The sequence below is a fragment of the Ictidomys tridecemlineatus genome, chromosome 11 (genome assembly GCF_052094955.1).
Source record: "Ictidomys tridecemlineatus isolate mIctTri1 chromosome 11, mIctTri1.hap1, whole genome shotgun sequence".
NCBI lineage: Eukaryota > Metazoa > Chordata > Mammalia > Rodentia > Sciuridae > Ictidomys > Ictidomys tridecemlineatus.
Window position 1 is genome coordinate 106,707,543 of NC_135487.1, and position 106,904 is coordinate 106,814,446.

General features: G+C 41.1%; 2 protein-coding genes across 4 annotated transcripts; both read left to right on the forward strand.

Annotated features, from left to right (window-relative positions):
• Window positions 1-1,850: 1,850 nt before the first annotated feature.
• Window positions 1,851-62,772, forward strand: Hipk1 (homeodomain interacting protein kinase 1). Of its 3 annotated transcripts, XM_078027046.1 has the most exons (17): window positions 1,857-1,983; window positions 8,899-8,984; window positions 12,592-13,669; window positions 22,467-22,590; window positions 31,635-31,754; window positions 32,540-32,626; window positions 33,912-34,096; window positions 34,411-34,573; window positions 35,822-36,047; window positions 46,990-47,111; window positions 47,979-48,113; window positions 50,747-50,889; window positions 51,294-51,473; window positions 52,307-52,510; window positions 54,756-54,997; window positions 56,721-56,851; window positions 57,935-62,772. In XM_078027046.1, exons 3-17 carry the CDS (start codon window positions 12,594-12,596, stop codon window positions 58,421-58,423), a joined length of 3,627 nt encoding a protein of 1,208 aa, XP_077883172.1. In that variant the 5' UTR covers window positions 1,857-1,983; window positions 8,899-8,984; window positions 12,592-12,593; the 3' UTR covers window positions 58,424-62,772. The 3 variants fall into 3 exon arrangements, with proteins under 3 accessions (XP_077883171.1, XP_077883173.1, XP_077883172.1); XM_078027045.1 differs by lacking the exon at window positions 8,899-8,984 and having other exon boundaries at window positions 1,851-1,983; XM_078027047.1 differs by lacking the exons at window positions 8,899-8,984; window positions 47,979-48,113 and having other exon boundaries at window positions 1,851-1,983.
• Window positions 62,773-63,897: 1,125 nt separating this feature from the next.
• On the forward strand, window positions 63,898-67,228 carry Olfml3 (olfactomedin like 3). The gene is made up of 4 exons (XM_005337650.4): window positions 63,898-64,159; window positions 64,499-64,618; window positions 65,340-65,625; window positions 65,927-67,228. Exons 2-4 carry the CDS (start codon window positions 64,505-64,507, stop codon window positions 66,745-66,747), a joined length of 1,221 nt encoding a protein of 406 aa, XP_005337707.2. The 5' UTR covers window positions 63,898-64,159; window positions 64,499-64,504; the 3' UTR covers window positions 66,748-67,228.
• Window positions 67,229-106,904: the final 39,676 nt, after the last annotated feature.

The following is a 106,904-nucleotide window of genomic DNA, read 5'->3' on the forward strand; positions in this document are numbered from 1 at the left end:
ATATAACTTGGGAGAGTAGGAGATGAGAGCTGTTGAACCAAGGCAAGGTAAATAGCGTGCCTGAAGCTTGCTTTTGGAGCAGGACCTGTTCATCTCCAGCCTCAGGTTTCTGCCTTTTTCCTGGTTTACCAGGCAGGCACCCTCCCTCACTCTTCATGTCTTAATGTTTCCAGGGTCAGCCTGATGTGGGGACTTTATGTTCTCTAAACAGTAAGAAGGAAGTTTCTGTGAAAATAAGCAAACAAAACTGCCCTGTGGGATTGAACACTTTTGCTAACCCTGGTCCTCTAGGGAAATAAACTTCCCTGTTCCCAATAAAATGGAACTGCTCCCAGTGTCGTTTAGCCAGGGAGAAACCCAAATTACTTCCCTTAAAAGGGACTGTAGAACATTTTACAAAAATTGTCTTTTTTTGAGGAGATAGGGTTTCAAGGAAATCTAGGATGTATAATGAGTGAGATAGAAATAGAAATGGATAGCAGAATCTTGTTTCAGCCACATCTGTTTCCCTCCTCAAAGAGTATATGCAAATATTCATGATTCTGGACAGTTTTTCCCGTCATTTTTATTTTTAGACAGTGTCTCACTAAATTGCAGAAGGTCTCACTAAGTTACTGAGGTTGGCCTGAAACTTAGGATCCTCCTGCCTCAGCCTCCCCAGTCGTTGGGATGTGCAAGTGCACAACCCGCGGGTCCAGACTCTTTCATATTCTCGCTAAAATGATCAGGCTGGCCTGGAATTTGAATTTGCAATCTTCCTGCCTAAGCGTCCTGAGCATCTGGTTACAAGCTTATGCCACCACACCGGGCTCCTATCACTTTCTAGGGTTCAGATCATTGGTTCCTCTAGCATTTGTGGTATGCAACAAATGAATTATATTAGTTTCCCTAAAATATTCCCCACTTCACACAGAGCATTTTACACAACTGGAGGTGCATCTCCAGAATCTCTTGAGGCTGGGAGACTGTCTTTCTATTAGGATAAGCTAGTTTTCAAGCAGTGCCCGCTTTTTCAAGAACGTTGTGCCCAGTGCATTGTTTCCTGAACACCCTTACTACCTTTGGTAGAGGCAAGAAAATTATGATGTTGGCGTTCGCTCATTCGCGTTTTGAGAGGATGCGTTTAGAGCACAGCTATTTCATCTCACTTCTTAATGCAAATACAGATTCTCAAGGTAGCAATCAGATCCTTAAAGGGCATCCGATGTTCCTGAAGGCTTCCACATCCAGTACATGGATGTCATGCAGCTAGGGCGTCTCTACAAGGTAATGAAACACGAAAGCCTAAACGGAGGTAATTCCTCACCCCAGGAGGGTTTCCCGGGTAGACACTGCCTCTCTGCGAGCTGCCCAATCTCTTGGGTATACTCTAAACTACGGTGATATCACACTGGCTGGGATGACATTTTACAGTTGGATCCCCTACCGCCACCTGTAAACCACACCGAGCCTGTGGTGCGGAGGGGGCGACCCCCGCACTCGGTCCAAGCTGGCTCCCCACGGAGGTGTACCCTTTCCCACTGCCGTAGGTACTATGCGGTCGTCCTAGTCCGCGGGCTCCTCCGCACTTCCGCCTCAGTAGGTGTCATGGCGCCAGGCGGGTAGATGGTTCCGGCGAGGCGGGGCTGGCCGGATAGGGGCGGTCGCTCGGGGCTCCGCTCGTCGGGTCTGGCGACAACGGCGGCTGCGGAGTGAGGGGCCCGGCTGTGGCCCCGGACGGCAGCAGGAGGCCGAGGCGGGAGCGCGCAGGGCTGAGGCGGCGGCGGCGGCGGCGGGAAGGGGCCGGGTGGCGGAGCGGGCGGGAGGCTGGAGAGGCTCCCCCCGCGGGACGGGCGCGGGGACGGCTCCGGGGGGCGGGGGCCGGGGCCCGAGCCGGCTCGCGCGGGGGGTATGATGACCCGGCGGCGGGGCCCCGGATCTCGTCTCCTCCGCCGCCTCCTCACGGCAGCCCCAGCTCGCGGCTGAGAACCAGACACACCGGCGGTGAGTCAGACCGGGCGGGAGGGGGCCTCGGTGGGCAGCGACCTCCCATCCGCACCCCGAGGCGGGCTCGGCCGGCCGCGGGCTCTGCTAGGGCGCCCGGCCTGCGGGGGGCGCCTCCCTCAGTCGCCCCCGTCTGGCATCGGGCACCGCGTCCTGCGGCCCGGCAGCTCGCCGTCACGGAACGGAATTGCGTTCGCGGGAAAGTGGGCTGCTGCGGGCTGGTTGGCGGGGCAACTCCCCCTGCCCCCTGCCACTTCTCCTCTAGGCGTGTTGTTGTCCTCAAGTGACAGGGGGACGCCTTGCATCTCCTCGCCCGGCCGGGTTTTTTCCCCTCTCCCCGGCTGTTGTGGCAGGTTCCCCGTGTGTGACTTGTGCGTGTGTATTTCCCAGCTCTGCTTATCGCGGTGGTTAGGGGTTATTTGTGCTTTTGGGACACGGAAGCGGTTTCTGGAGAAGACGGTGGGGGTGGGAGGGTGGGTGTGGAAGCTTTTCTGTCCTCTCCGCTTATGTTCTGTAATCGCTACGTTTGTAATTTGTAATGATGGTGGAGACGACGTGGGAACAGCCCTCCTAATGTGTGTCTGTGCAAGGCTAGAGGTCTGGCTCACAGAGAAACTTTTGCTGTCTGCCTGTCGCCACTTTCAAAGCTTTGTTTAAAAAAAAAAGAAAGAAAACGGAAAAAGGAGACCACTAAAACTCTTGGGTAAGGCCCACACCATTCACAGGTTTGTGGGGAAGAGTCCCTTTTTGTGCCTAGCAACCCAGACCTAAGGCTCGGTCTCCAGGAGCGTCTAACCTCCAGTTTGTTGTGGTGACGAACCTTGAGCTATGGCCTGTGTTTATGCTGGGCGCGCGTTCCTTCCTGTTTGGGGAGGGGGCTGAAAAGGGGAAGGGAGAAAAAACAATCCCAAGCTCCAATAAGTCTTTTCTCTACTTAACCGATTCAGTTCTAGATAGGCTAATTTTAAGGTAGTCCTGGATATTTTTTCTTTTTCGGTTAATGACGCTGAGAATTCTCAGGAATTGCATCAAAATATTAGTTTTACCTACAGATTCTTCCGCCTCAATCTGTTCTTTATCTTATTTGTTTCTTAGTAACTCTAGTGGAAACAGCAGCGTGGCTTCCTGCTTTAGATGAAGTGGGGCTAAATTAAGTGGTTGATGCCCTCACCAAAACCTACAATTTTGCTCTTGTTTGTGTAAAGCTATTTTTGATTCCTGGCCTGTAAAGAGTTTTTTTTTTTTTTTTTTTTTTTTTTGTGTGTGTGTGTGTATGTAAGATTATAGAGAATGCAAACCATTACCAGCTTTTTTTCATATAGAAGCCTAAAGCTTTCTGTAAAACATTAAAACATCTACTAACAAATCATTTCACCTAATCATTGTTACTCAGTTGGTAATTTTGGATCTTTGCATGCAGTATATCTCAGGGTTTTATGTTATAATACTGGGCAAGATGAACGTAGTCACGGACTTTAAGATAGTGTTCTTGGCTTGAAGGATATTTTGGTAAAGTACTTGAGGCTGAAACTGGAGGCAGCCAAGCCCATAAACGATCTGAGGAGTGAAATGGTGAATGAGATCTTATAAATATACTGGCTCTGGTTGACAAGTAGGTCTTTTGCTGGTTTCATCTTCAGGGACAGTCTATCCATCTCTGGACATTGTAGTTTTATGGATTTTAGAGTATGTTGATTAGTAACAACGTTTAAACCAAACCAGAACTTTCTTCTTAAAAAAAAAAAAAAAAAAGAAGTGAAATGTCAAAGTTCACAATTGTCTGGAAAATAGAATTCTTTCATTCTGTGTTTTTGTTTTTATAAGCACAGCTCCATCAGTGGTTTGTTGGTAGAAATCAGTGAGCCAAAACCTGCTTTGTGAACTTCTTACACTTAGAACTTGTGCAGCTTGTTAGTTATGTATTATAATTTAAAGTAATTTTTGTAAACATAAGCTGCTTGATTTGCCATCTGCCCTTTTGTTTTCATTTTCATTTTAATGACAGCAGTCTATTTTTTTTTATCTTTCTATTAATTCCTCTTCAGTTTCTTCCCTTGTATTTCATGCCCTTCCAACACAAGTTATCAAGATTGTTTTGCTTCAACTACCACTTAAGCTATCACTGATTTGCCTTGTGGTTCCATCTGTTTGTTTATTTTAAGGAAGACAGGGTCTTGCTGTGTTGACCAGACTGACCTCAGACTTCTGGCTACAAGTGATCTTTCTGCCTGAGCCTCCCAAATATCTGGGACTGCAGGCTTGTGCCACTATGCCTGGCTTGGTTTCTTTTTGGTGTCATCCCTAATCTTCCTTTAGTTGTTGAAATCCAGTTCCTAGATGCCTAATATATTTCTATAGTACAAAAGATTAACATTCTTTATGTATTTTCTTTCTTTCTTCCCTTTCTTTAGTGTGTCTTATCAACTCAGCAACATTCCAAGGTTATTGAAGGTAGAGAAACTTGGTTGTATTTCTTTTGGATTCTTTAAGGGCACCTGGTACTGTGCTTTCCCAGCATGCTTAATGAAAAAGAATCAGAAGACCTGAATTCTTTGCCAACATTGCTCCTCATTAGCTTTGTGTAAAACTTTTTTGGCTTTTTTGAGTCTTCTTTTTTCCATCTTGGAATTAGAGGATTTTAGAACAGATCTTTTAAGGTTCCTTTTAGCTATAAAAGTCCTGTACTTTTTTTTTTTTTTGGCCAGTGTCTTCTAATCAAACACATCTTACTCTATACAATCTTTCATTTTTCTTTTTTAATTTTTAAACTTTTTGGTACTGAAATTGAACCTAGTGGTGCTTTACCACTGAGCCACATTCCCAGTGGCTTCACCTTTTTAAAAAAATTTGAGACAGGGTCTTGCTAAATTCCTTGGGGCCTCACTGAGTTGCTGAGGCTGGAATTGAAATTGTGATCCTCCTGTCTCAATCTTCTAAGTCACTGGAATTATAGGCACGCATGGTGGTGCTTGGCTCTTTATTTTTGAGGCAGGTCTCTCTAGGTTGCTGAGGCTGTTCTTGAACCTTGTGATCCTCCTGCCTCAGCTTCTCATGTTGCTGGTATTACATGTGTGAGCCACCATGTCTGACATTTTTTTACATCCCTTGGTATACTGGCAAAAGTCATCTCATCCCCCCCCCTCCCCAGTATTGGGAATTGAACCTAGGGAAACTGTACCTCTGAGCTATATCCCCAACCCTTTTCATTTTTTATTTTGAGACAGGGTCTCCCTAATTTGCGCAGGATGTCCTAGAACTTACAATCCTTGTGCCTTAGCCTCCTGGGTAGCTGGGATTTCAGGCAATTGCCACAGGGCTTGGCCTCATTCTTCTACCTCCCATCTGCCAAACATGGTTACCTGTTTTCTTTCCACCTTTGCTGGCTGATCCAAATAGGGCCTTTTCTTAGCATTACGTGTGTTTCATATTGATCTCTGCTTTGTTGATTTGGCCTTTTTCTTATGTTGGAAACTCCTCATGTTTTTTTATTCTAAACTGTATAGATTTTGTAGACTATCTTTTACACATACTAAAATATTACCTTCTTATTAACACAAAGCACCTATTTTTCTTTTGTTTTGTTGCTATAGATTTGTCATTACCAATGAATATAAGTGAAGTATTGAAATGTAGGGGAAAAAAATCCTGCCTAGAAAGCAGTTTACCTAAACATTAAAAATTGATTTAAATGGCTGAAGTTACATAGAATTGTAGACTCTGCTGGCAACTACCACCACCTTTGTCCACACCCTATTTTTTGCAATACCGGTTGGGGAAGTGACTTGTCATACAGTTCCACATGAAGGAAGTAAGTACTAGAGGAAAAGGAGTGGGAGACTTTGATTCAAATAGTGTTCATAGGATTTCCAGATTACTTTTTTCTTTAGTATTATTGTATTTAGAACACTAATGTATATATTATCTTGCGGATGAGACTAATTTCTATCTTATATATTTCTCTTTTCTCTTTTTTTGTACTGGGAATTGAATCCAGGGCACTTTACCACTGAACCACATCCCCAGCCCTTAATTTTATTTTTTAATTTTTTAATTTTTGAGCAGAGTCTTGCTCTCTTGCTTAGAACTTCACTAAATGATGAGGCCAGCCTCAAATTTGTAGTCTTCCTGCTGCAGCCTCCTGAGTCACTGGGATTACAGGTGTGCACCACTGTGCCCAGATTTATCTTGTGTTTCTTTAATTTAGTTGGAATGACTTCTGAGCTCTTTTTACATTATATATGTGGGGAAGTAATGTTATCTGTTTTACAGTCATTTATTCCAGCCAATATTTGGCGTATGCTGTATGACAGCCACTGTGATAGATGCTGGTGATAATTTTAAAAAGAAAGAAAGAAAAGGGGAAACAACTATGACACATCACTGCTGTGCTATTGAGGACTGTCCTTCTAGAACTTCCAGTTTAGATGGGAAGTCAGGTTTTGAATAAATAATTACAAATGGTCATACTTAAATATAGATTGGCCTATGAGTTATCATGTGGTCTGGTCCCTGCCTGCCTTGTTGGGTCCTATTTCTACTATTTCCTCCATTGTTCTGTTCCCTTTACAATTACGTCTTCTTCAAAAGGGCCAAGGATGTGTCTATCTTTGCATTACATTTTTTCTTTCTCTTTGTCAGTGAAGTCTCCGCTTAAGTGCTTCCACCACAACAAGGCCTTTCTTGACCACTATCTCCATCACATCATTGTTTTTGTTTTCCTCATAGCACTTATCTGTAGTTGTTGTTTTCTTGGAGAGAGAGAGAGAGTGAGTGAGAGAGTGTGTGTGTGTCTGTCTGTCTGCCTGTCTCCCCAGTAGAATGTAAACTCTAAAAGATAAGGGATCTTGTCTATCTTGAATACCACTGTTATCTCCTGTCTCTAGAACAGTCTCTGACAGACAGTAGGTCCTCAATAAGTTTTAAGGAGTAAATGAAATAGTTAAGTATAAGTGTGTAAATGAAATAGTTAAGTATAAGCTTTGGGATTTTATCCTAAAGTTTTATAGGGGGGACAGAATGCATTTTTCTCGAGATGTGCACTTTTAAAAACTTTGGTGAAGAATAAATCCAAGAGGGAAGCTTAGAAAGGAGTGATAGAGGGTGCTTTAGGAGACTTTACCAGGAAACTAAACTAATATGAGATGACCCTTGGGAAGTCTTTTCTGAGTGTATTTGTCAGCCTAAGACTATCTAAATAGTAATCGAGCTGAAGGAAAATAGTTCCTCCTTTCATAACAGCTTGAAGTAAGTGTTATAGGTCAAAATGATTATTGTAGGTTGGCAGTAAGCTCAGCTATACATGACCATTCAGGGACACATGTTCCTTCTATCTTGTTTGATCCGTCTTTCCTTGGGTGTCATCTTTTAGTGAAAGCTTGGTCTCCATGGGTTCTGCTGGTAGATAGGGAACTATATGAAAAGCTCACTCATTTGTCACTTTCCATTGGTGAGAAGGACTGGTAAATGTAGTCCATCTTGGGATGAAGGGGAGGGTAGATTTTAATCAAACAGCTTCTGCCACACTATAGAAGTGAGCTTTAAGTAGAGACTGGAAAGATAAATAAAAGTTAGGAAAAGGCTCAGAGGGGAAATGAAGTTCACAAAGGGAACATTATGTATGAAGGAACTAGGACAGGAGAAAGCAAGGCCTACTCTAGGAACCAGAGAAACAGTACAACTGGAAGAGAGTGCCTGGGGTAAAGTAGATGAAACAAGGCTACAAAAGTATTCATGGTCCAAGTCATTAAAGACCTGGTTGCACAAATTATAGAGCTTTAAGGCTTTATCCTAAAGTTTTCTATGGGGGACAGAATGCATTTTTCTCCAGGTGTGCACTTTTAAAAATTTAGGTGAAGAATAAATCCAAGAGGGGAGCTTAGAAAGGTGCCTTGAAGGTACAATTAAGGAGAGACCAGTTGGGTTGTTTAAAAGTAGTCCAGAATTGTGCCCTAGGAGTGGTGGATAAAACTGAGTGAAGTAGAGAGAGATTTAGGTGTTCTAGTGAAAGAATTTTCTTCCCAAACGTTTTGTTTTGTGTTTTACAAAATACATACTCTTATTTGCCTTATAAGACCATGTATTATCAGAGTGTGTGCTGGAGAAATACACACATACGTGTACATATCAGCCAAGGACAAGTGCTAGAGGAAGAAATCGGTATATAATACTGATTTTTTAAATTATGTAGGTCACTAATTATTAAATTGTGTCAAAGAGACCAAGATGATACTGAGCAAAAGCAGCAGGAATTTTTTGTAGTTGTGTTGGGGAAAAGATGGAAGCTATTGAGGATTAAGGACAAAATATTGAAAAATTATTAACTTGTTTGTTATGCCCAACTATTTCATTCAGGGTTATTTTGAATTCTTATCAGTCTGCCTATAGTACTTATAGTACATCCCAATAAATGATGTTAAATAGATGTGACCATGCCAGGAATGGGGAAGCTGTGAATTTGAGTCTTTTGGGAAGCTGTGCATTCTAGCATGACTCGGTTTTATTTTTAGTAGTAAGTACAAGTACCAATAGCATTTTGCCTATCAGTCCTAGTTTGGGATTAATGCATTGGACAGATTTGTCATATTGAGTTGGTTAAGTCCTTGAAGTGTGAAGTTTTAAGTGAATAGAGAGGTACAACATTTTCAGGAAATCAGAAATGACATAATTTATTGGGGATTCTTTTAAGAGTTGAAAATATTTGTAATTTGCTTAACAGAGTTGGGTACATAGTAAAATTTCCACAGATTTTAATTCCATCCCACATTTTTGTTTGGGAGGTCTTTGCCTAGGAAGAAAATTGCCTTTCTATTTGGGAAGGTGTATTGTGGAACATATACTTTATCCTGAGTCTAGAAATTGCTGTTTTAACCTTAATTTTAGAGTGGAATATAAATAAGACTCTGTTGATTTTTCTAGGCCACTTTGATTCTGTGTTTTCTTCTCACCTTGTGCTAGCTGAGGTCGGAATGAGTGTCAGCCACATTTTAAGAGAGTCCTTGATGGTAAGATGTGTACTGATTTTCATATGGCATACCCTTGCTGAGGGAAGGCCAGTGAAATTCTGGGTTGTTCTTTTTCCTTTGGGTAGATTACACTTGTCTTTCAGAATAAGAATTCTACTCATTTGTATAGAAAAATGTCCTAGAATTTGTCTTTCTGCAGTGTTCAGTATGAAGATTCCAAGTCATCAGTCTCTCTTATTTTATTGGATAAAAAGTTAGCAGCAACATTACTCTGGTAATGTGATATTTTCAAAGACTATCAAATTATGAGCATTTTTAAAAATGTTATATTTCATGAGGTCTTTTCAGTGTTATTATACTACTGAAAATAAAATATTGCTATATAATTATGACCCCTATTCCTAGACAGTTGCTGCAGAGGGCAAATTTTGTATTAATTAAAATTATTTCACTAAGGGCTGAGGTTGTAGCTCAGCGATAGAGCGCTTTCCTAGCAAGTGTGAGGCTCTGAGTTCAATCCTCAGCACCACATAAAAATAAATAAATAAAAAAGATTTTGTGTCCAACTACAACTAAAAAATAAATGTTTTTTAAAAAAGTATTTCACTAAATACTTTGAATGACATGAAGGTTATTTTCATGTTTTTTGATGCATTGTTAAAATTAGCAGCTCAGCAGATAAGGAAAGTGAATTTGTTCTGGTTCCATTTTCTGATGACAAGAAATGCTTTAGCATATTATCTATTTGTGGTACTGGGGATTCAATCTATGGGTGCTTTACCCCAGTCCTTTTTTATTTTTGAGTCAGGGTCCCACTAAGTTGCTTAGGGCCTTGCTAAGTTGCTGATGCTGCCTTTAAACTTGTGACCTCCTGCCTCAGCCTTCTGAGTTACCGGAATTATAGATGTATGTGGCTTGCATGTATTTTCATATGTAAATTTTGTAAAGGAGCTACTTGGTTTCACACTTCTCTTAAATTTGGTATTATGTCAGCAATGGAGGTAGAACAGAATGGTTTGTGTATTTGTAACCCTGTAGTAAAATTGCACTGACCTTAGCTTTTAATTTATACTTTTTTTTCAATTCAGTGTTTGTATAAATTATGGAAACTCGCTTAAAGTAAATCCAACCCCCATTTTAGAAATTGAAGGTTGAAGATATGTTCTTTTTTCCAGCTGACCAGGCTGGTACAGATAGTTCTTAATTGTAGTCAGTCACAAGGAAATGGACACATTACTTTTTTTTTGTACTGAATATTGAACTCGGGGGCACTCGACCACTGAGTCACAACCAGACCTATTTTGTATTTTATTTAGAGACAGGGTCTTACTGAGTTGCTTAGCACCTCACTTTTGCTGAAGCTGGCTTTGAACTCCTGATCTTTCTGCCTCAGCCTCCCCAGATGCTGGGATTATAGGTATGTGCCATCATGCCCGGCTACACATTGTATTTTTAAAAATAATTTTTATTTTATTTATTTTTTTGTGTGGTGCTGGGGATTGAACCTAGGGCCTTCTGTATGCAAGGCAAGCACTCTACCAACTAACTGAGCTATATCCCTAGTCCTTTATTTTTTTACACAAATGGAGCACAACTCTTTATTTTTCTGGTTGTACATGGTGTAGAATTACACCATTCATGCATTCATACCCGTATGTAGGAGTAATAATGTCCATATCATTTTACTGCCTCCTCCGCCACTTCCTCTCCCCTCTGCTCAATCCAAAGTTCCTCCCTTCTTCCCTTGCCTCCTGTCGATTGTGGATTAGCATCCACTTATCAGAGAAAACATTTGGCCTTTGGTTTTTATGGGGATTGGCTTACTTTGCTTAGCACAATATTCTCTTAATTCCATCCATTTACCTGTGAATGCCATAATTTCATTCTTATTTAAGGCTGAGTAGTATTCCATTGTGTATGTATATCACAGTTTCTTATCCAATCATCTGTTGGAGGCCATCTAAACTGTTTCCACAGTTTAGCTATTATACATTGCTTTTTGATGTTCTGTAATATTCTTTGTCATGTTTTCTTTTTCTTTTTTCCCTAATTGTCTGTGTATATGACTAGTAAAACTTATATGTATGGGAGTGGGGACTTCTTCCATATTTTAAGAATGATGCATGCAGATAAGAGGGAAGGTGATTTAAAGACAACAACAACAACAACAACAAAAAACAAATCTAACTTAAGCATTTGAAAATAACTGCAGTTTAGCATGTGCTTGGTAGGGAGTTGTAGAGGACGTGAAGTTAATAGGCAGGAGTTGGATCTTTCATCCAACAGATATTAAATGTTAATAGTCTATGATGAGCTCTGGTGATACAAGTGAAGAACAAAACAGACAGTACCTGTCTGCATGGAATTTATATTGTGACTGGAAATATGACCTTAAATAAATACTTTCAAGTTATAAGGAAAGAACAGAGTGCCATGGGAATGCATGGTGGTGGTGGGGATGATTGTGGGGAGTGTTTTTTTGTTTGTGACAGGTGTCAGGGAACAGCCATGGATGTGGTGGCCCCATGCCTATAACCTCAGTGACTCAGGAGATTGAAGCAGGAGGATTGCAAGATCAAGGCTAGCCTGGGCAATTTACTGAGACACTGTCTCAAAATAAAAAGGGCTAGGGTTGTAGCTCAGAGATAGGGTGTCCCTGGGTTCAATCCCCAGTTGTGTGTGGGTGGGGTGGGGGTGGGATGTCGGGGAACAGTATTCCCAGAAGAAAGTCTTCAATGCATTAGAAGGCCTGGAGTTCAGAGACTATGAAGTACTCTTGCAAGAAAAGAAGGGCTAGAGTGGAAAGTGTGGCTAGAGTGGAAGAATCAAAGTGGACAGATGTTGGAAGACAGCAAGCAAATTTTGGAGAGCTAGTTAAGGCAGGTTGAAATTTAAAACTTTATGCCCAAGGAAATGGAAAACTTGGGGGAGGGGAGAAGGATGGTCAAGAAGAAAGAATAGTTAACTGACTTGCATTGTTTAAAAGCAAAGATCCCAAGTGGCAATTAATTTGGTGACTATTGGCAGTTTGAACTAGAATGGTGCCAATAAAGGTAGAGAAAAATGGCTGATTTGAAATATACTTAAGAGAGAGAATTGATAAGATATAGATTATATATGGAGGATAGGGAGAGGAATGAGACAGGATGATAATAATTAAACACGTGACAGGCACTACCACTTTACATGTATTAAGTCATTTGATTCTCAGAACAATAATGAGGTAGCTATTGTTATTACTATTTTATGGATTGGGATACTGAAGCTCATGGCCTCCCTGATTTTTGGCTTGAGGTGTTGGCGTATGCTGTGTCATCTTATAATTGAGATAGAAAACTGGGGATGGGGTGTCATCAACCTGGTTACTTCTTCTGGTCAGTTTATCAGTGTTCCTTTTTAAATGTAGTAGGCAGAGATGAACATTATTTTTTTCTTTCTTCTTTCAAACATTTTATGTATGACCTGCACAGAGTGAATGTACCAAGTTTTCACTTTGGTACATTCTGGACACTATTTCTGTGAATGTAGGTTAATTAGCTTTGAAAAGGGGAACGTTATTGCATCATGTTTCTTTTATCAACTAAAGTGTTTTCATATAAGCTGTTGCTAAGACTTGTGGTCTAATTCTCATTTTCTCCCCATGTAGGTATGGCATCACAGCTGCAGGTGTTTTCCCCCCCATCAGTGTCGTCGAGTGCCTTCTGCAGTGCGAAGAAACTGAAAATAGAGCCCTCTGGCTGGGATGTTTCAGGACAGAGCAGCAACGACAAATATTACACCCACAGCAAAACCCTCCCAGCTACACAAGGGCAAGCCAACTCCTCTCACCAGGTAGCAAATTTCAATATTCCTGCTTACGACCAGGGTCTCCTCCTCCCGGCTCCTGCAGTGGAGCATATTGTTGTAACAGCAGCTGATAGCTCTGGCAGTGCAGCTACATCAACCTTCCAGAACAGCCAGACCCTGACTCACAGAAGCAACGTTTCTTTGCTTGAGCCATATCAAAAATGTGGATTGAAAAGAAAAAGTGAGGAAGTTGACAGCAACGGTAGCGTGCAGATCATAGAAGAACATCCCCCTCTCATGCTGCAAAACAGAACTGTGGTGGGTGCTGCTGCCACAACCACCACTGTGACAACAAAGAGTAGCAGTTCTAGTGGAGAAGGGGATTATCAGCTGGTCCAGCATGAAATCCTTTGCTCTATGACCAATAGCTATGAAGTCTTAGAGTTCCTAGGCCGGGGGACATTTGGACAGGTGGCTAAGTGCTGGAAGCGGAGCACCAAGGAAATTGTGGCTATTAAAATCTTAAAGAACCACCCCTCCTATGCCAGACAAGGACAGATTGAAGTGAGCATCCTTTCTCGCCTAAGCAGTGAAAATGCAGATGAGTATAATTTTGTCCGTTCTTATGAGTGCTTTCAGCATAAGAACCATACCTGCCTTGTGTTTGAGATGTTGGAGCAGAACTTATACGATTTTCTGAAGCAGAACAAGTTTAGCCCACTGCCACTCAAGTACATCAGACCAATCTTGCAGCAGGTGGCCACAGCCCTGATGAAGCTCAAGAGTCTTGGTCTGATTCACGCCGACCTTAAGCCTGAAAACATAATGCTTGTCGATCCAGTTCGCCAACCCTACCGAGTGAAGGTCATTGACTTTGGTTCTGCTAGTCACGTTTCCAAAGCTGTGTGTTCAACCTATCTACAGTCACGTTACTACAGGCAAGTGGAAAATATTGAAAATCATATGTTAGGCTAGAGAGCTGTCCTTATATTTAACATTTTATTACAAACAACTTTTAACAGTGAATGGTAGAAATAAGATATGTTTTAGTTCATTACATATGTATGTGGCATTCTTCTATGTAATGTTATCTTTCTGAAATTTTTTTTAGCACTAGAAAAATTAACTCAGTCTGATTCAGAAGGCTACTAACTGAATTATACTAACATCTGGTCTTTTCTTTACTACCATTATACCTAATTTTCCTATTTTAAGAAGTCTTGGATACTTACTTATTTGTGATGAATTTCAGCATATGCTGCTATTTTTTCCCAAACTCGTATCTTGGCAGATAAAATGCCTTGGGAATAACTCCAGGTTTAACTCTAGCAGCATTTTATTCTTTTCTATTTTTTTCTTCTGTAACAGTGAGAATTAGATTAGGTGATTGTTATGGTCTCTTTGTGTTGTAACAATATCTATAATACTTGGAGAACTTATTTGGTTATCCTAGAATAGCCTTGGCCCAAGTAACTTATACTTTAGTGATTCATATTTCTAGATTTGGTAACTCTAATGTAGCTACCTTTTTAATGTATAGTAATTATTGGGACAATACTTAAATGTTGATATATATAATTTTGTCTATACCATAACTAAAGCTCTTTTTAAATGTGCTTTTATTTCTTAGCATCTCCTTTATTTACTTATTAATTTTAAGGAATCTGATATGTAGTCATGCATCAAATACAGATCATGTAGGCATTCAATAAAGAAATGGGCTGGAAGTGTCACTCAGTGGTATATACCACTTGTCTAGAATGACGAGGAACTGGATTTGAACCTCATCACTACCTAAAAAAGAAAAAAGAAAAAGAAAGAAACAAATGAAACAGTTCAAACAATTTACAAAAAATAGATAACTACAAAATATATTTATAAGGGAATATATCCAACATGACAAATGCCTTTAGCTGAGGAAATATACTGAACTAAGAATTCTGTTTGTGTGAAAATAACCGAAGAATATTTTTGCTCATACAAAGACTCAGAAAAAAATGCCATCTACATAATTTTTTAAGATTGTAAAATCTGTATTTCACATATTTACTATTTTTGCTATTTCGTACTGTGATAGATAACTTTCCAGTAATGTGACAGAACACCTAAGATAAACAGCTTATAAAGAAAGAAGATTTATTTTGTCTCATGGTTGTAGAGGGTTCAGTTTTAGGCTGTTTGGTCTGGTCACTTTGCCAGTGCCAGGGCAGAACATCATAGTGATAAGAGCTTAATTGTTCACCTCATGTTAACTGGGAAGCAGAGAGGGGGTGAGGGAGAAAGCAGAGGATCCAGATTCCATTATCCCTGCAAGGGTAGGCTTTCAGTGACCTCACTTCCTTCCCCTAGATTGCGCTTATAGGTCCTATCAACTCCCAATAGTGCCATTAGCAGGGAACAAAATCTTTAACACAGGAGCCTTTGTTGGATACATAAGATCCAAATTATAACAGATACTGTTCATTGGAGTATGAAGTACATTCATAGTGTTGTGTAATCATTACCACTCTCTATTAAATACATTACAGTGCTTTGTAAAAAAGAAAGAAATGAAACCATCAACACTATTTGTCACCCAACAAATAACCATTAAGAAGTAACTCCCTATTCTTTCTTCTTCCTACCCCCAGTAACCTCTATTTGATTTTTTATTTGTCTAAAAGGCTAGAGTCTACATATAAATGGAATCATACAATATTTGTCCATTTGTGTCTCATTTATTCCACTTAGCAGTAAGAATAATATTTTTGAGGTTAATCCATGCTGTATAGCATGAATCTTAACTTTATTCCTTTTTGTGGCTAAATAATACTCCATTGTATGTATATACCATATTGTGTTTATCCATTCATCTGATGATGGACACTTGGGTTGTTACCACCTTTTGATTATTGTGAATAATGCTGCTGTGAACATTTCTGTACAAGTCTATTAAGTTCCTATTTTCAGTTCTTTTAGGTACATAGCTTGGAGTGAAATTAATGGGTCATATGGTAATTCTAGGTTTAACTTTCTGAGGAACCACTAAACTGTTTCTCACATGTTAACATTATGTTTTATCCATACTTATTTATTTTAATATTTTTATAGTTTTATAAAACTATGCCATTTTTTTACTTGAGACAAGGTAAGGAAACTGAGAGCCTTTGGTTTCTGGCTTCATGCTGTCATAAGGCAACCTTGGCTAATTTTTTTAATCTATTTTTTTAAACATTATTGGACATTTATTTTATTCATTTATTTATATGCAGTGCTGAGAATTGAACCCAGTGCCTCACACATGCTAAGCAAGCACTCTACCATTAAACCACAACCCGAGCCCCATCCTTGGCCCATTTTGAGATTTTCACTTTCACTTATTTTATACCTTAAAAGTTTTAGATTCCAACTACAGTTGCTTTTAATACTCTCCTTTGAGCAGTCCCACCGCTGTTGTGTATTGCGTATGTATGGTACAACTATATAAAACACTATAGGGGCACTAAGTGAAGTTCAGCTCAGCATCCCCTTCAGAGTATTGAAGGAGATAAGAGGGTGATCACAGCTGAAGGATGAGGGCTTATCAGCTTTCACAATCTTTACTCAGTGCCTGCAGGTGTTCTTTAACTACTTGTGTGCCTTTTTAAAGACAGGTAACAGCCGTTGTTGTTTTTTTTTCAGTGCCAGGGATGGAACTCAGGTCTTTGTGCATGCTAGGCCAGTGCTCCACCACTGAACTACATTACCAGCATAACAGTGTTTTTAAATGGATATAGGGAGAGCAAAAAGAATTATTATTTCATGAAATCATTTTTGATGGAATTTTCACTTAAAGGCTACAAGATTTGAGGGTATAAGAGATTCATTTAGTTTAATGTGCAATTCATTTGAATTATTTTCAGTATTAAGTTGCTGATCCTTGTACCCTTTACTTGTCCTTTTAATTTAAGCTGTCGTTTGAGCTTAACAGTGTTTCCTATATTTTTCATGCATTTTGGTCTTTGACATAAAAATAATTTTAGGTTGAACTAAGTTTAGCTCTTAAAAAACAGGAGTTCATTCTGTTTATTACCAGGTTAATTACTGGTAATAATAAATTAATGTTGAAGTTCACCATCCATGACTTAACTGTGTTTAGGATTTAACATGTGCATTGTGTTGTTTAACAGTAACATTGGATAATGAGCCTATGGCAGATGGAATAGCAGCTCAGGCATTTCTTTCTTATCACTGTGTCCTCTTAAGCTTCTTTTGTTGTTGCTTTGTTGCCATTATAGAATCTGTTAAGTCTTCACCTTTTCTTTCAGAAAATCTCTGTGAAATCTTTTTGGCTGGCAAATCATTCTGGCTCCAAACATAGCCTTCTTTCTTACCCTCCTTTTTAGTTTTACATTGTTTTTTTTTTTTTTTATTTTAAAGAGAGAGTGAGAGAGGAGAGAGAGAGAGAGAGAGAGAGAGAGAATTTTTAATATTTATTTTTTAGTTCTCGGCGGACACAACATCTTTGTTGATATGTGGTGCTGAGGATCGAACCCGGGTCGCACGCATGCCAGGCGAGCACACGCTACTGCTTGAGCCACATCCCCAGCCCCAGTTTTACATTGTTTTGTCTTACTAATACATGCCAAAAGATTTTCATTAGACAGAAATTTGCCATAGAGCTATTTCTGTTGGCCATGGGCATGGCTAAATGATTCTGGCAATAGAAGTAATATACTTTATTCTCTGGCCTACTGTAAATATACAATGTAAATGTCCAAGAAAAGCTGCCATCTTTTGGGGTTGAGTTTTAGGGGAAAAGCTTTGCCATACTTACAGGCTCAATGCTTTTTATTCTTATTTATTTATTTGTGGTTTTGGGGATTGAACCAGGAGCACTGTATCACCGAGCTCCATCCTCAACTCTTTTTAAAATTTTATCTTGAGACAGTGCTGAGACTGGTCTGGAACTTGTGATCCTCCTGCCTCAGCCTCGTGAGTTGCTGGGATTTCACCATGCCCAGTGTAATGCTTTTCCATTCTGAACAAACTAACTAGCCTCTATTTCAAGCTGTTTGTTATGGAAAGATAAAATCTAGAGAAGACAAGAATAGCATAAGTATAGACAACAACAACCTAATTTCCTCTAACAGTTAAACTACAGTTTCAACTAAGCCACAGTATGACTTAATGTAACATCTCTGATCTGGCAAGTAAGTAGATTTGATGCATCTGAAATGGGAAAAAGTAACAAGACTATTCATGAAAATGACCAGAAAATGATTTGAGCTCTTAAGCTATCCTGATCTCAGCTTGATCTGGGTGCCAGTAAAATAAAACTTTATGATCTTGAAGGAACTTTTCAATACAAAGAAGTTTGAACTTAGGAATCCAAAAGGCAGGGATGCTATTTCTTCCACTTGGCAATAGTAATTAGAGCATGTTTAGTGTTTGGTTTTGAGGATGGGATGTATCTTCAAAGAAGAGTCTGCTGTGTTCGAAGCACAGTTAATGCCATATTCCTACTGAAGTGAATACTGTCAAGTTTTTTTGTTGTTGTTGTTTTGTTTTTGTTTTTAGTTTTCTCTTTTCTATGCTTGAGTAGATAATCTTTTTAATTGCCCAGTTAGGATGTTAGAATTGGAAAGGCACCTAGAAAAGTCATTATCTAATTCAGCTTTCTTATACAGATGATGTAGAACCAGTGTTTTAGTGTCCATAGACTGTGTGTGTGTGTGTGTGTGTGTGTGTGTGTGTGTGTGTGTGTGTTGGGGATTAAACCTAGGGCTTCATTAATGTAAGCTCTCACTGATGACATTCTCATTCCCTCCATAGACTCTATTTTGACAGATTGAGAAAGAATGGAGGCCAAGGGAAAAGATATAATGAAAATATTTCCAAGAATTATAATCTGAAATCAGAGTTTAAAACATTCAGTTCTTACCTTCTTATAGGCAAAACTCCTAATGATGCTTTACTGTTCAGTAAAGGAGAAGACAACTTCAGTCTTCTTGCTTCCCAGAGTTAGTTCAGTCTAACATTTCTAGGCCCTAATGATGAAAAAAAGCCCTTGGACTGAGTGGCTTTATTTTTAACACTTGGCTGTTTGTAAAAGAATAGTTGCTGTTTTGAGTGAGTTTTTTGCTGAAAATCTGTAACTGCTTCTTGTCACAGAAGCAGGATGAGACCAAATGAAAAAACTGATTCCAGCCAGTTTTCAGTTGTGTGTGTGTGTGTGTGTTTTAATGGGGTTTTAGGAGTGGAATTAGTATTTCCTCTAATTTCCTTGAGACTTTTAAGATTTCCAGGATTACCAGTTATCATATATCATGTGCTACCTTTTTAAAGAAGTAAGTTTGGGTGGTCATTCCCCTTGTGACTTACCTTTTGGGTTTTAAAATGTCTTCTTGGTATTATGAGAATGGCAAAATCATTCTGCTTTCCAGTTAATGCTTTCAATGTTCTAAGCCCAGTTTTTAATTTTGGCATAAAGCCATTTGCACACTCCTTGCCAGCTATTTTTGGCATTGTCATAAACTTGAAAATTAATGATTCTGCTCACTGACAGTAGAAAGTTTTGTTCTTTTTCAATTTTAGAAAAGCTTTTGTATTGTTTCTGGGTACTCTTACTCTCTGCTTTATTAATGCTTCAATTTTATGTGATCTTAAAAATATGCCATAATGCTGGAAATTTAATAGAACTCTGAAATTCCATCAATAATACATGGTTCTAGCTACCTATAACATGAACAATCTTTTTTTTTTTTTTTTGGCAGTACCGGAGATTGAACTCAGAGCCTCATGCCTGCAAGTGCCATACCACTGAGCTACATCCCCAGTTCTTTTTTTTTTTTTTTTTTTTGAGATAGGATCTAGCTCAGTTACCCAGGCTGACCTCAGACTTGTGATCTTTCTGCCTCAGCCTCTCAAGTAGCTGGGATTATAGATGTTTGCCAACATGCCCTGCAGAAATATCACTTTTAAGGGTTGTTTCTTTGGAGAAGAAAACCACACTTCATATTCAAATACTACAAAAACTGGTGATATTACTGGTTCTACCCTTAGCTATCTATTAGTCTGAACATTCCTAAGTATTGTGCTGTTTCAGGATAAAGATCAGGAAAGCTTTTAAACCCTGGGGAGACCCCCAATCTACCTGGTTTTATCTGAAGTCTACTTCTTATATATAATTAGTTGTAAAAAATACTCTTTAAGATCTGGGATTGTGGCTCAGCAGTTGAGCGCTCACCTAGCATGACCAGGACCTGGGTTCGATTCTCAATACCACATAAAAATAAAGGCATTGTGTTGTGTCCATCTACCAAAAAAAAAAAAAAAAAAAAAAGCTCTTTAAGTATCTTTACTTCATACCTTCTTTGCTCAAATACCACCTCCTTCAACACACATATGCACACACACAATGCAACCACAGGCATATATTACTTGAAACTAAAGTTTCGGAAGCCTAGGCAATTCATGATACATGACTAGTTAGATGGTTCTTCATGGAGAGATTTGCTTTTCCATTTGGTTCTGGAGCGTCCTTATGGATCCAAATTCTCTGATGTTGTTAGAAGGAAAGGAAATCGTTAGAGAAGAAGATAAAGTGTTTAAGAGTTCAGATTCTAGACAATGGGCACCATTGTTTAGTAGATGTGTAGCCTCAGATAAATTATTTAACCTCTCAGTTTCTTCGTTTGTCAAATGGAAATAATACACTGTTACATAGAATCTAAGATACCATTGATTATAAGATACAACATTTTTTATATAGTACCAGTTAAGAAAGTAAAAGCACTGCCGTTAAATTAAAAAATACCCTCATTTATAAGAATCTTCTTAATTTCAGAGATGTTAAAATATTCAACATGCAGAGCATGTTGACAAACATGCTGGAAATTTAATAGAACTCTGAAATTCCATCAGTAATACATGGTTCTAGCTACCTATAACATGAACAACCTTTTTTTTTTTGGGGGGGGGGGGCAGTACCGGAGATTGAACTCAGAGCCTCATGCCTGCAAGTGCCATACCACTGAGCTACATCCCCAGCTCTTTTTTTTTTTTTTTTTTTGAGAAAGGATGTTGACAGACATCTATAATCCCAGCTAGAGTTGGTGACGCACAATAATGCCAATATTTTTTTGTTAGGATTTATTATAAGAATTATGGTAATCCAATTATTCTTGGATTACCATTTTGTGAAGCTATTGATATACAACATTTATAAAGAACTTAGAACAATGCATAGCACATAGTAAGCACTATATGTCATTTATTATTATTATTAGTAGTATTACCTATTATTATTCTTTCCCACCCTTGTACCTTTTTTTTTTTGGAGGGGGGCAGATATTTGGGAATCAAACCCAAGGCATTATGTCTGCTACCACTCAATTATTACCCCAGACCATACCATTCCTTTTTTGAACCCACTCTTTCCTGTTAATTTTAGTCAGAAACACTCATGTATACCACCATGCCAAATAGATTTTTGTAGATGGTTGTGTTTATAACTTTTATTCATTGAAAGATAGGATGTTATATTAATTTTGGAGCCAGACAGACTGCTCTGTTATTTATTGTGATTTTGGGCAAATTACTTAATCTTTCTTTACTTTAGTTTCATCCTCTATAAATGGGGTAACACTTATATTTTAGATGTGTTCATATGTATAAAACTCTTAGTTTATGAATTACTTTGTTCTTCTCTTTAAGGTTCCCTATGGTTATGTTTCTTATGTATTAATAGAAATGATTTTTTTCTACAAGCACAAAAAAGAGTTCAAAGTTTTAAAATAATGATAACAATAATTATTATTATATAACAGTGCTTGCCATGTGCCAGATACTCATCCAAGAACTTGAGTGTATTTATTTAAATGTTACAGCAACACTGTGTGATAGATACTCTTAATTCATTTTATAGACAAGGAATCTGTGGCACAGAGATTTAGTGTTGTGTCTACCATAGCTGTTAAATGATGAAGCTAGGTTTCAGTCCCTGATCGGCTGGCTCTAGAGTGAACTGACAACCACCATATCTTCTCAGAAAATTTTTTTTGTCACAAAGGTGTAATTATTGACCAGGACGTTTAATTGATTTTTTTAAATAATTAAAAAGGTTTAATAATAAAAAGAAAAAATTATGCTCCTTTATGATTCTAACCTTCAGAAAGCTCTCAAAAATTGAAAACGCTTCCCAAGTTTTTTATAAACAACTTATTTATTGTCAAGACCTAACTTAAACCATTGTAGAGCTATTTAAAGCCTTTGTTTAGCTGGGCACAGTGGCACATGTCTGTACTCCCAGCGGCTTAGGAGACTGAAGCAGGAGGATTGGAAGTTCAAAGCCAGCCTCAGCAGCTTACCAAGGCCCTAACAACTTGACGAGACCTTGTATCAAAATAAAAAGGGATAGGGATGTGATTCAGTGGTTAAATGCTCCTGGGTTCAGTCCCTGGCACCAAAAATAAATAAATAAATGAAGTCTTCATTTGGCTAGCTTCGTATGCCTGTTCTTGGTTTTGTTGCAGAAATATTAATGTATTTGATTATGGGGCATTGCTCTGCCCATTGGGATTATTATGTAATACATGGTTTATGTTCTGTATTATCTTTTAAGATTCAAAAAATTTTGAATTCTAAATTGACTGATTGTTTTTAGTTTCATTAAATAAATGAATTTTTAGCTGATGCTCAAACAGGATTTAGTCAACATAGTTAATTTCTCCCATTAATGTTTACTTATTTATCTGATATTTTTGTTTTGGCTAGAGCCCCTGAAATTATTCTTGGATTACCATTTTGTGAAGCTATTGATATGTGGTCATTGGGCTGTGTAATAGCTGAGCTGTTCCTGGGATGGCCTCTTTATCCTGGTGCTTCAGAATATGATCAGGTAAGAATGTTTATGTGGGTAGAAATAGAAATAACAAATACAATTGACCTTTGAGCAACATGGGTTTGAATTGCATGGGTCCGCTTGCGTGGACTTTTTTTTTTTTTTTGAATAATTTGAAAAAACTCACTGATCAACCATGTAACCTAGAAATATTGAAAAAAATTTAAGAAAAATTAGATATGTCATGGATGCATAAAATATATGTAGATAATGGTTTTTAGCATTTATTACCATAAAATATATGTACATTTATTATAAAAAGTTCATAATTTATACATATAGACTATACATGATGCCATTTAGTTAAGAGAAATATAAACATGAAATATTAAATCATAACTGCATGAAATTAATTGTAGTACATACTGTACTACTATAATAATTTCATAGCAGTCTCCTGTTGTAGTTGTGATGAGCTCAAGTGTAGTTGATTATCTGCCTAAAATGTTAAGTGGTGCTAATCGTCTCCACTCTAACACTTGATCCTGTAAACTGCATATAGCAGGAAAAAGTGATATCTTGTGGTCCTTGCATGTTTTTCACCTATGTAATATATATATATATAACATAAAAATATGTGTTAATCTACCATTCATGTTATTGGTAAGACTTCTGGTCAATAGCAGGCTTATTAGTAGTTTTGGGGTAGTCAAAAGTTACATGTGGATTTTCAGCCATGGGATTGAGGATCAGCACCTCATGGCATTGTTTAAGGATCAGTCAACTGTAGTTACTAGTGAAGTAGATTCCAGAGGAATAGAAGTACTTAGATAATAGGAAAAGAGGAATCCAATTATTACTAAAGAGTTTTTTAACAAATAGTAGAATTTTTTTCTACTTTTCTTCTTGATTTAGTATTTATACCATCTTTCTTGGTCTAATATTATATTTGCAAATCTACAATAAACAAAAGGATTTTATTTTCTATTACTTAAGATTGGTACTTTTATATCTATTATGATTTATTAGAGACCTAGCTTCAGTTAACGACTGTCTTATGAGTTGAGATGTAAAAGTAAGGATAAAGGACTGGAGTTTTAAGACTGAACTTTGGCTTACTAAGTTGTTTTTATTTCCTTTTATACATATGTGACATATACTGAAGTAAATACTGTCTTCAGACTGGCATACCTTAGGTGCCAAAAGCTATGATAGTTTGGGTCACTGTAAAATAGAATTTATGAGATGAATCTGTTATAAAGTATTTTAATACAGGAATTTCTTTGTTAAAACAGAAAAACTTTAGCAGAGGGTAGTTACAGTTTTTCAAGTAATTGGTCCATTGAAGGGAACAGTTTTGCCATAGAAGTAAATTGTGAATTATCTTGTTCTTTAGAATGATTTTTTTTTTTTTTTTTAATTTGGGCCCAGTAGTGCAAGCCAGTAATTCTTGTGACTTGGGAGGCTGAGGCAGGAGAATCATGAGTTCAAAGCCAGCCTCAGTAACATAGTGAGACACTGTCTAAAAATAAAAAGGGTTGGGATGTGGCTCAGTGGTAGAGGGCCCTGGTTCAATCCTCAGTACCATCAAAAAAAAAAAAAAAGGAAAAATATTTACCCTCTATACATATAGAAGCTCCTTCTGACACTGTTTACTTTTTTTGGTTTTTCTTTTTTTCAAAAAATGAACGATTAGAAGGAAAAAAAATAGCAAAACAGTATTTTCTCCTATTCATTCTAGGATTTTTATCTCAGTCTGTTGTAGAGTAGATGTAATATTTACCAACTTCCAAAAATTTGACATTTTTGGACTTGACTTAGTGAAATATAAAAATGGCTTGTTTTGGGCTGGGGATGTGGCTCAAACGGTAGCGTGCTCGCCTGGTATGCGTGCGACCCGGGTTCGATCCTCAGCACCACATACCAACAAAGATGTTGTGTCCACCGAGAACTGAAAAATAAATATTAAAAAAAAAAATTCTCTCTCTCTCTCTCTCTCCTCTCTCACTCTCTCTTTAAAAAAAAAAAAAAAAGGCTTGTTTTAAGTAACCAGTTATGGGGCTGTGGCTGTGGCTCAATGGCAGAGCGCTTGCCTAGCATATGTGAGGCACTCGGTTCGATCCTTGGCACCAGATAAAAATGAATATATAAAAATAACAGGTATTTTGTGCATCTACAACTAAAAATATAAAAAATAAAAAAATAAGTAATCAGTTATGTTTTGTTTCATAAGTTTTTAATCTATTTTTTTTTGCAAAACCACAGTGTTGGTTGAACCAAGCCATTGATTCTTACTCCTCCTTGGGTCTCAAGGATTCCTATGGAAAGATCCAGCTTTTTTTTTTTTTTCTTAAACAACTTTATAGAGATAATTCCCATACTGTACAATTCAGTCATTTAGAGTGTACAGTTCAGTAGCTTTTGGTATGTTCACAGGGTTGTAGAGCTATCACCATGGTCAGTTCTAGAACATTTCACCATATTCCATAAATAAACTCAGTACCTATTAGCAATTAATCCCCAATTCCCCCCCTAACCACCTTATTTTCTTCCATCTCTCGGCAACCACCAGTCTACTTTCTTTCTATAAATTGGCCTATTCTGGCATATCATATACATCACATATAACGTGGTATTCTGTGACTTGCTTCTTTTTACTTAGCATGTTTTCAAGGTTCTTCCCTATTGCTGCTTCAGAGCTTCATTCCCTTTTATGGTAAACAGTATTCCATTATTTTTTAAATACATTCATCTATTGGTAGACACTTGGGTTGTTACTGTTAGGGGCTATAGTGAATAATGCGTCTATAAACATTGGTGTACAAATATATAAGTCCCTGTTTTCAGTTCTTTTGGGTTATATAACTCGGAGCAAAATTGCTGGGTTGTGGTAATTCTATGTTTAACTTTCTGAGGAACCATCAAGTTGTTTTCCACACAGGCCACACCATTTTTACATTCTTGGCAGCAATGCATGAGGGTTCTAACTTCCCCACATCCTAACCAACATTTTTTTATTCTGAGGTTTTCTGATGATAGTAGCCATCCTTGTAGATATGAAGTGGTATATATATATTTTTAATTGTTGTTTGTGCTGGGGATTGAACCCAGGGCCTTGTGCATGTGAGGCAAGCATTCTACCATCTGAGCTATATCCCTAGCCCATGAAGTGGTATTCTTTGTGCTTTTGATTTTCATTTCCCTAATTAGTAAGTTTTTTTTTTTTTTTTGATACCGGGGATTGAACCCAGGGGCGCTTAACCACTGAGCCACATCTGCGGCCCCTTTCTTGTATTTTATTTAGAGATAGGGTCTCACTAAGTTGCTGAAGGCTGGCTTTGAACTCAAAATCCTCCTGTCTCAGCCTCTGAGCTGCTGGGATTATAGGTGTGTGCCACCGCACCCAGCTAATGAGTGATGTTGTGTGTCTTTCTTCATGTGTTCATTGAATATTTGTATAGTTTATTTGAAGAAATGTCTATTCAGTCTATTGACCATTTTTGATCATGGGTATTGTGTTTTTATTGCTGAGTTGTAGTTCTGTATATATGCTGGATATATATATACAGTGTTTTGCAAATGCTTTCTTTCATTCCATAGGTTGCCTTTTTACCTAGGGATATATTGTTTGATGTACCAGTGTTTTTTACTTTGACAAAGTCCAGTTTGCCCACATTTTCTGTTGATGCTTATACTTTTGGTATCAAATGTAAGAAGTCATTGCTAAATCCAACGTCCTGTAGTTTTTCCTCTCTATTTTCTTCAAAGAGTTTTATAATTTAACTTCTTAAGTTTCTGTCTTTGATTCTAAGATAATTTTGTTAATGGTATAAGGTAAGGGGACAATTTAATTCTTTTTATACAGATATTCATTTCTCACAGTGTCTGAAAAAACCTTTGCTGAAAAGACCTCTTTACTCATTAAATTGTGTAGGCATCTATATTTATCTTTTTATATATGACCATACCATTTTGACTACTTCAGCTTTGTAGTAATTTTTACAATCAGGAAGTATGAATCCTATAACTTTGTTCTTTTTTTCCAAGATTCTTTTGACTATTTGGGACTCTTCCATTTCCATATGAACTCAGAAGGATTAACTTGTCAATTTCTTCATAAAGCCAGCTGGGATTTTTATTGATTGTATCGAATTTGTAGATCAGTTTAAGTATCAGCACGTAACAGTATAAGTCTTTTGATCCATAAACCTGGGATGACTTTACATTTATTTAGGTTTTCTTTAGCAGTGTTTTGTAATTTTGGAGTACATGTTTTGTACTTTTTTTGTTATTTTCAAGTCTTTTTTTTTTTGATGCTTTAGTGAATGAATTTTTTTTCAAATTTTAATTTTAATTTTTTGGTACTAGGGATTTAATCCAGGAGTCCTTTACCATTAAGCTACATCTCTAGCCCTTTTTATTTTTTATTTTGAGAGTGGATTTTGCTAAATTGCTTAGGGCCTTCCTAAATTGCTGAGGCTGGCCTTGAACTTGCAATCCTCCTACCTCAGCCTCCCAAATTACTGGGATTACAGGTGTGTACCACTGCACCTGGCAGTAAGTGGATTTTTAAAAATTTTTACTTTTAGATTATTTATTACTAGTATATTGACATAATGTTGATTTTTGTAATTTAGTTCATATCCTGTTGATTTTAATAGAATAAAAGCTATTAGAACTACTAATAACTGTAGTTCTAATAGTTTTTATGAGTCCCTTATGATTTTCTATGTACAAAATCATGTCATTTACAAATATAGTGTTATATCTTCCTTTCCATCTTGATACCTTTTTTCCCTAATCTAAATGCTTTGCACTGAAGTGCTAGTTTAGTGTTGAATAGAAATATCTATGGTGGACTTCCTTGTTGTGTTCCTCATTTTATGGGAAAAGTGTTCAGTTTTTCACTGTTAAGTATAATGTTAGCTGTGAATTTTTCATAGATGTTATAGCTGAGATTTATATCACATTTTTGTCAGTCAGAAGTGTGTGTACCTTCTTTATAAACTCGTTAGTAGCTTCAAATTTGTCAAAAACATTGTAATTGTTTAAAATAACAAATGACAGTATTTTTTATTTGCTTAAATATGGGCTTCGTGTTGATAAGCTTTGTGGAAAAATTAGGGTGATTCTACTTTCATAATGAAACACTTTTCATTTTATAATACCAAAAATTTTAAATGTTTAAATTCCATAAGTGGGGCTGGGGATATAGCTCAGTTGGTAGACTGCTTACCCTGCATGCACAAGGCCCACCTGGGTTCGATCCCCAGCACCAAAAAAAAAAAAACCAAAAAAACAAAGAAATTCCATTAGTGCACCAGTATAGAAAAATCAGAAAAGATGGTATAAGCCAAGAGACAAAGATCTCAACTTCCTGTATGACTTAGAGGTAACCCTTTATATTTTGGTATATTTTGTGTTTATTTTATTATATATTGTCAATTTTTATTATGTGTTTTGTGGGTGCCAAATTTTCTGTCAGGTACCATAGGCATTAGGGATTCAACAGAAATAAAATAAACATTGTATTTGCCCTTGAATAGGTCACAGTTTTGTTTTGTTTTTTTAAACTTTATTTATTTACTTATTTGTTTGCTGAGGATCGAACCCAGGGCCTTGGATATGCGAAGCAAGCGTCCACCACTGAGCTATAAACCCACCCCCAGGCCACGGTTTTGATAATGGGAAAAGCATTAAATAAGTAATCACACAGATAATTATAGTCCAATTAAGATAAATTCTATGAAGGAAAATTTACATGTGGTGCTGAGAATAGAACCCAGTTCCTCAAACATGCTAGGCAAGCACTCTACCACTGAGCCACAACTCCAGCCCGCACGTAACTTTTTATGTCCTAAATACCTCTTGATATTATATTCATTTTTTTTTTCCAGTGCTTCTCCATAAGTCCAGGCTGTCTTTGTCATTTACCTACTAGACCATGTCCCTTTCCTACTCTGGTATCTCAACAATCTTTTTTCCAGAGTAATTTTTTTTTTTCAAATCACGAATTTGAATATGTCATACCTTTTGACTTCAATGATTTTCCATTGCTTTTAGAATGAAGGACTACATCCTTAATATGACCTCTGAGCTTGTATGTGGAACTGCCCCTTCCCTACCTTTCTCCTCTGCCCTCATCAGCATCATTTCAACATACTTTAAGAATGTTTCTTGCTGGTGTGGTGGCACATCTCTGTAATTCCAGCGACTTGGAGGCTGAGATAGGAGGATCACAGGTTTGAGGCTAGCCTTAGCAACTTTAGCGAGATCCTCAGCAACTTTGTGTAACCCTGACTCTAAATAAAAACTAAAAGGCTGGGGATATACCCAGTTGTAAAGTGCCCCTGGATTCAATCCTGAATACTAAGAATGAAATAATATGCTTCTTTTCAGCACAGGCACATGCTGCACCCTTCCTTTGGAATATTTTGCTCTCATCTATTCCGTTGGAATACTTTGCTCTCACCTATTCATTTCATTTAGTGAGTGTCTACTCATTTTTCCCCTGAAGTGTCACTTCCTCAAAGAGCCAGTCCTCAGTTGGGGCCAGGTTTCTTTTTTTATGTATTTTTTAGAAGACTTTCTTCTTCACAATGCTAACTCAGTTTGAATTACACATTCAGTCTCTGTCTCCTTTACTAGAATGCAAACTCCATGAGAGCAAGAACTGTGTTTGTTCGCTGCTTGCCTCCATAAACACTTATTGAAAGAAAGAATGACTAGATACTACATTCAAAATATACATTCCAAATACATATATTGTGGATAATGAAGGAGCACATACATTATTTCATCAAATTTAAGACAGCATGATTTTCTGTACTTCTAAGAAAGAAGAAAAGAATGTGCCAGTTAAACCATGATAGCTATCAATTCTAACACATATTCTGATTTCAAAGATGTTAATGTGAATAAATGTGCCTCTTGGAATCGGTGTAGTGATTTTTTTTTTTGTAGTGATTGTTTTTAAAAATGAGATTTATTTAATTTATAATATACCTTTCTACATAATCTATTGTAAAATACTTTTAGATGTCAATAAATACCCTCTACCTTATCACTTAAAATGTCCACATAATATTTCATTATGCAGATTTTATCCTGGATTTAAAACATATTTCACCTTTTCATACACACAAGTAGTTCACATTTAAAATGTTCTTATTCAGGGTTAAGATCCCCCACCCCCATTTTGCTAATGCTGTTTTGTTTCTGGTGAAGTAGCGCCCATGTATTTGGAGTAATAACTTGTTTAAAATCATTACGATGGTAGGCCACATTTGGCCTATAGGCCATTGTTTCTCTACTCCTGTTTTCCACTAATTGAAAAAGTAATTGATCCTAAAGAACTCTGTTTATGGATCTTATATTATTATTATCAATACATACTGCATTAGAAATTAAAGCTGGGAATTTTGGAGGTGGAGAGTGATGGAAAATAAGATTCTTTTCTTTCTTTTGTTTTAGAGAGGATTCTGGAGATTGAACCCAGGTACACTTTACCACTGAGCTACATCCTCCATCCTTTTTATTTTTTTATTTTGAGACATGGTCTTGCTAAATTGATAACAGCCTTGCTAAGTTGCTGAGGTTGCCCTCGAAATTGTGATCCTCCTGTTTCATCCCCTTGATTTGCTGGGATTATAGGCATACACCACTGCTCCTGGCCAGGATTCTTTTCCTTGTTTACATATTTATTTCTAATTTCATGTTAATTATAGCCGTTTATATATGGTGGGGGTTTGTAAGAAAAAAATTGCCTCTTATTGCTCTCAAGGGAGGGGAGAGAAGCAGATTACCCTTCTGATGCTTTTCTGGTCAGGCAAAATTGTTATAGAAGCAAACAGGTGTGAACAATAAAGCAATTTTTTTTTTTTTTTTTTGTACGAGGATTGCACCCAGGGGCACTCAACCACTGAGCCACATCCCCAGCTCTTTCTCTTTTTTATTTAGAGACAGGGTCTCAGTAAGTTGCTTAATGCCTCACTGTTGCTAGGGCTGGCTTTGAACTTAGTGCCTCACTGTTGCTAGGGCTGCCTCAGCCTCCCAAGATGCTGGGATTACAAGTGTGTGCCACCACGCCCAACCAATAAAACAAATAATATACATGCACATTTTATAGCTATCAGAAAAATGACATCTTCACATCACATTTGGAAATCTGTACTGTATATTTCTGGGAAGATAGTGAAAAATGTAAATAACTTTTTAACATTATGGAAATAGTATTCACTTCATGGACCCCTTACCCCTGAGCCTCAGCACACTTTTGAGAACTGCTATCCTAGTCACAGGAGGTGATCATTAAATGTTAACTGAATGAAATATAGTACCAGCCCCCTATTGATATGGGGCTAGAGAAGCTAAATTAAGTACTAAATGTGTTGGTTGAGAGATAAACTCCGTGGGTATTTAGAGTAGGGACAGTTGATAAGAGCTATAGAACCCAACGAAGAAGGAGTTTGCAGAATTTTTTCCTAATCTTTCCAATTTGATAAGGCATTTTAAAAAGTTACTTCATGAAAAACAGGTTTTAGAAACTATTCTGGTATGTCTTAGAAATCTAAAGTTTTCTGAACTTTGTGTCAGAAGTCTAACAAAAATGAGATTACACTCAAATTTTTCAAAACTGGGTTGGGCACAGTGGCATACACCATTAATCCCAGTGACTCAGGAGGCTGATGCAGGAGGATCACAAGTTCAAGATCAGCCTCAGTTCCTGAACAATTTAGCAAGACCCTGTCTCAAATAGAGAACGGGAACATGGCCTAGTGGTTAAGTATCTCTGGGTTTAATCCCCAATACCAAATAACTAACTAACCAACTAAATAAATAAATATCAAGACTGGGTTTCCTTTTAAATAGCATCTCTCATAGCATGGTAGTAACTAAATAAATATTTGGATAATACATGTGAATGGATTAACATTACATATTTATGTTTATTTACAGGTAAATTTCAGTTGTATTGATTAAAGAGTTCATTTATTTGCAATACCTTCCTTTTTGGCTAGTGTTAATGCTTTAGTGTAAAAGTGTTCAGTGATTTCCTTTTTTTCACTTCAAATTGATGTTTTATGGTTTTAACGTTTCAGATTCGTTACATTTCACAAACGCAAGGCCTGCCAGCTGAATATCTTCTCAGTGCTGGAACAAAAACAACCAGGTTTTTCAACAGAGATCCTAATTTGGGTTATCCACTGTGGAGGCTTAAGGTTTGTCTTTGCTACTGTACTACCTATGCCTGTCCTCCCCTTCCACAACTTTGAATTCAGACTTCAGTTATTAAATTTTTGAGGTAGAAGAGGGAAAGGAGGTGGGAAAGGTATGTTTTCAGGAGGAGATACTTGAAAAACTGTTCATTGTACCCGTGTGGGCCTTAGCCTTAGTTAAAAACAAAATAAGTGCTGGTTCAGTTAGCTGAGATTATTTTGTATATTTTGATTTAGCAGTTAAGGGGGATGTCGAGAATAGTGCTTATCATTAAGTGGTATGAAGAACTAGAGAAATAATGACTTTTATAGAGAATTTTCAATAAACATGATAAAACAATATACTTTTCAAACTGTCCTCATTTAGACCTTATGTTTTCTTGAAACAAGTATCTGAGCCTACTCCTTTAAATTGAGAAATCAGAGTGATTTGATTAACTCTGTGACACTATACCTCTGAGTCTCTTGAACAGTTAGCATTTGCAATATCAGTTCATTTCAAAGTGGCTTCACTAGAAAAATGGTAATGGATCTATTTGACTTTCTTCAGGAGGTGTGGTGCATCATTCTTGCTTGTTTATTTTAATCATTGTTGAAAGGGTAGGCAGTTATCAGAATCACAACTCTCTATCAGAAGATTTTCTGGTTGTAATCTATGCCATCTACGGTTGGCAAGGTGACAATACTTGCCTCTTTGTATTCTGGTTTTAATTTAGAATAAAAGGTGAAATTAGCTAAAATGTGAAAATAGCATACAGATTGAATTTTTAAAAATCCATATGTTATAGACACCTGAAGAACACGAATTGGAGACTGGAATAAAATCAAAAGAAGCTCGGAAGTACATTTTTAACTGTTTGGATGACATGGCTCAGGTAAATGTGGCAAATTTCATAAAGACATTTATGTCTTTCTTTAATCAGAGACACACTTCTGTTGGTTTTACTAAAGACAGATTTAATCTGTGTCTTTTAGTACTAGTTTTCAATTTTTACAGAAAAAAAATTAGTATTCTGCCGTGTGTTAAAAGAATATTTAAATCTTAACATAGAATACTTTTAGGATTATAGGTTGAACATCCCTAATCCAAAAACCCCAAATCGTAAATGCTCTGAAATCTGAAACTCTTTGAGCACTGACAGGATGCTGAAAGAGCTTTAGATTACAGCTCTGTTTTTTTTTTTTTTTTTTTTTTTTTAAGAGAGAGCGAGAGAGAGAGAATTTTTTTTTTAATATTTATTTTTTAGTTTTTGGCGGACACAACATCTTTGTTTGTATGTGGTGCTGAGGATCGAACCCGGGCCGCACGCATGCCAGGCGAGCATGCTACCGCTTGAGCCACATCCCCAGCCCCCTCTTACTGGGTTTTATAGTTAGGAATGCCTGACCAATTGGTAAAGTCAATGCAAATATTCAAAATCCAAGAATTTTTAATATGGGATATTCAATCTGAGTATATTTCTTTCTTGCTTTTGCATTAAGCATGGTCTTATTACATATCAGTATTTAAAAATATTGTTTATGAAGGTTTTTTCTTGTTCTGTTCGTCTGAATAGTTAACTACATAAAAACTAACATTTATTGAGTGCTTCTTACATTCCAAACTCTGTTCAAACATTTTTTACTTACTATGCCATTTAATTTTCAACAATAGAAACTTTTATATTCAATTAATAATAATCACTTTTGCTTAAGGCATTTGTTTCAAATACTATTTAGGTACTGGAGATTTAACCCATGGGCACTTTTACCACTAAGCTGCAATCCAGCTTTGTTTTGATATAGGGTCTTACTAAGTTGCTGAGGCTGGCCTTGAATTTGTAATCCTCCTGCCCTAGCTTCCCGAGTTGCTGGGATTACAGGTGTGTGCCACCATGCCTACTGGTGTGACACCATTCTTGGCTGTTCCAATTTTTAAAGATGGTTTTGGTTCAGGTTTATTCTACCACTTAGGCAGCATAAGGAGTTCCCGTCTGTGAATTATATTATAGTATTATAATTTGCTATAATAAAAAGAATTTTCCCAGGTTTTTCTTTTTTCAAATGCCAACATTAAATATTTTATTTTTTGGTTTTTGGAAAAAAAGCAGATGCAATAAGTGCTAAGTCTACTGTTTATCTTAAATGAAGAATATAATATTTCTAAATTTTCCTTGGAAGGTGAATATGTCTACTGACTTAGAGGGAACAGACATGTTGGCAGAGAAGGCAGATAGAAGAGAATACATTGATCTGTTAAAAAAAATGCTAACAATTGATGCAGATAAGAGAATTACTCCTCTGAAAACTCTTAACCATCAGTTTGTGACAATGACTCACCTTCTGGATTTTCCACATAGCAATCAGTAAGTATGGTACAGTCTGGGACTTTTGCCAGGATATCGTTCTTGACTGAATTGCTGTCTTATATGGAACTATCAAGTTAAAAGCAACTTTGGTGTTTGTTTATCTGACTTACTGATACTTTTCTTTCTCGTTGATAAGTCACAAGATTAAAAATTAGATGCATATCTTTCCTTGTTTTGATTATAAAATCTCTTGAGTTGTTTTTTCTGAAAGTGCATGGGGAAGAAAAAAAAAACTTTGTGTAGTTGTCTTGAGTTATTTGCTGTCTGTTTAAATTTCAGCATTCATTTAGTGACTCTTTAATCTCTTTCAGTGTTAAATCTTGTTTCCAGAACATGGAGATCTGCAAGCGGAGGGTTCACATGTATGATACAGTGAGTCAGATCAAGAGTCCCTTCACTACACATGTTGCACCAAATACAAGCACAAACCTAACCATGAGCTTCAGCAACCAGCTCAATGCAGTGCACAATCAGGTATTCAGTAAATGATTTTGGAAACTCAAGCCTAAGTGGCATAGAGACTAGTAGGAGTGCAGGGTGAGGTAAAGAAACCAAAATGAGTCTTTGTTTTGGTGGTTTTGTTACTTCGTAAGAATTTTCTACTTGGCAAAAATGATGGAAGACAATATTGATTGGTTTTTACCTATCAGTCACTTGCTGACTAATCCATTCCCTCATAAATTTTAGCATAATCAAATAAATGGGCTATTGTACTATTTACTGCTGTTTGTTGAACTGAGTTCAGTCAAATGATTCTTTCTCCAAGTTAGGAGAAGGACCTATGTCTTACTACTTTATTGAAGAGCATTTCCAATACATTAAAGGTAGTTTCTCACTCATGTCCCGTGTGGGCAAGGGAAAAGGTTCTCCTCCTGAGGGATGGGCTGGCTAAGAAATAAAACCTAGGAAAGTAGTACTATGAAATAACTACAGACCACAGAATAATAGTTTCAGTGCTAGGGAAGCATTGGGCCAAGCTGACCAGACAGGTGCATCTTCTAACAAAGAAGGGAGCCTGTGCTTGCTGTGTTTATATTGGAATAGATCAAAGGGATTCGACAGAAAGTTCTTCACCAAAACAGGATAGAGGTGGGGGCAGGTAGACTGCTCGGTTCCTAATGGGTCATGCCCTTCTCCAGTGCTACATGGGACCTTTCTGGGCAGAACTGAGAAAGGAGTTCATTTGTATTAGGCCATCTTGACAGTGGAATTGCCATGTTAAGCTCCCAAACATCAGACCTTCCCCATCACTGCCTTCAGTGTTGAAAAGGTTCACACACATTTCATGGGTGACTTCCTGCAGAATTTTTTGCATTTTTTTTTTTTTTGCTAACTTAGTAATAATTACATTTAAGTTTGTTTCAGAAGTTTGTAAGCTTCACAGCTTCTTAACTAGGTCTACATTCCAAATGGAAGGGAATATGAGGTATAGTGGTATCTCCCATCTAGCAATTTTTGTGCAGAGGTAATTAAGGTTTAGATAGCTATAATCTGTAGGATCAAAGAATAACTACTCTTTTTGCTTATTTGACCATATAGTATGCCTTAATTTTAGGGATTGGGAAAATTTCTTAAGCAGAGTTATTTCAAAGATAATGAACATTGCATTTTAAAACTTTATTCTAGGTTTTTCAGGATAGATTATATATATATATATATATATATAAATGTTGTCTATCTCTACTTTATGGCAGTATATAAGTATAATTCTTTTGTTTTTAGGCCAGTGTTCTAGCTTCCAGTTCTACTGCAGCAGCTGCTACTCTTTCTCTGGCTAATTCAGATGTCTCATTACTAAACTACCAGTCGGCTTTGTACCCATCATCTGCTGCACCAGTTCCTGGAGTTGCACAGCAGGGTGTTTCCTTGCAGCCTGGAACAACTCAGATATGCACACAGACGGATCCATTCCAACAAACATTTATAGTATGTCCACCTGCTTTTCAAAGTAAGTGGGGAAACTATGTTGTATGGTATTTTAGCAGACCTGCTTGCGTTAGGCAGATCTGGCTGTTTAGTTCTGATCTCTAATAAGTTTAAACTCTGTTTCTGATGATAATGATAACTGAAATTGGATAATATCACAAAGGTGATTTTTCTTTTTATATTTGTCTACTTATGATGCTATTTGACACTATAGAAACTCAATTTATGTTTTTTAATTGATGTATCTGTTACCAATTTTTTTGCCCATTGAGACCTTGTATCAATATCTTTTATAAACATGTATCTCCCAACATGTAGAATATACACATCTTGGGGGGAAAAATTTTTTAGCATAATTGCTGTATCTTGAGTCTAATTTTCTATATCATTCCATCATAAAATAAAATTATGTCCCAAATAAAAGGTTATTTTATTTTAAAATGTAAAGATCATGGTTAAGAATATAAAAACTTCCTAAATTGTATCAGTAATAAAGATCATTTATTGAACTGAAAAATTCTACAAGCTGAAATTGTTGTGTGGGGAGGCATTAAGATTATATGCTTCAGTTTATGAATCATATTGTTCCTGCAAGTTCTGTTAACAGGAACAAAATAGCTGAAGAAAGAGGCTTTCTCCATGTGTTACAGTAAGATGTTAAGTTTCACATTCCCATCCTTCTCTCTCTCTTTTTCTTTTATTGTTGTTCTATAATCCAGTCTGTCCAGTTCCTTTTTTTCCTCAAATATAGGAAATGTTTGTTTATTGGTTGGATAAGCCATATAGAAGGCTTAGTTATGTTGTAGATATTTCATGGTGACATGCATAACTTTCTTAATAGAAAGTCAGTGTTAGTCCCCTGTGGGAATAAACCGGGATTCAGGCTTGTCATAGCATTTTACATAAAAGCAGGTAGCATTTTTATCTTTTTTACTTTTTAGTTTTTTATTGACTGTGACTTTTATGTTTGTTTGGTTTCTGACGGAGTCGGAGCAAGCAGAAGGAAATGAGGGGCTGGGAGAGACTGACAGATTACTGGGAGGACAGGAGAGGGATAGCTATGTAAACCAGGGAGAAACCACAGGGAGAGCGGAGGAGCAGATTCAAAATCCATAAATGCAAATTTAGCCTAACTTACCAAATTACTTTCTACATATGCTTCATAGTAGTTAAATCTGTACTTTGAGTTGTCAGATACTGAGTGATTCTTCTACTAATTTTAGATAATTAACCACCCCTTCCCCAGCCTTTTCCAAAGCGGGTTTTACTGGAACAATTTTCAGATGTGGGGCCCTAAAGTTTACTGCTTCCTCTCAGATGATACATCACAGTTGAAGCAGAAGAACTTTCAGATTCCTTTAATAAAACAAAATGTAAACTAAAGAGGTAGAGGGGGAAAGTGGGATAATCCTTGTTGGTATAATTAGGTAAGTATAAAATTTGCAATTTTTTTTTCTATCCAGGAAGTCTAAATAACATAAGGAGCTAATAGAGAAAACTTAAATTTTTCAAATGAAAGGGATTTTTGAAATTCAGGTGGTGTAATGATACCTGGTATGTATTACCATATTCTAGTTAATATTCTGGATGATTTTATGTTTTAATTTATCCTTACAAACAATCCTAGGAGGTAGGTAATATCATTATTCCCAATTTATAAATGAGAAATCCTCATCTGCCCAGTCTTTTTTTTTTTTTTTTTTTAAAGAGAGAGTGAGAGAGGAGAGAGAGAGATAATTTTTTTTTAATGTTTTTTTTAAATTTTTTTTTTTGTTCTCGGCGGACACAACATCTTTGTTGGTATGTGGTGCTGAGGATCGAACCCGGGCCGCACGCATGCCAGGCGAGCATGCTACCGCTTGAGCCACATCCCCAGCCCCCTGCCCAGTCTTATATAACTATTTATGGCAGAACCATGATTTGAACCCAGATAGGGAATTCATGATAATAGGTATTTTGAAGTGTTATTCCATTTTGCCTTTCAGTATTTAAACTCATATAATTGTAAAGAGGTATCAGTTGATTTACCAGCCATCACCATATGCTCATTTCTGCCCCAATCCTCTGGTCTAGCTTGCCCACTTTTCTTTCACCTTCCATTCTTTTGTAAGATGCCTATACTTAGAGCAGGAAAGACCCTCATCAGTTAGGCAGTTTTACTCTTCTTTCCATATATCCATGTTTTTTTATATTCAAGGACCATACTTATTAAAATAAAAGTAACATAAAAAAAAAGAAAAGAAAAGAACACTAATCCTCCTAGGTCAGGATTCTGGAAGAACCTTTCCAAAGTATTGCGTTTTTGTTACTCTTTGTTTCCATTTCGTGTAGGAAAGAAGCAAGAATTTTAATTTACCTCCACTGTTGTGGCTTAGCCTAAATAACTATAGCAATCTCATACTCAGAGTCACATTTGTAGGTCAGTACTATAAATTACATTCCACAAATTCTTCCAGTTGACAAAAATAGATACACATTTTGTAATTTTTGTCCCCTTTTACTTTATTACTCTGAGAGCCATAGATGAGTTTCTATACTGAACATTTCCTCCTAAATTTTACCTCTTCAGTTCCTGCCAGTATATAGGAGGCCATTGAAGTTAGCCATGTGTCCTATGACTATAGACAAAAATTTTGTTGCTTGACTTTCTTATTTACCTGAAGTAGTATGGTTGGCAACTTTTATTCTTGATATCTCAATTTGTTACTTTTTGTTGTTATATAAGTATCATTTTTTTTAAAAAAGGTTATCATTAGGATATTCTAAGTTACTGAGATGAAAAATTAGAAGACTGACTTGGTGAAAATAGCAGTATTATGGTTTATGAGTTATACTTATTTGAGACTAATTTAGTAATGTTAAGAGAAAGTAGTTGGTGATACCAAGAAAATGTCAGTGATGGAGTCTTCTAATTAAAATGTTTGTCATTGTAGGCATAAGTGGATCAGGCATAATAGGAACTTGAAATTTCTATATTGAAAGTTTAGGTTAGATTTAGAAGAAATCATTGAGGGCTCTTTTTTGAGGCTTGTCAAGAAGCAACAACTACCTTAAGCCCCTTTCCCTAGAATGAGATCTTCTTATTTATTGGAAATATTTATTCCGAATGTGTGTGAAGAGCATAAAGAATAAGAAGAAATATAAGATGTGGTCAGTGTTTTAATGGCAGCAAAGACTTTTTGATTTTCCTAGTTGGCCACAAATGAATCATATTTAAAAACTGTCAATGACAAGAGCAGATTTCTAAAATAAAAAGAAAGTTTCCACGAACCAAAATGTCTATTTTTTTAAATACTTTTTTTTTTTTAATTTGAGGAGAAGTTGGCAAAGATTTTTTTTTCCCATTCTGTAGTTTCCCTCTTTGTTTTTTTTTTTTTCTTTTTTTTATTGGTTGTTCAAAACATTACAAAGCTCTTGACATATCATATTTCATACATTAGATTCAAGTGGGTTATGAACTCCCATTTTTACCCCAAATACAGATTACAGAATCACATCGGTTACACATCCACATTTTTACATAATGCCATATTAGTAACTGTTGTATTCTGCTACCTTTCCTATCCTCTACTATCCTCCCTCCCCTCCCCTCCCATCTTCTCTCTCTACCCCATCTACTGTAATTCATTTCTCTCCTTGTTTATTTTCCCATTCCCTCACAACCTCTTATATGTAATTTTGTATAACAATGAGGGTCTTCCTCCATTTCCATGCAATTTCCCTTTTCTCTCCCTTTCCCTCCCACCTCATGTCTCTGTTTAATGTTAATCTTTTCTTCCTGCTCTTCCTCCCTGCTCTGTTCATAGTTGCTCTCATTATATCAAAGAAGACATTTTGTATTTGTTTTTTAGGGATTGGCTAGCTTCACTAAGCATAATCTGCTCTAGTGCCATCCATTTCCCTGCAAATTCCATGATTTTGTCATTTTTTAGTGCTGCATAATACTCCATGCTGTATAAATGCCACACATTTTTTTTTTAACCATTCATCTATTGAAGGGCACCTGGGTTGGTTCCACAGTCTAGCAATTGTGAATTGTGCTGCTATGAACATCGATGTGGCAGTATCCCTGTAGTACGCTCTTTTAAGGTCTTCAGGGAATAGTCCGAGAAGGGCAATAGCTGGGTCAAATGGTGGTTCTATTCCCAGCTTTCCCAGGAATCTCCATACTGCTTTCCAAATTGCTTTCCGGTTTGCAGTCCCACCAGCAATGTACAAGAGTACCCTTTTCCCCACATCCTTGCCAGCACTTGTTGTTGTTTGACTTCATAATGGCTGCCAATCTTACTGGAGTGAGATGGTATCTTAGGGTGGTTTTGATTTGCATTTCTCTGACTGCTAGAGATGGTGAGCATTTTTTCATGTACTTGTTGATTGATTGTATGTCCTCCTCTGAGAAGTGTCTGTTCAGGTCCTTGGCCCATTTGTTGATTGGGTTATTTGTTATCTTACTGTCTAATTTTTTGAGTTCTTTGTATACTCTGGATATAGGGCTCTATCTGAAGTGTGAGGAGTAAAAATTTGTTCCCATGATATAGGCTCCCTATTTACCTCTTATTGTTTCTCTTGCTGAGAAAAAACTTTTCAGTTTAAGTAAGTCCCATTTGTTGATTCTTGTTATTAACTCTTGTGCTACGGTTGTCCTATTAAGGATTTTGGAGCCCGACCCCACAATATGTAGACCGGAGCCAACTTTTTCTTCTATCAGACGCAGAGTCTCTGATTTGATATCTAGCTCCTTGATCCACTTTGAGTTAACTTTTGTGCATGGCAGAGGAGGGGATTCAGTTTCATTTTGTTGCATATGGATTTCCAGTTTTCCCAACACCATTTGTTGAAGATGCTATCCTTCCTCCATTGCATGCTTTTAGCTCCTTTATCAAATATAAGATAGTTGTAGCTTTGTGGATTAGTCTCTGTGTCCTCTATTCTGTACCATTGGTCCACCCGCCTGTTTTGGTACCAGTACCATGCTGTTTTTGTTACTATTCCTCTGTAATATAGTTTGAAATCTGGTATCGCTATACCACCTGATTCACACTTCCTGCTTAGAATTGCTTTTGCTATTCTGGGTCTTTTATTTTTCCATATGAATTTCATGATTGCTTTATCTATTTCTACAAGAAATGCCGTTGGGATTTTAATTGGCATTGCATTAAACCTATAGAGAGCTTTTGGTAATATCGCCATTTTGATGATGTTAGTTCTGCCTATTCATGAACAGGGTATATTTTTCCATCTTCTAAGATCTTCTTCTACTTTTCTTTTTAGGGTTCTGTAGTTTTCATTGTATAAATCTTTCACCTCTTTTGTTAGGTTGATTCCCAAGTATTTTATTTTATTTTTTTGGAGGATGTTGTGAATGGAGTGTTTTTCCTCATTTCCGTTTCAGAAGTTTTGTCGCTGATATACAGAAATGCCTTTGATTTATGCGTGTTGATTTTATATCCTGCCACTTTGCTGAATTTATTTATTAGTTCTAGTAGTTTTTTTATAGACCCTTTTGGGTCTTCTAGGTATAGAATCATGTCATCTTCTTTTCCTATTTTTATGCCTTTAATTTCTTTCGTCTGTCTAATTGCTCTGGCCAGTGTTTCGAGAACTATATTGAATAGAAGTGGTGATAGAGGGCATCCCTGTCTTGTTCCAGATTTTAGAGGGAATGCCTTCAATTTTTCTCCATTCAGAATGATGCTAGCCTGAGGCTTAGCATAGATAGCTTTTACAATGTCGAGGGAAGTTCTATTATCTCTAGTTTTTCTAATGTTTTGAACATAAAGAGATGCTGTACTTTGTCGAATGCTTTTTCTGCATCTATCGAGATGATCATATGGTTCTTATCTTTAAGTCTATTGATGTGGTGAATAACATTTATTGATATCCGTATATTGAACCATCCTTGCATCCCAGGGATGAATCCTACTTGATCATGGTGCACAATTTTTTTGATGTGCCTTTGTATCCGATTCACCAGAATTTTATTGAGGATTTTTGCATCTAGGTTCATCAGAGATATTGGTCTGTAGTTTTCTTTCTTTGAGGTGTCTTTGTCTGGTTTCGGAATCAGGGTGATGTTGGCCTCATAGAATGAATTTGGCAGAGCTCCCTCTTTTTCTATTTCCTGAAATAACTTGAAAAGTATTTGGTATTAATTCTTTTTTAAAGGTTTTGTAAAACTCTGCTGTATACCCATCCAGTCCTGGGCTTTTCTTAGTTGGTAGTCTTTTGATTGCTTCTTCTATTTCATCCATTGATATTGGTCTGTTTAAATTGTGTGTATCCTCCTGACTCAGTCTGGGCAAATCATATGACTTAAGAAATTTATCGATGTCTTCACTATCTTCTATTTTATTGGAATATAGGTTTTCAAAATAATTTCTAATTGTCTTCTGTACTTCTGTAGCATCTGTTGTGATATTGCCCTTTACATCCCGTATGTTAGTAATTTGAGTTCTCTCTCTTCTTCTCTTCGTTAGCATGGCTAAGGGTCTGTCAATCTTATTTATTTTTTCGAAGAAGCAACTTTTAGTTTAGTTTTTCAATAGTTTCTTTTGTTTCAATTTCGTTGATTTCCACTCTGATTTTAATTATTTCTTGCCTTCTGCTACATTTGCTGTTGTTTTGCTCTTCCTTTTCTAGGGCTTTGAGATGAAGTGTGAGCTCATTTATTTGTTGATTTTTCCTTTTTTTGAGGAATGACCTCCAGGCGATGAATTTCCCTCTTAAAACTACTTTCATTGTGTCCCATAGATTCCTATATGTTGTGTCTGTATTTTTATTTATCTCTAAGAATTTTTTGATTTCCTCCTTTATGTCTTCTGTAACCCATTGATCATTCAGTAACATATTGTTCATTTTCCATGTGATGTAGGATTTTTCCTTCCTTCTTTTATCATTGATTTCCAGTTTCATTCCATTATGATCAGATAAAATGCATGGTATTATCTCCACCCCTTTATATTTACTGAGGGTTGCCCTATGGCATAATATATGGTCTATTTTTGAGAAGGATCCATGTGCTGCTGAGAAAAAAGTATATCTACTTGATGATGGTTGATATATTCTATATATGTCAGTTAAGTCTAGGTTATTGATTGTGATATTGAGTTCTATAGTTTCTTTATTCAACTTTTGTTTGGAGGATCTGTCCAATGGTGAGAGAGGTGTGTTGAAGTCACCCATAATTATTGTGTTGTGGTCTATTTGATTCTTGAACTTGAGGAGAATTTGTTTTATGAATGTCGCAGCACCATTATTTGGTGCATAAATATTGATAATTGTTATGTCTTGTTGGTGAATGGTTCCTTTTAACAGTGTATAATGTCCTTTCTTATCCCTTTTGATTAACTTAGTCTTGAAGTCAATTTTATTCGATATGAGGATGGCCACCCTTGCTTGCTTACAAGGGCCGTGTGCATGGTATATTTTTTCACAACCTTTCACCTTCAGCCTGTGTATGTCTTTTCCAATCAGATGTGTCTCCTGGAGGCAACATATTGTTGGATTTGTTTTTTTAATCCATGTTAGCAGCCTATGTCGCTTTATTGGAGAGTTTAAGCCATTAACGTTTAGAGTTACTATTGATATATGGTTTGTACTGCCAGCCATGTTTGATTATTTATCTTTTTTTTTTTTAATTTAGTTTGTTTCTCCATGATTAGCTCCCCCCCCACCTCCTCACCCTCTGTCTTTACCGAGGCACTTCCCACTGATGGTTTTGGTTGTTGTTTTTCATTTCTTCCTGGTGTAGTGTTTTGCTCAAGACGCTTTGCAATGCTGGTTTTCTGGCTGCAAATTCTTTTATCTTTTGTTTATCATGAAAGATTTTTATTTCGTTGTCGTACCTGAAGCTTAATTTTGCTGGATACAGAATTCTTGGTTGTCTTTCAGTGTTTGAAATACGTTGTTCCAGGATCTTCTCGCTTTCAGCATCTATGATGAAAAATCCGTTGTTAACCTTATTGGTTTACCCCTGAATGTAATCTGCCTCCTTTCTCTTGTAGCTTTTAATATTTTCTCTTTGTTCTGTATATTGGCTATCTGCATAACAATGTGTCTTGGCATTGGTCTACTGTGATTTTGTGTGCTCGGTGTCCTGTATGCATCTACAATTTTTTTTTTTTGAGAGAGAGTGAGAGAGGAGAGAGAGAGAGAGAGAGAGAGAGAGAGAGAGAGAGAGAATTTTTAATATTTATTTTTTACTTCTCGGCGGACACAACATCTTTGTTGGTATGTGGTGCTGAGGATTGAACCTGGGCCGCACAAATGCCAGGCGAGCGCGCTACAGCTTGAGCCACATCCCCAGCCTGCATCTACAATTTGTATATCCGTTTCCTTTTTTATTTCTGGAAAGTTTTCTGTAATTATTTCATTCAGCAGGTTACTCATTCCCTTGGTATGAATCTCTGTACCTTCCTCTATCCCGATGACTTGTAAGTTTGGTTTTTTTGTTATCCCATATCTCTTGGATGTTTTTCTCGTGATCTTTTACCAGCCTTTCTGAGTTGGCTAGACTCTTTTCAAGATGATATATTTTGTCTTCATTATCTGACGTTCTGGCTTCTACTTGCTCCACTCTGTTAGTGATACTCTCAATTGAGTTTTTAATTTGGTTTATCGATTCCTTCATTTCTAGAATTATTGTTTGAATTTTTTTATAATCTCTATCTCCTGATAAAGATGCTTAACTTCTTTTTTTATCTGTTTATGTAATTCATTTTCAATGTGTTCTTACACTGCTTGAATTTGCTGTCTTATATCCTCTTTAAGGTTCCATTCCATCTGTCTAAGGTATTCCTTAAGTTCTTTATATGACCATTTTTCTGATGACTCTAGGTCCTCCTGAATATTTAGGCTGTCCTTCATTGTTTGTACTCCTTTTCTTCCTTGCTTTTTTATGCTGCTCATGTTACTTCTTGTTCTGTTTGACTGCTGAGTTACTGTTTACTCTTATAAATTTATTTGATGTTTGGGAGGAAAGATATTAGAAGGGAAGGGAAGAAGTCACTAAAGAGAATGAGAGTAAGCAGGTAGAATTCAATGAAGGGGGGAATAAGAAAATTGAAAAGAAATGAAAAGACAAAAGAGAAAAAAATAGAAAAAACATAGAAAATAAAGAAAGAAATTTTTTTTTAAAAAATAATAATGATAATAAAAAAATGAAAATTAAAATAAAAAAATAATAAAATTAAAAAATTAAAAAAATTAAAAACATTTAAAAAAGTTAAAGAACAACACAAAAAAATGAAAATGAAAGAGAAAAATCCCAAATTAAAAAAATAATAATAAATAATAATAATAAATGCAGTCATAGAGTTCGATTAACTTCTCTTCCAGTAGGTGGAGCTGTGCCCACTGGGCCAAGCTTCTCCTCTCAATAGGTGGGAACCATTCACTGTGCAGCAGTTCTTCCTCCCAGACTGGACGGGTCTCTAATCCTGAGTGTCTAGGGCCTTCTCTTGTGTTTCCTCAAGCCAGGCCCCGCTCACCGGTGAAGCTCACCACAATACTGGCTACACGCCAGGTCTGCTGCTCCCGGGAGCCCTGTTTTCATGAACGCCTGGACACACTCTCCCTGTTTGCCTCCCTCAGACCCTAAGTTTGTAGAGCTTGGGGCTGAGAACCCCCAGCGAATTTGCTTGCCCTCCGGTAGCCACACCTCCGGTAGCTGGTGCAAGAGACCTCAGTTGTCAGCACTGGTGGGAGCGGTAGCCGGGAGTTCCGCGCCGCGGGTCCCGTGCCACTCCTGGTTCCCTCGGTCTGGCTATCACTCTCAAGGGAGAGCTGGGAGGGGCCCTTGCGGGAGAGCTGGGAGGGGCCCTCTCCCGCTGTGTGGAGAGGGATGGCTAGGGAATTACACACCTGTCGCTGCTGGTTTCAATGAAGTTATCTCCTCCGCCTGTGACATCAGTTCTCTGCCATGGTGGTATCCCATGTAAATAGTGAACGTTCGTTCCCTTTGCCGGGTGACCAATGCAACGGGTGGGTCCTGTCCTGACTGTCTCTCCCAAGCCCGGTTTCAATCCTGTGGCCACTGCCTATGAAGGCTCTGTTGGCATTTACCTCTGTAAGTTGAGAAGGGCCGACCAGTTATTTCAGCGGGATCGTTAGTGCCGAGTCACCAGAAGCAGGCAAACCGGAGCTTGAATGCAGCCGATCCGGGCTCTGTGTGTGTTCTGAGAGGCCCAGACTGTTCACCCCAGATCCACGTCAGCTCAGCATTGCCTAGTGATCCTGAGCAAACAGCATTTAGACATTTACGACTCCCTATGCCCACACAGCTGAAGAGGTCAGAGACTTGATTTCTCCGCGCCCGCTGCCATGTTGGATCTAAAATACTTTTATCCTAGACATAATTTCTTCATTTTTTGTTGGCTGATAAAATATAAGACTGTGAACTGAGTTATATTTTTTGAGGAATGAGGGAAAAAATTCTTGAAGCATTCTTAGTAAAAAGGTAACTTAGATTTAAAATTACTGAGTTTCATAATTTTTCTTGTTTAACCCAAAGTTATAACTGTAATCAAGTCTTCTCATTTAATAGATTATCATTTTAGAGATACTTAAAAATCTCCCCCTGTTCTACCCCAGTGTATTAAAAGAACAAAAAAGTGTATTTAACTGAAGGGTGATTGGTTGTTTTTTTGCCTGTACTATTGATGGGGATGGGATGAGTATTGGTTTTAAATTTTATAACATTAAAAACAATTAGAATTTCCTTAAACCACTCTTTCTGTGTCACACTTCATTGCATTAATTTAACCTGAAGGGAACCACTTCTCCATCTCTCTCCCCCACTTTTTTATTTTTAACTCCTGAGAGTTCTGTGAATGAAACTCCCTTGTCTTAAATGTCTAGAACTAAAGTCTAAGTAGTGGAAAAACTAAAAAATAAACAACAAAAATTTCCCAAATAGTACTCTCAGATCCAGCTAAGCAATTTCATTGTGATACTGTTTTCACTAGCTGGGCTGCAAGCAACAACAAAACATTCTGGATTCCCTGTGAGGATGGATAATGCTGTGCCAATTGTACCCCAGGCGCCAGCTGCTCAGCCGCTACAGATACAGTCAGGAGTTCTTACACAGGTAAAAACCAGAGCAATGTGGAACCTCAGTATTGCTGAAGTACTATTGAGAATCAGGTGTTTCATCCTAGAAAATGGTATTTGCTTGGAATATAGGATCTTTCTTGGTTATGATTCAGTGGTCTTAAAATGAAACATCTATAATGGAACTGTATTCTCATTCCTAACATTATTGCAATTCTTCCAGTGTCTCGCTAGGATTAGTATCCAGACACTGAGAAGTGGTCATTTGAGTAAGTTTACTCTAATTTTTTGGGATGAAGTCCTCTCTCCCACAGCATTGTAAAGATATAGTACACATGCAATGTTTTGATTCCAAAAGATAAGGCTCCTTTTGTGTTCCTTTTGCTTATTACTCTTGGAATTTTATCATTTGAAAGGCTGAATCACATCAGGATGCCTCTTCGAGTATTCTCTCATTCTTTGGGTTTAACCATGTTGTACAAAGTTTTGAAAATTATATTTACCATGGGACAGAAAACTAAGGTGATTGAGAAAACCATGAAGTATTTATGCAGTATAACAACTTTGAGATTTTTATAAAATCTATATGGAAATGTTTATGAGTTAAAAACCCTACATTGTGAGCAGGAGGAAGAATTCTTGATAAATGCCTTTGTTTCCTCAAAATGATCATCTGAGTCTGGCCCAAGAAAGATTTCTACACTTTTTTGCTTTATGCCATTGATACTTGATCAAATGGGTGATGCTTTGCTAGTTGAAGGGGAAAGGTTATATTCTGAACATGCATTTTAGGTGATTTGAAATGACGGTTGTTGGTAATAACTTGGGGGGAATGAGAACCCTTCTGAATCCAGATAACCTGCCTCGGTGTTTGTTTCACTCACCTGCCTAATCTACATTTCAGGGAAGCTGTACACCACTAATGGTAGCAACTCTCCACCCTCAAGTAGCCACCATCACACCGCAGTATGCGGTGCCCTTTACTCTGAGCTGCGCAGCCGGCCGGCCGGCGCTGGTTGAACAGACTGCTGCTGTACTGGTAATTCCCCTCACTTGATTGTGTTACTAACGGAGTTTCTTTGGTTTCTTTCTTTTTTAATTTTTTCCTGTTTGTTTTTGTTCTGTTTTTTTTTTTTTCCTGGTTTTCTTATTTTTTAAAAAAAATTAGCTTAGTCTTTGCAGAGGGCATGGAAGCATGTGCCATCTTGTGGCTGTGTTCTTGCTACATCTTTAATGTCTCATTGTTTTCCTCCTCAACATTTGCTGAAGCACTGTTTGACTCTGATGTTCAGTGAGGCTCTATAAAGAGCCATTTTGATTCTTCTTTGCCAGCCCTGTGTGGTCAAAGCTCTTGATATAGCTTCAGAAGAGCTTCAACACTATTACCTGTTTTCTGCCCTACCTTTTATGCTTCAATCCTTGAGAATAAAGGAAATAGCCTTTAGTGTGGGGCTTTGCTACAGGTACCTGGATGGCCAAAATTTGAACTCCTTGGCAAGTTAGCTTCTTTCCTTTTTTGCTATTTGAAGCTTCTAAAATGTCTGCATGTAGAAATACTTAAGATGCTCTGAATTGATTGCTTAATCAGTTAACATTAACCTACCTTCTATGAACATGAGAAGATAGCTCTTTTTGGTACTCATGATCAGTGGCAGCTTCTATCTTCCATTTAAGGATGTTCCCTTTGGAAAGTGCCTATAGATCACTTGATTTATTGAAATTAAAAGTGGATTCATTTTTAGGGATATTTAGAAAAATTATTTTACAAATAGGTCTTAATACAAGAATGAAAACACAATTGACAAACTATGTGAATACATCTTTGTTATTAAAAGTCATGGGGAAAATTCATAGATGCAGTTGTAGTAGTGTCAGGCTTAGAAACAGGAAAAACAAACAGGACTTTGAGGTGTACTTCAGGATTAGTAACCTTCAGAGTGATCTTTGGATGGTTTTTGTTTTTTTGTTTTTGTTTATTTGGGGGAGTTAGAATTTCCAGTATTTCATTATTTGAAATTTAAAATTAGGTAAGCATTTGAAGACCTGATAGCTACTTTTAAATCATGATATTTCTCATCTTTCAAAGTAGCTTTAATTTTTTTTTTGTTCTTTTTTAAATACTTACATGAGTGAAAACACTTCCAGAAACATATTTGGTTGGAACTTGTTTGGTTTCCAGTTTAAAAGTCTCTGTCATTTCTAGATCAATTTTGTCATAAACAAAACCTGAATGCAAAGGGAATCAGATATATTTCCAACTTGGTCAATCCAAGCTTCTGCTTTCAGCTCACTCACCTGTAGTTTTGAGATTGGGAATGTTAGTTGATACTTCTCCTTTGCTGCTTTTCTTATGTTTGCACTAGCCATTTGCTAAGCTTTGCATATTTTTGTTCTTCCTCTGTCAAAACAGTTCGTCGCTTGGAGCGCCAGATTTCTGCCTCACGTTGGAATGTTATTTCTTGCTTTGTATTAAACTACATGCTTTGTCTTGTGCAGGTGTTGGCTTATGGAAAGACGCATGGTGTGACTTAACATATTTCTCTTATTTTCTGTTTTGTTTTGTTTTGTTTTGTTTTAAATTCTGCGTATGGTAGCAGACGTGTTTGCAGTTTCTCTGCTTTGAAGGCTTCTTGTTTGGAACCGGTACTTGTAACAAGTGGATCTGTTACTTGCAGAAATATTTTTAAAACAGGGTGTTGATGGCCTTGCAGTTTGAAATTCATGAAACAGAACCATATGTACCCAAGTATTGTAGGTAATTGTACTGCAGAATTCAAATTTAAAAAAGAAATTTCCAAATATGTTCTCATTTTTTTCAGAAAATGCCAGAATTTCTGTAAGATGTACAGAAAACATATTTATTCTCAGTCTTTTGTAAGTGACATAGCTTGTTAAAAACTGGAACTCATGTATTTTTCTTATAGTAATTAATTTTAATGTTGAAGGATAATTCTATAAATGATACATAAAGCAAATATATTTAGACAACTATTAAAAACAGTATAATGTGTTCTGCACGGATTTCTCAAATATTTTACTGCTTTAATTTTTAATTCTCTCACATGGCTACAAATGATGGTGTTATGCTTATGCCAAGCATTTTTGTTCATCTACATTTGGCTCCTTTTTCTAAGCAGTACCCTTTTAATAAAAAAAAGGGAACAATTCTACTCTATGTGTTATGGGTTGAACTGACATGATGTCTTATCTGATTGGCACACTCCAGTTTTAGCATTTCTATTTTTTAATCCCAAGGGAGTCTTCTAAATTCTTTCTAGGGATGTATATTTTACATTTTACAAAAATGGTGCTCCAACATTTAACCAGAGCTGACCTCTGAACTTTCAGACTTATTTTCTCTCCAGTATAATATGAAGTCTTAACTGCAGGGATCTTCATTTTTTTTAGCACCCTGTTAGCTAGGTTGTGGAGGTAGGCCCCCCCATCGCCAAAAATAAAGTATGTTCTATTTGCTTTTCATACGACTTATAGCCACGAGCCCTTCTGAACTTTCTTTATTAATCACTGCAAGTTAACAGTCTACAAGCAACTTTTTTAAGATACAAAAATATTATTTCAATCTAAAAAAAAAAAACAACAAAAACAAAAAAATCAGAAGAAAAAGGCAAAAATGAGTCAAGTTTGGATGTTTTTTTGTGTGTTTCCTTACAGCAAGCTTGGCCTGGTGGAACTCAACAAATTCTTCTGCCTTCAACTTGGCAACAGTTGCCTGGGGTAGCACTACACAACTCTGTCCAGCCCACAGCGGTGATTCCAGAGTCCATGGGGAGTGGTCAGCAGTTAGCAGACTGGAGGCAAGTACCTTCCATTTTTCTCTATTTGAAATGAAACCCTAAAAGAAAGAAAGAAAGAAAAAAAAAGAAAAAAAAATCTTCACTACTGTCATGTGCAACTAATTAGAACAAATTAAAAGTTTTTTTTTTAAAAAAACTTCATAATAGCAAGGAGATGGAATTATAAGTAAATTTTGAATATAATAATAGATTTTAAGATCAGGAATCATTCATTTCATTCCATACTTTAAAAACAGTCTTAAGTAATTAGAAATGATATATTAAAATCCTCAAGTTTTATAATCCAGGTACCTGACTTTAAAATGCAGTTGTATTTAGTTGTCTTAAGCACTTTTAATAACTGTTTGGTTCTGATTTTTCAGTGGTTTTGGGATTCAGTCTTCTGTTTCTTTCTGTTGGTCTAGGAATGCCCACTCTCATGGTAACCAGTACAGCACTATCATGCAGCAGCCATCCTTGCTGACTAACCATGTGACATTGGCCACTGCTCAGCCCCTGAATGTTGGTGTTGCTCATGTTGTAAGACAACAATCCAGTTCCCTCCCTTCAAAGAAGAATAAGCAGTCTACTTCAGCCTCTTCTAAGTAAGTCTTCAGTAGAGCTGATGGTTAAAACTATGCCAGTTTGAGACATATTGCCCAGTGTAGGAATGTTGTATACATACTTGTGGTCTGAGCAGCAGTACCTGCCAAATTGAGCAACAGCTGACATTTTCATCTGGACATGCGCACCAGGTGTGTGCCTGGTTATGATCATCCTTTCTCTCTTCTGCATCTTTAAATCCAGGCCACTTTTATGATATTTAAATTTTTCTTGCCCACTTTGTAGAGTGAAATTTAACTCTAGGGTAAAGGGCACACACAAAAATAAATTTCTTTTGTATTTTGCTATTCTTGTCCCTGGAAACTCTAGCCAGAGTAGTAAATTTTTTACCAAAACTTTCATAGTTAAAGCCAGGTGTTATAGGGCACACCTGTAATGCCAACTACTCAGGAGACTGAGATAGGAGGATTATAAATTCACATCCAGCTTGGGCATAAAAAATAAAGAGGGATTTAACTCAGTGGGGATGTAACTCAGTGATAGACTGCCCCTAGGTTGAATCCCCAGTACTATAAAACAAAGTAAAACAAAATTTACATAGTTAAGTGTGTTAGCCTAATGGTTAGGTAAAAAGGAATCAAAAAGTAATTTGGAAAGCAGTCTCAGGAGAAGATGTGCAATTAGCGGGACCAAGAATTGAGGGCTGGGGTTGTAGCTCAGCGGTAGCGCACTTGCCTGGTATGTGTAAGGCACTGGGTTTGATCCTCAGCACCACATACAAATAAAGATACTGTGTGTCCATCTCCAAATTTAAAAAAATATTTATTAAAAAAAAAAGAATTGATCAGTTTTTCCTTGTGAATTTCCCCTGCAGATCCTCTCTGGATGTTCTGCCTTCCCAAGTTTATTCTTTGGTTGGGAGCAGTCCTCTCCGTACCACATCTTATAATTCCCTAGTCCCTGTCCAAGATCAGCATCAGCCGATCATCATTCCAGATACTCCCAGCCCTCCTGTGAGTGTCATCACTATCCGTAGTGACACTGATGAGGAAGAAGACAACAAATATAAGCCCAATAGGTAAGACAGATGAATGGTTCCCTGGCTCTGTTGGACTTAGACTGTTGGCTTCAGGCATGACGTACATTTTTAACTATGAAAAAAAGGACAAAAGAAGGTGCCTTGGAAGTGTGACCTTGGATGAGTCAGCCAAAACACTTAAGTTCCCGTAACTGAGCATTGTTAAGTTTTCCCTAATGTTAGACATACTTGTCTGTTAAATCAGTCTTCCTGATATATAAGAGAACAGATTTATATCAAGAAGTTTGACTACTCTAGCTTGGAATGCACATTATATCACAGACAGGACTGCTGTCATCAGGGAGGTTTATAATCTGAAAATAGATACCATACTTCTGAATGTATGAACAGTTAATTAGAATGAGTAGGTAGATAAGAGATACTTGAAATTTGTTCAATTTCCTAATCTGAACAGACCTCTTTTTAAGAGGTACAGTGTTGGTAGGGCTTGCCTTTCTTTTGCCCTCTGCTATGTGGTCTGAAAGCTGAAGAATTTAAATACCAGGATATTTCCTCCTATCCTAGCACCTTAGTTCAAGTTCTTAACTAGGCAGTTTACTGAAAGGAAGTAGGTAAGTTTAAGAACTATGATACATACCTCTTTCTCAGTGTGAGCATAGTTGATTGCCTTGATTCTTCTGTATTATATTCTTCATTGGGCTTTTGGTGTTAGGCATATAGAAGAGGGAATAATCCTGCTTTCACCTAAGAAATTAGGATTCACACAGGAAAGAAACTTCAAAGACTTTACAGAGTCATACAAACGTAAAATTTAAATTAATTTGAAAGAGTAAATTTAGAAAGAATTTAGAGTCTCTTAGTTCAAAAGGGCTATTGTAAGATAGGGATTTGAAAGGTGTCATTGAATTGATTCAGGGAAGAGAAAAAGTATACTTTCCAGTGAGGGAAAGTGGTGTACTAATAGCAAAAGTTATGTATGAGTTATAATCAGCCTGATTGCTTTGACTGGACCCAGTCTTATTAAAAAATAAGGTAAAGTTAAAGTTAGTGTGTTAGTTATCTTTTTATCACTGTGAGAAATACTCAAGAAAAACAAAAGTAGGGAAGATTTATTTTGGCTTATAGTGTCAGAGGTTTTGGTTCATTGTCAGCTGGCTTCATTATTTCTGGTCCTGTAGTGAGGCAGTATAATACATCGTGGTAGAAGGGTATGGTGGAGCAAAGCAGAACAAGAGAGAAATTCAATAAAGTATCCCCCCAGTGATCCACTTCCTCTAACTAGGTGTCCACCTCCAAAGTTTCTACCACCTTCCAATCATTTCCCAAAAGCCCCACCTGAACACTGCTGCATTGGAGACCAAGTCTTCAATACATGAGTCTTTTGGGGGGAATATTCCAGATCTAATATGTAACAGTAAGGGAGGAATCAGCAAAGGAATCTTTTTTAAAAAAAGTATAGTGAGAAGTTTGACTAGGATAGTAAGGAACCATTTATAGTCTGTAGAGGTGTTAGGAAAAAAAGTGGTGTTTGAAGAAAATTGTTGAAATAACTGTGCATGAGAATGACTAAGAGGCAACATGGAGTAGGTGTGAACTCTAGAGTCATTTTTGCCTTGAGTCTGAGTTTCTGTCTTTACCATTTACCATATTTTATTATTTTACTGCATAATTTTCGCCACCACATTAGCATATATTTATGAGTATTCCATGCATCCTAAACTTGCACCAAAGAGAATGATTTTTAAGTAATACCAGTGCATTTTTTTAAAAAAGGAAGCTTCAAATAATGCTTGTACCCCACTGTTTTGCAAAAAAATTTGCATAAAATCTCCAACCATTATGAGATGAAATGTCATATGTTCTTTATGTGACCTTGAATGAGTTCCTTAATCTCCCTCTGCCTGTTTCTTCATCTGAAAGATGGGGATAATATGGGCTGTGGCTATGGCTCAGCGGTAGTGTGCTTGCCTAGAACATACAGGGCTTGGGTTCAATCCTCAGCACCACATAAAAACAAATGAAAACTAAAGGTATTGTGTCCAACTACAACTAAAAAATTAAAAAAAAAAAGATGGGGATAATAGTAACTACTTTATAGGATTATTGTAAGGACTCACCGAGATGCACATAGAACATAAGAAATAGTGCATGATAGTAAGCACTTAGAAGTTTGCTATTGCTGTTATCATTACTATTATAATTGTTCTCATGAAAGAATGAGAGACCACGTAAGGCATATTGCTTAAAAGGGCAGTTGAATTTTCACATATTTTCTTTTCCTCAGCTCTGGCCTGAAGCCGAGGTCTAATGTCATCAGTTATGTCACTGTCAATGATTCTCCAGACTCTGACTCCTCCTTGAGCAGCCCATATTCCACTGATACCCTGAGTGCTCTTAGGGGCAATAGTGGGCCACTGCTGGAGGGGCCTGGTAGAGTTGTGGCAGATGGCACTGGCACCCGTACCATCATTGTACCTCCGATGAAAACTCAGCCTGGTGACTGCACTGTAGCAACACAGGCCTCAGGTAGGTGGTATCTTCACAGTTAGAAATGAATTCTTCTCTAATCAGTGTATGCTTAGAATTTTGTTATAATATACTTATGCCATGGTCCAGACCAGTGGAATAGATGTTCTTAAAAAGTACTTAATTCAGAAATCAGTTCTCTATGATCTGAAATTAATTTTTGCCATCAGTTATCTTCCAGGATTTGTTTTACTTGGAATAATATAAAAATGAGATTGTATTTGGTGTCATTTTAGTTTCTTAAACACATTCACCACTGATGGTAGGAAGTAGACAAGATTTATATTGTATGGCAGGAAGAATGAGCAGGCAATTAGATTTGTCACAGATAGTTTGAATATGGCAATCTAGAAGAGGACAAGACTTGATAATATTGACTATGACCAAAAAAGTGTTTTGGAAAACATATGTCCTTTAGGTTTTTGTTCTGACCTAATGTCACAGTAGTGATTCTTTTGTTGGTTTTATTATTAGGCTAATCGCTTATCTTTTTTGCTCTGTTAGATACTGGAACTTAGGCTCTCTGATTCAGTTATTGTGTTAGTTGAGCTACAGTAACAAATCCCCAAATTCCGTGTTTTAACATGATAGTATACTTTTTTACTCATGTCACTTCCCAGTGAAAGTGTTTCTGGTTGGCCTATAGTGAATTAAGGACCACAGAACCCTGCAACCCTCAGCATCAATCAAAAGGAGAAACGAAGTTTAGAGGAGGCAAGCCTCCTTTCTTAACCTCTTTAGCCTGGAAGTAGTGAACACCACTCCTAGGGCCCCTGATACATGCAGGGAGGCCTAATAAGTATAGTCTGTCTAGGCAGCAGCTTCTCAGTGGCAACTCTATGCCAGTGAAGGGGAGGATTAATTTTTGGTTACCAGCATAGCCGTCTGTATTATACTTGTATAAATGGTGTTTTATTAGGATTAAGTTACTGCCATAATCAAACGGGATTCTAATTTGAGGATATTATTTCAAGCCTCAGTTTAGTTCTCTTCAGACTGCCCCCATTGAAGGAAGAGGGCTGGGGTTTTAGATCAGTGGTAGAGCACTTGCCTAGCATGTATGAGGCACTGGGTTCGATTCTCGGCACCACATATAAAACAAATAAATAAATAAAGGTCCATCAATAACTAATAAAAATATTTTTTAAAAAAGAATATAAGGTAGAACTTCCTGATACCAGGCTACTGAATATTCTACTAGGACCTCTGCCCCCTTTTAGGCCCAAAGAATATAGGCTCTCAGAAGTAAATGAGAATTCAGTGCTTCAGTTTGCCTACTGGGAAACAGAAAGGAAAAAAAAATGCATTCAAATGAAATGTGAAGACTGCAAGTACCCAATAGGATAGGATCTTGCCTTTTGACATTTAAATATCCTAAAAATTACCAATGTATCAGCTTCACATTGTCATCTTGTGACTTACTTAATCCCATCCTACATAAAACTGTATGCTCCCTGGAGGTAAGGATGGTATCCTTATGTTTGTATTTCCAGTGGTGTCTTGTATATAATAGGTGATTAGATAATATTTATTCAAGTAACCTTTTGAGGATCCTTTGTGAAGTTTAGAAATACAGAAAAGAAATAGATAATAAACTTTCTCTTCCAGTATAGACGTAATTAAGGAAGTAAGATACACTTGAGACCTTAACTCTCATAAACTGTGTGCAAATGTGGACTGACTAATGTTAGCTCAGTGATACTAAGCCCTGACTCCTTTTTAGGTCTCCTAAGCAGTAAGACCAAGCCAGTGGCCTCAGTGAGTGGGCAGTCATCTGGATGCTGTATCACCCCTACAGGCTATCGAGCGCAACGCGGGGGGACCAGCGCAGCACAGCCACTCAACCTCAGCCAGGTAAGTGCTAGGGGTTGCAGCTTTCTGTATGGGTGCCCTCCTCTTGTTACTCTCTGAAGAACCCTGCTTCTGGCTGGACTGCTGAATAAAGCCAAATGAAGCTCCTTTTGTGTCACTAATTTGATGTTCTGTGGCCTGCGTCGTATCTGCATGTGCTGTGTCTACATTTGTTCTGTGAATGTGTTTGGGATGTGCATTCCAGGTTTTCCTGGAGACTTCCTTCTCTAGCCTGGAACATTAGAGAAATGTCTGGAATTTAGATAGAGCCTAGGATACTATAGCCATGCCTGGTCCTGTATCACCACATGCTTTGAGATCAGACTCTTCTCTTATCTCCCTCCCATGCCATAAATAACCTGAGCCTCACACTCTTTACTTGAGTCAAGAGACAGGGAAAGTTTTTTGTGTGTGTCTTCCCCCCACCCCCTCATTTAATCATCTGGTTCTAATTCTCCCTGTTGCTCGAGGCTCAAGTGTTGGATTTGCCCCTGCCTCTCATTATCTGATAGAGTAGTAAGGTTACTTTATTTTCGTTTATGTTCACTCTTTTCTCAGCCAGAATTCTGGTGCTCATGTGATACCTACCAATAATGAGAAGGTGTCAATAGGGTATAACTGTGTGAGAAAGAGAGCACATGCACGTGCAAATGTAAGTTTAAATTAGTTGCATGTGTTTTAGGCTCCACGTTTCAAGAGGGACATGAAGAACTTAGAACAAAAGAAAGCAATAGCAATAAAAAAGGTTTGGGAAAGTCAAAATCACTGATGCCAGGATGGGGGTGAATTAATAGTCACTATCTTGCAGGAATGGGCAACCCTGTAAACCTTCCCCTCTTGATTCTTCCCCTTCCTCTGTCACACTTAAGAGCAAATTGCTGCTGTCTGAGCTGGGTTAGGATCAGTTCTGCCTAGAGGTAGAGGGATGGGTGGTGACTTCTGACAGTATTTATTGCCAGTTTGGGAGATTCTGTGCTATGGCAGTCCAGAAACATTGCACGTCAGAACCTCCATTCTTCCCTTGGCCTGTAGTGCCGTAAACTAGAGTTACCTCAAGATTCCTCATTCCCTTCTTCCTCCTTCCAGAACCAGCAGTCATCGTCAGCTCCAACCTCGCAGGAGAGAAGCAGCAACCCTGCTCCCCGCAGGCAGCAGGCATTTGTGGCCCCGCTCTCCCAAGCCCCCTACGCCTTCCAGCATGGCAGCCCACTGCACTCGACGGGGCACCCACATCTGGCTCCGGCCCCTGCTCACCTGCCAAGCCAGCCTCACCTGTATACGTATGCTGCCCCCACCTCTGCTGCTGCATTGGGCTCCACCAGCTCCATTGCTCATCTTTTCTCCCCACAGGGCTCCTCAAGGCATGCTGCAGCCTACACCACCCACCCTAGCACATTGGTGCACCAGGTCCCTGTCAGTGTTGGGCCTAGCCTCCTCACTTCTGCCAGTGTGGCCCCTGCTCAGTACCAACACCAATTTGCCACCCAGTCCTACATTGGGTCTTCCCGAGGCTCAACAATTTACACTGGATACCCGCTGAGTCCTACCAAGATCAGCCAGTATTCTTATTTGTAGTTGGTGAGCATGAGGGAGGAGGGTTCATGGCTGCCTGCTCCTAGCCCTGAGTTCTAAATAATGGGCTGTGGTAAGCACCTCCTTTTACCCTCTCTTGAAACTCCTTAGCCAGCAACTTGTTCTGCAGGGGTCCACTGAAGCAGAAGGCTTTTCTCTGGGGAACCTGTCTCAGTGTTGACTGCATTGTTGTAGTCTCCCAGTTTGCCCTATTTTTAATTCTTTATTTTTATGACAGCATTTTTGGTATTTGGAAGAGTTCAGAAACCCATCCTCTGCGGTTACCAAGGAAGAGAGATCATTCTGAAGTTTCCCTTTGAAAAATTTTTGTCTCTCTGACTTGATTTCTATAAACACATTTGAAAATAGTGAAGCCCCTCTTTATTTAACTTTGTTTTATTGCCATTACTAGTCAGAAGGAAAATACCGATAGAGGGATTTGAAATATGGTAACAAATGAGAGAAGAAGAATTATTACTTTTTGTTTAAAAACCAAAACTTAATTGACTGTTTTATATTCAGAGCAACTTATGCAAGTCCACATTTTACTATCAGGCATTTCTCCTCAAAAAAAGTTTACCTTTGTTTATGGGACATTTAAGTTTGCAGTGTTTTATTTTGTTTTTATGTCAAATTATACTTAAAGGACAACTTTTTAATTTTTGCAAAACCAGTTATGTGTTTTGCAGTTCTCTTAGTTGCTCCTGCGTTTATTACAAAGTGATATTAAAAAGTAGCTCACCACCTGCTGGTAACTCAGTGTGAGAGAATCAGTGCCCACCTTGAAAGTACCAAGTATTTCTATGCTTTTAAATGAAACACCATGAATTTTTTTTCTAAAATTTTAAAAAAATTCCTCTATGATCCAACTTGCATTTTATTACTAGAAAAGCCATGAAGGTGGTTATTATTGTATGGTAGTTGTCTTACTATATGCAAAATCTCTTTCTCTTATGAGATACTGGTATTGGTGAGCTGTGCCTACAGGTTGTTGGTGTTGATGAACTTGGCCTAAAGATCACTATGAATTTTCAATAATATGCCTCTGTGTTTTCCTCATCTCTCCCTTATGTTTTATGTGATTTATTTGGGGAGAAGCTAAAGGATCTGAAACCAGATGAGAACGTTGTTGTGTATAGCTTTTATACTTTAAAGTAGCTTCCTTTGTATGCCAGCAGCAAATTGAATGCTCTCTTATTAAGACTTATATAATAAGTGCATGTAGGAATTGCAAAAAAATATTTTAAAAGTTTATTACTGAATTTAAAAATATTTTAGAAGTTTTGTAATGGTGGTGTTTTAATATTTTGCATAATTAAATATGTACATATTGATTAGAAAAATATAACAAGCAATTTTTCCTGCTAACCCAAAATGTTATTTGTAATCAAATGTGTAGTGATTACACTTGAATTGTGTATTTAGTGTGTATCTGATCCTCCAGTGTTACCCCGGAGATGGAATTAATGTCTCCATTGTATTTAAACCAAAATGAACTGATACTTGTTGGAATGTATGTGAACTAATTGCAATTATATTAGAGCATATTACTGTAGTGCTGAATGAGCAGGGGCATTGCCTGCAAGGAGAGGAGACCCTTGGAATTGTTTTGCACAGGTGTGTCTGGTGAGGAGTTGTTCAGTGTGTGTCTCTTCCTTCCCCTTCTCCTCCCTTCCCTTATTGTAGTGCCTTATATGATAATGTAGTGGTTAATAGAGTTTACAGTGAGCTTGCCTTAGGATGGACCAGCAAGCCCCCGTGGACCCTAAGCTGTTCACTGGGATTTATCAGAACAGAATTAGTAGCTGTGTTGTGTAAATGCATTGTTCTCAGTTTCCCTGCCAACATTGAAAAATAAAAACAGCAGCTTTTCTTCTTTACCACCACCCCTATCCCTTTACGTTTTGGATTCTTAGCTGAGTTCTCACAGAAGCATTTTCCCCACGTGGCTCTCTCACTGTGCATTGCTACCTTGTTTCTGTGAGAATTCAGGAAGCAGGCGCAAGGAAGTCAAGCCAATATTAATATGCATTTCTTCTCTTTTTTCTTTTTAAAAGTATGTGCAATCACTTTTAGAAAAAGATTTTTTTTTCCTTTTCCCATGTGGCAGTCCTTCCTGCAAATAGTTGACATTGCTAGTAAAATATTTGCTTGTTGAAAAAAACATGTAACAGATGTGTTTATACCAAAGAGCCTGTTGTATTGCCTACCATGTCCCCATACTATGAGGAGGAGTTTTTGTCATGCTGTGCTGGTGACAAGAAACTCAACAGAAAGGTTTCTTAGCCGGTGAAGAATATTAAGAAAGCATCAAAGCCTGTTGAGTCATTGAGGCTTCTGAGGTTTCTTTTTAACAACTTTTATATTCTTGGGGCCCTTCAAGCTGTGAAATTGTCCTAGTACTCTCAGCTCCTCCACGGATCTGGGTCAAATAGAGAAGGTACTGGGGACGGGGACTTTCCTGCCCATAAAGGATTTGGGGGAAGAAGGTTAACCCTAAGATACAGATGTGTTCCATCTGAATTGAAAATGATATTTGAGGGATAATTCTAGGACTGGTTTTATATAGAGAGATGGTGTCAAGGAGGTGCAGGATGGAGATGGGAGATTTCATGGAGCCTGGTCAGCCAGCTCTGAACCAGGTTGAACATCGAGGAGCTGTCAAAGTATTTGGAGTTTCTTCCTCATAGGGAGTAAGGGCTTCCAAGATGGGGCAGGTAGTCAGTACAGCCTACCCAGGAACATGTTGTGTTTTCCGTACTTTTTTTTTTTTTTTTAATCATTGTATTGAGTTGTATGTTCACTATATTGGTCAAGACAACCAAGCAGTTTGTGTAGTTTGTCACTAGTGTTATACAGCGTGTGTGACCTTTTGTGTCTCCCTTTTGCCAAGCACATTCTGATGTTCTTCTTTAAAATGCAGGTCTGGTTTCTAATGGAAACACATTTTATTCCTTATCTTTCCTGAACAAGGGACAAGATTGGTTGTTTTTGTGATGAGATGAAAGGGGGGGGGAAACAAACCCCACAATACTGTCTCCAAGTCTAATGAGTAGATGCCATTAAGATAGGAGTCTTAACTCCATGGGAAAAGATAACACCCAAGAGTTTATTGTGGTCACCTGACTAGCAGTTGTGTGGCTTTAAAAACCTTAGAGATTTTCAGTCTTAGTCTGCAACTGACCTTTCAGATTTGCCAAGATCAAAATCCACCTGTGTCTGCTGAATGTGTATGTGCTCCATGTGGCTTTACATTCTGTCCCTGGGGCTTAATATGGCTGGCCCTGACAGCATGGGGAAAGCGTTGTGAATGTAGTAAGCAGCTGGCCTGGGTCACCATGGCCTGACCTCAAACCAGCTTAAGGCTTTAAGTCCTTAAGTCCTCTCAGAACTTGCACTTCCAGCTTCTCCCCTTCCTAGTGAGAGAGGAAGTGGGGAAGGGTTAGGTAGAGCCAGGGAGGCTCATCGGGACACTTGATCGCTCTGGAGTTTTAAATAGCTCTCAGGAGGTTGATGCCACTGTCAGTGTTCAGCTGAAATGCCAACCCCAGAAATCAGAACTTCATTTTCAAACAGTTCTGGCCATTCTCAGCCTGCTTTTGTGATTGCTCATCCATCGTCCTCCACTAGAGGGGCTAAGCTCGACTGCCCTTAGCCAGGCAAGCACAGTTTTGTGTGTTTTATTCAGCATTGTTATGCAGAAATCCACTAGTTGAGATGGTTTGTTTTAGAATAGGAAATGAAGTTGCCTCTCAGTGAAAGGAATGGCCCGAGCCTGCTTCCTATTTTGATTTTTCTTTTAAACTGATGGATGGTGCAGCATGTCTACATGGTTGTTTGTTGCTAAACTTTATATAATGTGTGGTTTCAATTCAGCTTGAAAAATAATCTCACTACATGTAGCAGTACATTATATGTACATTATATGTGATGTTAGTATTTCTGCTTTGAATCCTTGATATTGCAATGGAATTCCTACTTTATTAAATGTATTTGATATGCTAGTTATTGTGCGTGATTTTAAACTTTTTTTTGCTTTCTCCCTTTTCTGGTTGTGCACTTCCTTTTACAACAAGCCTCTAGAAACAGATAGTCTCTGAGAATTACTGAGCTGTTTGTGATGCAGATGTACTTAGGGAGTATGTAAAATAATCATTTTAACAAAAGAAATAGATATTTAAAATTTAATACTAACTCCGGGAAAAGGGTCCATTGTGTAAAACATAGTTTATCTTTGGATTCAATGTTTGTCTTTGGTTTTACAAAGTAGCTTGTATTTTCAGTATTTTCTACATAATATGGTAAAATGTAGAGCAATTGCAATGCATCAATAAAATGGGTAAATTTTCTGATTCATGTGGCTGTTTTTACTTCTGTTATAAGGGGACAAAAGCGTACAACAAATGACACTTTTGGAGTGGCTAAAAACGCATGGCACTTGAACATTAGTAGAGCATAGAACAATTTCATTCTTCATGCAAATCTACATAATGGAAACAAATATCCTTTGGTAAGGAATTCTTCCCAAGAATGGAGGTCCAGGATAAGATGACTGAACCTGACCCTTTTAAAAATGTAGAAGATTCTGAGATAAGCTAATTTAACTTTGTTTTACCAAACATCTAAGGTAGCAGAATGAAAATAGAGTCACCACAGGAAGATGCTTTCCCTCTTTTGGAGCTGTACTGTTAGAGACAGAGCACTTTGATTAGATTTCTCTTGATTCTAAAGTGAATAAAATAAGATGCATCAATTTTAGGCTTCTGCAACTTTTGTTGGAATACAGAAATGAGCAGCTGTTAGGAATACCCTTTTCAACCCTAATCAAGAGAAATGACCAGCAGTCTATTCTCTTTCAGTAATAGGAAGGTCAAAATCTATTTTATTTTGGTTTAGACTACAACATAATGTTTTTCAGACCCACCCCCATACCAGTGAATGTAAAATTTAAAAAAAGTGTGAACTTGCTGAACTCTCTGCAGTTTTGATAAGAGAATATCCCTGGAGAGCCATGTAGAATAGCTCTGCTATTACTCTCACTTCCAGATAATTATTAGCCAACCTCTCAATGATTTGTTTTTTGGTGTTTCTACTTTTTTAATAAGAAATGCACAACATAAGCCACTGAATATGAATTATTTTCTACAGAGCAGATTAAAAAAAATAAAGATATTGTAGATGGACACAATACCTTTATTTATTTATCTTTAAGTGGTGCTGAGGACCAAACCCAGTGCCTCACACATGGGTAGGTGAGCACTCTACCCCTGAGCTACACCCCCAGCCCCTCGTGTTTTACTTTTATTTCATCTTTGGGTTAAGAGAGGCTGGCATAGCTCTTAAAGAAACTGAGTAGTATGTAGGGAAGCCTGCATTTTAATGAAGAAAATTCTTGTAAATTGAATTCACTTGGCATGCTTTCTGGAAAATTTTCCACATGGAGTAAAGTCTTGGTTTCACCATTAATCATGAGACACATAGCACCAGGTGCTCAGCACAAGATGGCGCCAGCGAGCTATAGAAGAAGTTCCACTTGACCACTTAGACCTTTTTTTCCCACCGCCCCCCCCTTAAAGCTCATCGCCTCTGCTTCCACCTTCCACTGAACAAGGCAGACAACCCACTCTATTATTTCTGGAGAAGAGGAGGATTAATGATACCAGTTTCTTACAAATCAGCTCTGGAAGCGCCCTCCTGAAACGCAGGAGCCGGAATGGAGCTTGATGAGTTTTCTTTGGGGTCTCCGCCTCCTGCAGCTCACTCCTTTCCCTTTGTCACTGCCCAGAAAGCCTCTACCCTCAGATTTCCATCTCTTTCCTTTCCTGAGGAGCCTATAGCCGAGAGGCGGGAGGTGGTTAAGGTTTCTGGCTGCTGTGCAAGGGGGCCATCTGTGTTTGATCAGTCCTGGCGGAAAGGAGGGGGTGGGGGTTGTGAGAGCCTGAAAGCATTCCAGAGTAGTGAGAGAGACCCGAGATCACAGAGCAAAGGCACCACCCCCGCCCCGCCTCCATGGCTAACCCACGGGCTCAGGGGAAGAGGCCAACAACACACTCTTTCTACTCTGGCCCCATTCTCTAGACTGCCATGGGGCCCAGCGCTCCTCTCCTCGTCCTGATCCTTTTGTCATGGTCCGGACCCCTTCAAGGACAGCAGCACCACCTTGTGGAATACATGGAACGCCGACTTGCAGCCTTAGAGGTGAGGGACCCCTTTCTCTTCTAGCCCAGCCTGGGAGAATGCAATATCTTCTATTGATTCAACCAGTTCATCAGGGTTCTGGGAATGGTAAGACAGGGCTCTGTGAGAAGCTACAGAAAATTCTGCTTTTTAATAAAAATGAGCCTCAAAATTACAAGCCTTGATCTTTCTCCACGTAGAGCAATTCCTGAGCAGATAGACCTTTGTGTTTTACCCCTGGGGTTAGATGAGATAAAAGGACAGAGTGGAAATAAGGGCCAGGATTGAGGGAATGCATTTAAAGAAGAGCTGATGATTCTTTTGAAGTTGGAGGTTCCCAGAGAATCTCCAACTTCCTACCCTCCTTTTCAAAAACGGTTTCAAGTCCCTAGCATCTCCCCCCACACACATCGAAGTTCACAGCATCTTAATTCCCAAGAGGAGAATTACACAATGGAGCAGAGAGCCCTTCTCACCCTCATGCACTGAAACCTCCCTAGAGGCCCAGATGGCACTGCTCAGAGAGAACAAGTCCAAGGACTCTGGCCTGGGTGAATCTGAGCCATGCTCCTTGCACGTTGAGCACCTCTGAACATCTGCTTTCCTTTGCTGCGGGAGTGGAAGGGCATGTTTAGCTGAGTTTGCTCCTTTTCCCATTCCTGACTCCCTGCTTTGGCCTCCCCCTGCCTGGGAGTGGTAACCCTTCAGCCCACCCTCGCTCCCCATGCCCCCACCCCTTCAGGAACGGCTGGCCCAGTGCCAGGACCAAAGTAGTCGGCATGCTGCTGAGCTGCGGGACTTCAAGAACAAGATGCTGCCCCTGCTGGAGGTGGCAGAGAAGGAGCGGGAGGCACTCAGAACCGAGGCTGACACCATCTCCGGGAGAGTGGACCGTCTGGAACGAGAGGTGGACTATCTGGAGACCCAGAACCCAGCTCTACCCTGTGTAGAGCTTGATGAGAAGGTGAACGGAGGCCCTGGAACCAAAGGCAAAGGCAGAAGAAATGAGAAGTACGATATGGTGACAGGTAGGTGATCTCAAAGCGGGTCCCTCACACCTTCTGAAACTTTTTCTTACTTTTTTCTCTTTGTCCCAGTCCACTGTGGCCTCTGGAATCTGTTAGAGGGAAAAATCTCTGTAATGACAAGTTTGTTAAGAAGAGTTTCTAGGGACCTGGGTCTCTGGAGTCCTGTCTTTCTCCATCTTCCCTAAGACTGGAGGCATCCACAGAGCGGATGCCAGCTGTTCCCCAGATGGGCCACCCAGCTGGAGTCCTCACTGTAGGCATCTAACTCCTGCCTCTGTTTCCTTTTCTCCTTCTCCACCAGACTGTGGCTACACCATTTCTCAGGTGAGATCAATGAAGATCCTCAAGCGGTTTGGTGGCCCAGCAGGTCTATGGACCAAGGATCCTTTGGGGCCAACAGAAAAGATCTACGTGTTGGATGGAACGCAGAACGACACAGCCTTTGTGTTCCCACGGCTACGTGACTTCACCCTTACCATGGCTGCCCGGAAAGCCTCCAGAGTTCGTGTGCCCTTCCCCTGGGTAGGCACGGGGCAGCTGGTATATGGTGGCTTTCTTTATTATGCCCGGAGGCCTCCTGGAGGACCTGGAGGGGGTAGTGAGTTGGAGAACACTTTGCAACTCATCAAATTCCACCTGGCAAACCGAACAGTGGTGGACAGCTCAGTGTTCCCCGCGGAGAGGTTGATTCCCCCCTATGCGCTGACGACAGACACCTACATTGACCTGGCAGCTGATGAGGAGGGCATCTGGGCAGTCTATGCCACCCGGGAGGATGACAGGCACTTGTGTCTGGCCAAATTAGATCCACAGACACTGGACACAGAGCAGCAGTGGGACACGCCGTGTCCCAGGGAGAATGCCGAGGCTGCCTTCGTCATCTGTGGGACCCTGTACGTCGTCTATAACACGCGCCCTGCCAGTCGGGCCCGCATCCAGTGCTCCTTTGATGCCAGTGGGACACTGACCCCTGAACAGGCTGCTCTCTCTTACTTTCCCCGTCGATACGGTGCCCACGCCAGCCTCCGCTATAACCCCCGTGAGCGCCAGCTCTATGCCTGGGATGATGGCTACCAGATTGTTTACAAGCTGGAGATGAGGAAGAAAGAGGAGGAAATTTGAGCAGCTAGCCTGGTCGTTTCTGCATCTCTTATCCCCATACATTTATATCCCTACTAGATTTCCTGCTCTTCATTCTTCCAATATAGGCAAGTTATGTCTCAGATCCCCTATTTTTTAACCAACAATAACCAAATTCTCACAGCTCCTTTGTTTCATATGGAACTCTAGATCTTGAGTAATCTTTTTATAGCTAAAAGAGTAAAAATCCTAAATATTCACTCCTGTTCTCCTTCCCCCTGTCCACAAATTAGGCCCCAAAGGACCCAGACCCAGTCCTCTGATCCTCCCTCATGGGAAAATGCCAGGCATCAGGCTATAGTATTCTTGCCCTCAGTATGACCCAGTGGGGAGAAGAATGGAAAACAGAGACACACGTCGGCCCTGTCTCCTTTATAAAAAAAAATATCTCCAGTGTCTGAAGAATGGGAATTTCTCTGCATCGTTTTGTATAGCAATATATTGCATTAAAAGAAAAATCCACTCCTCCTCTCCTGTGTGTGTTTGGGTAGACCTCATACCAAGTTCTCCACATGGCCCATCATTTTATCCCTCCCGCCCATCTCTCACATTAGGAACTTGGCTGAGCTCCCTGAGCTGCAAGAGTAAGGGCTTCTCTGGTTACAGATTTTACTGTGAGGCGCCTGGGAAGCAGCAGAATCCCGCCACTTTAGGAGGTTGGACAAAAGGCCTGCCTCCACACCCACCAGCCACCACAGCAGCCATCCCTGAACTGCCAGTGGCGCCGTGCCTCTGGCCACAAGACACTGGGACCTAGGGCAGCCCTTCCAATTCTGATAGAGGATTCTGAACCAGAAAATGATGTTTCTTATTTGTAGTCCAGTGTGGAAACCAGAATGCAGAGTACATGTGTTTTTACTGAAGACTAAGTCTTACCTCTGGAGTGGATTCTGTCCCTCTCCCTAAACCCACATCCAACTCTGGGCTCTTCCCCAGGGCTGGGTTGCACAATCCTTGGTCTGAACCGCTCTGATTTTCCTGCTGCCACAGCGTCTGCGGTTTGGGCCTGGAGGAGGGGCAGTGGCTATCCCAGATGTTGGTCTCACCAGTTCCCCAACACATTCCCTTCTCTCCACCGCATCACTCCACCTAGCAACCCAGTCCTGGGACCTGACTGCAGACTGTCCTGGAGAACTGGGAACTTAACCCTTCCCAGCCTCTGGCACAGGATTGCACATGACCATCTGGGGAAAACAAGATCTGGGGGGCGGGGGAGCTTCAGGCTTCTGCTGATCTCTGCACTATGGCCCCCAATGTTCAGCACGCAGGAGCCTGATGGACAAAAGGCACTAGCCTCATTTGCCTGAGGTAGCCCCGGGAGCACTCTGGGTTATTTATCCTTGCTGGAGGGGGGAGGAACACAGTCTTCTCTCCAAAGTGCAGTCCTCCCTCCCTCCGCCCAGGACAGGGTGGATCCTTCAGGGCCTGCGATCCTCCTTTTGTCTTCTTGTTCTTTTCTCCTCAGACAGAGCTGCTCCTGACGTAGGTTGGTGAGGAAGGAGGAAGAAAGGCAGGGAGGCACCTCACAAAGGCTCTATTGTAGGGAGCCCTGGCGGAGGGGGCTCACTCCCATTCAATTCTCTCCTAATGTGGGGCTGGCAACAGTAATCACCGCCTGTCAGCCCACAGAGGGGTCTGCCCACGGAACATCTGGCTCTAGAGCAGGGCGCACAGGAAGGGGTGTGGAGGAGGAAGGGAGTTCTCAGTGGAGGCCTGGAGAGCAGGGTCCAGGCGATGAGGGACTACAGTGTGGTGCTGTGACCGTGTACGTGTGTGTGTGTGTGTGTGTGTGTGTATGTGTGTGTGTGTGTGACTGTTCATGTGTGCGTGTGCGTGTGTGCACGTGTGCAGGGGCAGGGCTCACTGGTGGCTTCCCAGTGTGACTGGCCATGTCTGATGGGGAGCTACTAGAGGATGGGACTGGGTCTGTGGAGTTTCCTTGAAATAGCAGTAAATATCCGGCTAGCTTTTTGGTGACCCTGACAGGGAAACAGCTCCAATACTTTGTGTGTAGATGACCTCAATTCAAGGAACAAGTATACAAAGTACATTTTTAATGCCAATCCCATGAAGACCTGGTCCTTCTGCTCACACAAGCGCGTGCTTGTCTCTGTGGTGTCTTTCTTTGCCTGATTCCTCAATGAGAAAGGGAAAAAGTGTTTCTGGGAATTGTTTTTTTTTAAGCTTAAACTTTCCTTGGAGAAGTTCACTCAGACTTTTCTAAAAGGGCAGACATCTCTGGGGCCTTGTCGTTTATTACTTTTCAAGTTTCCTTTTTGGCTTCTGTAGCTAGTGCTATTTTTGGAAGCTATGTATATATGTGTGTGTGTGTGTGTGTGTGTATATCTATATATATATATTTTTTGGTGGTGCTGGGGATTGAACCCAGGGACTTGTATATGTGAGGCAAGCACTCTACCAACTGAGCTATATCCCCAGCCCTCAGAGGCATTTTGGAAGGTGAGTGGAACCCTGTGGGCAGATGCAGTGAACTGTCCAAATTCATTCAACTAAATTATCTGAGGCTCAAAGAAACAGCCTGGGTAGCTGACTCCTATGGTCAAAAAGCAGCTTCATCAGCCTCATCACCCCTTCTCAGACCCTCCCTGGCCTGTCACTTGGTGGAAATCTCTGGTTTGTTTGAACAAAAGACTGCGGAAGGCAATGACCCTAATAGAGGATGAAGAGGTTAAAAGTCCAAGTTCTGCATCTGTGTCCAGCCCCATCCTAGGACAGTCAGCAGCCAGGAGGGGGGCTGGGGGAGGTTCGCATCAGGAGCCAGGAATGGCCATGGCTGTGGAGGTACTGACGCCCAGCTTGTTGGTCAAACTGTTGCTTTTCCATCACAAGACACGGTTGAGAGGGTCCCCTCATCCCCCAGGGTCAGGGTTTCCTGCCCTACCTGCTAAGCTCTCCCCTTTGTTCTCAATGTCCTCACCTCCACGATGCTGGTCTTAGCTCCTGCCTGCAGTAGAAATCCAAGTGTTCATCTGGTTTTCTGAGTCGAGGCCTGTTGCCAGTGTCGTCAGAGCCCTGGATGGTGGGGAGGCAGAGGGCAGAGATATTGAAGGATGGAGTTGTTGATTCAGCTGTCACTGTTTCCTCTGGGATGGGACCAGAGCAAAACAGGAACCAAACCCTTTCCCTCCTTTTCTTCCTCCTCTAGCCTCAGGGTTTTCTGGATCCCTTCTCAGTTACTCTTCTTGTGGGGGGGGGGCCCTCCCTGAGGCTCCCGGGGATGTCCTTTTGCACTGCTTCCTGTCCACCTGGCTTATGTCAAAGCATGCTCTTTTTGAGAGCTCTTGGGCTCTTGGCAATTCTCCTAACCTTCAGGATAGGCCTCTTCAGGGCCTGCTGTCAGCTTCTCTCTGACAGCTTTGCAGTGTGACCCAGGGACGTCTTCTGCTTTCTTTGGCCAGAGAGCAGGGTTTCCTGCCAAGCTCAGCCCTGTCAGCCGCTGCAGCCTCCGGGTTCCTCTGCCTCAGCCACCAAGGAGGGTAGTTTTTCTCCACTTGCTCTTCAACTTCTGCTCTCTCAAGGCAGAGCTTCACAGATTAAATCTTGGTCTATGGGGCTGGGGATGTGGCTCAAGCGGTAGCGCACTCGCCTAGCATGCGTGCGGCCCGGGTTCGATCCTCAGCACCACATACCAACAAAGATGTTGTGTCCGCCGAGAACTAAGAAAAAATAAATAAATGTTAAAATTCTCTCTCTCTCTCTCTCTCTCTCTCTCTCTCTCTCTCTCTCTCTCTGTCCCCCTCTCTTTAAAAAAAAAAAATCTTGGTCTATGGACTTAGTAACTGCACAGAAGAATTAGAAATATGGAAGCCAGTGTATTATTGAAAGGACAGGGTGATAAAGTAAAAAAGAAGAACCCCCAGACCCTTCTCATCAAAACCTGGGTTTCTGACAATACCTCTGGTCCAACACCTCTCCCTTCAGAACACTCCAGCATGTCCTCCTTACTCCCTGTCCATACCTGTGTGGCCCAAGAAGAACAAATCAAATTCTGTCTCCTGGGGATTAAGAATTACAGAACTGAGATGTTAGATCCGAGGAAGCGTTTGCCCTTCGCCGAGAGGCAGTGAAAGCCAGACTGCAGGGCCAGGTGATGTTCAGAAACAGGCAGGAGGGGAGAGCCGCTGATCTTGGCTGGTGTTCAGGGCCTGGCTCCAGCCGTCCCTCCTGAGCTCACAGTAGAACCCTCTTGGGTTCTACAAAATGCCTGAATCCTTAAAATAAATATCTCTTTTTGGGGTTTATTTGCTTTGTTTGTTTTTTTGCTTAAGTTAGTATGACTGGGTTTCTGTTTCCTGCAACCCAAAGATAATTCCTCATCTTCACCTTCCCTCCCTTCTCTCTCCATAAAAAAAAGCACCCCATGCCCTGGGCTGCTGGGACAATGACTGCTTAGAGTGTTATTCCCAGAGGACTCAGAGGACTAATGGAAGAGCTGTGGGAGCCCTGTTCTGAATCATCTTGCCAAGGATGGCTCAAGTCAGACCCCCACAACACGGCCCATTGCAGGCAGCCTGCTCAGTTACTCTTTTCTGTTCTGTTTGCTCATGGTGGTTATAGCTCGGATCTTAAGGGCTCTCCAAAGCTCATGTGTAGAAGGCTCGGTCCCCAGCTGATAGCACTATTGGGAAGTGGCACCTGTTTCTTATCACAGCTCTCTGCATTACCAGTAGAGTTGACAGGTGTCTTGCTCCAACTGTCAGAAGAAAGCAAGGTATGTCCATCATCTCCTCCACCTCTGTGCCTGGACCAGCTCTGCTCTGCCAGAAACTCTGTGTGTGTGTGTGTGTGTGTGTGTGTGTGTGTGTGAGAGAGAGAGAGAGAGAGAGAGAGAGAGAGAGAGACAGAGAGAGAGAAAGTGAGAGAGAGTTTTACATAGTAGTCCCAAGCTGGCTTTTGCCTGCTCTCAAAGATATTTTAGTTATCCAGTATGTGTCCCTAGTAGCCATCACTATTGACTTTTTAAACTTAATCTTGCTCTTGATTTTGACAGATCCTTCAACACAGCTTTGGTTGCACTTCATCTTACAGATATTTATTACTGTCCAATTGCACATGACAATAATGTTTTGTAGTTGCAGAATTTTGTGTTCCAGACCTGTAAATCCATGCAGTTGTCAAACACATGAGCTCTTCTCCATCTATACTGATTGCCCTTTTGAAGGAGGGAGGTAGTGTGGAAAGAGCAAAAGAGTGGAAGTAAGATGACCTTCCGTTTCTTCATGAGTGGACCCGGTGCCAGAGTGTCCTGGCTCTGTGCCTTGTTAAATGTGTGGCCTTGAGGAGGATGCCAACCCCTCTGCATCTCAGTTTGCTCACTTGCAAAATGGGGCTATATCGCCTGCATTGTCATTTCCTAGGACGGTTGAGTTTCAAACCCTAATGCATAAAGCATTCAGAACTTCTAGAAAGGGCTCTTAGGAATCATCTACTTTGGCTCTCTCATCCTTTTCATTGGAGAAACTGAAATCCAGAGAGCCCTTTGAGGGCAGAGATCATGCCTTCTCCATTTTTCTACCCCCAGGGTCAAGACAGAGTCAAGGCATACTGCGTGCCCAATAAATATTCTGTAAATGAGTTGAGTGACCAGCTCCCAGTGACATAGCTGTAATTTAACTTCTCTTGATGACTCAGTCATTATCAACATCAATTACTATACTGCAGTGCGACGCCCTGATGCCTTCAGAACCAATTATGCCACACAGAACGTGGCTGCTTTATGCATTTGCTTTTCTACTCAGTGTTACTTGTCTCTCCTCTTTGGCTGTCACCTGTCAGTTCTCCCTGAAGACACTGGGTCTACTTTGAGAAATCTTTATCACTGTTTCTAATCAGCTGTCCACTCTAGGTCAGGGGCAAAACAGGAATGAAAGGGCTTTGAAAAATTTAGTCAGCATGGATGCCATCCTTTTATTGGAGACTCAAGGATTATGGCAGCGTATTTCACAGATCAGAAACATCATCTGCTTGAAGCTGGAAGAGTCCATAAAGCCAAAGATTCAGTCCTTCAAGTCATGCAACTGTATCCGACCTAGCACACACACCCTTGTCCAGTTCCCTCCTCACACGGTATTAGTTCAGTACATGTAGTGTCCCAGGAGACCATGATTTCTGGTCCCTGAAATCTCGAATTTCTCCCTTCTTGCACAGGGGAGACTAACATACATAGATGTGAATTTCCCCTAATTCTTAAATATGATCTAGCAAATTCTCTTCTCTTCCCCTCTCTGTCCTTTCCTGCACTCTTTGGTCCTAATTGAGGTGAAATGGTTTTTATTGTGGTATATTGCTTAGATGCCTAGGGAAAGTTTTAAAAGTATAATCTGAAAACACTTAAGGATAATTAAGTATGTAAGGAGAGATGGGAAAGGCTAATTATACCACTGGATTTTACATTGAGATAGAAGTAATCTTAGTAGAAGCAAACCTCAATATTCACTTGAAAGCCTATAAATCACCAACACATTATTGGTCAAAAATAATGATAATAATAAAAATGTGATTTACATTCTGTGGGTTTCTGACAAGGGCAGGTGAAGCAGAAAGGCGCTCTTACTATTTGTGGTGTGGAGAGGATCAGGCAGGCTTACCGTTTCTGTTTCTCTGAGGGCAGTGTAGTTGAAGCACACAGAGTAGGTGGCCAACGTTCAAAGCTGTACTTCAGCTATTTCCTGTCTGCAAGATCTCGGTTTCCTCATCTGTAAGATAGCAACAGTATTAATCTCTCTCTTACAGGCATGGTGTGATGACTAAATGAGATAATGTACATAAAAGTGTTTTGTAAATCATAAAGCTACACAGATGCCACTGCTCTCATTACTCAATACTTAGCAAAGAGAGTTTTCTGTCTGTGCTGGGTTTGGGGCAGCCAAGGATAGAACATGTCAATAATCAGTCTGGCAAGGAGAAGCAAAAGGATGCTGTACAAATGAAAAGTCATAATTAGGGGAGCTAACTATTAAAAACAAAAGTGAATTGTGAATACCCCAGACTCCCAGAGGGGATATGAACTCCTTCTTGCCTGGACCACGTTGGTTCTCAACTTCTGTGAGTGGTCATCAGCAGGCAGGAAATACAAATCCAGAAATGGCATTCAGGGTGCATAGTCAAAACACTATGATAAGCCCGGTGTAGTGGCTCATGCTGACAATCCCAGTTACTTGGGAGGCTGAGGCAGGAGGATCACAAGTTCAAGGCCAGCCTAAGCAACTTAGCAAGACCCTATCTCATTAAAACAACAACAACAACAACAAAAAAACCAGCATGACAGGGCAGAGCAAGACCTAAGAGCTTAGTTCATGGAGCAGAAGGAAAATCAGGGGGCAAGACAAGGGTTAGGGTCAGGGCTGGCCATTGAGAGACACTGAAGTCTGAATGGAACCCATGTAAGCTGCAGAATCTGTGGGAACACTTCAGAGTCAAAGCTAACTGGGACAGACAATTGATTAATTAAAAACTTAATGAATATTAATGGCGTGTTTACTGTGTGCTATTTTTTTAATTTAATCACAACAGTGAATTAAACAAGAAAGACATTGAAGCTGGGTGCAGTGGCGTGTGCCTGTAGTCCCAGAGCTACTCGAGAGGCAGAAGGAGGATCACTCTAGCCCAGGAGTTCCAGGCCAGCCTTGGCAACAGAGTGAGACCCCATCTAGGAAAAATAAATAAATAAATAAATAAATAAATTTAAACAAAGCAAAATAAACCTGAACCCCACCCCATCCCAGACACTGCCTTGTCTTCTCAGCTTGGAGACTAATGGGATGGAGAGGTGATCACATTCCAGCGCCATAGGTGCTGTGTGGTAGGAGGACCTGCTACCCCAGCCCTGCCTGGGTGGGTGATGGCCCACACTCTGAGCCCGAGGGACACTCCTCTCCATACCCACAGTCAGTGCTGCATGATCACTGAACTGGCTTTTGCAGGGGGCATCTATCAACCTTGCCAGAAGTTTCTCCTAGCTCCAGGGTAGGAACTCTCGCCTCCCTGTATGTCCTTGTTGGACCCCTCTGAGAATAGACTGAAACTGACCTTTTCTGTGGGGAACTAGTCCCTAGAGAGCCAGGACAGTAACTTTCTCTTTTCAACTTTAATAACTAGCGGTCTGGCTCAGGAGAGGAAAAGGCTGGAAGGCACAAAGGAAGAAAGGAGAGTCTTTGACTGCCCAGGGGCTGTCCTCTTCTTCCCAGGCCATTCACCATGGGCAGGGGGATGAGCGCCCTGATGCCATGTCTTTTCACAGGTGTGTGCTCCCCAAGAAGCAGCTGCTCCTCTCCTGAGAATAGAAATATCCCCAGGCCAGCAGCCAGGGAGCCAGACCCAGGCAGGAGCCAGAGCCCAGTTACTGTCGCCCAGTTTCTTTGTAAATCTGGAAATAGCCTTTTTTGCTAACTTTGTGTCCAGTGACACCTGGATACTCTGAATTCACCGTGAATGCACCATCGCCTTGGGCTACAGCTTCTGCAGGTCACTCACCTCTGGCCCCTTCCACTCACAGAAATAATGAACAGCAGCTCTGTTTGCTGGGCCCCTTCTACCTGCTGGACATGGCACTGGACATGCAGTGGTCTGAAGCATCAAAACGATTGCTCCCTCCAACAAGTATCTCATCAGAGGCAGGCTTTGTGCTGGGGGCTGAGGAGCGGATGGGAGCTTCTGCCCTCCTTGGGGTGGGGAGGAGGTGAAGGATAGGATGATAAAATAGGTTTCTCTCCACTCCCTAAGCCCACCTTAGTGGTTTAAGGTAAGTGCCTCAAGAGAGGGACAGTGTGTTTTGCGAATTCCAAGGAGAAAGATGTCTCACTCCAGTGAGGGACTGTTGAAGAGGCTTCAGAAAGGTAGAAGTGGCTCTTAGAGGAAAGAGGGACTGGGAGGGTGTTCCAGGAGGAGGCAAGCACAACACAGTGGAGGAAGTGGTCAGGCGCACTCAGAGCCAGGGAACAGAGCCAGGTGAGTTTTCTGAGAATGTAAATATGAATGCAGAGGATAAAAGCCAAGCCAAACCAACCCAAAACCCATGAACTAAAGCAAAGCAAAGCAAAGCAAAACAAAATAATAAAAATGAAACAAACAAACAAAAAACTGAATCCAAAAAAAACCAAAACAAAACAAAACAAAAAAACCAAAAAAACCCAACCAGGGCATATTGCTGCAGGGACTCATTTGAATGAAGCTAAAAATGTTGAATCTGTGTGAATGATTAGTAAGTAACAGGAGTGGAGTCACCAGTATGGACCCTGCCTAACCACTACTACAAGCCTACAGATTAGGGTGGTTGTTATTCCTCATTTTAAATGAGGAAACTGAGGTTGGGACACAAAATTTATCCAAGATCATATATCACTGCCCCTCATGGGGGCTCCATCCAGAGTGGGAAATTGTGCCAAAGGCCATTTGGCTCCAAAGCTCATGCTCTTGACCCTTTTGTTGTAGCGACTACATGGCAGTGGGTGAGCTGGTGGAGGGAGAAAGGACAGGTGAGGTTCAAGGAAGCATCTGAATCCAGGGGCTGGGAGAATTGAAAGGAGCCATGAAAGAGAGACTGAGTGGAACTAGGAAACGTCCTCATCTCTAAATCCCACAGAGGTCCCAGAAGAAGGCGGCTGCCAGGCGTCTCCAGCGTTCAGCCAGGTCAGGCAGACGAGGGCTGGGAACGTGCAGCGGGGCACGAGGCAGGGAGAAGGGCAGAAAAACAGCAGCTGCTCCTGCAGAAATGCTGACCAGACCCACAGGCAGGGCGGGAGAGGGCAGGGAAGAAGTAGGGCTGAGGGAAGGCTTTATTGATTTATTTTTGGAACAGTACTAGTTTGGTAGAGAAAAATAGAAACTGCCAACGAAGATAGAACCTACAAATAAGTTATAGCTGAGTGCAGTGGCGCATGCCTGTAATCCCAGAGACTTGGGAAACAGAGACAGCAGAATTGCAAGTGGAGACCAGCCTTAGCACCTTAGTGAGATCCCATTCCCCCTCCAAAAAGAAAAAAAATAAAAAAGACTGGGGATGTAGCTCAATGGTAAAACACCCTGGGGTTCAATCAGAACCAAAAGCAAACAAACAAAACCCTTAAAAATTATCACACACTTATACATGGATTATTACATAGCTATTAAGGTCATATTTTAAAGACTATTTAATCTCCCAAGACAGTGAACATGATAAGTTAGCATTTTAAAAATTCCTTCAGAATTGAAATTACATAAGCATCTTCAGGGAAGGTTTTTAAAACATATTTTTAATGATGAAATATTTTGTAAATACAGAAAATAATACATAATTAGCAACCACGAACTACCACTCAGACTTAATCCTGTTGGTATCATGGTGTGTTCTTAAGATTCACCTAAAAGGGATCCTGTCCAAATACATATGTGTAGTTTTAAAAAACTGCCATGTTCCTTTTGAGCTTGCCCGGGGTGACACCACAGCCCTGGTTCTCTCACTTGAGCCATCGTTGCTTCAGCCACGTCCCCTCCCTGCTGCTGGAGCCTTCCATCACTGCCATTTCTCAGGGCGAGCAGCAGTGCTGAGCAACAGCCTGGCCATGTCTCATGCCCCAGGAGAGGGTCACTTTAGGGACCCCTAGCCATGGAAGCACTGCTGTGCCCCAGCTGGGTCTGTCATTAGTTTTCCCGGACACTGCCACAGAGCCCACTCTGTCTTCTGATTTCCCCGTGTCCCCGACACTCAGTGTGGTGACACCTGTTGATTTTTGCCAGCTCCAGGAGTGCTAAGTGGCATCTCCTTATCATGCTCATTATCATACATGGGGAGGAATTTTTAAAGATAAGGGAAACCTTTTTCCCCCAGAGGAGCGTAGGTAGGAGCTGGGCAGAGAGTGAAGAAGTGGTGGAGAGGGAGGAGAATGGAGAGGGAGGAGCCCAGGCTGGAGGAGGGAGGAGGGGCAAGCTGATGAGGGACTGGAGTGAGGGGACAAAGAAATCAGTGGAAACGGAGCAGCTCCTGCTGGAAAAATCCACCCTTGTTGGGAAAGTAACATGAAAATGATCCACTGAGCCGGGCAAGGTGGCTGTAATCCCTGCGGCTCTGGAGGCTGAAGGCAGGAGGACTGCAGGCTCAAAGCCATCCTCAGTAATTTATGGAGGCTCTAAGCAACCTGGTGAGAGCTTGTCTCAAAATTAAAAAAAAAAAAAAAAGGAAAAAGGGCTGGGGATGTGGCTCCAAGGTTAAGCACCCTTAAGTTCAATTAAAAAAAAAAAAACTGCTGAGGGTGAGGATGGGGAGCAATTCAGAGTCAGGGGAGGGGGAGCAGAAGGGAACCACGAGAGATGATTGAAATAAACTGAGGGGAATCGAGGGGCAACTGCATCTGCAGCAGACCCACAGCCAGTCCCTCATTCCATCAACTCTTCCTGGCCATCATGGTCCCCTGCTAACAACCAACAGCGCTAGCCTTTCCTGAGCTCTTGCCCCATATACGAGATAGGCACCTTCCCAGTTCACAACCACCTATAGTTGCATTATAGGTTTGAGAAAAAAAAAAAAAAACAACTTTTTTTGTGTGTGTGAAGTTTTCTTAAGTAGATGTTATGTGATGTGACTGCTCAGAAAGATAATACTTCTTAGGCTGCATTACACAGTCTTAGTGTGGAGGAGGGGAAACAGTCCTGTGTTGCTCTGCCCTGGTCAGGCTGGAGAAGTAGCATTTTGCACCTACTATGTGTCAGGCTCTTGTGACATGCTTTGCATGCATTCTCTTTAATCTTGACAGCAATCTTGGAAGGTAGATGGTTATTACCTCCATTTCACAAATAAGAAAGCTGAACCTCTAAGAGGGTAAGTCTCATGCCAAGGTCCCTGAGAAGGGGAGGAAATAACATCACGGAAAAACACTGCTAAGGAAAAACCTCTGGGAAATAAAAGCTCTGTCTTTGAACACCAGAAAGTCCTCGTAAGGAAGCAGGACAATACTTATTTTATTTGGCTCCAAATGCAGAACTAGGCTGAATGGCTACAAATTATACAGACAGAATCCCATTGCACAGAAGGAAGGAAAATCAGCTGTGTGCCAAAGATTGCTGTATTCCCTTCTGGTAGTGAGCTCCCTGCTCCTGGAAGTAGGGGAGGGGTGGAAATAGATGCCCTTTGCAATGTTTTTCCACCATGCAAATTTTGTTTCAGCTTTTTGCAAGGTAGAAAGAAGAAAGGTCCAGAGGGAAAAGGTTCAAAGGTATCCGAAGGGCCGGCCATTAGGCAAACATCACATGGCTGCATTTAGGAAATGAGAAGGATTTTTCTGGCGGAGGGTAGAACTGAGCTTCTGCCCCCTCTCCCCCTGCAACCTGGCCTCAGGTGAGGGGAAGAAGTTCAGTGTGGATGTTCCTGCTTGAACTAATCCTCATCCATTTTTCACCAGCTCTGGCCCAGGCAGGTGGCTGGCTGTGGTCAGAATCTGCTGTTTGCATTTCTGTGGCAGGCAGCTGCTGGGACTGGTTGCAGAGGGAGAAATTTGCTTTGCACATAATTTAATCCAAGGGTTAGGTAATGAGCTTGCTCCCCCTCAGATAAGGGGAACAAACAGGCTCCCTCTGCCCCTGCCTGTGCTTGGTTATTAGCAGCCAGGCTGCCCTGTGGACCTTGTTAGATGGCTCTACCATTCATGTGGGCACAACTCAGGGGTGATTTACTGTAACTCCTGATATTAAAAACCTCTGAGTGAGAAAAGCAAAATGAATAATGCTCTGTAGTGAATTTGTTAATGAATTTCCTCTCTGCCCTTAGAAAGGAAAAAGGACTGGCAAAAAAATGGGCATCGGACCAGGGAAAGACCATGATACTCTGCAAGTCAGGGCTCCTGATCATTCTGAAGGGAAAATAACCAGAAACAGGGTCTCTCCACCCCCACCCACATTCTGTTCTCAGTTAAAGACTGTCAGGTGGCTGGACATCTTTCTGGTATTCTTAAAATAGATAAATAAGCAGCCACCTTAAAAAAAAAAAAAAGAGGTTATGATTCAGGGTTTAAGTAATCTTGGCTGGCTCTGATTTGCATATATATGAGAGTGTGGTCCTGTTCCCAAGGTTGATGGCTGGGACATGGGACACACAAGAGTGCAGATCTACTCAGTGACAGTTGAGGAGGCACGGGGGTGGGGGTGGGGTGGCGGTGGGGACACTTCCCTCCGTGCCCTTTACAGGCCCTCAGCCGGGTGTCCTGACCAGGGCTGGTTACCTGGGTGTGTGACCCTGGCTGTCACACAGGACCCTCAGGTTCCACAGCTGGTTTGATGTTTTTCTGTCGCTGTCCTGAAATCCCTTTTTGGTTTGGCCTTTGATGTTGAGGGTTGAACTAAGGGCCCTGCGCATGCTAGGCAAACACTTGACAACGAACTACACCCCTGGCCCTTTTTAAAAATAAAATTATTTTGAGACAGAGTCTTGTTAAGTTGCTAAGGTTGGCCTTGGGCTTGTGATCCTCCTGCTTCAGCCTTCAGAGTAGCTGGAATTACAGATGGGCACCAAGTTGCCTGCTTGAAATTATGTAGTTGGGTCTACTAATGGCACTTTCTTTGCCAGTGGCTCTGCCCTGTGTTCATCTGCCCTTTGCCAACTCTGGCTTTTTCTTAGGGGCAAGGTGATAAAAAATTGGGGAGAGAGATTTAGTAAGAATAAAAGTGTTTGTTTATACTTTTGTTCTGTCATTGAAAATACACCCAAGTAATGTTTTAGAAAATGCTTTTTAAAGATTCCTAAAGTAGCATGAGAATTTTCCTCATATATTTTAGGAAGACAGACAATTTATTGTTTTTTACTACCCGGATTTAAAAAGTAATACAGGTTAGCCGGGCTCAGTGGCGCATGCCTATAATCCCAGTGGCTCCAGAGACTGAGGCTGGAGGATTGTGAGTTCAAAGCCAGCCTCAGCAAGAGTGAGGTGCTGAGCAACTCAGTGAGACCCTGTCTCTAAATAAAATACAAAACAGGGCTGGGGATGTGGCTTGGTGGTCGAGTGCCCCTGAGTTCAATCCCTGGCAATCCCCCACCCCCCGAAAAAAAATAATATATGTTAATTGTGGGAAATTTAAAAGATACAAAGAAAAACCTCATCCATACTCCCACCACAAAAAATATATCTTTTCAGTCATTTTTATTTATACTTTTGTTCTGTCTGCTATTGAAAATATACTCAAATAATGTTTTGGAAAATGCTTTTTAAAGATTCCTAATATAGCATGAGAATTTTTCTCATATCCTTCTTTCTTCTTTTTCTTTCTTTTTTTGGTACTGGGGATTGAACCCAGGGTGCTTTACCACTGAGATACACCCTCAGCCCTTTCTTTATTATTTATTTTGAGACAGGGTCTTGCTGTGTTGCTGAGGCTGGTCTCTACCTTGTAATCCTCCTGCCTCAGCTTCCCAAATCACCGGGATTATTGGTGTGTACTACTATGCCTGGAAATTCTTGTTTTTTTCTTCAAAATATTTTTGATGGTTGGACATATTCCACTGTACAAAGATCCCATCCATTAACTGTTAGGTCATTTATATTTATTACAAAGAGCATTCCAAAGAGAACACATGATTTTTTTCCCTTTTTTTTTTGGTACCAGGGACTGAACCCAGGGTGCTTTACCACCGAGCCACATCCCCAGCCCTTTTAAAATATTTTATTAGAGACAGGTTTCTTAGGGCCTGAGTTGCTTAGGGCCTGGCTAAGTTGCTGAGGGTGGCTTTGAACTTTCAATCCTCCTGCCTCAGCCTCCTGAGCGGTTGGGGTTATAGGGGTGTGCCACCATGCCTGGTGAGGACACATGAATTTCAGACAAAAACCAAACAGATTATTTTCTTGGGGTAAGTTCCTAGAAGTTGAACTTATTAAATCTTTGACAGGCCCTTCCTATTTACAGTGGCAAAGGAAGCCCAGGCTGGGGATGAGGGGAATGGGGGGGATGATTGAGGGAGCAGGGGTTCTGCTTGGTTCTTTGGGTTCAGTGGATCAACAGTCAACTCTTCCCTTTAGAACCGGTAGATTGTTGTGTGCTGTGGTGATTTAGAACACTGCTACTGCTTCCACTAATCCAAAACCTTTCCTGGGGGATACCTTGTCCCTGGGGTTCTGCCTCCACCAGTGCTGTCGTGGGTGAGCTGACAGCCCTGCCAGGGGGCAGCTCCCAGGAGCCTTCCCCGTTCCATCTCTGCAGGACAACAGCTCTGTGCGCCTCGGCAGAGTTGCCACTGGGAACGTTGTAGGGTGCTGGGCTTGTTTTAATGTCATTTCACTCTTTCCAAAGTCTCCTGGGGGAAGAAAAATGACATTCCAAGCTGGAAGAAGAGTCTGGGAGAAGAGCAGACTTGGGAGGAAGCCCTCCTCCAGGGTGGCAGAGGCTGTCTCCCCGATGAGTTCTGCATGTCAGTGATCTCCTTTTGCTTTTGCAGAATGAGGCTGCTAGCTGCTGTCATGATCATTTAGACTCGTGTTTAGGTTTTAGGGAAGGGGAATGGCGAGCGGTTGATCTGTTTACTACTGAGGCCTTGGCCACACTAACTATGTGGGGAAAGCTGCCATATGCAGCTGTGAGGGAGGGCGCTCTCCAGATCTCTTTAAAACCCGCATTGGAAAATCTCTAGATGTTTCCACTCTGAGTCTGTGGCCAGGGTGACTCCCAGAAACTGGCTTCTGCTGGAGAAGAGAAGCAGGGAGAGTGTTTGGGGAGGCTGGGCTGAGAATGGCATTTAGAGACCATCTGTGCAGCAGACCCCAAGGGTCCTCAGCATCTGCAGGGCTTCCTTTGATGCTGTGGGTCTGGCCAGGGAAGAAGCAGGGACAGAGACTTCTATATTTAGTATCCAGCTCTCTGCCCTGGTGGTTTCTCCTCTGCTAGACAAGTAACATTGCTGAGTTACTTTGTTTTCCCTGAACTTCTTCCTGCCTCTGCCCCAGAGCCCTGCTCTTGCCACAGTCCGGCTCCTCTCAGCCTTGTGCAAAGCACTGCTGGCTCCAGGGCTGGGGGCGAGTGGGGAGGACAAGCACAGAGCACACCCGAGGCCTGGACCCACACCAGGCCAGACTTGCCAGGGACAAACCACTGGCCTTTTGTCTCCTCCTCATAAGCACTCCCTCCTGCCCCCGTGGGCAGAACAAAAGGCTCTGGTCTCTGCAGACCACCAAGAAGAATGTCCTCTGGAAGGAAACCACACTGCCAAGGGAAGGGGCCTCCCACCTTCCTCTCCCTGTGATTCTGCCCCAAGTCAGAAGCTTCTCAGAGTGGGACCTGAAGACTCCATCTTAGGCTCTGCAAGTCGTCCAAGAATTGCTTGAGTTTTGATTTTTCATTACCTAAATATGCTTTACCAAAAGTTCTCGTACCATTTATTTATTTATCTCCATTGATTGATTGATTGGTGCTGGGGATTGAATCCAGGGCCTGTGTATGCCTTTTTTTTTTTTTTTTTTGGTACTGGGGATTGGACCCAAGGATCCTTAACCACAGAGCTACATCCTCAGACCTATTTAATTTATTTATTTATATTTGTTCTAATTAGTTATGCATAACAGTAAAATGCATGTTGACATATTGTACACAAATGGGCATAACTTCTCATTCCTCTGGCTGTACATGGTGCTGAGTCACACCAGCAGTGTAATCACACACGAATATAGGGTAAACATGTCTGTCTCTACTATCCTTCCCATTCCCACCACCCAACCCTTCCTCTCACTCCCCTCCCTTAGCCTTTTTAAAAAATATTTTATCTAGAGACAGGGTCTCACTGAGTTGTTCAGAACCTTGCTAAGTTGCTGAGGCTGGCTTTGAACTCTCGATCCTCCTGCCTCAGCCTCCTGAGCCACTGGCATTACAGGTGTACATCACTGTGCCCGGCAAGACAAAAACTTAGTTTTAAGTCAGGGTTTTTGTATATGTGTTCTCAGGCATCTTGTGAAAAATTTCCTCCTTAGAAGGTACTGGGCTTTACACAAGTTTGAGAAATACTGCACAGTGCCTCCAACGACAACAGCTACCTTTGTGGAGCCCTTAATCAGTGGCAAACCCCATGCAGTGGCTCATTTGACTTCTTCAATAGCACTATGACATAGGCATCACCGTTGCCATCTCTATTTTGCAAGGAAGGAGAACCAAGCTTAGAGGTAAAATGGTTGGCCAATGCCACACAGGGCAGGAAGCCAGGACAGAAATGCCAGACTAATCCCAAAGTCTTTACTCTTAGTTTTATAAGACTCTCCCTATGATAGGCACCCTTCTAGGAAGTGTGGATATAAAAATGAATTCCAGCCAGGCATGGTGGCACATGCCTGTAACATGGGAGGCTGAGACAAGAGGATCTCAACTTCAAAGCCAGCCTCAGCAACTTAGAAAGGTCCTAAGCAACTTAGTGAGACCCTGTCTCAAGGAAAAAAAAAAAAAATCCATGGTTAGTTGGTTTGTGCCCGGGTCAAGGGTTAAGTGGGGATCGAACACATATACACTCAGAACCAATAAAGATTGGGCTGTGATGAGTACAGCAACCCAAGTGCATGCAAGTGCCTGAGAGCAGAAATGCTAACTTAATGGCTTCAGTGTCAAGAGGGAAGAAAAAAGCTTGTTCTTTTTAAACTGACATTAAATCGAGTTTCTATTACATACAAGGAGCTGCTGAGCAATAGCCATACTGAGACAAATAAAAGACATTGTCCTGCTTTCTAAGGCAGATGGATGAATGGATGGACAGTGAGATTTGCCCCCAATGGGAAGCTCCTGGCTGGCCATGTCTCCTCCCACCTCCAGGGTGGTTAGCAGAGCTCCTGAATAGCTAGAGAGAAGGGAGGGAGAGGGGATATCGCTGCATACCTTTGGAATAAAAGACATGTGAGAGGCCGTAGTTGACCCTGGGAGTGAGGATCCTTTGCACATTACTGAGGTGGGGGTGTTGCTGGGGTAGCAGCAGTAGAAAAGTTAGCCTCAGATGCAATCACAAGCTTGTAAACTCTGGTAGAGAGATGCACAGTTTCTGGCATCCTGTTGAAGGTCTGAATAATGGAAGTTGTAAAGAGCTGAATCTGGTGACACTAGCAGGCAGGGCAGATGCCTCAGGGAGGCTAGATAGGAAGCCTCAACAGGTTGCAAGTGGGAAGTGGGATGTCTCAGTCATGTTCTCCTTGCACTCAGAGTAAGGGCCAAAGGCCATGACAATGACCCTCCGGGTGGCACATGGGCTGACCCATCAACTCTATGACTTTGTCTCCCACCTGGCCTTCCCAGCTCAGCCACACCAACCCTTGACCGTGCCTGTCATACCAACCTCAGGGTCTTTCCAGCTACTCACATGGTTATTCCTTCACCTCCTTCCAGCCTTAATGTCTTCTTTTCTTTTCTTTTTAAAAAATATTTATTTGGGGGCTGGGGATGTGGCTCAAGCGGTAATGCGCTTGCCTGGCCTGCGCTGGGCGCTGGGTTCGATCCTTAGCTCCACATAAAAATAAAATAAAGATGTTGTGTCCACCTAAAAACTGAAAAATAAATATAAAAAAAATATTTATTTTTTAGCTATAGGGGGACACAGTGTCTTTATTCTTTACTCTTATGTGGTGCTGAGTGTTGAGAGCCACAGCCAAAGGGGCCCCAGCAAACTTCCAGCTGCCAGCAAACTTCCAGCTGCCGGCGGATGATTGGCTCACAGCGGCCCCAGCAACATCTAGCTGATTGGCTCCTCTGCGGTGATGCTCATTGTACTGTTTCCCTGCCCTTTCAGACCACGGAGCTGCTTATTGAGGGACTTCTTTGGCTCCGCCCATGTGACCCAGCCAATCAGCCTCAGGAGCAAGAGAATATTGGGAGGTGGTGAGAGGCTTGTGGGAAGCCAGTGGTGGCAGTTGGGCTCTGAGGGTTTTTTCCTGAGGAGCTGTTTTGTTTGGCGTGTGTGGTTCTAAAAATAAAGTTAGTTTCTTTTGACAAGTGGCTCCTGAATTATGCCCAGCCAGACTGCGGCACTGAGGATCCAGCCCAGTGCCTCATGCATGCTAGGCCAGCGCTCTACCTCTGAGCCACAACTCCAGCCCTGAATGTCTCCTTTTCAATAAAGTGTTCCTAACAATTTTATTTGAAATAGTCCATACTCTCTACTCCCCAGGCTACTTCCATGTTTTATTTTTCTCTACCCACCACACCATATCTTTATTTAAGTTTATTTTCTGTCTCCTTCCAGTAGAATGGAGGCTCCCTGAGGGACGTCTCTTGCTCACTGCTGACTGTAGTAACTACAGCAGCGCTCCTCCACACCCAGAAGGTATTGATAAATATGCAACTAGATATTTGAATTTTAATCTGTGAACTATTGAATTTCATGGATGAAAGGAAAAATCCGCACGGCAAGGTTAGTCACAGTGGGGCAGGGAAAGGGGAGAGGTGGGAGGTGTTTAGGGACCTGATGGCTGCATGCAGAGGGAGAGAGGCGTTAAGGGGACTCTCAGGTGTCTGGCTGCAGCATGGGGCTGGTGGAGGGCTGTCCAAACAGCTAGGAAAGTGGCTTTATTGATCAGAGGACCCCTGGGACTTTCCTGGAGCCATTTCAGAAGCCATGGAAGGGAGGAAGGGGACTGCTGAACAAACCAGACTCCAGGCAGAGAAAATCTGCATTTCTCTATTTTGCTTTTGGTTTCCTTGTTTTGGTTTAATTTTTAAATCACTTGAGGTCAGCAAAAATCATAATAGATGGTGGTTATGGAGTTCTGGATATGAGGCTAAACTTTTAAAACTGTTTTTTTACCTTTGTGACAGTGTTATGAGGGTGACACTCATATCATCCTTCTCTTTCTACCACCTAGGGAACTGAGGAAGAAGAGAGATTAAGTGGCTTGGTTGAAGTCACACAGCTAGTGGTGAGCAAGGGTCTAAAGAGAAAAGAGACAATGTTCAGACTGGTGGAGACAAAGTATCATCTTTGTTACTGATGAAGACTTTCACCTCTAGAGGGAAGTGAAGTTCCTGGCCAGGAGCACTAAGGCCAGGAGGATTCAGCCCGGAAGGAAGCAGCTTCTACCCACCTGTCTGTTGGCCAATCAGGGATGAGGGTGGAGCCACCACAGGACTGAAGGAAGAGCTCCCCACCCACCAGGTCAAAGGGCGGGAATATGCACTAGGCTCTGCTGACCACAGGTGGGGAGAGTTACTACCCTTGGAGAGCAGGGTCTTGAAGACTGAAAACCAACTGCTGAAAGAGAAAGGTTTATAAAAATCTAAAACAAAGGCCCTAAACTGGGGCAGGGAAGGCAGAATCATGAAGGAGTGATTGGCTCCCATCGGGGATGATGCAGATCATGCCCCATCTGAAGGGCAGCTGCTACTCTGAGCTGGCCAATTCTTGCCACCAGGAAATGTAGACTCAGAGATGCCTCATTTCCCAAAATTTTTTAAAAGCCAGAACTCCAAAATTCTGTGTGAAATCCTCTGACTTTTATATGTTGGCAGAAATTCCCCAAACACTGTGAGGTCCAAACCAACAACCTCTGAGGGCCACCTTTGGCCTGTGGGCCATGATTTTTGTCTGGGAACAAGGATTTTTTAAAAAATATTTATTTTATAGTTGTAGTTGGACTATATATATATATTACATACATATATATATATATATATATATTTAATTATTTATTTATTTTTATGTGGTGCTGAGGATCGAACCCAGGGCCTAGGTGAGTGCTCTGCCACTGAACTACAACCCCCAGCCCAAGGATCCTTAATCTCTTTAGATATTGAGAATCTGGTAAATATGCTCAGGCATTTTCTGAGAATGGGGAAAGGCCTGAACAAATGTTAAAAAAAAAAAAAAAGGATATCATTTCTGGGTATTTTGGTGCCTTGGAATGATCCTTTCTAAAATATATATAGGGAGCACTGCAATGCAAAGGAGGAGATGACCTTAGGTATAACTGAGAGCACAAAGAGATGGGCCAAGGGTGGGCCCTAAGAGATGGAGGGAGAAATTGGAACCTGTGGAAAGAACTAAAGAAGAAACCAGAGAATAAATGAACTGGACACTGCTCTCTGCACCTGTCGTCCCAATTACTCAGGAGGCTGAGTATATATTTAAATATATATATATATTTTTTAAAAAAGAATGTGTATATATATATATTTCTTTTTTTTGGTACTGAGAATAGAACCTGGGGCTCCCTACCACTAAGCTACATACCCAACCCTTCATTTTTTTTTTTTTTTTTTTTTTTTAAGGCAGAGTATTGCCAAGTTGCTCGGCTGGCCTTGGACTTCAGTTTTTCCTGCTCAGTCCCCTAAATAGCTGGGATTACAGGTGTGTGCCACCAGGTTTGACTAAAGGCACATTTTGTAAAGACAAAAGTGACAAGTTCCTCTGGAGAACAGACCTGAAGTCTTAGGGAGTCTGATCTGGTGAGACTGAGGCATTATATCTGAAGTAGGTGAGGGGGTTTGGGAATCAATCTGTCCACCTCTGTATGTCCTATGAATCACTCTCTGTACTCACCTTTTCTGCTCGGCCTTGATTAATCCCCTGCCCCTGCAGTGAATATGGGCCAGGAAGGTTGGACAGGGAGACAGGGAGGAGGCTGGACACAAAGACAAGAGAGCCAGGGGTGGGCCATCCAGTTAAGAGATGAATGGAGAAATTGGAGGAGGAAGAAGAGCAGGTATGGAGGGAGTGAGGGAGGCTTGATGGGTGCTTTTGAGATGGATTTGAAGGGTGGCTAGAATTTTAAAAAGAGGGAATGAATTGTTTTTCTGCTCTCGGGCAAGGAGGAGGATATGGATTTAAAGTTGGAATGCCCTAAATGCCAAGGCTGTCTGCATTGAGGACAGGTATTATATGCGAGAGGTTCTCCTGCCAGCCAAGCATGAATGCTAGCCAGGTTCCCCTTCCACAGGTGGCTGACAGCCCATCTCTAGCTCAGCCTGATAGAGAATATGGGCCTGCCCCCAACTGGTAACAGGGAGGAGCTGAACTCCATGTACTTGTCAGATAGTATAACATTGAGCTTCTGGCAACTCAACATTTCCCAAATGCTTGGTTACAGAAAACAGCATCAGAGGAGGCAAAGACAGGCATTCCCACCCTTCCTCTGGATTCTGTAGGTCCTGTATCTCCATCCGTCTTGGTTGTTACATTCATCTCAGTCTTGCATTATTCGTTGATCCCTGCTATCTCCTTGAAACCTCTCTCTGATTTCCATGACTCATCTCTTTTTTCTTTATTTTAAGAGATGGGGTCTCACTCCATTGCCCAGGTTGGCACCAAATCCATGGGCTCAAGCAATCTTCTTGCCTCGGCCTCCTGAGTAACTGGGACAACAGGTGCGTAGTGCAGTGTCCCCCTCATTTGTTCTCTGGTTTCTTATTTAGTTCTTTCCATGGGTTCCAATTTCTCCATTTGTCTCTTAACTGGATGGCCCATCCTTGGCTCTCTTCTCTTTGTGCTCTCAGTTATCCCTGATGTCATCTCCTCCATGACTTTGCATTATTTCCAACCCAGTACCCTCTTCCAAGTTGTGTGTGTGCATACAACCACCCACCCAGCCCCCCAAACCTCTTCTCTCCAAACTGAGCTCAGTGTCTTATCTGCAGCTGTCATTCCTCCTGGATTTCTTATTCTGGAGAATGGCTAGAACCACGCCTTTTTTTTTCTTTCTTCTTAATTGTACATAATAGTAGGATATATTTGGACCTATCGTACATACATGAAGTATAACTCTTCATCTTTGTGGTCATACATGATGTGGAGTTACGTGTATTCATATATGAACATAGGAAACTTCTGTCCAATTCATTCTATTGTCATTCCTATTCCCATTCCCGCTCTCTTCCCTTTGTTCCCCCTTGTCTAATCCAGTGAATTTCTATTCTTCCTCCCCTCATCCCCTTATTGTGTGTTAGCATCTTCTGGCAGAGAAAATATTCAGACTTTGGTTTAATGGGATTGATTTATTTCACTTACTGTGATAGTTTCCAGTTCCATCCATTTACTGGCAAATGCCATAGTTTCATTGTTCTTTATGGCAGAATAATATCCCACTGGGCATATATACCACATTTTCTTTATCCATTCATCTGTTGACAGGCACCTCAGTTGGTTCCACAGCTTAGCTATTATGAATTAAGCTGCTATAAACATTGATATGGCTGCGTCACTCCAGTATGCTGATTTTAGGTCCTTTAGATACATGCTGAGGAGTGGGATAGCTGGGTCAAATGGTGCTTCCATTCCAGGTTTTCTGAGGAATCTCCATACTGCTACACCTTGGTTTTTGAGTCAGGAATCCAGACATTGTCTGTGGTTCTGTCTTGCTCTGCCCCACATCTAGTCAGACATCTATCAACATACTCCTGAATTCTCTCTCTTACTTTCTTAGGATCTTGCTTTCTTCTCTGCATTTCCAAAGCTATTACCTCCATTCAGGTCCCCAGGGTTTATACAGCCTCCTAAATGGGCTCCTCACCCTCAAGTGTCCCTCCCTTAATCTCTTCTCCACCCTGTGCCCAGGACTGGACTTGGATTGACACACATCTGCGACACACATCTGTGACCTTCTCCCAGTCAAGCCATATCAGCTTCCTTGCCTTCAGGGAAAATCTGAACTCCTCTTGTTGGTCCCCAGGGTCCTTCTGTGTGACTGTGTCTCGGGTCCTGCTATGCCACGTGGGCCTTTTCTGAGCCACTCTTTCCTTTTGGTCTCAGTGCCACTGAACTTGTGGTTTCCTAAGCCTGGCATCCCCACCCCCTTCTCCTCCTCCTCCTCCTCCTTCTTCATAACTTATTTATTTATTTATTTATTTAATGTGGTGCTGAGGATCAAACCCAGTGCCCACACGTGTTAGGCAAGCGCTCCACCACTGAGCCACACAGCCCCAGTCCTAGGCCTGGTATTTCTGTCCCCACCTTCTTCACCAGACTGACTCTTCCTCTGCTCTGGCACAAGCTTGAGCATCTATCCCCCTCCTCCCTCAGGCTGGGGTGGTGCCTCTCCTTGAGGTGCCTTTGTCTGGACCTCAGTCAGATACTACCTACCATATTGTGGTCATTTGTTTCCTTGTCTATAAACAAAAGGGTGTGAGGGCAGGACATTTGCTTCAAGCTCTCTAATCTCAGTACTTGGTGAAGTAGATGTTAAGCAATGCTTTATTGAATGAATAAATAATCGAACATTCCAGAAGAGAGAATTGTCAACGATCTCTTACTTCACAAAGCTGATGCTTTATAATAATAAACATTTTTTTTTTCTTGGATCTCAAGTACACAGGGTTGGATGAAGCTTCCCCTCAGCTCATGTCACGCTGTAACCATTGGTCCATGAAGGTCCCTGTCGCTATTCATTCATTACTTCATTTTATTTTCCATCCTTAGTCCCATTTCTATTCTGATTTACTTAATGTTGGATCTTTTTTAAGAAGCATGTATGATTGCCTTGTGAGAACACATTTTTAATTTACATGAATAGTATTATGTTTTATAGCTCATTGTGTTGCTTGAATTTTCTATTCAAGACCATGCTCTTAAAATCCAGCCATATTGCCACATATACATCTAGCTTATTGCTGTTAACTGTTTCCGTGCTCTCCTAAAATGAAACATTTAAATAGCATCTTTGTTTTCATGGTTTTCATTGTTATTGCTTGTAAACGTGATTTTCATATTATCAACGTGAGGAAGTCGGGGGTGGGGGGAATCTGAATATCTCCATTTGATAAAGGAGGAAGCTGAGACTCAGAGATATTAAGTGACTTGCCCATAGTTATTTAGCATTTTTGCATCGTAATTTGAATGTGGCTCCCAGTCTTCCAAAATGAAGCTCAGTGCATGTTGGGGAACCCCATCCCAGTCTGGGTGTTTCACACCTGAACCTGGGGAGGTTTGAAATCTGAGCCTGCCCTGATGCTGAGGGGAAGGGGTGTCCAGGGAAAGCCTTACTGAGGATCTTCCTCCTGCCAGCATTCCTGCCCCTCAAAGTCAGGTTAACAGGACTTGGACTGGACAGCTGGGAGTGGAGGTGGAGGAAGACAGTTCATAAAGGTCACAGCTTCTGGGCAGGGATTCATGCAGACTCCGGGGTGATGGCAGACTCCGTACCCGAGACATTTGCCTCTCCACTCTTCAGTTAGCCCTTGGGAGTAGCCCTCAGGGAAATGGCCCCTGTTCCCCAGAACCTAGTCTTGTGAACTTTTCCCAGCGGCCCCCCCATCATCACTGAGTGTCTCAGAGGCAGGTGTGACTCTGTGTGCTCTGGTAAGTGACATCTGTGCTTGTTTTTCTCAATAATGAAAATTCTAAAAGGACTATCTATGAGTGAACCTCCTAGAAGAAAACTGGTGTGTTCTCTATAAATCCTTCTGTTGAGAGGTCTGGCTTTTGCCCCTGCTCTCTTCCTATTACGGGAAAAATGCATAATTATGATTATAATCACAACTAGTATCTGTGATTAATCACATTTTCTTTATGAAGTACCCATTATCTTGTTTAAAACTCCCATTTCTAACACATAGTTATCATTATCCCTCCTCCTTTTTTTTTTTTTTTTTTTTTTTGAGTACTGGGGGTTGAATCCAGGGTGCTGTACCACTGACTGAGCTTCATCCCCAGTCACTTTTATTTTTTCTCTTGAGACAGAGTTTTGCTAAATTACTATGGCTGGCCTTGAACTTGTGATCTTCCTGCCCCAGGCTTCTGTGTAGCTGGGATTGCAGCTACAGGCATGAGCTACTGCACATGGTCACTATATCTTTTTTTGGCAGGGTGGGGTACTAGGGATTGAACTCAGGGGCACTCAACCACTGAGCCACATCCCCAGACCTATTTTGTATTTTATTTAGAAATAGGGTCTCACTGAGTTGCTTAGGGCCTCACTAAGTTGCTGAGGCTGGCTTTGAACTCATAATCCTCCTGCCTCAGCCTCCCCAGCTGCAGGGACTACCAGCAGTGAGCGTTCGCTACCATGCCCGGCTCACTCTTTTATAGATGAGAAAATTGAGGCTCAGAGAGGGTAAATAACTTCCCCAAGGTTACAGAGCAAAATAGTGTCACAGTTGTGACTCAACCCAACCCACCAAAGGCAGATGTTCAGTTTCTTTGTACAAGATTCCCAGGTTGGTGCCCCAGACACAGAATGAAGATGATCCTATAAAAAGACATTGTTCCTATTTATTCAGAGAGTTTCCTACCTGGAGCAAGGGTATCATCCATCTTTTAACAACTATGCCCTGAGCCCCTGCTGAGTGTGCAGCCAGCTCTGTGTGAGAAAGTTCCAGGTCTCTTGCCTTCAGAACAACAAAGCCATTTTCCAGTGACTCATAGATGACTAATTAAAATGCACACTCTTCTGGGCTCTGTGGTTAATTCCTTCCCGAACTAGGCAAGGGTGGGCTGGGTTCAGGATGAAAAGAAAGCAGACATTGGGAAAGGGGAATAAAAGAGTAGAAGGGATGAAAGGGAGGAGAAGAGAGGGGGGAAAGAAAGAGGAGAGGGAGAAAATTAGGGAAGGGAAGGGAAAGAAAGAAAGTCTATTTTGCTTAAGGAAAATGGATACATTTTCTAAGTGTCTAACAAATTCATATTTGCTGGTGTTTTATAATATATGCTGTGTCAGCTATGTGATCCCATTAAGCCACATAAAGACCTTGTGTTTTAAGTAAAATATCACTATAAAGCTTTACAAATGAGGAAACTGAAATTCTGAGAGATTGGGGACCATTGAACCTTGGAGAAAAAAAACCTAGAAGAACTGGAATGAACTGGAGTTTTGTCACCCAACGGACCTGGATTCAGGCCACCTGTGATTTATCAACGTGGCCTTCCTCTCATTAATGAACATCTCAGAGCTTTGGCTTCCTCTTCTGTTGGCTGAGGATGATATCAGCACCAATCCTTTAGGGTTATTTTGGAGATTAAATATGATAATGCACGGCACACAAAAAGGGCTTAATAGATGCTATCTTGTTTCTGCATTTTTGTTATCATCACTGCCGCTTCTATTACTAAGTATCTGGCAGTACCAGTTTGTATAACAGTACATATCCAACAAATGTTAGTTCCCTGTACACAATCCTACATCTCCACTTTCCTGAGTTAGTGGAGCCAGCAATAGTTGGGTACAGGCTGGCCATGGCATTGAACTTGATTGCCAGCACTCCTCTATAGCCTGTTGCTGCTCAGCCCTCTATTTTGCACTTTAAAAAATGCAATCAGACTATATTGTATGCTTCCATGACTCAAAGATCCTTTCCACTCCAAAAGGATATTTAGATATCTGAAGATCAATTGTTCGGAATATTCAATTATCCTGTCCTCCTTTGGGAAGGACTTGGGAGTCATCTGTATTCTAACCCAGGATTCCAGGATATAATGTTTCTTCTAATTATTTTTAAGTTTGAGTAGACAATCAATTCTGTACACACAACACACTAAGAAGCCTGAAATAATGGGCACAGTTTAATGTTGAAATTAATCTTAAGGCAAAGTTAATCAACACGTAATCATCTTTGTGCTACAGGGTGATTAGGTATAAATGAAAGCTATTTGTGTAAATGAAAATAATCAGTATATTTTGTGCAATCAAACTAAGCACTTTCAGAGACTTCTAGGGGAGAGAAGCAATCCTGAACGTGGGTGGATAATACAATTATAGCTACCAGTGTCTCTAAATTGCTTGCGGAAGGGATTGGCCACTGAGTGCCTTAAGATCCGTACTTACAACAATGCCTAGTTCAATAAATGCTAGCTCCTTCCTTTCCCTGACCATTTCCTCTCCATCTTCACCCTTCCTCTCCCCACTGTTATTATTATTGGTGTGATTATATCTTAACCTTAAAATGGCCACAGGACCATTCCCTAAGTTCCCAGTATTTATGGTTTGGATGTCATGTATCCCCCAAAATCTCCTGTGTGAGGCAATGAAATAATAAAGTTCAGAGGTGAAATGATTGGGTTATGAGAGCCTTAACCTATTCAGGGCATTAATCCCCTGAGAGGGATTAACTAGGTGGTAACTGTGGGCAGACAGGGTGTGGCTGGAGAAGGTGGATCAATGGCCCATGCTCTTGGGGATTCTCCTTTATCCATGGTGAGGGAAGTAGTCTCTCTGCTTCATTGTTGATATGTACCCAGCCTCTTTCCCCTACTCCCCCCCCCCCAACATGATGTGCTGCCTCACCTTGGGCCCAGAGCACTGCAGGCAGCCACCTATGGACTGAGACCTCTGAAACCATGATCCCCAAATAACATTTTCTCCTCTCATTGTCCTTGTCAGGTCTTTTGGTCATGGCAGCCAAAAAACAGTAAGTAATTAGGATTTAAGGGATTGGAGACCCCTGTTCAAGTATCCGGAAAGAAGAAAAAAAATCTATTCTGGAAAATGAATTTTAGGATTGATTTGAAAGTCCTAACAACAAATAGTACTGTTATGGTTTGGATGTGAGGTGTCCCCCAAAAGCTCATATGTGAGACAATGGCAAGAAGGTTTAGAGGAGAAATGATTGGGTTATGCCTTAACCTAATCAGCAAATTAATCCCTGGTGGGATTAACTGAGTGGTAACTGGAGGTGGGTGAGCTGTGGTTGGAGGAAGTGGTTCACTGGGGTAGTGGCTATGGGGTCTAAATTTTATGTCTGGAGAATAGAGTCTCTCCCTCTCTCCTCCCTCCCCTCCCTCCCCCTCCCTCTCCCCCTCCCCTCCCTCCCCCTCCCTCCCCCTCCCTCTCCCCCTCCCCTCCCTCTCCCCCTCCCCTCCCTCTCCCCTTCCCAGAGCACTGCAGGCAGCCATCTCCCCCTCCCCCTCCCCCTCCTTCCCCCCTCCCCCTTTATCCCTTCTCCCTCCCCCTCCCTCTCCCCCTCCCCTCCCTCTCCCCTCCCCTATCTCTCCCCCTCCCAGAGCACTGCAGGCAGCCATATCCCCCTCCCCTCCCCCTCCTTCCCCCCTCCCCCTCTCTCCCTTCTCCCTCCCCCTCCCTCTCCCCCTCCCCTCCCTCTCCCCCTCCCCTACCTCTCCCCCTCCCAGAGCACTGCAGGCAGCCATCTCCCCCTCCCCCTCCCCTTCATTCCCCCTCCCCTCCCCCTCTCTCCCTTCTCCCTCCCCCTCCTCTCCCCTTTCCCCTCTCCTCCCCCTTCCCTCCCCCTCCCTCTCCCCCTCCCAGAGCACTGTAGGTAGCCATCTCCCCCTCCCCCTCTCCCCATCTCTCCCCCTCTCCCTCTCTCTCTCAGCTTCCTGATCATCATGTGAGCTGCTTCCCTCCACCATACTCTTCTACCATGATTTTCAACCTCACCTTGAGCTCTGAGGAATGAAGCCAGCTGTCTATGGATTGAAATCTATGAAACCTTGGGGCCTCAAATAAACTTTTCCTCCTCTACTACTGTTCTGGTCAGATCTTTTAGTCACAGCAGTGAAAAAGCTGATTAGAACTAGAAAAGCAACAAATAAAGGACCAGTGTATGGTCCCTTTTAACAACTTTGAGGTTAACAAAGTTTAAGGGGACAGAACAACGGTAGCAGGGTAAAAAGGGGCTGTGTGTCCCTGCCGGGCACTGATGTGCTACAGATATTTTGGCGTATCACTGGTGTGCCCCCAGGAACCCCTTTGCCTGAGAGTTCCCCTTGTCTTGCTCTATGTACTCAAGGGGACGGTTTCCCAGTACATGTCAGTGCCTGGGCCCACGAGTGGATTGGATTGGATCAGGAATGGATACTTGACTCCAGCTGGGCCAATTACATTCCTTCTCCTTGGAACCTGGGGCTGTGATTCAGGAAGAGTGAGGTCCTGTGTGTACCTAGAACTGAGAACATTTGAACTTGAGTGTTGAATGGTTGCTGTCAGGTAGAGAGAAGCAGAAAAAGGTAGTCTGCAAAGAGAAACATGAAATAGAGGTACAACGAGAAGCAGAGATAGACATCATTGTGATCCCAGATTGAAAGATAAGAAACGACTGATTGGGTTCCTACTGGTTTTCTACCTCCTTGCTTAAATCTTTCCTAAGACCCATATCCTCTCTCTTATCTTGGGGTCCATGAAATACTCTTATATCCATATAATTCATTTTCCCATTTTATTTAAGCTAGCTCAAATGGATTTTTGTTATTTGCAACCAAACTACCTTAACCAAAACGCAATGATAATCCAATTGCTTTCTCAATGCCTTTTACAAAACAAAAAAGGAATTTTGATGGTTTGGTTGGGAAGTAATATTGTCCAAAATAAATTGTTTATTCCTTCTTGGAGGCTAATGCCAGGCTAACTTAACTTTCTTTAAATCACTTTTCTCCTTCTACTTCCTGATTTGGAGTAATTAGACCAGGATAGGAATGTGTGAGTAGGGTGGGGCCAGGAGACAACCCTAGGATGGACACTGTCATCCTGTGTAATGTTATATTGTCACAATAGCATTAACTGTGTCCAGGACTTGTCATCTAAGGCTCAGTTTCCTCTCAGCTGACTCGGCTTCCTGCAGACTTTCCAAGCGCCTCAAGGAGTCTGTTACCACGGTTCTTACTGCTGGGCACGGACAAGCCGCCCAGTGGATTTTGAGTTGAGAACAGCTCTAGGAGGGGCTTAAGTCAGTGGGCCAGTGGAAGAAGTGAACTGAAGGGAATGGAGAAATCAACTTCCAAGAAACCCAAACTGACTTCCGTTTATTACAAATAGATGCAACGCATCTGAGAATAACACCAAATAGACTTAATTAAAAAAAAAAAAAAATAGACCTTATTTTTTTTCTTTCTCTCCTGTGGCAGGAAAAACTCATTTTCCTAAGCTGTTTGGAGTGGTAAGCGATGCAGAATGACTAGCAAGGGGCTCCAAATGTGTTTTCTGTGTTGGAAATAATTAAAAATCCAGGAAGCATTTACATATCTAAACTTAGTTGGCCAGTCAGGTCCCAAGTTTGAGGCAGGTCAGCGCTTCATGCACATGGTAGATGACTATCTTGATGAACAGAGAGGCACACTACAGAACAAACATGGAGGGCATGTTTGTGAGTCTCATTGGGCACACAGTGTAATGGGTTTCTGAATGTGATAGTTTAGGATCACCTAGAAAATTCTGTATTCAAGAAGAATGGAGATTCTAGAAGAAAATTTTATCTGATCATCTAACCAGTAAGCACTGGGTGAACATTTGCTTGGGTCAGAGTACTGTGAACTGGGAGTGGAGAAAGAGAGATAACAAAAACACAGACCCTGGTTTGGGAACCTTAAGGTTTCCTTCAAGCAATCAGGCAGCCTTTATGAAGCTCCTGTTATGGGTCACATTCTATTCTGGGCATTGGAATAAAGCAATATAACAAAAGTCACATGAAGCCCCTCCACTCATGGACTTTATATTTTTATTATATTTTTTTTGGTACCAGGGATTTTGGTACTCAGGGGCACTTAGCCACTGAGCCACATCCCCAGCCCATTTTATTTTTTATTTTAAGACAGGTTCTCACTAAGTTGCTGAGCCAGGTGTTGAACTTGCGGTCCTTCTACCTCAGCTTCCTGAGATCACAGTCGTGTGCCACCGTGGCTGGCTCATGGAGTTTAATTTCTATTGGACAGACATCCATTAAAAATTAATATAGGTCTACATTTGAATCGATAGGCTTTATATTGTCTCCTCTTTTCTCTGAAATGAACCTGGAATAGTAGGGTCCCTAGCCTGGTATAGTGGCCTATGCATGTAATCAGGCTGACGCAAGAGGATTGCAAGTTCAAGGTTCTGGCAAGGACAGTGTTTTTGTACAGAAGCCTTGAGGAATGTTTGAGGACCACAGAAAGTATTGCTAATGTGTCTATAGAGACAAAGGTCGCATCAGAGTAGCCTGTGGATCATAGAAACAGTTGCTTTTATTTGAAGTGCAATGGAAGAGCCCTTTGGGGGGGTTTCAAGCAGGATAGTAACATGATCTTGTTTGATAGAGCAGTAAACATTGGTGGCTAGGACCAGGGTAGTGACAGGGAGACCTGATTAGATTTAATATCCAGTCAGAGGACTCAGGATTTGCTGGAGGTTCCTGGGGTGGGGAGTGAGAGGTAGTGGGGGGCAGGTGGAGAAGGTGAGGATTGTGGCTTGAGTCAATGTACGGAGCCCCTGGTTATGATTAGGGAGAACAGTGAAGGAAACATTTTATTTGGGAAACTGAGGAAGAGATTTGGAAGAGAAAATGAAGACTACTATTTTGGACATGTTAAATTTGACTTCATAATTTAGAGTTTGGTTGAACAAACACATCATAAATAGGCAGAACAACACAAACAGTATAGAAAGCTTGGTACCCACAGAGGCTTCAAAGAGATTAAATCCTCATCACGCTTAAGATCCTTACCACAAAGGATCCTGCGCCTTAAAGCTCCAGCTCCATCAGTTACCCGGATGATTGCGGGCAAGTGCTCAACTCCCCAAAGCTTCTATACCCTGCTTGGAAAATGTGGATAAAAATACACATCGTAAGATTGTAGGTGAAAATTAGAAGATTCCGCACAGTGTGTATTTAGCTCAGCTCCTGGTCTACAGCAAGCATTCAGTAAATATTAGCTATCAGTAGCTGTGTTCGTTTCCTAGGGCTGCTATAACAAAGCACCACCAACTGGGTGGTTTAAAAAAAGAAAACAGAAGGCACTGCCTCTGGAGGCCAGAATCCTGAAGTCTAGGTCTTGCAGGGCTTTGCTTCCCTGACACCTTCTCCATTCCTTGGGTTGGACATGCATCAACCCAGTTGTCCCTGGCTGCCTTCTCTTTGTGTGTCTCTGTGTCTTCACCTGGCATTCTTTCTCTCTTCTCATAAGGAGACCAATCATTTAAGATTAAAGGCCTTCCCTATTCCAACACAACAGTAGGACCACAGCCTTAACTAGCCACACCTGCAAGGACCCTTTTCCCTAGGCCACAAAGCAGCTCTTAGGTGCTGGGGATTGGTGTTTTTAATCACCGGGCCTCATCCCCAGTCCATTTTTGTTATAATTTTATTTATTTATTTTTTTATGTGGCACTGAAGATCGAATCTAGTGCCTCACGTGTGCCAGGCAAGCACTCCACTGCTGAGCCACAGACCAAGCCCATCCCCATTCCATTTTAAAATTTTGAGTCAAGGTCTCATTAAGTTGTTTATGGTCTCACTAATTTGCTGAGGCTGGCCACGAACTTGGGATCCTCCTGCCTCAGACTCTCAAGTTGCTGGGATTCCAGGTTTGCATCTCTATACCTGGCTTCGAGCGACATACTTTGAATGATGAATCGGTGATTGAAGTCAGGGGAGAAATTTAAAAATTCCTAGACTCAAATGAGAATCGTGGTACAACGTACAAGAACCTCTGGGACACCATGGAGACAATTCTAAGAGGAAAGTTTATTAGCTATGAGGGACTACATGGCAAAATCAGAAAGATCCCAACTAGGCAACCTAATGATGCATTTCAAGGTCCTTGAAAAAGAAAAGCAAACCAATTCTGAAACCAGTAAAAAGAAGGAAACAATTAAGATCAGAGCCCAAATCAATGAAATTGAGAATTAAAAACAACAACCACAAAAAGGAACCAAGGAACCCCTTTCCCAAATAGGTACTGAAGATTAGGGGAGAGGGACCCAAGTCAACCCATAATGTTAGTGTTAATAATATAGTGGGGGCTGGGATTGTGGCTTAGCGGTAGAGCGCTCGCCTAGCATGCGCAGGGCCCTGGGTTCAATCCTCAGCACCACATAAAAATAAATGAATGGAATAAAGGTATTGTGTCCAACGACAACTAAAAATAAATAAATATTTTAAAAAATAATATAATGGATAATATGCACTTCAGTATCTTAGTAGAACAAAACCCTTTACAACCTGTTCTTCCCATTCACGGAACAGTCTGTGTCTCTATTAATGAACTTGATCCTATACGGCTGACGGTTTAGAACAAAGAGGGTTGAGGTGATCTGTTTATATTTAGAACTGTGAAATTTTTAGTAGGGTTGAAGTGACCAGAAATAATTTAGTTCAATTCCCTCATTTGATGGTTGAGAAAAACTGAAACCAGCAGTGATGGGATTTGGCAGAGGGCACGTATCTGGACAGCAGTGACGCTGAGTCTAGAAGCTTTGTCTTCTCTTCTCCTATGGGTGGGAGGAGCGGGAGGAGGGTTCTGGGGATTGAACCCAGGACCTTATGCCGGCTAAGCACACGCTCTACCACTGAGCTGCACCCCAGCCATGAGAAACTTTGTCTTCTCACTTCTAAGAGAGTTTTTCTCCATTTTAACTACTTGGTGCTATAGTCTAATAGCGACTGTACTTCATTACCTTCACCCCCTACGAATCACATCTTCCCTCCCAACCATGCCATCTACCTCAAATCTGTGTTTTCAAGGGGAAACATCAGACATGGAGATCCAAAAGTCAGGAGCGAAAGAAGATGAGCACAGGGATACCTCCTTCCTTCCTTCCTCAGTGGTCAAGGGCACTTGACCACCGAGCCACCGCCCTAGCCCTATTTTGTATTTTATTTGGAGACAGGATCTCACTGAGTTGCTTAGTGCCTCATTTTTGCTGAGGCTGGCTTTGAACTCATGATCCTCCTGCCTCAGCCTCCCCAGCTGCTGGGATTACAGGCGTGAGTCACTGCGCCTGGCTTGTTTTACATTTTTGTGTATCTTTCTCCTCTAACTTTATTGAGGTACAATTGATGTAAAATAAGCTGCAAATATTTAAAGTATGTAGTCTGCTGAGTCTTGACAAATGTACACACCTGTGAAACTATAGCCACAGTCAAGATAATGAATGTATCACCCCCCCACACACATTTCCACATATCCATTTGTAATCTATTCTTCTCTCCTACAAATGGTATTTTTTAAAAAAATATTTTCTTAGTTGTGGATGGACCTTTATTTTATTTATTTATAGACAGTGCTGAGAATTGAACCCAGTGCCTCACAGACTTACCTGCTAGGCAAGTGCTCTCCCACTGAGCTACAACCCCAGATCCCTCCAAGTGGTATTATTACTGACAATTATTTTAACAATGTTCCTTCATCTCAGAGAACTATGGTAGTTTGTCAAAAATGGCCCAATTGGTATATAACAGAGTTGGTGCCCAAGGTGAAGACCTCTGGTCCTGGTATCCACGGCCTTCCCATGGCTTATCTTTTGTGGTGGGAAAGATTATTCCCTGTTTCTTCCAGTTGTGGGATTTCGAACACAACAAAACATGTTGTACTTACCTTAGAGTAAACCAAAGGCTTAAATATGTTAGTTAACACGCTTTCATCTGCAAGTAGCAGAATAACTAAATAAGTGTAGCTCAAGTGGGAAGGGATTTGCTATCTCGTATAATGAGAATATTAGAATCAGGTAATTCAAGGTTGCTTATCTCGATAGTTTAACAAGCAAAGGGGCCTGGAAGGCACTTCTCAGGAATTTGGCTTTTTCCTACGTCACAAGATGGCTGCAGCAGCTCCAAAGGACAAAGCATTCATCAGACCCTTCATTTTCTGTATTTCCATGCTTTGACCTCTGGTTGCCTGATGACCCTGGAGAAACTTTTTTCTCCCAGGGCCAGTCAGTTCCTGGAGATAGTAAATGATTTTCCCAGGAGCGCTCTGTTCCTTTACAGAGTAATCCAGAGCCAGCACCCCTAATCGCCTCTTTTATGAGGTGCTCACACCATCTACCTGCCCTAGTTACACCAAGGTCAGGTACAAGCATAAGGGACAGTCCTTATGCTCCAGAGCCCACTGAAATTATTTAAACTAGTCAATCCTAAACCTGTTTACCTTGTTTCAAGGCCTCTGCCCGCCTTTTCCCTCGCTCTCTCTTCTGATCTTGCAACTGCCTCCTCATTTGTTTTTGCCTCCTTCACTCTATCTGAAGGATAATAAAGCCCACATTTTAAGACAGGAACCTTCTCACATGAGGAGTCCATAAAACATAAATGGGCTGGGGGACGGGACACCTTTCCTGAGCACAGTGGGAAGTCAGGGCTAAATCTGCTTCTGATGCCACTGGACCTGAAGGGACCTAGTGACACCGAACACAGGGACTTCTGACCAAGGCTTTAATTGGGGGATTTTACCTCAAGGAGAGGGGAGACAGTACCGAGGGAGAAAGAGGTCAGGCTGCTTCTGCGATAAGGGAAGAGATGAGCCTTCTACTTGATATCCGGGGTGGGCTATGCTCCAGTTGATCACTGGTTCTGGCTTTACAAGATGACTCTAGAGAAGCCCTTATTGCCTAAGGAGGCACTTCAATTCCCAGGAAATGGTTGTCCTGTTATGGGGCAGCCTCAGTTCCTGTCACGGGGTCATTGCTTCCACTTAGTGGGTGATCTCATGGGGTGATCTGTCTGCAAGGCTCTGCTGTTCTTGAAACCTGTTCCTTCAGGTTTAGGGCAATGACTGGAAACTTCTAGGTCTCACTCCAGGGGGTCTGGAATAGGATATTTTAAAAGTTGGCAGTTGAGTGTTCCTGCAAATCTTGAAAAAATAACTTGGTGTCCTCAGTCCTAACGAGGGGAAGAGACAGGTTAGGTAAGTTTGGGATTCATAAACCTTGTCTTACCAGTTTTTAGATTATCTTTAAGTGATTATCATGCCTAACTGCAGAGCTGAGCAGAAATCTAGTGAAAAGTTTAAGGCAAAGGTGACAGATACCAAATGAAGGCAGAGCCTTTATCCTCCTTAGCTACCCACCAGGTATGAGCAGGTCCACATGAAGTCAGTGCTTTTTAGCAAAAGTAGCTTCTCTAAGTCCTGTTATAGTTGCAGGATCAGGCTCATCCAGTTTTTGTGGTACTTTTAATGGGCATGAGTTAAGGCCTCAGGAGTACATCTCTCTTTGGTTCCTGTGATGGTCCCCATCTCACTAGAATGCTGGGAAGGCAGTCCACATTGTCATAAGTCCTAAAAGAACTCATGTAAGAGAAAAGATAGAAATAGGGTCAATCTGGGCTGGGCTTGTAGCTCAGTGGTAGAGCGCTTGCCTAGTGAGGTACTGGGTTCGATCCTCAGCACCACATAAAAATAAATAAATAAAATAAAGGTATTGTGTCCATCTACAACATATACATATATGTCTATGCATATATACGTATATGCATATATGCATATATACATATACACACACATATAAATTGGGTCCATCTAATCAAGGAAGACTTTCTGGAATGCATGGGCTCCCAGTTAGATCTAAGAATCCTAGCTGTTCTTGGGGCCTGTGATATGTGAAAGCCGGGAGGCAGCAGAGGCAAAAGAGAAAAAGGAAGCGAGTGAGTTGTTACCTTGCTTAGGATGCAAACAGGCATATTTGATGAGTGGAGTGAAGCTTTAGCCAGGAAAGGTTGTTGGAAGATCCTGGTCTTTCTTGACTTTAAATCATTTGCCTTTGGAATGGAAGAAGACCGAGATCTCATCTGTTGAACCCACCCTGCTGCAAGGAGCAGTGGAATCCATCCCCAGTTGTTAGAGATTCAACAAGACGTCGGTGACAAGGAACAGTGGGTCATAAGATCTATTTCTACCTCCTGCCTATGACTCACTGATGACTCAAGGTGAATCTCTACCCATCTCTGAGCCTGAGAACAGGAGAGCGCATCAGTACTTCCCCTGGGCAAGGTTGGCTGTCTCTGTGGGGGCTGTGCAGACCACCAGACTGCCTCCTCCGCTGCTCACTCCCTCTTCAGCCTTCCTGGATCTTTCTCCCCCTCCTACTTTCCAGCTTTATTTTCCTTTTTCTCCTTTTCTAAATAGCACTGTTCCAAAGTAACCGAGGCATGTATCCTGGGGACAGCTCTGCGGGCTACCCCTGAGCTGCAGGGAGTGGGTCAGTGATTGCTTGCTATTAGCAACTCCTCCGTTTGCAGGATAAATAATGGGAACCTGAGTGCTGGCCCCTGTGGGCTGGGGCAGATTTCCATTTTGCAGCGGTCAGCTTCCATTCCACTGGGGTTTGAATGTTAATAGGCATCTCTCTCCAGGTGCCCTTCTCAGTTCTTTACAGCACACCAGTCCTGATGGGACCTTCCATTGGAATCCTACAGAGAGACTATTACTCTTCTCATTGTTTTCCTTTACAAATTAGTTTCCGGATTTAATGGCTCTGGTTGCTGAGCAGATTTAGAAAATTGGGGCGGAGGGTGAGGTGGGGTGAACCAGAGAGCCCATTATGGGCGCTTGGTTATTGGATGCTTCTGGGCATATGGGGCTTGGGATTTAGGTGGAGTTAACTCTCAAGGGTTTCTTGGGGAATTGGGGAATAGGAGTGAGCCTTCTCTTCCCTGGAAGGAATTGTATTTGTTGTTGTTGCATGTTTAAGAAATGGAGAGACATTGTAGGAGAGGAATACAATAGATAGATTACAAAGATTCTCAATGGGATGTGGGGGTGTATGGTATAGCTCAGTTGTGGAAGACTGAAGATTGAAGACCTTTTTTAAAAATTAATGCCAACAAGCATAAAAGTGGAGAGAGAGAAAGAGAGAGAGAGAGAGAGAGAGAGAGAGAGAGAGAGAGAGAGAGAGAAAGAGAGAGAGAGAAAGAGAACATCCAGGGATACCCTAGTGCTAGGAGTATAGGCTCAGGTGCATTCTGGGTGGGAGGACAGGGACAAAGGTGTGAATTGTGCCCAGTTCCAGGAGGACAGGGGTGGGATGGGGTGGACACTGGAGGGAGTCACAGGGTCTGTGAGATAATTGAGGGGAGCTGCTAAGCTTAGTGATTCATCTTTGGGTTTAGGATGTGTTAGTCATCTCTGCAGTAAGCTGGGACCAAGCGGTGTCCTTCAGGCTGCAAACTGCCTCTGAGTGGGAGTTCCCATAAGGGCCTGGAGCTTCAGGCTAGGAAGATGGAAGTAGGCAGGATGAGCAATAAGAAAAACAACCATTATTAAAAGAGAAACTTGGGGACCAGAGAAATTACATCAAGGAGATGGTGCCATTAGTCTCTCCATTCAGAAGGAAGCCTTTTTGGTTAACGGGGAGATGCTTTGTAATAAAACAAACAAACAAACAAACAAATAAATAAAAAAAAAAAACCAGGACAGGCAGTAAGTGGACGGGGCCTTTTGGTAATAGGGCTAAGATAATTACTTCCCAAAGAGTAGGGTCAGAGCTGTGTCAACTGGAAGAATATGCACTCCTTCTAAATACTAGGCTGTGGTCTTTGGAAGAAGATGAATTGTTGCTGTAGCAAGGGGTGTTTGTTTTCAGGCCATTTAGGGAAAAGCAGACTGCAGCCTTTGCTGGGGAGAGAAGCTAAAATGGAGTTCAAATACCTCTGGTCCTCATTCCCCCAACACACACGTGCAAATCTCAGCCGGCTAGCAGAGCCCCGGTAGAGGAGGACGACACTGCCATACCTGAGAGATTAGCAGGACCAGGAAGGGGGCGGCCAAGTCTCTCTTCGTCCCATGGAGGGGAAGAACAGCCCCACGGGGGAAAGGCTTCAACAGAGGACTGGGAAGTTGAAGAAGCGGGTCAAAGAGGAGAGTTACAGAATGAGGAATGTCCCACCTAGGGCCTTGCTGCCCCTTAGGTACAAATAACACTAGCTATCATGTACTTGAGTTATCCTTGACTTTTCCATGACTCGTCTCATTTAACCCTCACCATAATACTGAGAATGCACTATTGCTATCCATCTCTGTTTTTCAGATGAGGAACTGAAGGACCCCAAATTTCTGGGACTTGTCCAAGGTCATGGCACTTAGTGAATAGTGACACCAGGCTCCATCTCAGGCTCTGAAACCTGTACGTACTGGTTCAAGGAAATGGAAACTAGATAGACACAACTTTTAATGCTCTGGCTCTTCATAGCTTTGGACGCGCCCCCCCCCCCCCAGGTTAGAAATTGCTTCAACTGCCATCAGAGGTGGGCTAAACAGTGTGGTGAAGACCAGCCAACCTGTGTCAACAAAGGGGAGATCACGCTCCATGGCCATCTACAGCCTGGACCACAGTTTTGATTACCCGTGCAGAGGGGATGACCAAGCAGCAGGAAATCCCTCGGCCCTTTGGAAATTTGGAGGAAGGAGGGACCTGTCACATGGATTACTGGGTTGGAGCTAACTGTGGCATTGGTCTGCCACATCACATGCCGGTTAGCAAGGTGCAGCTCTGATAGTGTCTCAGGACAGCAGAAGTCACACAAGAGCTGAAACCACCTTAGCAGCCAGCCATCGTTTGCCTAGGTCACTGCTGTTCAGCTACTGCATG

Excerpts from the sequence above, each read along its gene's own strand:
- Hipk1 (XM_078027045.1), top strand. The coding sequence starts at position 12,594 with ATGGCATCACAGCTGCAGGTGTTTTCCCCCCCATCAGTGTCGTCGAGT. Across the intron at positions 47,112-47,978 it reads AGTCAGGAGTTCTTACACAG|GGAAGCTGTACACCACTAAT; the intron begins GTAAAAACCAGA and ends TCTACATTTCAG. Across the intron at positions 54,998-56,720 it reads TGTAGCAACACAGGCCTCAG|GTCTCCTAAGCAGTAAGACC; the intron begins GTAGGTGGTATC and ends ACTCCTTTTTAG.
- Olfml3 (XM_005337650.4), top strand. The coding sequence starts at position 64,505 with ATGGGGCCCAGCGCTCCTCTCCTCGTCCTGATCCTTTTGTCATGGTCC. Across the intron at positions 64,619-65,339 it reads GCCGACTTGCAGCCTTAGAG|GAACGGCTGGCCCAGTGCCA; the intron begins GTGAGGGACCCC and ends CCACCCCTTCAG. Across the intron at positions 65,626-65,926 it reads GAAGTACGATATGGTGACAG|ACTGTGGCTACACCATTTCT; the intron begins GTAGGTGATCTC and ends CTTCTCCACCAG.